Here is a 144,179-nt window from a genome sequence, read left to right on the forward strand (position 1 = left end):
TAAAATAACCTGTATAAAGATGGTTATTGTATGTAATAATAGTCATCATAATTGACAAAAAGAAAGACTTAAAAATATGGGCATTTGTTATCCATGAGTGTGAACTGTATATTTGTTTGAGATTATTATGCAGTGTTAAAATGCAGCCATTGTCATGTCTGGAGAAAAAAAAATTCGGAGAAACAATTCCTCATTTTCTATTTTGATGCCAGATGCTCTTCACACTTGTTTTTTCAAGTGTATATCATTTGCATAATTTTACTATTGTGTTTCCCTGAAAATAAGACAGTGTCTTATTTTCTTTTGACCCCTAGAATAAGCACTTGGTCTTATTTTTGGGGAGGTCTTATTATTTTTGAGGTGCAGGAGGTGGTGAGCATGGTCACCTCATGGCTGCTGCTGTGTTGCAATATTTTTGGGGAGGGCTTATTTTTTGGGGGGGCTTATTTTAGCATATGCGCTCAAAAGCCCGATTGGGCTTATTATCTGGGGAGGTCTTATTTTGAGGAAACAGGGTAGTGTGTGGTGAACTATATTTTAAACAGTCACTAGAAATAGTATTAGCCATTTACTAGACTTTAGAACTTTGATTTTAAAAAGTTGGTCTATACCAGGAATCCCCAAACTCTTAAGCTCATTGATCCTCCCATGAAGTTTTAGATTGTTCATCAATCCCCCAACATTTATTGCATGAAATGAAGGTAATAAATACTAGTTTATCTAATAGTACTAGAAATAATAAGAACAGTACAGGTAGTTCTCAACATGACCTCAATTGGGACCAGAATTTCTCTTGTAATGGGTTAACTTGTGACTTATAACCATTTTACCATGTTTGTTAAATAGCAGTAGACTTAAATAAATCACAATGGTTGTTAAGTGAATCACATGGTCATTAAATGAATCCAGCCTCCTCAAATGATATTTTTGTTGGAAACCAGCTGGGAAGGTCAATATCATGATCACATGATTGCAGGACATTGCAATCATTTGTAATTGTAAGCCGATTGCCAAGTACCTGAATTGCGATCACATGACTGCAGGCTCTGCGATGGTCTGTTGTAAATCACAAGTTGTAAAGACAGGTTATAAATAATTTTTCCGAAGCCATTGTAACTTTGAACTGTCACTAAGTGAATGGTGGTAAGTTGAGGACCAGCTCTAATGGATAGTTCCATCAACTCTTGGGGGTCAATACAAATCACTCTGGGAAACAATGGTACCAATTGTCTGTGAAAAAGGCCAAGCTGAGTGATTCACCACTAGACTTCAGGATGGAAAGAGCAGCAGCTTTAAAAAATGAATGTATCCATATTTGCATCTAGGTACTGTACTCTAATGCAGTGGTCCCCAACCTTTCTGGCTCTGTAGACCACTACCAGTGGTGGAGGGGAGAGGTTTCATGCACATGTTCACTGTTTGCACAAATGAGTTCATCTTTCTAATATCTAGCCTGTCTTTTGCCTGCCTGGAAATGAATCCCAATAGGATCTTCTGTTCAGGAAACTATACACGGGTCAGCTTGGACACTAAGGAACAATTTGACAAGGAAGAGATTAGGATTAAAAATGTTTATTTCCAAAGTTGCATTTGCTAGCTAGTGTTGCTGTATTTGGAACATCAAAGTGTGTGAATTAAGAGAGGAATTAATCAATGGATCAGAGCATAGCATATTTTGAGAACATTAGTTGTCTGAATGTAATTCTGCAGAAAATAATATTATATGTATGCACAACTGATGTTGCAGAATGGAGGTAAATCAGTGGTGGGTTCCAGCTCCCGTCGCAACCAGTACGCTGCGCACATGGCCGGGCAGCCTCGTTGGGTACTCGTGCTGCGCATGCATGCACACACCACCATCCTGCGACACCCAGTTGCTCGGCAAAGGTCACGCAGGCACCGCACACTGTGTGTGCATGCTCAGTTGTTTCAAAAACAGGTAAGGAACGTGGGTGGGTGAGTGTGCCAAATGAGCCACCGTACCGGTACGGTGGCCACTACTCCTGGCTACCACTGGTACGACTGTACTGGGCCATACCGCCCGGGACCCACCACTGAGGTAAATGATGAAAAGACACATGAGAGAGATATGTTTATAATATTCTGTTTGGTTGTTTTGGTCTTGTAAAGTTTAAAAACACTGTGGTGTAGGGCAAGGGTGGACAATGTTCTTTTCCCACCAGAGACAATAATTTTCTCTATTTTGTTCCCCAGCACTTGAGACTGTCAGGTGATGTGGCAACAACTTTACAAAAACAATGGTGGCAGCATATTTTTTAAGGCTTTGAATTAATAAAAGAAGTAAAAATCAATTAGAGGGAGAAAGGTGGTGGGGAGAAGGGAGATAGATGTTTTTAAAATGCCTGGAAAGTGTCTTCAACATATTTAAGGGTTTTGCTATTAGATTTCAGCAATAAATTTTTTGAGAGTTGCAAAAGAAGACTCTAGGGAACATCTGTGGTTGATTTCCAGAGTCTGGAACAGATTAGTCTAGATTAAGTGAAAAACATTTTTTTTGCAGGTAATGCATAGCAAGATGTCCAGAGTAACACATATTAGGCATATGTAGATGGCAAAAATCTGGACAACCACTAGATCTGGATCAAATCTAATTGTTTATGCTATCTATTGGTTGTCTAGATTTTTGCTGCGAAATGCAGTTTGCAATACATTCCATTCAGAAGATCTTGAGAGGGAAATGAGACAAACCCAACATCCGTTGGGTACTATTCCAGATTCTACCTTCAGCCCATATTCAGGTTTGTATATATGCTGGACATTTTGCTCATGAAAAATAGTTCTATCCATGCAATCATCCGGCTGTGGGAACTTACTCCTGATCTCCATGAATCGTTCAAGGATTCGGCATTTAGTCTCAGGTATAAAGGCCAGCAGCAGAAGGCAAATAACTAGCAGTCTCATTCCTTTCAGGTTCTTTCCCCCCACTCTTCAAAGCACTTTGATATCTGATTTTAAACAAAGAAAAAAAAATAGGTGACCTATAGCGACAGGGAGCAAAAAGTATATTACTGGCCTCATACAAGAAAAGCATTCCTAAAAAGAAAGTTTTAGTAAAGTACAGAGTCATTGCAAAATTCTATAACAGCAAAACAAGTTTGAATGCTGAATTTCAAGAAAAAAATACTTCCTGAAAAATTACATCTTGGTATTCAAATGTGTTTGCCACCAAAATTGCCATCAAATTGATATAAAAAACATGGTCCATTGTTTTGATTGCTTAAGTAAGTTGCTTTTTCTGCTTTGGCTTGTTTCTTTTTAGAATCATATTCTAAATATTAATCTTAAATTATTGTATTTCGATCTGAATTTACTTTGTGGTTCCTTAGAGCCAATCTAACCTTTACACTCAGGTGTGGAATTTTTAGAAATAAAACAGGGGTAGATTTTTTAAACTTTCACCCCCTTTTTGCTGAAAATGAGCTTTTGAAGATGATTTTCATATAAAGCTTTAGGGAAAAAACAGATAATAAAATCACACTTTATTGCACTCCACTCCACCCTAGATTCAGATTGGTAATCTTTTACTTATTACAAGCAATCTCACTGAATAGGGACAAAGATTCACTGATGCTTTTGAATTTAAAGAGATGTGTTCTTCTAATTCTCCTTTTATCAGTTCCTAGGACTTACCTTTATAGTCTTGTGCCAGCCTGTCTGGTCCAGCACACCAGAGGCCTCCCCATCTGCTGTACCAGCAGCCCATTGTTGCCATTTCCATGGTCAGCATACCCATTTTTCTATCAGCTGTGCTACCAGGCAGTTTCTTGAATCTGCTAATCAGTTTGTGAGCAACTCACAGATTGAGTTTGTGTCCTTTTGACCTTGAGGTTTCTCAGTGGTTCTTTCACAAAGACCAACATGGTATTGGACCTGGTTACTTGAGAGACCGCCTCCTGCCAGTCACCTCCCAAAGACCTATCAGATCCCACAGACTAGGCCTCCTCCGAATTCCATCTGCCGGCCAATGTTGGCTGGCGACTCCCCGGGGGAGGGCCTTCTCTGTGGCTGCTCCGGCCCTATGGAACAATCTCCCCATTGAGATCCGGACCCTTACTACCCTTCCGGCCTTCCGCAAAGCAACTAAGACCTGGCTGTTCCGGCAGGCCTGGGGCTGTTGAATTATCCAGCCCCATCCGAGGTTACAACTGTTGTTGAATTTTAAATTGCTGTTTTCTATTTTTATTTTTGTACCCCCTCCCCTTTTTATTGTTAGCCACCCTGAGTCTTCCGGGAATAGGGCGGCATACAAGCCAAATAAATCTAATTTAATCTAATCTAACATGAACATCCATAGAAATTTACCTTTCACCCTGGGAATGAGACCATTGGACATCCTTCTGGACTATATCCATAAGGAAATATTTTTGTTCTGCATAAAGGAACCATGTCAGCCTGGCAGCCAATAGAGCAAAAGATCAGAGGTTTAACTCATGGCTTCATTTCTTAGTTCTGGAAACCTCAAGAGTACTCTCTTCCTGGCTGCCATGCTTGCCTCCCAGCACAAACCATCTCATGATGACAAGATGCCAAGCTTGTCAACCAGCTATGCTGTCTGCCTTAGAATCCATAACACCCCAGTGAGAGAACAAGAGGATACCACATCCCAGGATAACTCAACATTTTTCAGCATCTATCATGCCAAGTTTGGCATAATCAAGAAACAAGTAAGAGTTAAAACAATTTAGTAATTGTTTCCTGTTTTTAAGTTGCAGTGAAACATGTTTTTGCATGTGTTCAATGCAACTTTTCAATTGGTTCTTTGCTAGATCATTTAAGGGTTGTGATTAGTCCTTTCTTTATTTCTGCTTTAAAACAAGTGAAGAGGTAATATTTCAAAGTTTTATTCCCTGGAAACCTTTGAAGATACATACATAGATGAAACTTGCCAGGTTTAGTATCCTCTAAAAATGTACTGTTTCTGCTATTCTCACCCTGTTGTGTTTAAAAAATAGTAGCAATAATTCCTGTGCTTCTTATTATAGTCTATGATCAAATATTTTTTCAAGTTCAGTCTCTTCCTTAAAGTAGTTTGAATTGAACCTGTGTATTACAATGTTGAAATGCAAAACCAAATCTATATCTCACCTGTCCATTTACCTATGGACCCATGTTGGTGTAGTAATAAATAGTGGGTTTGATTTTGTCAATGATTGGTTGAATAATTTTGTCCAAGTCCTGTTTTTTTCCTGTACTTCAAAGTTTTTTTTTTCCATTTTCAATAGCAACCAGTTTTGCCTATGCCCATCCAGCCACGCATCTTGCTGTTTGCCTAGTGTCATCTTTGGCTGTGCCTCTCCCTCCACCCCTTGCTGTCTTTATTATATCAAACATCGAAGTGTGTTTGATCACTCACTAAGGCATCTACAGCTAGACTGAATATTTTATTTTTCGTAATTTGACTGATCCCTTCTCATGTTCTTCTCTTTGTTTGCACAAGAAAATATTATTTACATGTTTAATATTTTCCTGAACTAATCACTGCCCACTATTCATAAATGTAAATATTTATTAAGCAAAAATTTCCCTATTGTTAGAACTAATTCATCCCATTTAGAATCAAAGGTAACTGTTTTCCAAATAGGAAATAGGAAGAAATGACTGTAAATTTGTTATATATATATCTTATATCTCATGGTAATTAAAAACAGATAAAAATGAAATGCATAATATAAATTAAAGTACATTTCTACTGTCAGGAAAAACTTGCAAAATTATCTCACAATTATTTACATCTTTTTGGAGCATCATTATCTAAATTAATTAAATAAATAGCCCCTATAGTGGCTGCAGGTAAATCATTATCTCCTTTAAGAGGATGCAAAATGAATGGAAATTTGAGATCCAGTCTGTTTTATGGTGGAGTCCATTAGCAAGCTGGAGGTAAGCTGGTTTCTTTAAACATTAGTTTCCAAATTGGAAAGCTGGGATAATATGATCTACACTTATTACTTACTGAATAAGTTGCCTTTTGAAGGCAGACAGATTGTGTGTCTGAAATAAGCACACTGGAAATTGTTTCATCTACAATGTTCTTTATAAAGAATGCCACTACCAGTATTTGTTTAAAAACCAATGGAATTGGAAAACAGAAAATTACTACATTAGTAGAATACAATAGCAAACAATTAGTAAGAGTTAAATGAACTTGCTTATAAAGCACACAAAAAATACAAACACACACAAACCCTAAAAAACTAGACAATGCAGTGGGGAAAATGGATCTGGAAGATGATTTTATTTAGCATTTCCCCCAATAACTTGAATGGGCTACTGAGAACATGCACGCCATGCTTTGTTTTGCCTTCCTTATTCTCACCTTTCTCAAAAGCAGACATTCATAGAGCTGGCAGACTGCAATGAAGGCAATACTCACTTGTCTGTCAAGAGGACTGGAGAGTGGCACATCCAGTGGTCAGGCTCAGTGCAAGCTGGTGGTCCTTTTCCCCCTTTTATGTCTTCCTTTTGTATATGCATGGCAGCCTCTGACATCAGCATTGGGACAGGGCATCTCAACAGGCTCTCCCCTCCTCCCTTTACAACTTCAGCTCTTTTCCTTCAAGTCAAGGAAGGAGATTTATCTTATTTTGAATTACTTTCCTCCTTTAAGCAAATGAGGTAAAGAACTGGGAAACTAGATTGGCTGTATGCCTTCACTGAGATTTTACAAGTTTGAGATATTCTGACAGATCATTTTGACTATCAAAAGACAATATTGATATTTATTTTATTTTTACAGTCATCTATTTCAATCCAATGTCTCTGGGGCTTGTACAATTCTAAAACAATTAAAAACATTTAAATTTTTAATCTCAAATTTTCAACCTCCCTCCTTTTCTTTTGACTCTGCATCTGACTTAATTTAATCTATGAGCCTCCAATGTTGGTCTGTTTGTATTTTATGTCAAGTTACATTGTATAAATAAAAATAAGTTAAATAAAATGCCACATTTTGCTCTGGATTTTGAAATGTCTAGTTCTGATTGAACTGTGTTTCCTGGACACTTGGTCACATCTGTGTCAGAGGCACATAGAGGAGCATTCAGTGACATTGATCCTAACAGGCACAGGATGCGTGGTAGGATTATGGACAGCTTTCCCCTATTTGATTTTCAGCTCTGCATATCTGGACCTCAGAGCTGTTCTTTTGGATGGAAGATGCATATACAAGAGTCCAGGGTCACTTTTCTTCCTAGGGGTTTTGGTCTGGGAGGTAGATGTACAATGTGCATCCTCCAACTATAGTGGGGGCAGTTGATATTCTAGAAATTGAAAACTTATTATGGTTCCGCTGTCACTAATGAAACACAATAATAGAAATACTGTTAACCCTGGATCCATCTTTGAGTGTCTTCAGGGTTGCAACTGCAAATGAGTAGAGATAGCTGGGGGAATATGTAGCCAAAATAATATTCTTCTGGGAACCAAGGATACTCTCACCAGCACCTGGAGGGGCGTGGATGGGAGGCATCTTGGATGGGGAGAGAGACTTGATTGGGGCATGTGATGGGGGGAAGAACTTTGGATTTTGAACTGGGTGGGGAAAACCTGGGGAACTTCAGAGTTGGGTTTCCACCAGCTGTGCCAATATGACATGCCTAATAAATCTCCAAGACCAGATGGCGCAAGTAGTCAGGACCCTGGTCTCAGGCTGTTGTCGCTAAATGCCAGGTCTGTTGTACATAAAGCTCCTCTCGTCCGGGACTTAATTTTAGACGAGAGGGCAGACCTGGCATGTATTACTGAAACCTGGCTGGGCCCAGAGGGAGGAGTCCCCCTTGTAGAGCTGTGCCCAGAAGGATTTCAGGTGCTGCATCAGCCGAGAGCCCAGGGAAGGGGTGGGGGTGTGGCCGCTGTTATCCGAGAGTCGTTAGTTCCTCGTAGGGTCCCTGCTCCGGAGATTGTCGGGTGTGAGTCTTTGCTGTTAAAGTTGGACCTCAAGGGTCAAGTGGGTCTGCTGCTAACGTACCTGCCTCCCAACAGCGTTGCAGCAGCCCTCCCCTCGCTCCTCGAGTCGGTAGCCGAGCTGGCAATTGAGTTCCCTAGGCTGATGGTCCTGGGGGACTTTAATTTGCCGTCGCTCGGTGAAAACTCTGATGGGGCGCAGGAGTTCATGGCTTCCATGACAGCCATGGGCTTGACCCAAGTAATTCGGGGCCCAACCCATTCAGCGGGACACATGCTTGACCTCGTATTTCTCTCGGAGCAGTGGATTTGTGATCTTGGTCTGAGGGGGAGTGACATCATACCCCTGTCGTGGTCAGACCATTGCCTACTGAGGCTCGACTTCCGGAGGCCAAACCCCCACTGTAGGGAGGAGGAACCGACCAGGTGGTTCCGCCCCAGGCGTCTTATGGAACCGTCAAGGTTCCAGACAGAGCTTGGGGTTATTCCTGACAATTTCGCCCACAGTCCGGTGGAGACTCTGGCTGCTGCGTGGCACTCGGCAGCGTCGGAGGCCCTCGACCGGATTGCGCCACTGCGGCTCCTCCGAGGCGGCGGATCCCGGAGACCCCCTTGGTTTACCGAGGAACTCCGGGAGATGAAGCGCCGGAGGAGATGCCTAGAGCACCGTTGGAGGTCCGATAAGTCCGAATCGAACCGGGCAATGGTAACCACCTGCACCAGGGAATACACCAGGGCACTTAGGGCAGCAAAAAGATCGCACATAGCCACCCTGGTAGCATCCGCTGAGTCCCGTCCAGCCGCCCTGTTTAGGATAACCCGCTCCCTATTGAACAAAAGGGAGGCGGGGGAACCCTTGCAGGGCAGAGCTGAAGAATATGCCCAATTCTTAGCGGACAAAATTGCTCGGTTTCGGTCGGACTTGGACTCCACCCCTGCAGTTCCAGCCGAGGCGCAAGGGGACCAAGTAGAACAGCTCTGGGTTGAGTTTCAGGACGTTACCCCCGGGGATGTGGACAAGGCCATGAGAGCTGTAAGTACCTCCACCTGCGTCCTGGATCCGTGTCCCTCATGGCTGGTTACTAACTGCAGTGAGGTGACACGAGGCTGGATCCAGGCGGTTGTAACCGCCTCCCTTCGGGAGGGGAACTTCCCCGCCACACTGAAAGCGGCGGTGGTGAGACCCCTCCTGAAGAAACCATCCTTGGATCCAGCTGTTCTTAATAGCTATCGTCCAGTCTCCAACCTTCCCTTTCTGGGGAAGGTTGTTGAGAAGGTGGTGGCCTTCCAGCTCCAACGGTCCTTGGAGGAAGCAAACTACCTAGACCCCTTCCAGTCAGGCTTCAGGCCCGGTTACAGCACAGAAACCGCTTTGGTCACATTGATGGATGATCTCTGGAGAGCCAGAGATGAAGGACGTTCCTCCATCCTGGTCCTCCTTGACCTCTCAGCGGCTTTCGATACCATCGACCATGGTATCCTTCTGCGACGACTGCGGGAGGTGGGAGTGGGAGGCACCGTGCTACGGTGGTTCTCCTCCTACCTCTCGGACAGGTCACAGTCGGTGTTAGTGGGGGGGCAGAGATCGTCCCCTAGGCCCCTAAATTATGGGGTGCCTCAGGGCTCGGTCTTATCCCCCCTACTATTCAACATCTACATGAAACCGCTGGGAGAGATCATCCGCAGGCACGGGATTAGATACCATCAATATGCGGACGATACTCAATTGTATCTGTCCGCCCCGTGCCAACTCAATGAAGCGGTAGACGTGATGAGCCGGGGCCTTGAGGCCGTTATGGACTGGATGAGGGTTAACAAGCTTGTGCTCAACCCAGAAAAGACCGAGTGGCTGTTGTGTTTCCCTCCCAAAGATTTGGCTACTATTCCACCACTCAGGCTGGGGGGTCAAATTTTATACCCCTCAGAGAGGGTTCGCAACTTGGGAGTCCTCCTGGATCCACAGCTGTCATTTGACCACCACTTAACGGCTGTGACCAGGGGGGCATTCGCCCAGGTTCGCCTGGTGCGCCAGTTGCGACCCTACCTGAATCGGGAGGCTCTCACAACAGTCACTCGGGCCCTTGTGACCTCTAGGCTGGAATACTGCAATGTGCTCTACATGGGGCTGCCCTTGAGGAGCATCCGGCGACTTCAGCTAGTGCAGAATGCAGCCGCGCGAGTGATTGCGGGTGCACCCCGATTCACCCGCATTACACCTATCCTCCGCGAGCTGCGCTGGCTACCTGTTGATCTCCGGATGCGCTTCAAGGTGCTATTAATCACCCATAAAGCCCTACATGGCAGTGGATCTGGATACTTGAGAGACCGCCTTCTGCCAATTACATCCCTGCGACCGATAAGATCCCATAGATTAGGCCTCCTCCGTATTCCATCGGCCAGCCAAGGTCGGCTGGCAACTACAAGGAGGAGGGCCTTCTCAGCAGTAGCCCCGACCCTTTGGAACGAGCTCCCCGTGGAGATTCGTACCCTCTCCACCGTCCAAGCCTTCCGCATAGCCTTGAAGAACTGGCTCGCCCGTCAGGCCTGGGGATAGGATAGTTACCCCTCCCGAATGATGAATGTATGTTGCTTGCTATTTTATTACATGTTTGTCCTAATGTCTGTATTCCCCCTTCCCAGTTTTTGTGTGAGCCGCCCTGAGTCCCCTCAGGGAAAAGGGCGGCCTACAAATTCTAATAAAATTCTAAATTCTAAATTCTAAATCTATACTTTGAGGAACCCTGCCTTGGAGTTTTGATTTCATACTCGGAACCCTGACAAATACATTCTGGCTTCTGTTCCAATGTAATGCAGGATTCCACATATGCCTTATCTTCAACCTGAGAAGCTCCTTTTGTTCTTCAAATGGAGAATTTATTCCATTCAAATTGCATCCCTGTTCACCCAGCATGGTGGGTTATATGAAGGGGCCATAAGTCTCCTTCCTGTTTGTTGTGCCGGTGGATTGTATATGTGCATAACTAAATACATGGGTATTCTAAATTTCCCTAATCATAAAAGACATCAATATATCTCCTTGGTTTCCAGTGTTCGCCTTTTATAGTATAAAAAAAAAGTCTCTCTTTTTTTTAAAAAAAAAGTAAAAGGCTAGTTTGTCAGTGATTAGGCAAGTAAACCGTTTGGTCAATATGAAAATGACATTTACATTTCTGTTCTACCCTAAAATAACAGCAGATACAGTGTGTACAATAAGTGAAAATCATGCCCATTCATCTGCACTAACATCGACTCCTCCTATTACCTTTGCAGCTGCAGAGAATTGCATGTAAATATCCAGAAATACCAAGAAAATGGCCAGCTACCCATTATCTTATGGATTCCCTTACAGAGGACTTTCTGTGATGAGGTTAAAACCTGGCTTTGCCGGCAGGCCTGGGGGTGATGAGTTCCCTCCCCTCTCGACATGTATGGTTGTGCGACTGTTGCTTATTTTTATTATTTGTATTTCGTTTTGATGTTCCCCTTTCCCTTTTTGGATTGTCCGCCGCCCTGAGTCCTCCCGGAGAAGGGCGGCATATAAATAATAAATTCCATTCCATTCCATTCCATGTGCTAGAACCGTAGGTTAGAACTTTCAATGAAATTCCTATTCAGTTTTATGGTTCACTGATTTGCCTTGGACAAACTAGCTTATAAACCTTATAGTACAGTGGTGGGTTTCAAAATTTTTTTGAACCTACTCTGTGGGTGTGGCCTCCTTTGTGGGAGTGGCTTGCCAGCCATGTGACCTGGTGGGAGTGGCTTGCCGGCCATGTGTTTTCTCCCTCTCTGTCCCTTTTTTCTTTCATCTCTCTTTTTTTCTTTCTTTCTTCCTTTCTCTTTCTCTCTGTGTGAGTCTGTCTGTCTGTGTGTCTTTGCTTCTCCCTCCCTCCGTGTCTATGTGATTCTGTGTCTGTCTGTCTGTCTGTCTCTGTGTGTGTATCTCTCTCCTCCCTCCCTCCGTGTCTGTCTCTCATTCCATTTCTCTGTGCCTCTGTCTGTCTGTATCACACACACACACACACACACACACACACAGAACAGTCACACACACACACATACTGTGGTCACCTTGTTGAGTGTTCCAATCACATTTGAAACACTCAACAACTGGCTTGTATTCATGGTTTTTTGCAGCATTGTGCAGACATGGGAACAAAACATATGGTTAAAAGTACCTGGCAGCGGTGTTCTTCCCTGGGGGGCTCCACAGAACATCCCAAGACCAATGGCTCTGGGATGAGGGACGGAATATTCACCGGGGACCAGTAAAGCTTCGTCCACCAGAGGCAGCAGGACCAAAGCTCCTCTCCCAACTGGCCCTTCCTCCCTCTGAGGGCAAGGGACCCAGGTGCCCCGCTGCCTCTGGCTTCCTTCTGAGAGTCTCCACTCTCCGGGGCTATAATTGTGCAGGCTGTGCGTGCGTGCTTATGTTTTCCACGGGGGTGACGGATGGGCTCCGGAATAGCTCCATGCCTTGGAAAACATAGGCGTGCGCGGGTAGCAGGGCAGCCAAGACAAGGGAGTGCAATCCATGCGGCTTGTTCAAACAGCAAAAGAAGGGACAGGAGAGGAGTTCGGCTGTTTGAAAAGCCCCGCTTGGAACTCCTCTCCTGTTCCTTCTTTTGCTGTCTGTACATGCAGTGCGGGTCACACTCCCTTGTCCTTCATAGCCAGCTCGATTCCAATTGGGGTGGGGATCCATGGAGAGGGACAGAAAAAAATTGATTTCTTCCCCCCTCCCCCAATTGGAAATGAGCTGGCTGTGAAAGAAAAGGGAGTGCAACCCGCACGGCTTGTTCAAGCAGCAAAAGAAAGGGACAAGAGAGGAGTTCCAAGCGGGGCTTTTCAAACAGCTGAACTCCTCTCCTGTCCCTTTCTTCTGCTGTTTGAACAAGCCGTGCGGGTTGCGCTTCCTTTTCTTTCATAGCCAGCTCGTTTCCAATTGGGGAAGGGGGGAAGAAATCATTTTTTCCCATTCCTCTCCATGGATCCCCACCCCAATTGGAAACGAGCTGGCTATGAAAGAATGCAATATTACAGGCTAACTCTGCCTATGACCTGGAGTTCAATCCTGATGAGATTCGAGGTTGACTCAGCCTTCCACCCTTCTGAGATCAGTAAAATGAGGATCCTGTTTGTTGAGGGCAATATGCTAACATTGTAATTCACACAGAGAGTTCTGTAAAGCACTATGGAATGGTATATAAGTCTAAATGTTATTGCTGTTAAGTGTGGCTATAAGTGTAAACGTTCGTGGCACGACAAAACCGCGCTCGTCAAAATAGCGGTGATAAAACCACGTTGCTAAAGCCGCAACGTCATCACCGCCGCGACAACAGCGTGGCAACAGAAGGGCGCTTTAAAACAGCGCGGCAGAAAGCCGATTTAAATTAAGGTAAGGGTTAGGATTAGGTTTAGGGGTTTGCTTTAGGGTTAGGTTTAGGTTTAGGGTTAGGTTTAGGGTTAGGGTTAGGTTTAGGGTGCTGAGTGCTTCGGAAGGCGTGGATTTGCCCTCCGCGATTATGTCATCGTGGTAGGATCGCGTTTTTCCTTAGCGCTTCGGATGGCGCGGATTTGCCCTCCGCACTTATGTTGGCGCGGATAAGGGCTTCGCGGTTTTGTGGTGGAACCGTAAACAATCAATCAATCCAACAAACAAACATTACGGTACTAAGTTTTTCACTGTTTCACTAGAGCTTTTTTTTAGCAGTGATGCTCTAAGTATCACAAAAGTGGATAAGAGGCACACCACCATGAAAAATGATTCTGCCCCATAGCATTTTAAGTCTTGCCCTTCCTGAGCCTAGCCTTGCAGAGCTGAATTGGGGAGAGGGTATGTAAGCAGAACTGTGATATCAAAAGTCCTGAACATGTAAGGATTCAACAAGCAGTCAAGCAAATACAGTCTTTCTGGATGTTGGAAACAGAGTTGAAAGGAAGTGACCAATGTGGACGGACCAATTCAGATTCACTTGATCTAAGAATTGCCTTTTGGTATTCAGGAATCATTCGCCACCTTTGACTATATTCCATTTATTAGTGTAAACAATAGGAATACTTACATTCATTTGAAAATGCCATTATTCGGTCTTTGGGATTCAAAAATAATTCAGCATCCACATCAGGATAGGACACTGCCCAGTAAGGCAAAGCAGTTAAAGCACAGGCTTGCAGCTTTGAACATTTAGAATTGAGCATTTTTTTAAAAAGAAAAACAAAAGATATCCTATTCTTTCTGTGGAGTTTTTGAGCAATTAGTATTAATAAAGCAGTGAAGGAACATAACTTTAGGGCCAGCAGATTTTTGGAAGGACAAGTACTGTGATCAGGATGTAGGATAAAAAGCAGTCCAGAATCTTGTAGGTGATAATTCATTACATAATCTTCTCTGTTTCTGCATTTCTACATCTCTATTAATCACTATATTTGGAAGATCCAGGAAAGCTATTTTAATGTAATATCTTGTGGGAAGCTAGAGCTATTAATCACAAATCAGCATCTTATCTGTTCTAGCTGGGAGAACGCGGTCAGACAAACAGAGGCGAGCCAGGACTTCAAGTCAGCTAACAGTTTATTTCTAACAGGTTGCCAAACGCGGCACTTCATATTTCGTACGTTTTAGCTAACTGGCAACAGCTGAGCCCTGTTTCACAGCTCTTTATATACCCCAGCTGTCAAACAGGTAACCAATCAGAAACAAGGACACGCCCCTCTAGCCAAACGGACCAGAGAGGAAACTGTAGTACACAACACTCCTTCACACTTAGAATGTGCATGCGTAGTGGCTTGGCTGCCGCCGGACCCGCCCAGACCTTCTCAGGACACCTTCCGTTGGTGGGACTGGAATAGTGCCAGCCCTGGCTGGAGACTTGGCTCTCTCAGAGTCCGGCGCTGCTGGAGCCTCACGGGGAACCACTGGTAAGTCTTTTGGTGGACTTTTAATTAATTTCTCTAGCTCCTCTAGGGAGATAGCCCGGGGCCTTGTGGTCTGTTCCTGACTCTCGGCTTCCTGCCTGTCGGGTAGGCCCTGTGACTGCTTTGCCAAATTGACATCCCCTTGTCTATTTCTCAGCTGGTTTATATGGCGCTTCCAAACCCTGCCGTCCTCTACCTCTACCAGGTACGAGCACGGACCAGTTATTTTCTGGACTATGCTGGGGAGCCATAGCGGATGGCCCGAGTAGTTTCTTGCATATACTGGCGTATTGATGGTGAATCCCTTGAGTTGACTGTGTGAATCTAAAGGCCGATCTGGAGCATATTCAGGGTGCAGTCTATCTAGTGTTGTCCTAATGCGCCGTCCCATTAAAAGTTCAGCTGGGCTCTTGTTTGTAGTAGTACAAGTGGTAGCATGCTGCCACAGTAGATACCTATCTATGTCCTCTTGTCAGTTTAAGGGGCCGAACCTGGCGAGAGCCTCTTTCGCTGAACGGACCGCGCGTTCAGCCAGATCATTAGCCGCTGGGTTGAACGGGGCAACAAAGGCATGGCAGACCCCCAACCGGGCAAAGAACGAGGCAAGCACTGCAGCAGTAAACTGGGGCCCATTGTCAGAGACCACTAAGTCTGGTAACCCATGGGTCGCAAATACCTGGCGTAGTACCTTAATGATGGCAGGGGCAGTTGATGCAGACAATAAACACAATTCAACCCATTTAGAGAAAGCATCAACAATGACAATAAACATTTGGCCCTTAACCGGACCAGCCAAGGCCATATGAATTCTGGACCACGGAGCCCTCGGTTGCTCCCAATTCTGAATGGGTGCTTTGGGACAAGCCGGTCGGGTTTCCTGGCACTGTGGACAGCCAGCCAGCCACCGAGCAATGTCCTGATCCATACCCGGCCACCAAGCATAGCTCCGGCCAAGTGCCTTCATCTGGACAATGCCCGGGTGACTGTCAGCACTGCTTCCTGGAGGGAGGCCAGAATCACCACTCTGCTGCCCCACAGAAGGCAATCTTGCTGCGAAGAAAGCTCGTGTTGCCTGGTGGAGAAAGGTTGCCATTCAGTGCCCAGTGGGTGAGAAGGCCAACCCTGTTCAGTCCATCTGAGCACATTGGCGAGCACCTTGTCCCGGCTGGTATGTCTGGCCACATCAGCTGTGGTAATCGGTAACTGCATGTCATCGATCAGCAACACTATAGAGGAAGGCGCCAGGTCCTTGACCACAATAGGCAACGGGCATCTGCTTAAAGCATCCACGTGGCTGATGTGCTTGCCAGGTCTGTAATGCAACGTATAGTCATAGGCAGCCAAAAATACAGTCCATCTGGTGAACCTGGGGGACAGAATCTGGAGTGTCTGCTTGTCGCCTGCAATGATGCCCAGTAAGGGCTTGTGATCTGTCACAATGTGAAAATGATGGCCATAGAGACAGGAGTGAAACCGCTTCACTCCAGCCACTATAGCCAACACCTCCCTGTCCAATTGGCTATAGTTCCGTTCGGGCAAAGACAGCATTCAGGAAAAAAATGCTACTGGAGCCTCCAGTCCAGATGGCAGCCGATGGCTCAGGACCGCCCCAACCCCATATGGGGAAGCATCACAGGCCAACACTACAGGGAGGTTTTCGTCATACTGCAATAGAACACTATCGGACGTGAGGAATTTCTTAATAGTCTCAAAAGTAGCTGCCTCACGACGTCCCCAAACCCACTTTGCCGAACGGTCTAAGAGTCTGTGCAGGGGTTCTACAATAGAAGCCTTATGTGGCAGCAAAATGTTATAAAAATTCAGTAGCCCCAGGAAAGCTTGCAGTTCAGCTTTTGAGGTAGGTGTTGGGGCGTGACTGATAGCCTGTACTTTCTCAGGGGTAGGATGAATCCCTGTCTTATCTATTAAAAATCCTAAAAATTCAACTTGGGGAACCACGACCCGGCCCTTGGATGTCTTAAGTTTCAAGCCGACGTCACGGAAACGACTAAGTACAGACCACAGGCGGACCAGGAGAGAGGTTAGGGAGCAGGCAGACACCAGGACGTCGTCAAAATAAGGGACGACGCCCGGTATGCCCTTTAACAGCCTTTCCATTAAATTTTGAAAGAGTCCAGGTGCCACACTGATTCCAAATTGGAGCCGGTTACACTTGAACGCACCCCTATGCATGACTATAGTCTGTGCTTCAGCAGTTGCCTCGTCCACAGGTAACTGCTGATATGCCTGTGCTAGGTCTAGCTTTGCAAATATGGTCCCCTGTCCCAGAGAGTGCAGCAGATGCTGCACCACGGGCACTGGGTATGCGCTCTGCTGCAATGCTCTGTTTAATGTGCACTTAAAATCAGCACAGATCCTCACAGATCCATCACTCTTCACTGGTGTCACTATCAGTTTCCCAACGAGCATGGTCTATGGGTTCTAGCACCCCTTGGGCCAGTAATTTATCAATTTCTGCATCCACTTTAGGTTTTAATGCAAAAGATACCCGCCGCGGCTTCAGCCTCTGCAGCGGAACCTGTGGGTCTAAAGCGAATGAAATGGGAGTACCAGTGTACTTCCCCAAACCCTCCCCGAAAACTTTGGGGAATTCCTTAATTAACAAATCCAAGTATATAGTACTCTGGATTTGATCAATGCCTGTTATGCCAAGTCCCAAAGCCACAAACCATTCCAATCCTAATAAACTTGGCCGGGGGCCTTTCACCACAATCAGAGGTAACTTTTTGTTGAACTGCTTAAATACAACTTACAGAGATATTTACCCAGCACTAGAATGGGATTTCCTTGGAAATCCTTTAATCTTAACAGACAAAGCTCCAAACTTTTCTTGGCTAAAGCTGGAATAATCCTCTTAACCGTTGCCCAAGAAATTATTGATACAGCTGATCCTGTGTCAACCTCCATCTGACAGGGTCTGCCCTCCAAGTGGACCGTAAGGAAAAATTTCCCTTTCAGACCATGGACAATCTGGTCCACTTCAGCTTCTTCCCTATCCTCATTTACAGCAAAACAGGAATCCCTTTTCCTGAAACTCTGGCCCCTGGTAAATTTGGGGTTTTTTCTGTAGCCCTGACTGGTGCTAGGGAAACTGCCTTCCTGCGCATTTGTGCAAGGAGCAGCCGCCCTGCAGACTCTTGCTAAATGATCCCTTTTTCCACAACGGAGACAAATGGCATTTTTAAACCGGCACTCCGTTCTATCGTGCCTACCTCCACACCCTGGGCAGGTAGTTTGGGGCAAAACCTTACCCTGCCGACCTCTGGCCTGTTCTGCCTTCAGGCAATGTACTTCATCATTTCCAATAGTCCCTTCAACAGGGAAAATGTCTTCATGATGCACCTCAGTGGCTTTTTCTCCGGCTTGTGGTCTACAAAACCTCTGGATCTCTTCTGTGGATTTTGTTGACAGCTCTACTGCCCTAGCTTCATCTAAAGCTGTTTGTAAATCTAACTCAGGTTTGGCCAGTAGATGGCACTGAATATGGAGGTCTCTAACCCCCCCCCCTACAAGCTGATCTGTAATGGACTCATCCAAATCTTTAAAACGACAAAGGAGGGCCACAGCTCTTAAGGCAGCCACATATTCATTAATTCTCTCCCTCATGCTGAAACCTTCTGTAAAAGGCAAACTGGCGTGAAGTGCGAGAAATTGATGGGGCATAATGATTTTTTAACTTTGTCATCAAAACATCTCATGTCACATCGAGGACTGTGTGCGGAGACACTAGCGATTCCGCAAGGTTAAACATCTCCGTGCTACACAGATTTAAAAAACACGATTTCTTTCTCTGTTCAGTTAGGTTAGTAAAGCCGTTGGCTTCTAAAAAACACTCAAATCAGGAAATATAAGAGTCCCAAGTCTGCGTGGCCAGGTTAAAACTGGCTAATGTATTCATTGAAGCCATTCTGAGGTAACTTTTTTCTCCCCTTTGGCTTAACCCCAAATCAGTCTTCGTAGTAGAAGTGACTCGCTTCTGAGGGAATTCAACTCTAATGACTTCGCTCTTTGATTAGTGACTTTCTTAGCTCTGCCTGGGCTCAGCCACAGAGGAATCCCATCCTCGTCGCCAATGTTCTAGCTGGGAGAACGCGGTCAGACAAACAGAGGCGAGCCAGGACTTTAAGTCACCTAACAGTTATTTCAAACAGGTTGCCAAACACGGCATTTCACATTTCGTGCATTTTAGCTAACTGGCAACAGCTGAGCCCTGTTTCACAGCTCTTTATATACCCCAGCTGTCAAACAGGTAACCAATCAGAAACAAGGACACGCCCCTCTAGCCAAACGGACCAGAGAGGAAACTGTAGTACACAACACTATCCCTATTACCTGATGTTTTCTTTCTATGAAAAAATTCATAACAGGAGGTTCACAACAATATTAAGTACAAGTGATAATGATAGCAACCACTGTCCAAAGCAAATTGGAAAACTGCAGAAATTCTATCTTCACTTTGTGGGGCTTCTAACCAGAGCCACTTCATTTTGGAAATGATCTAAATCTCTTTGAAATTATCTCCTTCACTGTTCTCATTTAACCTGTTATGAAATAGATGAACATCTAATAAATGATGTATTTCTATATTTTTATTTTCATTTGCATTTGGTGTTATACAATCTTATTGTAATGGCTCCTCTCCTAACTTGAGAAAGTAAAGACTCTTGAAACGGATTATTTCAAAAGGAACCTTTAACCAGTCAGGATGGAAACTATTAGAAGTAAAGCAGCATCTCAAACCCTTTAGGCAATGCAAATGGGATTAAGCTGATAATGACCTCTCCCCTTTGTCCGAATGCAGATTCTAACCAATACACAAGTGTGAAGATGTTTCCTTAACTCTTCTGCCCTAAGAGTCAATAAAACACATGTTCCCATGGCTATCTCTAGTTAGACATTAAAGTAAGTTATCCCACATGGCTCTCATAAACACCCCCCCCCCCCAGATATTGGGACCTTCAGTCTTCCGGTGACAGGAAACCAGTTGTAAAGTTGTAAAACTCAGTTGTTACAGATACACTAGTGATTTTACTCTGAGATTCCCCTCCTCCCAATTGAATGGCAGTATCACTTTTAGGGATCTGGTTAAGGTCCTTTCCATGGGCTGCTGGCTTTAATGCTCCCCAAGGGTAAGATTTTCCCAGTGTTCAGCAAGGGGCCTTACCCCTCCCTCCATTAGCTGCTCACATTCACATTCTATAGGAAAGCAACAAACTCCTATCCCTTGGGGAATAGAGTGATGGTGGCAAGCTCCACATGACAGGAGGGAAGAAGTGCTAAAAACTTAGAGGAAGGAATTCCCCACCCCCACCCCGGAAATCTACTCTACAGTTTCAGAGAAAATGCTGGAAAAGCTCTCTAACATTTGCCCTCATCAAGGACTGAGCTAATTGGCTGTGCTTTCCACATCCCAAAGAAATGGACCTGAGGCAGCATTTATCTCAAGGCTTTAGCTAGCTAATCAGACAATCAGAGTGGTAAAAAAGCCCTTCTCTCTCAAGCGAGGAAGGGAAACAATACATTTTGCTGCGGAGAACACAAACCATCCATTTATAATGCAGGCTACCTGGCTATATTTCTGAATCAAGATAAAAGCTGATGCGTAAGATGTACAGAGTGAGTATAATGTCTGCCTAAAGGGATGCATTAGGTGGGGTTACCCAATCCTTTTTGTTAAGGGGTCCTATGATTGCTTTGGACTGAAGTTCTGCCTATATGTATGGATGTGGAGTGTGGGTTTCTTTTCCTTCAGAATCCCTTGTCCCAGAATTGCTTTATTTGAGAAAACATAGCCCTTAAAAAAGAATGAAACTGCACATAACATAGATTTCTCTTCCTGATTGCATCAATGAAATTAATTTACATTAACTGGAAGAGATCTGGACACATAACGGTTGATGAGAACATAGTAATGAAAGATAGCTTACAGGAGGCATTAAAAGTTCAAGATACTAAAAAGTCACAGCTGTAACTGGAAAATTCCTTCTAATTTGGTTATTTACTGAAAATAATTCAGCAAAGATTTATTAGCACTGAAAACTAGAAATTTTGGTCTGAACTCAAGATTCTTTCTCAGCTTGGAAAAAACATTAATCAGATAAACAGATATAGGAACTCACATTTTCAGTTTCTTTGGGTGTCTTTAGCTGTATTAATAAAATAGGTATGTATTGTAACTAATTGTCAAAGGCATAAATATCAGGGCCATCAACACTTTAGATTTGATTTCAAAAGGCTACGTGGCCAAAGGCATAATTATAGCACCTCTCTGCAACAGTTTAAAGCACACATGTGATTAAAAAAAAAAACCTATGGCTTTTAGTTGCAGAAAGTTGCTGTATTTGCATTCCCATGTGCTCCAAAACACATTGGGAATCATATTTGAAGCACTGCACAGCCCTAAATAAACATGTTGCAGATATAGTTTGGATACAATTATATTAGAGTCAAAATGATGCCTCTTGGTCACATTGGAATAAAGATGCTCAACTACTTGTGGTAAAAGATGCCTGAACATTGCATTTCTATCATGAAACAAATTCTAAGAATACCGAACAGTAATGACTTCACAGTTTCAATGACTGCTTGATATAAGGTCACTGTTGCTAACAAGAGTTCAAGTTTTTTATTTCAGAGAATTCAGTAATATCTTAATTTTCTGAAGGTCTGTGCTCATACATGACACCTCATACATTGTATATGAAACTCACCATTATAAATATTTGGTACACACCACTTGCATAGAAATTCAAATTTTAGAGTTTGAAAACATAATTCTAGATTTAAAATATAATATGAAGAGAGAAGAGAGGTGGGAGGCACCGAAACATCCCCATGATGTTTCATAAGGATGAATGACCATGGGGTTACTGCAGCCACTATAACTTTGAAAAAGAGTTATATATAGTGTCATGGGGTGTCGTAACTTTGAAAGTTCATTGTGGCCTGTCGTATCTCAAGGACTATCTGTAATATGTTGCCCTGAAATGGGTGAAGGATCCTCAGTCCTAGGACAAGCTTTTAACCTGGGCAAATCTACTGTGTATAAAACGATGAAAAATACTAGCAAAAATTGTAATGCATTCTATCCCTTGGTTTGCCATGAAATCCAGCTATAAGAAAGATGTATGCTTCCATTGCACATTGAAAGAAAACACTTAAGTAATGTGGTACTTAAGAAGAAGGCTTTACATATTTATGAGAACATTTGTCTGTGCATGTCAGCCCCACTAGATAAGCCAAACCAGGAAATCAACTTCACAGAATGGCTAGAACTATTTTTTATTGAAATTGGCTGTAGTAGCAGAATCTTGCAAGTCTGCATTATGCCTCCTCCTTGAATTAAGAAGATACAGCATCTGCCTGAGCCATTTTCCAATGCTATCTTGTTCTGGACTTTAAAAATGCTTTAGCCCCCTTTTCCAAGGCAACAGATCCTGCAAATCTCTGACAAGTTCATCTTCCTTACTCATGCATTTTGGATTATAAAATTTGACACCATACTCAACAATCCTCCCCCCTGGACTCCTGGTTCAGTTCTCACTCTTTATGCAAGGTTTTAGAGACACATAACCCTAGCATAAAATGAGGGAAGTCTATAATTATCATGGCATAAATTTCCCAGATTTAAAATCCAGTGGTCAACAGAATTATGTTTGTACTAGACAAAATTGTTTCCCTCTATTTATTAGGCCAATTAATTAGTCTTACAAAGTCTTTCTGAATCTTTTTTTAACAAATAGAACATGAAGGTTTAATTCAAAAAGTGCAAGGTACCTCCAGAAATGGTTGGCTTTTCTACATTGTAAAGTAAATCAAACCCTTCTCCTTACCATCCAATGATTTAGTAATAGCAGCATGACATGAATCTTGGGCAATTCAAGCAAAAAAATACAATACAAAATGTATATATGGGTCTCATAAAGCTAATGGGCTTAGTGGCCTAGAAAACATCTCTTCAATTCACCTGGTCATATATATATATATATTAAAGAGTGGATGAGAAAGAAAAATGCTTGAGCCAAAGTTCTCTTTAAAATATGTAAAGAAGCTGAGAAAGGGATTCCATAACATACATTGAGACCTACTGCTCTGCTGGAGAAGCTAGAGCTCAAATGTCATAGGATTCTTCCTCAGAGATGTAATTTGTTCAGATGTAATTTGTTCCATTTTCTTCTTTCATAGAACAAGTAAAAGAGAGAAAAGCAACAAAAATCAAAACTTGAGCCAGGATTTTGCAGTATTGATCTTAGAAGGTTCCATTGTTTTCAGGAACGATGGGTCATCACAGGTTTCTGTAAAGTATCAAAACACCAATGTGAACCTTTGGAGTTTTACTTACTTAAAACATGTTCATCTTCCATTCAGCTCTGGGTGGATCCCAATCAAAATCAGCAAGTAACAATCACACATAAAAATTGCTGGACTGAGATTGTGCATACATTTTCCCCATGTCATTTACAGCCTTAAAAGTTTAGGAGTTTCAGTGCAGATTGAGTACAAATGCTGCTATATGCTCCTATGGCTCATAGCAATCACTGTTTGCCTATTGACTGGCTTCAGAACAATGTAAAATGTCATGAAACCAAAGAAAGTGAGGCTAACATTTTCTAGCTGCAGATGTCTTGTGGAAAAAAAGAGATGATTGCTGCTCGCCTCTAAGATATTCCAAAGAACTGCCAGAGTAATGACAGGAGAAAAAAGATGATAAGGAGATTTCAGAGATTCTTACATACAGTATATGTATTATGTTGGAAGAAAAAGACACTAGGGTAAGATGAAAGAATATGTTTATCTGTAGGAATTAATCCAATAGTGGTTGTCTTATCTGTAACATTTTAAAAATATTCATCAATAATAAAAGACATTAGAAAGATTTGGGATCATTGCTTTGGATTATAATTCAAGAGTATTTCCAACCCAGACTTTTTCTCAGGAAGTAAGACTAACTCACTCATTTATTCCAGAAAGGCCAGCTGACATGCCGCCCCACCAGTGCACTCCCCCCTCCCCGCAATTCACAGAATCCAAGGTCAACTAGTTTTGTTATGATTTGTCATGTTTCCAATTTCAAATGTGAACTGTGTAGGCCTACTGAAAGGTACACATGTTTTAAAAAATAAGAGTGCTCCCTGGTGCAAATATACTGCCCCAGAAAAACACAACGGAAAAAGCAGGAGCAGGAATATTTTTGTGACTGGGAGAACAGCATCTTGCTGAGAGCGAGAGAGTGAGAACAAGCGAGAGATGTGAAATTGCCAATCAAGTAGGCTAGCTCTACCATAGCTAGTTCCTTTTATATTTCAATTTTAAAATAAGAAATCAGCCAATAGATAAAATTATTGTTGATACAGTTATCTGGTTGCATGAATTACTTGGGATTGTATGATTATAAAATTACATATGATTATTATAACATATAATATTATAATAAGATCATATGACTGATTACTCTGATGCAAAAGCATGCTATACTGCTATCAGCTGTTATTCCATTTGTCTGATTCTGGATTCTGTCTAATTTACATGTTTTCATATTAATAACAGCCTCTTCTTTATAAACTACCACATATCTTTCTCCTACAAAAACAGTGGCCTTCTATTGGAATTTGGCTTTTAAAGGTAATGGACTCCTCTATTTATCTTCTCCATCTATTCAGTCGGGAGGAAAGCCATGAAGTAAATTCTGAATACTTGCCGCAAAGATCTCATCTGTTTTTCTGTTTCTTCCATTTGGATTTCGTTGGGTCAGTGATCCTCTGTAATAGGAGTTTCGAGCAAAGGATTCAGCATTGCCTTGAAAAGGTAAAGAAAATAATATGGATGGCAAGATGCTGCAATAAAATTATTCGTGTTTAGCTAGTATTAAAAGATAAGAATGGGGAAAGAACCAAAGTGTGCATGCAATGTTTAAATGGAGGGAGAATGTTTAAGTTCAAAACTTCTTCTAGAATAATAATTAAATCAGCATGAAAAAAGTAATTTTCCTGCAACACTTTTAATGTACAAATTAGACAATGACCTTTTTCTATATTTAAAATAATTTATCTTTATGAATTACTTGGCATTGTCACATTATCATTTATTCCCATTAATTCCAAATTTGGACACAATATTATATCTAAACAATTTAATGACATCCTTTTTGCTTTAGTGACCAATGCTTTTTATTAAAAATTCTATTAACGTAAGAATTATATTGATGACTCTTGATTTCTATTCCATTTTTCTTTTTCTTTTAAATCTCCATGTTCAATGTGTTGCACTATGCTTTAATGGTGAGAAAATACACTGCACTTTTAAAATTATTTTGTGAACTTTGCAATAACTCTACAATGTAAGTAAGAATTATTGCCTTCATACTGTAGTAGCTGAATGAGTGATCAATAATATGTTCTAAGTCCTCCTTCCCCCTCAATTCAAAGTAGAAACAAAGTTTGAACCCAGGTACAGGTAGCCCTCACTTAACGACCCTAAATTGGACTCGGATTTTCTATCACTAAGTGAAGCAACTGTTAGACAAACCATCATGGCAGTTCCAGTAGTCCTAATTGTATTAAGCAGATATTTCTTTAACTAAAGCAAAACAATTCTACTTTCCGCAAGTATCAGTTATCCCAAGTTTATGTCCTGCCATTCTGTTGGAAGGCGGAGGAAGAGGCTTGCTGGCATTTTTGCATGCATTTGCTTTGACTGTAACTGCTTGGGAATTAGGGAAGTGGACTTTCTTAGGAGATGGAGTGGATTCCCTCTTAGATTTAACTATGTGGGTTTTCACAAGGGAACTTGAGAGCTGGTTTCGCTTCTACTGTGCCAATATAGTGTATTCAATAAAGTTTACTTTTTGGAAATAACAATGACGCAAGAATTCCTGATTTGGATTCATTAGCTGGCTCTCACTACTGCAGCAAACCTGAACCCCTCCAGGAGAGCTGCAACATCGAGATGTTGGTGGCCAACAAGAAGATGGATGGCAGGGCGAAGTTGGGAGCACTTCCTCTCTGGGAGGTGCTGACAGCAACCTAAGTGGGGTTGGGGGACCAACCGGCCAGTGCATGCCGTAAACAGGGAGCTGAGAAGCTGGAGCAGCCACTCATGTGCCAAGGAGGGGCACCATCGGGAGCCCCCTGCCTCAAAAAAAAGGGCAGTGGGAAAGCGGCATGGTGAAGGCAGGGGAGGCAGAGCATCCACTGATTCCCTCTGGAGTTACAGTGGTCTGGGGAAGCAAGTAGAAAGCCAGGAGAGCAGCCAAATGGGAGGAATCAGCAGAGTGGAGGTTCCCGATCACAGCCCCTCGATTGAGCAGCTTAGAGAGAAATTTGGTGGGCTAGAGGTCTGAGGCTGGCAGTGATGGGAGCTGGGGTGTGGGCTGCCAAGCGGCTGGCTACCCCATCCCGTCCTCAGCTACAATCAATGATATCAAGCCCAACTGCAGTGATGGAACCCAGCAAGGGGCAGTAGTAAGCCCCTCCACCCCCACAGTGGCAGGAGCCTCCCGCACTGGGCTACTGCCAGGCTATGTACAACAAGACTGGGAACATCCCCCCTTGAAGGCAAAATTTGACAGCCAGCTTGAAAAGCCAGCCTACTTCCAGACTCAAGTGGAATTATTTGGAGCGGTACAGAGCAGTGCACCCTGAGGAGCTCTCCTGTGTGAGCGGTTACATTGAACCTGGAAGGAGACATCACAGAGTGGCTGGTGTTGCTCTACGATGAGGAGGCCCTGAGTTGATGAACGTGGATGTCCTTATGCAACAGATGCAGTACAGATTTGAGAACAGCCCACTGAGCAGAGACCAGGATCTTCTCTATTCAGCAAGGGAAGCGAATGGTTGCACAATACATTTGAGAGTTTGGCAGCCTGGTAGCCCATCTGAGAGGATGGTCTGAGCCCCTGCTGGTCTACCAGTTCTGGAGAAGCCTGAACCAAGAGTTGTACCTCAACTGCCTATCTCTAGGTGTGGTACTAACATGGCGCTTGACCTGATGGAGTACCCAACAGCATGTCGCACATGAGAGTCAACCCGCCAAATGGCCGAGAGACACCCGCAGCCTGCAGGGGAAAAGAAGGTGCTCTTCCTGACCTCAAGAAGAAGCCCTGTTGAATCCCGGGAGCCTGCTTCCGATGCAGGAAGGAAGGCCACTGAGCAGCTGACTGCCCCATTCTGCATCCAGCATCTGCATTGCAGGGTCCCATCAGGCCAAAGGCAAAAAAGCTGCCGGCGAAGTTGAAGGAGAAGACATGGGTTGGACATCAAGCCGTGGAGTTATCTCCCCAATCTAGAAAGGGGAAGGGTTCTCAACAAACCTGGCCTGGTCTTTTATGAGAGTGAAAGAGAGGGGGGAGATGACCAATGATAAGTGGTATCAAGTGGGAGTAAAGAGCATCTTCATGGCCCTATTAGATTCGGGGTGCACCCAGTGCCTAATCAGTTTGCTGGCGATGGAAAAGCTGGGCGTTCAGACTCAGGAAATGAAGAAGGACCATGGGGTTTAAAGACTATTCACTTTATTGTGGCCCTGAGAATGACTGAGACTACCCTGGCTGAAGAAATGGAACCTGGCTGTAGATTGGGACAGTAACAAGTGGTACATGAGAAGGAGAGTGGCTAAGCAGCAGGAAGTTGGAAAAACACCAGCCACTAGCCATGAGCCTGCGGTTAGGAAAGTGAAACTGGAGTCGGTGAATACACTAACAGAGAGCGAGGAGCTAGAGCTGCTTATTCCAAGGGAGTACTGCAATCTTGCTGAAGCGATTAGTGAGGAGTTGGATGTGCTTCCACCTCGCCAGTCTACAGATGGCGCCATTGAGATTGTGCCAAAGTCCAAATTGCCAAAACCAAAGATGTTCCATGACACCTAGAGAGACGGAGGAACTTAGGAATTTTATAGATAAGAGCTTGGCCAGGACCTTCATTAATTAATTAATTAGTTAATTCATGGGTGGCAGCCCCTGTACTCTTCAAGGAAAAGAAAGATGGGTCCCTGAGGAGGTGCATGGATTATAGGGGGATTAATGATAATAGTGTGGAAAACATGTACCCCTTCCCCTAATGAAGGACATATTAGGTTACTTATCTAAGGGGAAAGTCTTCACTAAGTCAGACTTGAGGGAAGTGTATTACCAAGTGGGAATCAGGGAGGGGGACTAGTAGAAAACAGCATTCAACTATCCCTTGGAGTGCTACCAGTTCTGGACGATGCCATTTGAGCTACAGGGGGCACCGGCTGTGTTCATGCAACTAATCAATGAGGTCTTACATGAGGATTTATACAAGGGGGTACTGCTGTACCTTGATGATATTTTAATTTGCATTGAGACCATGGAAGAGCATGTGAAGCTAGTGAGGGCTATACTAAAAAAGCTGCTATATGTGAAGCTATCCAAATGTGACTTTCACAAGACTAGTTTAGATTACCTAGCGTACTGCATCTCCAGGGAGGGGGTTGAAATGGATCTGGGGAAAGTGAAAGCAATTTTACATAGGAAGCCCCATGGATCAGGAGACAGCTGTAGAGCTTCCTGAGGTTCATAAACTTCTACAGGCAATTCATTCCCACCTCTGCACACAAATGCATTAAAAATGGGAAAGGGGGTGAAGCCCAGACCAAGCCAACTCTTGAATTGGACTGTTGAGTGCCAACCGATGTTTGAGAAGCTAAAGAAATTTTTTGCCATTGAGCCAGTCTTGAAACATCAAAACCCAGAGGAGCTGTTCATGATTCAGGCAGACACTAGTGACATGGCCATGAGGACAGTACTATTGCAGTTAAATGAAAGGGGAGAACTACAACCCTGCACCTACATATCTTGGAAGCTTTCCAACACCGAGAGGCAGTGGGCAATTGGGGAGAAGGAAGCTTATGATGTCTGCTGGGCCCTCCTCACCAGGAGGTGATTCTTAACAGGGTAGCAAAATCCTGTTTAAAGTCTGATCTGACCACAAAAATATGGAAGCACTGAAGGTCCTAATGAAATTGTCCCCTAAGCAGGTCAGTACTTTAACTGGTTCAACTTTACCCAGTGATATTTCTAAGGGGGCATAGGGGGAATTTTTTCACAGACACACTTTCGTGCCTGCTTCAATATAGAAGCACTAGAGAAGAGATAGTTAATTCCATCATCCCCTCCAAACAGCTTGTAGCTCCAGCACACAAGAGGCATAGTAGCACTGGATTTACCCCTTTCAAAGTGGCAACGGAGGTTAAATTCGAAGCCATGCTGGAGCTTCCCCAGGAAACTCCATCCTTAGCAACATTAGCGGAGTGGTTGGCCACTCTGAGAGGCATATGGGTTATGGTGCACAGGGCACTGGAGAAAACAAGGGAGGGCCATGCAAAACAGACTGAAAGAGGGCTCTGCAAAGAGCATTTAAGATGAGTGATAAAAATGTACCTATCCACAAAATATTTAAACTTAAGACAACCCTGAAAGAAGTTGGTTGGGCTATTTAGGGCTATATATAGGGCTATTTCTCATTGTGCAGATTATTAACCAGGAACTTCAGATGCCAAGAAGTCTTAGGCGGATCCACCCGATGTTTCATTGTAGCCTGTTAAAACACTTATATGATTCTAAACTGAGGCCGGTTGGGGTGCTCCCTCTGCCCCCAGTCCTCATAAAGAGGAAGAGCATTATGAAATTAAGGACATTCCTGGATTCTAGACCCCATAGGAGGAAATTGCAGTACCTTGTGCAGGAAAGGCTAACCCATAGCAGATGCAGAGTGGATAGCAGCAACAGATGTTAAGAGTAGCTAGGCTGGTAAAAGAGCTTTCATTCTAGATACCCTAACTGGCCAAAGTTAAATGAATACTTTGTACAATGGGGGGATTGCTCATGATTATGTATGTTTACATGTGTTACAGATGTATCCCTTTTCCTGGGGGTTGGCATGTCAAGAATGTCTTTCATCCAGTTACTTCTTCGCTCTCTTCTTGACAACAATTAGGAGGGGAGTGGTTGGAATTTCTGGGGTGGGGGAGAATGGAATGCCAACTCTAACCCGTTTGAAGAACATGAGACCCTGCTGCCACCAAGATCAGGTTGTTCTCATAACAAGAGGAACTTGATTGGACCTCATAATGAACTGAGCAGGATGGCCAACAGGGAAAATCAAGTTTAACTATGTGGGTTTTCCCATGGGAATTTTAGAGTTAGTTTCACTACTACTGTGCCAATATAGTGTATTCAATAATGTTTCCTTTTTGGGAAGAACAATGACCCAAGAATTCCTGATTTGGACTCACTAGCTGGACAGCTGGTGGTCAGGGGGTTGAGTTTTGGGAAACAAAAGAATGTTGTTTGCTTTGCACAGGCTTTTTCAGATTTTGCCTTGCTCTCCTGCAATCACTTTTTCTCAGCAAAAGTTCTTTTGATTCAACTTGATGAATTCAAGAGTCCTGATTAGCTGAGGCAGGTCCTTATAATTATATATAATAATCTATGAGGTTGTCTTTTATATATAGGTAGTCCTCATTTAACACCACAGCTGGGACAAGGTGATTTGGTCAAGTGAAGCAGTTGCTGAATGAAACTGCAAGTGTGATTATGATTTTCTTCAGCTATCCTTTCCGGGCCTGCAAAGATTATAAATGCGAATTCTGACTGCAAAGTTATTTTTTCATCCCTGTCATTACTGCAAATGTTGCTGAAAGATTATTTGTATAACTTTCTACTTAAATATTAATATCCATTGAAAATACACCTGGAAGAACAAAAGGTCCCCACTTAATGACCACTTGATTAATGACCAAAATTATAACAGCACTGAATGAAATTATGATTGTTGCAGAGTCCCTGTAGTCACGTGATTCAAATTTGGGCACTTGGAAGCCTGCCCACATTTATGATCACAGAGGTTGCTTGACTCCCCCTCGCCAACTCTACCCTTTCAGTTGCCCTGCATCCTACCACTGCCATCTACCCCCTGCTGCTCCCCACCAGCCCCCAAGTGTTTTTTCTCCCACTGATGTTGAGGCCATGCAAAGGTCCAGCAGCGTCTTCTGCCAGTCGGGCCTCAGCAACAGGAGGAAGAAAACAGCAGAGGTCAGTTGGGGGCAGCAGATTGAGACAGTGGCAGTAGAGTGCAGGATAACTGAAATAAAAGAATTGTCTTCAAGACCCTTTCAGCATGATGCAGAAACTCTGGCAGAGTGATAGCTGGATATGTATGAAAATGACATTGTGAAATTGATCCATACATTCCAGGTATGCACATATGCAAAAAGTAACTCTGCTTTTAATCAAGTAACTATTATTAGGCAGAGGCTGCCAATCAACTGAGCATTTTCCTCCTTGCATAAATGAGCAAAGGTCTTACTTGCAGTTTCATGGGAAATACTGAATTTCTTCCTCAACACATGGGGCACAGACATGACCTAAAAAGAATAAAATCTTGTTAACATGGAAATAAGGGTTGGCTGTATTTTCCCTCATTGCAACTTTCTTCATCAGAACAGCATTTTGGCCCACAAATAAATGTCAGTCCGCTCATTTATTTTGTGGATAATTCAACTATTTGGCTGATGTACTCATTTGCCTGGATTAATTCATTAAATAAATGAAGTTCAGTAAAATATTTCTTCTATTTGGATTAGATTTTTTTAAAGAAGCTGAACATCCTGTTTCTCCCCCAACTCTCCAACTGTACAGCATTTAACTAACTGTTTGCATTAAACTATCATTTGCAATATGCAGTCATTAATGTCATACCAGAAAGGCCAAGAGAAATATTTATGAGGACTACAGGATCATGTCTACCACTAAGCACCATCAATAAGTATTGAAAGAGAGGTTTTAAAAGTATTTGAATTTCTAGAACATTTGTAGATCCCAGCTGCAGAGATTTGTTTCTGCTTCTCCAGCTTTAATATCATGTAGAAGTATGTACACATTTAAAACAGGCAAGATTTTTGCTTTGATCTTTTGTGAATTTTATTTGGTAAATGTTATTTTTCCATCTATATTTTAAGTATGTAGTCTTAATTAAGTACGGTCTATTGGCATACATGATCAGCATTTTCACTACTATCATTGGCTGCTGGTGATGTTGGAAAAATCATGCAATGGAATTTTTTTAAATGGCAAAAGCTATGGTTATCTGAGTTTAAACCTTTATGATGATATTTTCAAAATTAACTAGGCAATCATTGTAGATTTCAGAGCAAGTAGAGTATTTTTTTCAAAAAAAAACCCAAACAAACCTTGGAAGAAATGTGCTTGTCTCTTGTCTTGAAGTCATCCAAGATTAGATTTTAAAATTGGGGAAAATCTTCTTTGGCTAAATGTCAATGAGCATCTAAATTATAGTTTCCATCGTTGCCATTTCTTGCACATACTATCCAATCACCTGGTGATACTGTATCAGGAAAGTTTGAGTCCTCTATAGCAGGGGTCTCCAACCTTGGCAACTTTAAGACATGTGGACTTCAATTCCCAGAATTCCTCAGCCAGCAATGCTGGCTGAGAAATTCTGAAAATTGAAGTCCACAAGTCTTAAAGTTGCCAACGTTGGAGACTCCTGCTCTATAGAATTAATTGGACCCTTTATCTAATCTCTTTACTTTGCAATTTTCTCTGCTGTTCAGTTCAGTGACAAATTTTTACTAGTGGACTTTATTTAGTAACTAGCTGGATACCCGGGCTCTGCTACGAAATTATGTGATTGGGCTTGCTAAACCCACATTTACATCTTGAAAATTAATGAGTAGTTATAATCGGCCGCTCCTCTCCTCTCCCTCAGGTTTGCCTCATAGAAGCCTCTCCTCTCCTATTCCCCTTCTTTCCCTCAGGCTGGCCCCATTGATCCTCTCCTATCCTCCTTCTCTCCCTCAGGTTTGTCCCTCAGAAGCCTCTCCTATCTTCCTTCTCTCCCTCAGGCTGGCCCCATTGATCCTCTCCTATCTTATCCCCTTCTCTCCTTCAGTCTTGCCCCACAGAGGCCTCTCCTATCTTAACCCCTTCTCTCCCTCAGTCTAACTCCTTAGCATCAGATTCAGAGCATTTTTCAGGTGGGGAGGGGGAAGTAGAATGTCTAACTCCTTAGCATCAGAGCATGTTAATAATAATATAAGAAATGCTAATGATCTGATGGTCATTTTGAAAAATCATTTCTTAGCGAGCACCTAGAAACCATTTCTTGCACATACTTTCCAATCACCTGGTGATACTATATCAGGAAAGTTTGAGTCCTCTATAGCAGGAACATATGTGACAAATTTCAAGTTTGTAGGCTTTATGGTTCTGGAGATTTCGTGATGCTGTGTGAGTGGTATTTCGCTTTTATATATATAGATTGCTACAGTACATTATATGTAATGGTTTAAGATTCATGGATCAGAAATGATCCATTTTGGAGTTATTAGCAGTAACATTATTGTGCTCTTTAAAAAGTGCTTCAGATCAATTTATGCTAACTGATTTTATTTTTACCCATGAAACCTTCCATCTGCCAGGACTCTTCTCCATCTCCTTTGCCTTTAAGTACAGGTTACTCAGTGGTTTGAATTCCTCCTTCTACTCCAATCTCTCCTGAATTCATAGTGTTGTCATTCCCCAGGCATATATATGTTTGCTGTAAATTCTCCACAGCATTAGAAATAGTATTCAGAATATCTAAACTCTCAAATGAGATCCAAGAAAATGTATCCAAAATCCTACCTCTGACCAAAGCAACACAAAAGCAGAATGATCTTAAAGCAAACTGCCCTTCTCTAGCTATAAAAAATATTACAGAAGGACCAAAAACCAGCAGACACAGGCTGAATGACAGTTCTCATGGATAGAATACAACAGATTAAAAAAAGCCTAACGAACTATTGAACAACAAAGATGCTTACATCTCTCTGGAAGTAAACATGCAGACACCTAGAAAAGAAGCAACATCAAATGCCCCTAAAAAAGTTGCACCATAAACTGCTTCTGTGATAGGTATAAAAATACTCCAAACCTCCCTAAGAAAAAAAAAAGTGAATGTTGATAATAGGAGATTCAATTTTCATGGTAACAGAACCAGCTGCCTGTAGAACAGACAGTTAAATCAGAAAGTTATGTTGTCTCCCTAGAGCAAAAAATCAAAGATGTGGCTGAGAACCTAACCAAAATAATAAAACTCACTTATTACTACCCTTTTCTACTACTACATGTAGGGATGAATGACAAAAAAACCTTGAAAACAATAGTGAGTGATTACAAGCAGCTAGGCAAGAAAGTTAGAGAGTTAGGTGCACAAGTAGTTTTTTCATCTGTACTGTCAATGAAAGGTCAACATCCAGTAAGAGAAAGGAGGATTCTAGAAGTGAACCACTGGCTAAAGGGTTGGTGTCACAAAAAAAACCTTTGGATTCCTGGACCATGGTCTGCACTATATCCATGATGGCCTTTTGGCAAGGGATGGGCTGTACCTCACAAAGACTGGGAAGAATGTTTTTAGAAAATGACTAGCTCAACTTATCAGGTGGGCTTTAAACTAAAATTTTTTGGGGGGGGAGGTGACCAATCTTTAGAATCTCCAGGAACTAATTCCACCCCCCGCTCCGAAAGTCAAATAAAGAGGCAAGGAGGGGATGGGAAGGAAGACAAACTCAAACACCAAAGAGGAATAGTAGGAAGCATATCCAGAGTCGGACATAAAGATCTAAAGTGCCTACATACAAATGCACAAAATTTGGGGAACAAACAGGGTGAACTCAAATTATTAATATATGAAGGAAGATGTGATATAGTTGCAATTACAGAAACTTGGTGGGATGAAACCCATGACTAGAACATACTGATAGGATACAAATTGTTAAAAAAACCAGACCCCATAAAAGAGGAGATGGCATTGCACTGTATGTAAAGGACCACTGTATTGCTACAGAAATGCACAAAGCCAAAGATGAAAACCTCCTAGAATGCATATGGGTCAATATAAAAGAAAAAAAGAATGATATTGCCATGACAGGCCACCCAACTAAGCAGAAAACATAGATGTACTTTTTGCTAACCAATTAACAAATATATGTAGGAAACACACTACAATACTATTTGGGGGGCGGGGGGGGAGACTTCAATTACCCTGACATCAACTGGAAGACTAATTCAGCACCGTGAGAAATTGAATAGGTTCCTGACCAACCTTAAATGACAACCTTGTTCTCCAAAAGGTAGAGGAGGGAACTAGAGAGACAGCCATACTGGACTTCATTCTTATGAACAGAGAAGAAATGATAGAGCTGAAACTGCAGGAACCTTGAGTGAGAGTGATCATGTAAAACTGGAATTCAACATAATGCAAACACAAGCAATAGAACATAAAGAAAGCAGAGTCTTAGATTTTAAAAGAGCTAAGAGAACTTGGGATTCAGAGACCATACAATTTCATTAAGGCACATCATTGCTTTTTTTTTTTTTGTAAAATTCAGGTATGCTCACCTGGATGCTTCTTTTTTCCTTAGGCCTTTCCACTGGTTTAACTCTCAACCCAGCAGCACTCAGTGCAGCGATTCGAGATTCTATATCAGACACCTTTATAGGAAGTAGCACATTATTCCGTCATAAAGGCAACTGGACTTTTTCCTAGCATACAGCCAATACATGGTTATACTATATATACACACGCGGAGAGGCAAACATCTATCCCTAACTTAAGTCAGTGCAGCAATAGCACTATTTCATTTGGCATTCAACATGCTAATGAACTGGAATCTGGTGATAACTGTCTTCAATTATTTAAGTGCTATAGATAATAATAAATGGAACAAGCATGTCACGCTTTATGTAACGTGACTATAGCTTTCCAAACTTTCTCAGGCTTTTTTTAACAGCCTACACCCTGATTTCACTACAGTGTACAAGTCAGGTCCTAGCAGTGAAAAAAAAAAAGTACTTTTCTCTGAACCAATTATTCTCTGCCTTCATTGATTCCCAGATTTTTGAGGCAAAATTAGTTTGCCTTAGCTGTGCTGAGATAGCCTGCAGAATAAAGTTTAGGTAAGATCAATTCCTATTGTGACTTATCTTCTCTCTTAATTAAGAGAAATATATTAAGAAAGGAAAGTGATTCTATGTTATTTTTCTTGGTTTAAGAAATCGCATTTTATTTTAATCTCCTTTTATAATCTTAGACCAAAGTTGCTTCTATTCTATTAATAAATGCCTTCTTTTTATCGAGTCATTGTAAAAAACACTTTGGTCAATTTATATGAAAATATATGGCTATCTACCGGTAGCCCAGGAAAGTCCAATAAGGTTGTATTATATATCCCAATTAACCCATTCAACATTGTTTACTATGTATTAGGTAGATGAGAGTTATCTGAAACACTGATAGAATATTAGTGATCAGAAAGATTGTAGCTATCATTTATCTGAACAATGTAAAGAAATATAGTTTTTTAGGCTCATGAAAAGGTTTAGGTAGGCACATTTCAACTATGGTTAAAATATTTAAAACTATTCTATGGGTTCAGTTTCTGTATGGGGTAATTTTCTGGGGAATTCTTACTTAGAAATCAACCCAAGCAGCCTTTTAAGAAAAGACAACAGGGATTTACCTCAGTCTCTCTGTGTTGTACTTCAGCCACAGAAAAAGCCACTTTGTCTTCCAACTCTGCCAGTTCTGAATCTGTTGTTGCACTGTGATGGGTTTGGTCCTCCAACTCTCTTCGTCTTTTCTGCAATCTATAGATGTTCTCCATAGTAGGCACCTGTAATCAGCAGTACTAGTTATTTTCCAGCTAGATTATTGTCAATGATTTCGCTAAACTCTAGAGCGGGGTGTCAAATTCGTGGCGTCACATGACATATTAGGACTCCCCCCCCCTTTGCTAAACCGGGCATTTATTAGGAAATGAAAATAAAATTGTCAGCACCATATCACTGTTCCCAAAATCAAGTCTATAATTACATTTGGAATAATGTGGAGTAGGCTAATTTTAAGGTTGTAAGAAAGCCAAAAAGAAAAATGGCTTCTTAGTTAGAAAAAAGTAATGGTAGTGAACTGTGTATGACAGTAATTCAAAAGTTGAACAGAAATGGAAAGTTAACCTAATTAATTCCAACATCACATATAAAAATAAACTTGTGGCAATTAACTTGTGTCATCCCATTTTCCAATTTCAGATAGAAACAACCAGACCTAATTGGACTTCTCAACACATTTACTAAACTATGAATATTACAAAAAGTCCACAGCTGAGGGGTGCAATAATTTGGAAAGAGTGGGTCATTAAGAAAAGCTCTGGATTGAACACAAATTTCAATCGAACCCACTAGTAGGTTCCAAAATAGTGGCTTCTCTGCATTTGCAGCAAAAAAGTCCCATCCTTTGAGGTGAGGCACCTGGTCAAAACATAGCTTCACCAAATGCTTCATGTAGCAGAGTGCCATGTCTCTGCACTTGAGCATTAGTCTGAGGCATATTATCTCTACTGTGTCAAGTTCAGCTTTCAGACATAGCACTATCACATCCCATAAAGAATAACAATAGCAATAGCACTCATAGCACAATAGGACTTATATACCATTTCACAGTGCTTTGCAGTACTATCTAAGCAGTTTAGAGTCAGCATATTGCCTCCATCAATGTGGGTCCTCATAATGCTATGAAACATTTTAAAAAGTTGGGATCCGAGGAAAGGGGGCAATGAAAGCAGTCCTAGTCCCCAAGGAGTTGTTATTAGCCTTAAGCCAGCCTAGGGGAAAGGCTAGGTAGAGGGGTATTTTCACTTTCTGGCATATTTAATCATTTTCTGTTATTTACTTATAAAAGTATTTCTGGGTGTTGGGCTTATCAGACTATTACAAATGCTATCATTGAAACTATTTTAAAGCAATGTTTTAATGTCAGACTGCAACACAATACCTGCCTTCCCCATATCTAGTTTGGGAATAGTGGTATTTGCATTAAAACATTTAAACAAATAGGGAGGTAAGTATTTTTGAACTGCAGATGAGGTCCTATTAGCTTGATGGATTGGTAAACTTTTGTTTAGAAATACATAACAGGTTTTCTGCTAAGACAGCAGTGCTTTAAGCAGATCCTACCCTCCTGAAATGCATTCTGCAAAATGTTCTCAGATTTCTAAACCTGCCCATTAGGGCAAAGAAATTGTAGACAATTCATTCATCTAAATGGAAGTTGATTAAGAATTTGACCAGGTCATTTTCTTCAGAAAGAAATATACCAGGTATTTTAACCAAAGCTATAAAAATATTCCTAGCTGTAATACCCATTTGAACATCCATGAATTATGTTTGATTCAGAAGGTAGTTCCAAACTATAGTCCTCAGCTTTCAGAAGGAACGAAATCCTATTCAGAACAGGCCGTTACCACAATTGTGAAAATGTTTCACTGTTGATAAAAGAACCTGTCTGTGTGAATTGCACTGTGCTTTGTTAAACCATAGGTAATCTGAGCCACTCTCCGCATTGTGTAGAGGATTTCTTCATCAACTTGTCATATATTTTTTTAAAGTGTGCACATGTGTGTCTATGTGACTAAACAGATCATAGTGAAAAGTTTCATGAGGATTGCCCAATCAAATACTATGAGACAAGGAATTGATGTGATTTGTTTGAGACTAAATGCCCTTTGCTAGGCCCTTTTCCTTTTCCCTATTCCCACCCTTTGCAGGAATATTGAGAGCTGTAATAGAATTTGTGACATCTTCATAAGATTTTATTCAGGAAAAATTCCTGCCCCTGTCATTGCACACTAATTCTATTGTAGTTATGATCCTACTACCAATTGGATTTGAGAAAGTTCACATTTTAAAAAATGCAACTGTCTTTTTTGCAATAATTAAACAGAAGTGTAAAATAAAGGGGGCTAACACCTTTTTCAAATCTGTGGCTCAGACTTCATCAGCATTTCAAATAACATCCAAAATTAAATCAGAGTCCAAGGCAACGTTCTGTTCAAAGTTCCAATTTATTAAGAGAGCTGACATATCTGGGGGAAACCCGAATCTAGAGCTTCTTCCGTTTTTTTCCCCCCAAGTTAAAGTTCAAGATCTTGCTCCCACACGCACAAGTCCATTACAAGGCCCAATCTTCCACCGCCATGCTGGCAGTTCCACCCATCCAGTTCCGGCCAGGTGCAGAGGTACCAAAATAAAGGATGACCTTGGCACTCTAGAAAGGAATTTTATTTTGGCTACATAACATTCTACTCTGCACTATCCCCCCTCCCATTTTCCCACTATAGAAACAGAATAGTAGAATAGAAGTGTGGTAGGCCAAAGATCCAAAAGGAACATGGCTACAGGCCTGACACACTTCTCATTTGAATGTCATATTGGAAGTAGCACCTGAAAAATGAACAGAGCCAGAGCAAACTTAGATAACTATTATTACATTTCATTTACATCATGTGATTATGCTCATTGGTTTGGGAATCACTCCCACAATTGTAACCACAGTATTTGCACTAAATGATCTGTACTTTTATCATCTGAAACTTTAAAAAGGCATCTCCTATAAGTATATGCCTGAGTACTCACGAAGAACAGTTAAGTTCTTTTTTCAAAACAAATAAAAATGTAAACATTTATATTTCAGTATATTATTAATTTCTCTGATATCTCAGAAAAATTAATTTTCTTTAGAAATTACTTTTTTTTCTTGCCTTTGAGTATAATCAAATTCTATCAAACAGAAAAAAAGGCTTATAATCATTTGTTAATTTCTAGTTAGCAGAAATAGGATGAAAACTTTTTGATTTCCAACTAAGATTTGGGTGGCTACCAAATTGCTTTGAAGTGAAGCAGAGTATTTTTCAAGTTGCTGTATTGGGAACAGAATTGAATCTTATGGCAAATGTGAATCCCAACTCATCCTACACTGCAACAATGTACATATCCCAGAATATCTGGTAAGAAACCTATTGTCAACTTGTAAAGCATTGCCATGACTATTATCAGGTTGGCATTCGAAGGATTCCATGCATACCTTCGGCCAGAGTTGGATCTCATATTTCTACAACCTAGTTCATGAATATGATCTATGATGCATACAGAAAGGTGGAGATAGAGGGGTAAAGTTCAAACGCAATTAAATCATCTTCCGGGAACTTCACACCTATGTGATAGACTTTATTATATCTATGCTGCACAGGATGGGATAAACGTTGAGAATTGTTTGAATAAGACAACCTAGTAAATTCAAAAGATTAAAACTTATTTTTAATTAGTATTTTCTTCTCCAATTCTCCAAATGTGCTGATACTAATACTTCCAACTTATTTGTTATTATTTGTATCAGTTGTAACTTATACTTCAGTGACAACTTGTGGGGCCAGGGGAGACAGAGTTGTGCTTTCATACATTTCTTTCTAATACTTCCTAGGTTTGAGGCACCTGCTTCCTATTTCTCAAGCTCCGTAGAAGATCGAATCATCATCCAACATCTTCATCCTTTCAAGAAGATATACAGGGATTTCTACATTGTTGTTAATGGGTCTCAAGTGCTTTGGCTGTATGCCACAAAAAGCCCTGGCTGGTGACCTCTAGGTTTTATGCTCAACTAGAGTTACTTTTGTGTGCAGGAAAGGGAAATGGGAAGCAGGAAGGTGTGTGGTTGCTTTAATTAAAGGGTTTGTTATCCATGAAGGACTCTTAACCTGAGGAAGACTAACACCCAGATAATACATTGATCCTGGATAATGCTTCTGCAGAATACAGCAGGGACAAAGGCACTACCTCAAAGCACAAGTGAAAAGCTCTCATTAGGGTAATGGCTTATGTGTGACAAGCACTTTTTGTCCCAGAAGCAGAAGATATGAAGTGACTGTTCATGGTGACTATCATATTTAGTACAGTACATTTTATTTGGGTCGGTCTGCTCTTGAGAAAGCCAGTTGGTCTCAGGAAAGAGACGTCCAAGGTGGTGGGGGAATGGAACTGGGAAAGTATATGAGAATTCACACATTCCACATGTAACACTTTTAGACTTTAAACTCAACATTGAAGTATTGTATTTGTGTAAGTATTGGTATAAAATATGAGATTTTATTTCATAAGGTAGTATCATGTATTTGCCTTAATATATTGAATTAACAGTATACGTTAAAATTTATATTGTATCTCAAATAGTTTCTGGCTATTTGAATTTGAAATCAAGCATTTCCCCCCAAAATTCAAATTCATCTTATTACACATTTAGACAGTGCCATGAATACATAGTTGGTGGGTGAGAAGGATAGGAGTAAGCCTTGCCTCACATTGCCTTTCTTCTGAACTGGGCTGGAACAGTCCCAACAGATTAATCTTTGGAATAAGGAAATAAATATTTCTGGACCAACAAAATCACCATTGTTTTGTGAAAATGCTTTTCAGAACAACTCGCTTAATGCACCATGTGATGATTCATTACATAAAAAGCTTTCTGCAGAGGGGGCATTTCATATCAAACCTATGCTCCTGCCTACCTGACAGGAAAAGTAAGCCTTGTTAAAGAAGACAATTAAGAGGAATGATCTTGCCTACAGCCTATGACCCCATCAGAATTAAGACGGGGCAGTAGAACTTGCTTTTATCTGGTTTTGTATATATAATTTATTTTTAAGGGAGTTGAAATCATAGATCAGGGGTGTCAAACTCAAGGCCCAGGGGCTGGCTCCAGCTCGCAGCGTGCTTAGATTGCGAGGCTACCCTGAAAACATCAAAAGACTGGCCTGTGGTGCCTGTGCCAGCAAAAATAGAGCTCGGAAGGGTCACGGGCAGCCCTCCCAAGCTGTTTTCACTGGTAGAGGGTTGTAGAAGCCGTTGCAGCTGAAAATGGAGCCTGGGGGGCCATTTGTGCTTGCAGAACACTCGGACCACCACACACACACCCAACACAAGTGACATCAAGCTGCCAGACACCCTGGTCATGTCTCCCTGTCCCCCCTCTGAGGTCAAACACAACCTTGATGGGGCCCTCAATGAAATTGAGTTTGACAGCCCAGTCATAGATCATTTTGTGACCTTGATAGCCAAAGTTTGTTTAAATAAGTAGGGACCATCCGCTCATCACTTGACAACTAGATACTGAAAGTAAGCAATCAAAACAAGAAGGGAAAGTGAAGGCAGGGCTGACGTCGACATGACATGCAATCTTGGAGCTCCAGGATTGCTGTCGATATCTCTGCTGCTGGACGGTCCTTTTTGGACCTAAACCGTCCTGTAGAGATGGAGATAGAGAAGGGCACGTCCTGCTGTTCTCAGGGGCATCGCAAAGCCCCTGATCGATCCAGGAGAAACTCTTTTTTCTGGCTACAAGAGAAGCAGCTATTGAAGCTGCAAAAGGTTGGGACAGATCCCTGAAACAGAAGCAGAGCAGGAGAGTGTGTCAAAATGGTGAGAAAAACTTTAATATTAGAGAAGAGAATACCCAAAAAGACTTAGAGTTAAATTAAAATCGAAGACAGAAGAAAGCAAGCGGCGAATCAAGTTTGGATTAAAACTATTGTGTTATCTTTTTCTCTTTAATTTCATTTCTTTTTATGGATGGAATTTTTACAAATGCCTCTTACTTTTAAATTGGACTGGTATTTTTCCCCCCTTCTTCTATTTTTCCCATTTTTTTGTATTGGTGGATTAAAAATCTCTTCCCTCTCAAGGCTCAGCTGGATCATAACTTTTAAGCATTTTTTTCTCTTCCTGAGCTCGAAGCTTAAAGAGAGAGGTAAAAGCAGAGGAAAAGTAACACTGCCACCTAGAGGCTGGAGGCTTGGTAACATCTGATATCTCAAGGCTATTGGCTTTATTTACTGAAAGGGACAGTGGGAAAACACGTTTTCTTTATACAGGTGCTCTCTGGAGTAAAGAGAAAGCCTTGACTTGAAAGATTACATTGAATTTGTCTGAAACCTAGCAAAATGCCTTGGATGTTTTAGTGGCAGTGTTTACAATCTGGAAAAATGGCGCAGTATGAAGAAGAAAAGGAATTAACATTGCAAATAATTATGCTCGAAATTCAAAAAGTACTAATAAGCACAGAGAGAATTGAAGAGACTTGAGATTATATAACAAAATACAGAAAGAAGGGAGGGAAGAGTTGAGTATACTTACAAAATAATGATGAAATTTGAGGACAAAGTTCAAAAAATTGCAGAAAAATATGAACAAGGTGATAAGAAAATTGTTGATATTGACAGTAAACTGAGAGTGAAGGGAAATGATGAAATACTGAAAGAAAGAGGAGAAAATTTGGCAGAAACAATTATAGTAATTTTGGCAGAAGCACTAGTGATCACTAAAGTCAAGCTGATGGAAGGAAGAGATGGAGGATTTCGAGTCTTTACAAGATATGCAATGAACAACAAGTTGCCACATAAGTCCACATAAGACTTGTCAAGAAAACACTTAGAATACAGATTCTACAAATGGCAAGCAATATTGGACTGCACTACTATTGGAAGGATACAGGATGATGAAATGAAATGCCACAATAAAATTAAGTTAAACTTAGTTAAACTTTGAGTATTATGTATAAGACAAAGTAATAATAGTTATAGTCAAATAAATGATTAACAATGATAATAATGCATTTATATATGCTAGCTTGATAATATAAAATTTTATATAAATTGCATGTGAGGACTATGGAGATGATGTTGGAAAGCTTTATATATATATATATATATATATATATATATATATATATATATATATATATATATAGCTTACACAACAGGTGTGTGTATATATATATATATATATATATACACACACACGATAAACAATTCTATATAGAGTAGAATATAAAGATGTAATACTGGATGATTTCAGGATGATGTAAGGAAAGGCCATAATATAAAATTACTTTAAATTTAGTATGCTTCACATAAAAAGGATGTAATAATAGCTATACTCAATGAATGTTTAATAATCATAATAATTGTATACATATTAGATTGATGATACGAATAATGGAATGGAATGTGCTGAAACAAGTAAGTTGACATATGAAATTAGAGACCAAGAAGATAAACAATTTTATAGGATATGGGATTTATTTTACCAGTGGTTAGATTAAAAAAAAAATCATGGAATTGAAAATTATTAGAGAATGTTACCAATACTAAAATAATAGAATGATTTAGGATAGGATATAAAAATACTTTATTATTGGATATATTGAAGATGATATGAATTATTATAATATAAATGAACCCATATTTAGAATACTTCGCTTAAAATGAAGAAACAATAGTGATAGTCAAACAAATGAAGTACTATAATAATAATGTATACAAATATATTTGATTGACAATATGTGACTTTATATAAAGTTTAAATGATTATGGAAAGGATGCACAAAAACCTTGTAACCAATTGACACACTCTACGTAACTGAAGATGTTTTTATGTTACATGTCTTATCTGTTTTAAAAATAAAAAAAATTATTAAAAAAACAAGAAGGGAAAGGATCATTGGGGAGTAGAAGACATTATGATCCATCAGTACATGACAAGTTGGACAGCAAAAGTAAATGTACTGCTATTGGTGAACTACCTATAACTTATAACTGGTCACTTAACAACCATTTGAAATTAAGACGGGCCCAGAACATGTGTGTAAAGCACTTCCAGCCATTGTAAAATGTAATGCCGTATCCTCTCTGTGATCATATTACTGAATTTCCGACGCTTTGGAACGATCTCCCCGTGGAGATTCGTACCCTCACCACCGTCCAGACCTTCCGCACAGCCCTCAAGATCTGGCTATCCCGTCAGGCCTGGGGATAAGATCCGAACCTCGCCCCACCCGAATGCTGAATGAATGTTGTGTTTTATCGGTTTATTTTTTTTATTCACATTTTTTTCTTTCTTGTGTTTTGTCTTACACTCCCTTCCCATTGATTGTAAGCCGCCCTGAGTCCCCTCAGGGAAAAGGGCGGCCTATAAATGTCAATTTAAAAAAAAAATTGATGGTTTGGCAATTGGCTTGCCTTTACAACTGGTTGTAGAGATCATGTGACTGCAATTTGTGACCTTTTTTGCCAGTTTCGGGCAAAATCCTCCCATTCAGAAGAATGGGTTCTGCCTAACTGGGAATTATATCATCAGGCAACAAGCTTAATGTGAATTAAGGAATGGATAACATTAAGGAATTCTAGATTACTGACAGTAGAAGTACACAATTTATTGTTGGGATGGCATGCTGAAATGAGTAAATTGATATTTGAAATTAGAGAACAAGAAGATGAACAATTTTATAAGGTATGGGATTTGTTCTATCAGTGGTTAGAAAAAAAACACATGGAAATGAAAAATGTTAGATAATTTTTTATGCTGTAAAAATAATACGAATGATATAGGTGATATTATAAAGGCATATTATTATTAAATAGACTAAGAATGATGCAATGGAATGTTGGTATATATATGAACCCAATACCTAGAATTTCTTTTAAAAAAATGAAGGAATAACAATTATAACTGAACAAATGATGTACCATGGTAATAATATATCTATGTATATTTTGATGGATAATTTGTGATTTTAAATACAACTGAAAGTGGTGATTATGGAAAGAATGCACAAAAGCCTGTAACCAAACGACACGCTATATGTAATTGATGAAGGTTTTATGTTTTATGTTCTGTTTGTCTTTGTTTAAAAATAAACAACTTTTACAAAAAAAAAAAAAAAAAAAGAATGGGTTCGCACTTACAACCACAGATTCACTTAAATACTGTGGTGATTTGGTTAACAACTGCTGCAAAAAAAGCCATAAAACTGCATCCAATCACATAAGTGTCTCAACTTATGATCATGAAATCCAGTCCAATTATGGTTGTAGGTTGAGGACTACCTGTAGAGACAGTAATAGAGAAACCATATTTGCCCCAATTTGACCATATGTAATGTAAATCAATGTAAAGGTAAAAAAAAAAAACATTCTCATCTTCCATGCATAAATCCTCTTCCTTTTGTATATTCTTGTATTTTAATAAAGAAAATGTATAACTGGTCCAAATCTAACTTCTGCAGTTAGTTACAAAACAGATAATATGATTACATGAAAACTAGTTCTATCAGGAATAGAATTTTCACTGAAGAATTGGACATAGGAGGCTTCTTCTGTTACATCATATTGTTGCTTCTTCAGCTCAGGACTCTGTTGACAGTAGTCCTTAAAGTTACCACACAGAGGTTTTTAATCAATTCCATTGCCTGAGATACTAAGAACTGAAGACGGAGATACTAAGGACTCTTCTTTGATCAATGCACAACACTGCCAAAGCGCTAGGGTACACACTGGTTCAGGAGATTGACTGCCTTTGAAAAGGGGTTATGGTAATACTTATCTTCTTCATCTATTTTATGATTGTGATTATTGAAATATCAAAGTTACAAGCTCCATAATTTTTCAGGCTAAAAATGTATCCATTTTCAGATTTGAAACATACATCAAGTTCCTAGTTTGTAGATTAATGGGCAAATGCCAACAGGAATCAATAAACTGGAATGCTATATTTTTATTTAATAAATGCTGGCAAATAAGAAGAATAAATATAACATCAAAGGGTTTGCTGAAATCAAATACCATCCCAAGATGCACATTGCTAAATATGGAGTTCATTTTATGCACCGTGACAAGAGTAACACAAATGCATATGCTACTAAAACTTTTGTGTCTGCTTGACCTTCAATTGGGCAAAATGTGGCATCGTTGGCTCAAATCTGCCAAATTAAAGGAGGAGTCTAAAATCCATGACTTCATGGGATTGATATTTTACAAAACTGTGGTCACTTCAGTACTGCCATGCTACCACAGACATGTGATTTCCAATGCTCCGTCAGCTTCCTATAATGAAAGTCAATTGGGAAGTTGGCAGGAAATCAAAAGCACCAGGGTGGCAAGCAGGTAAATGGCTGCAAGTGGGGGAGGGAGGGAGATGTGTGGGAGGTGGCACATAGGCTGGTTGTACAAGAGGTGGCACTTAGGTTGGGGAGAGTAATGGGGGAAGGTGAGAGATGCTACATTGGGTCAGGGAAGTTGCCTGGGGTGCAAGAGACTTCATGGCAGGTGCTGTGTGGATTTGGAAGGCTGCTGAGCAGTGTTGTGTGGGTTGGAAGGAGTGCACAGGAGTGAGAATGAATGTGCAAGGGTGGTGCCAACGTGGGCATGCGGGGTTGCAGCATGGCTTGGGGAGTGTGCGTGATAATCTTAAGGAGAACAGTGACGACTGGGAAGACAAATAATTATCTCTTAAAGGAAGAGCCAACAGGTCATGGTTTCTGGGGCTGCAAGTGGGGTTCTAAAAAAACCACCTTTATTATTATTTTAAAATAAGCTTTAAGTAGTTATTTGTTACCTGCCTAAATTTGTTCTGCAACAGTTAAATCCTCATAGCAACAAAGAACAATATTTCAGATGTATGGATTGTCCTTCACAGAGAATAGAGGTTCATTTATGTATGGGATTTATAGGCTCCGCCAAGCTGCTAAAACTCTGGGTGGGGTACTTTTCTGATTACGGACAGTGTTTGGGAAAAGTGACTACCATGAACACATAACAGGCCTAACTTTATCTTCAGGAGAAAAAAATGGTACTTTGCTAAAACTTAGGGTGTCTTAAGTACCTGCTTCCTTCTCGTACAACCCAGAAAACAGTCATTTGAAGGCATGCTGACAACATCCACTCTGACCAGCTCATGTCAGTGACAGACTCTCCCATTTTCCAAAAGCAGCACAGGAGCATTCATCACTCCAGTTTCAGTGTTACCAGTATGCAAATCTGCATATTACTTGTTCTTTTAGGAAACCATGTGTCAGAATGTGAACCATGATCAGATTGAAACACACACACACTTTCTATTTGAGGTTTTTTAAAAAATACAACAACAAACAAGTCCACAATTTATGGCAAGGATGGGTTCTTGGGTTCAGCATAAACTTGTGCTCTTCAGTCTTGATGTGATTTCTGATGGGGTTCACTGTGCTTTAACTTGTGGCTGCTCATTCAATGAAGATAACTAGTTGTGTGGTCCAGCTAGCTTTTTAAGAATCACGTTCCTCCAATGATCAATATGACGCTGAACTGACAGATGCTTTGCATCTATACTACAAGATAACTAAGTGTGGATTTAGCTTTGATGAAAAGGATTTAAATGTTATTATCTTTATATAGCTAATGTAGCTAATTGAAACATCAATTGCAAATAATGATCAGTGTTCAAAGGCATGCTCTGCTACTCTGTAGCATTTTAAAGTAATTGTCTTACATCTTGGAAGATACTATTTATTGATATTTTGTACAATAATACTAGCAAATATTAGCAAATTTGGGTTTTTAATATTTACTTTGGAATGAAAAGAACCTGTGGAAATTCGCAGCACTGTTGACCTCCTATTCTTGGGACTTTCTATTGGAATGGAAAGATGGTAAGAATACAGAATAGAGTTGGAAGAGATCTTGGAGGTCTTCTAGTCCATCTAGTGTCTAGTGTCATCTGCAGATTTGATGAGTTCCCCTTCTATTTCCTCATCTAAGTCATTTATGAAGATAATGAAGAGTACTGGGTCTAAGACAGAACTCTGTGGTATCCAATTGCTTACTTCCTTCCATATAGATGTAGTACTATTAAGGACTGCTCATTGAGTACAGTTTGTAAGCCACAAATCTATGTAAGTTACAAATCTATCTAGTGGTAATGCTGTTTATCTCAAATTTTTCTAGCTTACCAAGAAATAGGTTGTGGTCTACTTTATTGAATGCCTTGCTGAAATCCAAATATATTATCTCCACAGCATTTCGGTGGTACATACTTAGTCATTTTGTCAAAAAATAAAATAAGATTTGTTTGGCATGATCTGTTTTTGGCAAGCCCATGTTGGCTTCTGTGTATAATTTTCCCTGCTTCTAGATGTTTGAAAATCTGTTTTTTGATTATCTTTTCCAGGATCTTCCAAAGTATTGATGTCAGGCTGACTGGTCTGTAGTCTCTTGCATTTGTTTTTTTCTCTTTTTTGAAGATGGAAACTACATCAGCTCTTTTCCAGTCCTCAGATAATTTCCCAGTGCAAGAAGAAGAGCCTTTCTGCTACTCTCAATGATTTTCCTTCTGGCTGTAATCTCTGTGCTGATGAGGCAAGTGGAAGAACTAAAGTTCAAAAAGACATGCTGATAAATGAACAAATTGATGTGTCCAGAAAACAATGAAAACCAAACTACAGGAAATGGAATGATAGCATTTACTTAATGAGTGCCAGTAAAGTAACTGTCAGGTTCCGAAGGGATAATGAAACTAGCCAAACAAAGAAATGGTTTGAAATGCAGTTTGTATTCTTCCTTCGGTACGAGCGACCAACAAAGCACTAAGGCAATGAATAAATTGTCAGAGCTGCCACCCTGTGCTTTCCACCACTTTTTATAGCTACACTGGAAATTAAGATAAGCCGCACCCATCACCTTGTGACCCAGAGCGAAATCACCCGGCAATTAATCATGGATTGTTAGCATGAATTTCTTCAGTTTGTGTAGGTGGGACAGTGAGTCTTGGCAGCTGGCCCAGTCTTCTCCCCTGAATGGCAGCTCCAGGCCATCAACAAGAGAATTCAAGTCAGAGTGTCTTATTTGAAGCATACTACCTTCACTTTTATGTTCATTTAGTTTGCTGAATTTTTAAAACCATGTCTTAGAATTTGCTTTGTTCTGCATATCTCCACTAGGCTTCTATGTATTATTTTGTAATATAGTCAGTCAGCAGTAGTTTAACAATGCCTTCGATATAATCATTAATAGATTGATGAGCCTGGCTTAACAACTGTTTTCTAGTTGCTTTGCCTTCTTTCCATATCTTGAGATTCTGGGTGAATTCAGGAACAGTTTATATCCATTCTTCAGAACCTTTTCATGTCTAGCTTTCATAGAGCACATGTTTCAGGGCTACAGCCCACCTGTTCATAAACCAAGTCCTTTGAAGGAGACAGAAACAAAGATAAAGATACAGAAGTCCATCTTGCTTTTGCAATTTGCAGAGCCTCTACTGGGATGAATGATCAAAGTTAATAAGTTGTTGAAAGCTGTGTCTATTGTAAGACTGTAATTACTGAGAAGACTATATAGGCTGTAACAGTTGCTGCTGAAAGCCTTAACTGCCAGCATAGTTGGCTTTTTATTCAATGCTCCAAAATGATTGCCTTTCTCTTTCACTGTCCATCAGTTTACAACTGCAATGGGAATAAAGCATGATTAATGAACTAAGGGAAGATGTAAAAGTCACAATACAATAATCACAGAAAAGTTTTAAGAATTCCTTTAAGTTAACGTGGAGCAATGTTATGTCACCAATGTAAGATGTCTAAATGAATGAATGTCACATCCTTGTCAAGACTGGCCATAATCTTGAGCATAAGACAAATCAGAGAGAAGTTAAGGAAAATATTAATGAACTGCTAGTGCAGACAGACTTTTTAATCATCTCTGTAATTCAGAAATGAGTCACAGACTCTGAACCATAGACTCTGAGCTAAATTCAGATTAGCATTTTGGATTGCCTGACATATTTTCCCCCTTTCCTCTACTTCAAGAGTCCTAAAGAACTGGAATGCAGCAATGATGTGAGTGCTGTGCAGCAGAACCTGCTTTAACTTCTAAGGCAGGGGTATTAAACTCAAGGCTGGATTTAGCCCACGATGTGGTCGGATCCGGCCCCTGGGGCTCTCCTGGAAAATGTAAGGGGCCGGCCTGCATTGCTTCGCCCCGGTCTACCCAATGCAAGGAGGAAACATGCCAACATTTGGGGAGTGGCGCCAAGCTGGTCACGCCTACACAGCTGGCCACACCCAGTGAGTGGCATCAAGCTGGCTAGGCCCCTCCAGGCCTCCCAAGGTCAATTACAGCCCTGATGTGGCCCTCAATGAAATTGAGTTTGACACCTCTGTTCTAAGGGATTTATACGTTTAAAAATAACAACAAATTTCTTATCATATTTCCACAAGACAGAGGTGTAATGTAAAATATCTCTAGAAGAAAAATGTTTCTTCTACCTAGTGGCAGGGTAGACAATAGCCTTTCCTAAATGGATAGCCTAAGCCAAGACCAATTTCTATATGCTAAAGCTGTTAATTAGAAACATCAGCAATAGGGAGAAAGACCATTAGAACTCAAAAGCATACATATATATTTTGTTAATAGATTATTTCAAAAAGATGAGCATATACTGAAAGGCTAGGAAGTAGTAAAGATACAGAGATTCTTCCATCCTACAATTAAATTTGATTCTACTGTAATCAGAAACAAATGTTGCCAAAGTGCCAATTGCCAGAGATTCCTGGAATCAAAGATGAAAATACCTCATTAATCGTGGCTTGAAGTAGTAATAGTAAATAATGTTGCTTTGGCAAATCTTGACTAATGGGTAAAGCAAGGCAATTGACTAGCATTTTAAAAATTATGCTGCAGAAGGGTTACTATGTATTATTGCTTTGGTTTTACACAATCCTGTTCATTTTGATTCCAGAAAGTTAACTGGGTTGAAAGCAGTGTGTTTTGAAGTTCCACTCTTAGACTGCAATGAATGAGCAATTTCACAGCTAAAGAAGTAAAGGGAAATAATTGAAAAGACATTCCCTGAGCATTTTTGGCTGCTATTCAATTTTACAAAGTAAAGAGCAGGATCATGCATTTCCCAATGATAAATTGGAACACAGGAATTAGATTTAAAAACTATATTGTATACATGGTGATTAAAATAAAATGGATTTTTGGAATTTCTGATGGGAAATTATAGTGGGCTGCTGCCTAGACAGCACCCACAGCTGTGAACTCTGACTAGAATGTATATATTACTCAGCACAATCTTCCTGAATCAGAGAAGATGAGATAAATTATGTGTGCTATGGATCGTAGTTTCTTCAGGGCTAACTGAAGAAATGGAAAAGATTTTGCAGTCATTCCAAGAGCTGAGATGCTGGGAAACCTATAACTGCATTAGAGCAGAAATGGACATTAAAACCTTGCTTTTCCCCACTTCTTAATAATTCCAGGAAGTAATTAATTACAGATGAAGAAATACTTCTTCTGCAGCAAAGATAAAACTTTGCAGTGAGTTAAACCTTTTTATGAGATTACAAAAGCAACGAAGAACCCAACAAGGGCAATTAAGATTTAAGAACTATTTGCAAAAAATTAAGAATAGATACAAGAAAGTTTTCAAAACAATATTTTAGTTCTTGAAATATTGAATAGAGACACAAATTATAGACATAAAGATGTAAAGAGTCATAAGAGAACTTTTGTGGATGAATTTTGGAAAACTCTGTAAAAGGAATTGAATTTTTAATGAGAAAGCTAGAAAAATTTGGGGCATTAGTTGGTATTAAGATTAATTTTAAAAAAGCCAAAGTAGTTAACAAAAATATGAAGATAAAAGATTAAATAAAATTAATAAAATGGATTTTTTAAGATTTAAAAGATAAAATATTTGAATATAACTATCACAAATATAAACTGTATATTATTTCAAAATAACTATATTAAGCACTTAATAAAGTTAAAAAATATACCATATTTTTCAGACTATAAGATGCATTGGTGTATAAGACGTACCAACATTTCCATGCTCTTTTAGGGGGGAAAAGGTGCATCTTATACTCCGAAAAATATGGTATGTCAAGATGGGACTGATTACAATTGTCACTATTGGGGAAATGTGTATGGCAGGTGGGAAAACCCAAATTAAATATAAAGTTAAACGCATACAGATACAAAGGAAAAGTGGGTCTAACAGATTTGAAATTATATTTTGCTATCTGATGTGCAGTTTGGATAAAAGAGTGTCTATTAAGGAATAGAAGTTATTGGAGTTAAGGACATGATTTAAGATTTGGGTGTAAGGATATTTATTATATGACAAAGCTAAGATGAATGTAGATAAAAATCATTATGTCAGGCAGGCCATTTTCAGAGTATGGAATAAATAAAAAGAAAAGTGAAAGAATGTATGATAAAAATGGGCTAAAAACTTCAGTTAAAATATATAAATGGAACAATAGGAAATATATGACTGAAAGGTTTGAACATTGTGCTTTGAAGGTGCTTTGAATCTTTGCTGGAAATGTGAACAACATGAAGGGAAATTTTATTATGTTTGATGGACATGTAAAAAAGCCAAACCTTTTTTTGATATGCATATAAATATGGCAGGAATATATTTTCTGCCTGGAAGGCTCCTAGGGTGGAGTTGAAAGGCAAAAGGGAAGCAGCATGCTCCCTCCCATATTTGGGCATACCAGGTGTTTTGACATAATACTTAATTATTTCCTTGGCTCAGCTGATAAGGGAGGAGAGCTTGTGGCTTAGAGGCTAATACAACTGCCTAACATGTAAAAAGAGCCCAGGTTTGAATCCCAGTAGGGGTGTGGCTAGCTGCTGAGAACGAAATAGCTTGAAATAGATCTATACTAGTCTCCCTTTATTTATTTATCAGCACAAATGCAACATATGCCATATTTTTCGGAGTATAAGACGCACCAAGGTTTTGAAGAGTCATTTTTTTTAAAAAAGTAGGTAGGTAGACTGAGGGATAGAAAGGGAAAGAAAGAGAGAGAAATACAGTAGGTAGGTAGGGAAAGAGAGTAAGAGTAGTTAGGTAGATAAAGGGATAGAGAGAGAAATAAAGATAGATAAATACAGTAGGTAGGTAGGGAGAGAGAGTGAGTGTGTAGGTAGGTAGAGGGATAGAGAGAGAGAAATAGAGAGAGGAATACAGTAGATAGGTAGGGAGAGAGAGAAAGTAGGTAGGTAGGTAGATGTTTCCAGGTATATTTATCCATGTGCTGGAGAAGGAAATTGCTGACAATCTGCAGCACCTAAGACTTTGTTTCTGTTGACACAGCACTTGATCAATGTAATTCTCATCAATCAGTTAAAGAGTTTTCTAAAAGGAAAAAAAAAGTTTTTGCACTCTGCAAACCTCCCAAAAATGGCCTGTTTTTCGTGAAAATGGGCATTTTTTTTAAGGCATGAATAGCCTGGGGGGGGGCTTGCAGAGTGCTCTGGGGGGGGGGCAAAATGAGCAAAAAACAGCCCATTTTTTATGAGAGGGGGGCTGTTTTTGTAAAAAAAAATTGCATGCATACCCTTATGGAGGCTTATAGAGTGCTGCTGGGGACTGGGGGGGAGGGGCAAAATTTTTCGCTCATTTCTGCCCTCCCCAGCCCCCAGGAGCTCTCTGAAAGCCTCCATAAGGGTATTTTGGTAAAGGGGGTGGGGCTTCTGGAGGCAAAAAATGCTGTATTCGATGTATAAGATGCACCCAGATTTTCAGCCTCTTTTTTGAGGAAAAGGGGTGCGTCATACTCTGAAAAATATGGTATGTGTGTGTGTGTATGTATACATATGTGTGTATGTATACATACACACAAACACACACACATATATATATGAAAACTGAAATAAGGCAAATATATGCTCAAAAGTAGAAATGTCTATCTACGATGGAGCAATGATTGGTTAAGTTGATGGAGTTGATGGAATTTGCAAAGATGGTTAAATTAACTTCCTTTGATAGAAAAAGACATTATCTACATCTATGATTGAATGAAAACTCCTTATAGACTATTTGCAGAAAAAATGGACTTATGACTTGTAGTTTTCACGGGAAAAAGGAGATAACAGGAAAAAGGGGTTTGGTTTTTTTTGTAATCATAGACTAAATATAATTTTGTAATCAAACATATATTTGTAGCAGAGGAAACTGGAAGCTTATTTCTGTTTCTTTTTATTCTTTCTACATTTTTGTTTTCTCATTTTTCTTCTCTCTCTTTTCTTTCTTTCTTCTATTTTGCATTAATTTGTGTTAATTTTTATGTTTTTTAAAACTTTTAATAAAATGTATTATAACAAATAAAAATTAAATGGAATTTTTCAATTGTTAGTAATATTATAAAAAATCCACACTGAGATTGCCAGAGTTAGCTGAATTATACAATCAAAGCAAGCTGGTTACTCTTCAAGCAAAACACATAAACTCGAACACATTACAAAAAGGCTTAACATCAACCATAGACACAACAGGGTTGAGCCCTATTCCTCAAAGTTAAGCTTGTGAGATCTAATCTACAAAGAGAGCCCTATGTTCAGCAAGAATATCTTTTTTGGTCCACACATTCTCACTGAACACATAGATGTCTTTGTCGATGAAGTGTCAAAGAGTGGGATTTTACAGGAAAATAGGTCACATTACAAGGTGGTTGCCTGAACAGAGCTTTGTTGAAAGGAGAATAAAGACCGTATGAAACAGAGGACAATACCTTCTTCGCATCAGGAGGAAGGTCATCATTGGATGAATCGATTTCTGGTTTGGATTCTTCAGTCTTCTTTCCTGCATTTTCTTCATCAGTAGAAACAGCTTTTTCAGTTATGCTACTTGTTAATTCTTCTAATTTTCTCTTCAGTTCCTTCTCTTCTGTGCTATGATCCTTGTAGGAATCAATAGCTAGAGGCTAGTGAAACAAAAACAAGTCATTCTCAATCATATGTTCTAACTGGCTTATTCTAAGTCTACATACATATGAGTAAACAGATGAACATCTTTTTAACATGGGATTAAGGAAACCTAAATCTCACCATGTAGTAGGAATTAACTGATCAATTTACTGTTTGGATTATTGTCTTAACTACACAAGATATTGAGACATCCATTCCAATGAGCAGCAAAAATGCCACAATGAGGTCTAGTAATGTACAATATTTCTCTATCATCTACTTTAAATGAAAGATCCATAATGAGGCAGAAAATCTTAGTGGGTTAAGCACCTATTTACATTTGGAACCTCTTGTTCCACATCCCTGGCGATGTGTTCTATTTATACTATAAAAACATCTTACTTCACTAGTTTAAAAAATGAACTCCCCCTTTTTTGAAAGAATTAGTTAAGCCTGTGAGCAGCACTGAGGAATGTTGGCCCTGGAATGTTGGCCTTCAGAGGAAGAAGGAACTAGACAATTGCCCTGAGGCTTCTGCACTAATCAAGTGGGCAAGGTGTTGAAGCACTGATAGGAATAAAGAGCAGCTTGGCATCTAGGTCTATTAAAGAGCAGCCCAGAATCAGACCTGCTGTCAAATCAGGCTGCTTGAGCATAGCTGAGTAAATAGCAACCTGGGCGTATGTATAACTCTGTTTTTGATTTTACCTTCTCAGAATGAACTAGGATCTTTTCCTCAAGGCAGCTGAGCATACTTTCAATAACAGAGATGCGTTTGTTCAGTTCAAGTATCTAAGAGAGAAGAACGAAGATAGCAAAGGACAGAGCCCATCACCACAATTTTTCTTAGCAGTTAAAGGAGAAATAAATAAATACGTAGCAATACTAGCTCTCATAACCTTGATGGACTAAAGGTCACGATTTTATTGAATAGTAAAGAAACATTTTGGAAAATGCTGGAATACTACAATAATAATTAACAATAACAGAATGTAACCATTAGATAAATGTCAAGGAGGAAGGCTGTATATACTTAATATACACATTTAAATGTATTTCCCATTTTATTTTTTAATTAAGAGCTCTCCTTTGCAAGATAGAAATAACATGTTCTTTTGTCAGGTAACAAGCCAGCTTTGTATCTTGTGTCTTGCTCTACAAACACCAATAAACAACTTTTGATATTTAGCTGACACTACTGGCAACATCTATTAAGGCTATATTTACACACTTTTAATGTTAAATAATAATTATTTATAAAGCTGACATTTTCCAAGGTCAAGCTAATTGCGCACCAGGATCTCAGGTCTTCACACAGATTTATAAAATGGAAGGTTAACAGATTTAATTTTAAAATAAAACATGAATGAAGAAAGAGGTTTGTCTTTTATGACTGGGGTTTCTTTTCCTCTTTTCTGGTCAAAGGGCCTTGATGAACATCTGGAGTGCAAAATTGCCTGTGGTGCTTTTAGCTAGATGAAGAACATGGTGAATAATACGGTTACATACACCTAAACACTAATAACATTATGAGGACTAACAACATTACAAGGAGCAGGAACAATAGAATTATAGACTTACCTCAACCCAATTCATTAAATCTTAGCAGCTATATTTCTGCAGCTAAAAGCAAGATTGTTTTTTCCTCATAAATCTAAATTATGAGGTCCATTAAGCATATAATAGAAGCTTGATTCTGACTGAAACACTTTCTCCAGAGTCATTTGTATCACTGGTCAAATAAATTCATCAAAAGGTCATATACTTTGTAAGTACCATCTTAGAGCTTTTCATATTTCAATGCAATGATGTTCATGTCAAAAACATGTTCTCATTCAGTTGGCTATTTAAACCAAATAATGCTTAAAATATATGATAACTAATCTCAAGAGATATTTAAGCCATAGAATACAAAAATGAATTATGATTTTTTTGCTCAATTTTTATTAAAACAAGATTTTCCTCAAAGTTGCTTCATATCTCTAGGTAGAGAATTCCTCCCCCTTTTTCTTTCCTAGGAGAAATGAATTTCCTAATCTGATTAAACAAAGCACGTGAATGATTAATAACCAATCTTTATGAGCTATTGTATTGTAACTGGGGGAGGAAATATTTTTTTTCTCAAAAGGCTCCATTTTTCTAGTCTAAAGTCATGCTCCTATTCAAGATGATTATAAAGCTGACATTTTCCAAGGTCTTAGGTCAAGCTAATCGTGCACCAGGATCTCCCCATAGTAAGTCACATGGCGAAAACTACACACACTTTAAAATTAATGGCTTTCACCAAATGAGCATTTCTATGAAATCCATGGACTTGCAGGGAAAAAGAAGAAAATAAAATGAAATAAGGTTTGTTTTTATGACTAGAAAAGAGCAAAGATGGAATTTGGTGGATGGAATCAAAGATGGAATCAAAGATCCGTTAGTTAGTTAATTGAAGGTCAGTGCTCCAAGGAAGAACCTGGGAAGGAAGGGGAAAGGAAAGACAACACCAGGATCCTGACTGACCAAAACAGCCATTAAGGCTGTTTTGCTCAGGACCTTTCACGCCAGCAAGGTGCTCTAACTAGGGTGGGAAGTGACTCATCCCACAGGACTTCGAGAAATGCAGTTCAGAACTGACATTCTCCAAAGTAGCCCGTGGGCATGTCACTGATGGGACATACCAAAGTTTGGTGTCCATGAGAGGGAATCAATGGGCCTGAGCCCCTCAAGTGTCCAGCACTCCCTGGAGTACCCTCCTACCAAAAGAAGACTCAATTGAAGCGTAAGCATCCAGCCAGTAGTGCCTGATGAAAGGCGAGGCGAGGGCAAAGCCCAGGTGGCCGCCCTACAAATATCCTTGATGGGCGCCTGAGTCGACCAGGCCGCAGAAGTGACCGCACTCCTAGTGGAGTGTGCCGTGATGCCAGCCGGCACCGGAAGCCTGCATGCCTCATATGCCCTAGTGATGGCTAACTTAATCCACCTGCTGATGGTAGCTGGAGACACCCTTGCCCCAAAGGTAGAAGGCTGGAAGGAGTCGAAGATCGCCTCTGACCTCCGGAAAGAAGAGGTGCGTTTCAGATAGATATGTAGCACCTTCTTATATCCAGGTGATGCCAGGAACGTTCCTCTCCCTGGAGGGCGCCAGACAGAAGTCTGGGAGAACCACCTCCTGAGCCCTATGGAAGGGAGAGTTAATCTTGGGCAAGAAAGGAGGGTCAAGCCTAAGAACAACCCTGTTGTCATGAAATGTGCACAGGTCAGCCCTAGATGACAGAGCGCTGAGGTCAGAAATGCTCCTGGCAGAGATAATAGTCACCAGGAACACAACCTTAAGGGTGAGAAACTGAAGGCTCACCGTCCTCAAAGGCTTGAAGGGAGCCTCATTCAGCGCCTGAAGAACCGTGGGCCGGTCCTATGTGGGGAACCAATGAACCACAGGGGGCCTAAGATTAGCCGCCTCCCTGAAGAAACCTCTTAATAACTGGGTGTTGCGCTAGGAAATTAGAGCCTCCCCCGAGGACTGTTGCCACTGCCACAACCTGCCTCCTGAGGGTGTTGTGGGAAAGGCCCTTCTTGAGTCCATCCTGGAGGAACTCCAGCACTAGCGATGCCAAAGCCGTCGCCAGTTCCACCTGTGTGGACCGGCACCCGGACACAAAGGAGGACCAAGTCACATTGTAAATGTGAGTGGTACATTGCCTCCATGATGCCTCGATGGTCCTTATCACTCTGGATGAGAAATTGGCCGCCCTCAACTGTTCCCGCTCAAGCGGCAAGCAGTCAATTGAAACCAATGGGGCTCCGGATGACCCAGGGCCCCCGATACAGAGCCACCTCCACCCTGGAATCCTCCAATGGGGGGACATGGACAGGTCTATGAGATCCACGAACCAAGGCCGGGGGGGGGCAATAGGAAGTTACTATGATCACCTCTGCCCCCTCCGCCACCAGCTTCCTCAGGATCCTGGGAATGAGGGGAAGGGGGGGGAAGGCATAGAGGAGTCCCTCTGGCCATCTGCATTGCAGGGCGTCAATAGCCTCCACTCCCCAAGCTGGGAACTGAGAGATGAACCTCTGGACCTGTGCGTTCGACGGTGTGGCAAACAGGTCCATAACTGGCCTGCTGAACCTCTGGCAAATCTCGGCGAAGACTCTGCGATGCAGCTGCCATTTCCTGTCGTCCACAATTGCCCTGCTGAGCCAGTCGGCTTGCTGGTTGTCCACAACTGATGCCATTGTAGCTCCCTGGCATGGAGATGGACCCATGGAACTATCGCGATGCATGAAATGCACTTGCCCAGAAGACGAGAGAAGAGAACTACGGGAACAGAATGTGCCCTGTGAATCTGCTGAGTTATACTGTTCCTATGGTCTTGTAATAGGAACACCTCACTCTCCACTGTGTCAATGATAAATGGTGAAGCCTAGTAGTGGGTTCCAGATGACTCTTCTCGAAGTTGATTGAGAATCCCAGAGTCTATAACATCCTAATCGTGAGCCCAAGATCCCTCTTGGCCATGCTCGGTGGCGCTGCCTGAACGAGAGTATAGTCCAGGTAGCATTGTAGGCGGACCGGAACAGACTGAAGATGGCCTGCAACTACAGTCAGCAATTAGTAAAGGTTCGAGGTGCTGACACCAGCCCTGTACTGATAATGGACCCCGATGGTCAGGTGCAATTATGATGTGTATCTGGGTAGCCACCGTGAGCTTCTTGATGTCTTGCAGAAGCCTCATCTCTGATGATGAGGCTCTCTCTTGCATCTGAGTGAGCCAAAGAAAAGTTGTCCTATTGAAGAAGGAAGCAGTGGCCGCTGCCTTGATAGCCCAGGTTGCAGCCTGGAAGGTCTTGGGCAAGGTCAGTTCCACGCTCTTATCTTCTGCCTTGAGGTTGTTGGCGATGTCACCCCCCACAAGGGATGAAGAGGATGCCAGCACGGCTACAGGAGCATCCACCATAGGCATCTGCAAAGCTTGGGAAAAACTGGCCTCAAAGCTATAAAAATGACAGTCATCACCCCCCCCCCCTCTGGAGTGGGAAAAGCCCCAGGTGTGACCCATTGATTCTTTTTTTAAAAGTTTTTTTATTTTTTATTTTCAAAACAAACACAACACAAAATCTTCCTTTTTTTATATACTGTAGAAAGTGTATCAGTTGGTTACAAAAGACTTTCGTGCATCTCTTCGACAGTCATCAAGCATAATTCATATTAACTGAAGTATTTTAACTCAGATATTTATACATGTTACCGTCATCATACCTCCATTTTCATTTGACTATAGTTGTTTAAATGTCCCATCTTAAAATATACCAAGATTTAATACATAACCACATACTGGCATTTCATTTACTATTTCTAAAATCCTCCAATGACACTAAATCCTTATGTCCTATTCTAGAAAAACAGCCATAATATTTAATAACAAAGTTTTCTATCCTTTCTAAATCACTGTTTACAATTTACATCCCATTTTCTTATGTTGTACCCATACACATACACACGTTATTATCATTATCCCTCCTTTATTTGAGTATATCCTGCATCATATCATTTTCCCCCTAGTAATCAAGACTTAACTGAATCTAACTTAATTCTTTTTATTATTATTATTATTATTATTATTATTATTATTATTATTATTATTACTATTATTATTATTATTATTATTATTATTATTATTATTATTAACCTTTATATATAATCCAAAAGGGTTTCCAATCTTCCTTTCATGGATACCATTCAATATTCATATCCAGTTATTACTTATCATAACACTACACATTATTACATTACAACACTATACATTATTATCATTGTTAATTATTTATTTAACTATATTTATTATCACTAAATTTCGCTACGTTTAACTAGTTTTAAATTATACTCTTCCATCTAACAACCTGTAATCTTTCCAGTAAAAAAACAGTGTCATATCTTCTGCCATTTGTGGCATCAGTCCTCTAATCATCTCCTTAATCAACTTTGTATGGACTCCTCTTAGCAACTCTTTGCTTATAAAATCTCTCATGTAATTTCGATGTCCTTCTTCTGTTTCCTTAATCAGCTTATCTTTGATTGTCAGGGGTGTTATCAAAACTATTGCTAATAAGATTTCTCCCTTTAAATCCATAAATTATATTATTTTTTCCTCTTCTGTATCTTCCCATCTGGGGTAGGTTTCCCCTTCATTTAATTCCTCTTTCAGTATTCTACTCTTTCCATTTTCAGAAACAAACCAATCACCATAAATATCAGCAATTTTAATTTCTTTATATTCATTTTCCTCTTCAATTTTTTGGACTTTAACCGCCACTTTTTCCATTTGATGAACATCTTCAACTTCTCCATCATATTTTGCTGTTAGATGCACTAAGTAATCCAACTTCTTCTCTATTCTCTCACTTGTATTTGATAATTTCTGTATTTCTAAGAACATCTTTTGCAGACTTAAAACTTCTTTCTGGTGTTGAAATTGCGCCATGATTTCCAGCTGACAAACACTGCTGCTTTAGCTTAGAAGATTTTAACAGAATTAAGCATCACAATAACATTTCAGCTTTCTCTGGTTAAAAATCTACTTCAAAGGAACATCTGTGTGCTTTTCTTCTTCTTCTTATCACTCTCTATAAACAAGCTGTGAGTCCTTGAAGTGCCAAGCCAGGATAATCAGTGAAAAAGGTATTTCATTTCCAATACACAAACCTCTAGCCTCCGAGTAGCAATGTTACAATGTTACCATTTCTTTGTTTCTTTTTGTATTTCAAGTTTAAAAAAAGGTCTGCTTCTTAAATGAGTTAGAAAAACACCCACAGTAATGAAAGAGGAGAATTTTAGTCCATAGATTACAGAGAATAGTCAAAGAAAAAAAAATAGAAGGAAACTTAATCCGTTCGTTTTAAAAGGCTTGCATAAATTCCATCTGTAAAGATAGCATTTAAAAGGTAGGATAACCCACTGTTCAAAACCAGTCCAAATTTAATTCCGCTGTTTATTTCTTCTGTTCTCCAATTTAAATTAATTTTAAGTTTTTTTATAGGCAGTCACTTTTAAAACAGTAAAAATTCCTCAACAGCTGAAAACACTTTCTCTTTCTATATCCTCCCATTTTGGAGCCGCCCTGACTTAATCAGCCATTTGGCTGGATTTTTTGTCACCGGCTTGAAGAGCTTCTCTTGGATCAATCAGACATTTTGTGATGTCCCTGTGATCAGCAAGATGTATTCCTGTTCACCATCTCTGCGGGACAGTTTAGGTCCGTTTGGACCACCCAGGGGAAAAAGTATCGACTGCGATCTCAGAGCATTGAGATCGCACGTTGTGTCATCGCGACTCCGGCTCCTCCTCCATTGATTCTTGAGCACTTCAAGAAACATTGGGGGGGGGGGAGTTGGAATTTCCTACTTCTCCACCTGTGGCTTGCGGAATTGACCTTTAGGTCTGGTACTTGCTGAAGAAGCAGCAGGAGTCTTAGTAGTGGGAGGGATACCCCCCAGGCCAGCAGTGGCCTTGGCCTTGCACATAAGTGACCCGAACAAAGAAGGGGGAAAAGTCTGGGTATCACAAAGGCCTCTGGAAGAGGAGAATCCTCATCCTCAGAAAAATCAACATCCTTCTGATCCTCCTCATCTGAGCAAGACCCTTCACTAGCCATTGAAGGGGAATCCGGTCGTTGCTCCTGAGCCGTTGAGGTTCCGGGTTGGTTTGGATGACCTTGTGGGGTACCCCAAGACGAACTCCACCTAGAAGGCTGGGATTTCTGCTGCATCCCTGCTGCAATGCCTTAAGCAATAGCCTGGGCAATAACATTCTGAAAATTCTCTGGGATGTCTGGGAACATTGGTGAAAGGATGGGAGGCTCCAAGTCTGGCCTAGTGATGGATGACTGGGGAGCCAATCCTGGCCTACTAGATCCAGCAGCCTGCCGGCCAAAAGGGTCTGGCAGATGACCTCCTGAATATTCAGGTGAAAGAGATGGAGACAGGGAGATATCTCTCCTGGGAGAACCTGGAAACCTAGAAGGGGACTCAGCCACCAGTGATCTTCAGGAGCGAATGAGACCTGGAAGATGAAGAGCTGATGCTATCTCTAGCCCTCTTTGCAGCAGTCTTGGTGGTCCTCTTCCCAACTGTTTGCTGCTTCTGAGCACCTTCCTTCCTGGAGGACTTGGAGGTGCTCTTCCGACCTGGGGCCCTCTCCCGCCCGAAGAGACAGTTCCCCTCAAATTCCCTTATCGAGATCAGAAGTCTCCGGAGAGCCTGGAGCAGCCGCTCCAGTTCGCCTCGTGGCATCTGCATCTCACCTGATCCCCCGCCTACGCAGGTACTCACAGCAGTCCTTTTGTCCTACTAGCCCTTTCCAGCTGGCTAGGGCTTCTTACGAGCGTCCCGACCAGGCCATGCCTCGTGCATGTGGCCAAGGTGGAGCCCCGATCTGTGGCTTTATCTCCTCCGCGCGCTGCGCAGCAGGAGGCCATCTCCGATGCATGGAGAAGCTTTGCCTTTCCCATGCCCTTCCGGCACTCACAGTGGCCCTGAACAGTGCTGGTGGCGAATTGAGAAGAGTGCCGATCCTCACACTCCAGCCACATGTGTCTCCTTGGAAGCCGCAACCTCTCCAAGATGGCGGCCGCCAACCACACAGTCCAAATCTCCAGGAGCTCTGCCTCAAAAGCACCTTCGATGAACCGGCAGAGCTCCAACAATCCCCCGATGCAATGGGGTTACACTGCCACCAGGCGCCTCTTGTTGCACGGCTTCAAACCCCCACCCCCCAAACAACCATCATGGTTTGAGTTGTCTCTGTCCCTGAGTTGCCAGGGGTCTCGAAGGCTCCAAAGCTCCTGGGAAAGCCCTGCTTATGCCCAGCAACAATCACATAGGAGAAACAATAGGGAAAGAGATGGGAGAAGTTAGGATAGGAAAATTCTCAAACAAGAAGTTCAATCAGAAGAGTCAAACAAAAACAGTACTCTTACGGGCCGAGACTAAAATTAAACTAGAGCCATGCAGAAGAAGTAGAAGGGAGTGGCCTCAACTTTCTCAGTCTCTGGGCGGATTGGACATGAGAATAACCATCAGTGACTACTCTCACAGGCTACTTCAGAGAATATGAGTTGTGTTGGTTCCAAGGCATTGTGATAGCATTTACTTAAATGTATAATGACTCCAAAAATTAATTTACAAACATACTCTGCATCTCATTTCTAATAAGGGTTGTATTCAGAATGAAAGCAGATTATTTTCTTTTATTTCAATAAAATACTAAATTTATTTTGTATCTTGTAGTTTTATTGAGCAATTAAATCTATGTTCAATTAAATTTATTCTTGCAGATTTATATCTATCTATCATCTGTCTGTCTGTCTGTCTGTCTGTCTGTCTGTCTGTCTGTCTGTCTGTCTATCTATCTATCTATCTATCTATCTATCTATCTATCTATCTATCTATCTATCTATCTATCTATCTATCACTCAGATCTATATACTGCTTTACAGCCCTCTCTAAGCAGTTTACAAAATCAGCATATTGCCCCCAACAGTTTGGGTCCTCATTTTACCCACCTCAGAAGGATGGAAGGCTGAGTCAACCTTGAGCCTGGTGATATTTGAACTGTCAAATTGCAGGCAGTCAGCAGAAGTAGCCTGCAGTACTGCACTCTAACCACTGTGCCACCGTGGCTCTTCATATATATATATATATATTGTCATTAAAATTCAACAAATATCTGCATATCAAAGAATGAGATTAACATTAAGAATGATGAAAGAGTTTATAGCTTGTAGCCATTTCAATCTATGAACTGTATTCTTTGCCTCTGAATATATAAAAGTTTTGTCATCCGAGTGATAAATAAAAGCACCAGAAATTATTTAATTCGTTATGTGGTTGAGAAACATACTTTTGTTAGCATTGTCTGTAAAATAATGGCTTGGACTCAACCAATGAATTTTTATATTGATAGTATTCAAGCTATGACCATTTGTTCAGTGATAGTTCAAAGTTACAACACCAACCAAATGATGGTTATGACTGGTCCTTGGAGTTCTATCCATCCACCAACTTCATGGTCATGTGATCATAGTCTGGGCTTTTGGCAACCAGTTCATATTTATGATCAGTTGCAGCATCAGAACAGATGCAAATTATTGCCGTTTGCAGCCTTCTTTGTTGGCTTCTCCAGAAATCAGTAAAGAAGCTGGCAGGGAAGGCCACAAGTCTGCTATAAATCAAGAGTTACCTTTATTTCCACATTTTTCCATACATGAAAAATATGATAACATAATATTGAATAAGTGTTCTGAGGAAACAATCATGGTCTTGGTAATAAATATGGTTGTTGGCAAAGTAATATCTGTACATATTAAATTTTGTCTGTATTTCTCCAAGAAATAGATGTCACTTTATTTCACGGTTATGGTTAGCTTCCCTTTCAATTTTTGAGCCCAGATACTACTTTCACTACTTTTACAATTATTGTACAGGTGTTCTTCAACTTACAACTGTTAAATGAGCCTAGAATTTTGTTCTGTAAGTCGTTGTGGTTGATGTTGAGGTATCAGGTGTAATTTTTTGATCATTTTTGCGGAGGCTGTTAAACAAATAGATTTTCCTCGATAGGTTTTTTTTTGTCAGAAACTGGAAGTAAATGCCAGAAACTGACAAAAAAAAGATGGGAAGCTGCAAATGGCCATAAAAGTGAGTTGCCAAGGGCCCAAAACGTGACCATGGCATATCTTTGTGCAGCCTTAGCAACTTTGAACAGTTGCTAAGCAACCTGTCAAAAGTCAAGGTGTACTTGTATTTGCACTGAGCTGGCATTCATAGTTGATAAAATTGGGTTTATTATGTAATACTGAGCAACTGATTGATTTTTGTGCTTTGTCTTCCACCTTCAACTAGGGTTCCTTAAATCTTTTCCATTTCCAGTCACTAAACTAGTATTCATCGGCTTTGCTTAACAAGTGTGGCAAAAAAAGATAATGAAACTGGGCACAACTCACTTAACAACTACCTTGCTTACCAATGGAAATGCTGATCCCAATTGTGGTTTTAACTTGAGGACTACCTGAATACTGCTATCTGTAATTGTTTTGTTCTACTATTCCCTATTTTCTTCACCTTGGTGTCCTTTCATTTTGATTTGAGTCTTATCATAGTTTTCAAAACAAATCTCCAAAAGAGAAAAATATAGCATATAAGCATAGAAGCTACCCAATATCAATTTACTTGATTTCCAGAATGACTTACATTTTCTTGTGAGGAAGCTCTGCTCCTGTGTTTTGTGTACTGTGGTTGATAGATGAAAGTTTCTTGAGCCGCCTTTTCGTCTTCATCAGAAGTATCCACCTTAGCTGAGTACTGGAGTTGCACATTCCATGGACTGTCTTTAGGAACAGAAGAGGGTTGGACAATTGGTGATCAGATCAATAATTAACAGATTCACCAGTAACATTTTCTTTTTTATTCACAAGAATTTACAATACAATAGCAGAGTTGGAAGGGACTTTGGTGGTCTTCTAGTCCAACCCCCTGCCTAGGCAGGAAATCCTATACCATTCCAGACAAATGGCTATCCAACATCTTCTTAAAGACTTCCAGTGTTGGGACATTCACAATTTCTGGAGGCAAGCTGTTTCACTGATTAATTGTTCTAACTATCAGGAAATTTCTCCTCAATTCTAAGTTGCTTCTCTCCTTGATTAGTTTCCACCCATTGCTTCTTGTCCTACCCTGCTTTGGAGAATAGTTTGACTCCCTCTTCTTTGTGGCAACCTCTGAGATATTGGAACACTGCTATCATGTCTCCCCTAGTCCTTCTTTTCATTAAACTAGACATACCCAGTTCCTGCAACCGTTCATGTTTTAGTCTCCAGTCCCCTAATCATCTTTGTTGCTCTTCTCTGCACTCTTTCTCCTGGATCCACAGCTGAGTTTTGACCACCATTTGTCGGCTGTGACCAGGGGGGCATTTGCCCAGGTTCGCCTGGTGCGCCAGTTGCGGCCCTACCTGAACCGGGAGGCTCTCACAACAGTCACTCGAGCCCTTGTGATCTCTAGGCTGGAATACTGCAATGTGCTCTACATGGGGCTGCCCTTGAAGAGCATCCGGCGACTTCAGCTAGTTCAGAACGCGGCCGCGCGAGTGATCATGGGCGCACCACGGTTCGCCCATATAACACCGATCCTCCGTGAGCTGCGCTGGCTACCTGTTGATTGCACTTCAAGGTCTTACTTACCACCTATAAAGCGCTCCATGGTAGTGGATCTGGCTATCTGAGACCGCCTCCTGCCAATTACCTCCCTGCGTCCCATCAGATCGCACAGGGTAGGCCTCCTCCGAATTCCATCCGCCAGTCAGTGCCGACTGGCGACTACGCGGAGGAGAGCCTTCTCAGTTGCAGCTCCGACGCTATGGAACAACCTCCCCGTGGAGATCCGTACCCTCACCACAGTCCAGGCCTTCCGCACAGCCCTCAAGATCTGGCTATCCCGTCAGGCCTGGGGATAGGATTTATTCTCACCCCGCCCGAATGTTGAGTGAATGTTGTGTTTTTATGGTTAATTTTTTTATTCACATTTTTTTTCTTTTAAGTCTTGTCTTGCACTCCTTTCCCCCCATTGTTGTAAGCCGCCCTGAGTCCCCTCAGGGAAAAGGGCGGCATATAAATGCTCATTAAAATCTAAATCTAAATCTAAATCTTTCTAGAGTCTCCACATCTTTTCTACATCGCGGCAACCAAAACTGAATGCAGTATTCAAAGTGTGGCCTTACCAAGGCATTATAAAGTGGTATTAACAATTCACGTGATCTTGATTCTATCCCTGTTTATGTAGCCTAGAACTCTGTTGGCTTTTTTAGCAACTGCTGCACACTGCTGGCTCATATTTAAATGGTTGTCCACTAGAACTCCAAGATCCCTCTCACAGTTACTATTATTGAGCAAGGTACCACCTATACTGTACCTGTGCATTTCATTTTTCTTGCCTAAATGTAGAACCTTACTCTTCACCATTGAATTTCATTTTATTAGATAGTGCCCAATGTTCAAGTTTGTCAAGATCCTTCTGTATCTTAAGCCTGTCTTCTGGTGTGTTGGCTATTCCTGCCAGCTTGGTGTCATCTGCAAATTTGATGAGTTCCCCATTTATTCCCTCATCCAAATCATTGATGAAGATATTGAAGAGTACTGGGCCTAAAACAGAGCCTTGGGATACTCCACTGTATACTTCTCTCCATGTAGATGCAGTTCCATTGAGGACTACACGTTGAGTGCGGTTGGTCAGCCAGTTACGAATCCATCTGGTGGTGATGCTGTCTAACCCACATTCTTCTACTTTATCTAGTAGTAGGTTATGATCTACCTTATCAAATGCCATACTAAAGTCCAAATAAACTATATCGACTAATTTTGTCACTTTGTCAAAAAATGCAATAAGATTAATCTGGCATGATCTGTTTTTGACAAACCCATGTTGGCATTTGGCTATTACTTTGTTTACTTCTAGGTGTTTGCTAATTTGTTGCTTGATTATCTTTTCTAGTATCTTTCCCGGTATTGAGGTCAGGCTGATAGGTCTATAGTTTCCTGGATCTATTTTTTTTCCCTTTTTTGAAGATGGGAACCACATCAGCTCTTTTCCAGTCCTCTGGCAGTTCCCCGGTGCTCCAGGATCTCTGAAAGATATAGTTTAGTGATTCTGAGATCTCATCTGCTAGTTCCTTCAGAACCCTGGGGTGTAATCCGTCTGGTCCTGGAGATTTGAACTCGTCTAGGGTAGACTGGTACTCACTTACCACTTTCTTCCTTATTTCAATTTGTGTTCCTAATCTGATTTTTGTGGTGCTGTTTTTGATAGGTTGGACTGTTTTTTCCCTTTGTGTAAAGACAGATGCAAAAAATGAGTTAAATAATTTTGCTTTCTTCCTGTTGCTTGTCACCTTCTTGCCACTGTCTCCCAGCAATGGACCAATTGTTTCCTTAACTTTTTTCTTGTTTTTAACATGTTGGAAGAAGCTTTTTTTGTTATTTTTTACTTTTGTGTCAAGCCTTTCTTCGTTGTGAGCCTTAGCTTTCCTTACTTCATCTTTACAGGCTCAGGCTATTTGCTGATATTCTGCCTTAGTTATGTCCCCCTCTTTCCACTTTTGATACTTATCTTTTTTGTCTTTCAATTTGTCAGATAATTCTTTATACAGCCATGTTGGTTTCTTTTGGGAGCTGTTATTTTTCTTCTTCATTGGTATTGTGCTAGACTGGGCCTTTGTAATCTCATTTTTTCAAAATTCCCAAACTTCTTGAGTTGCTTTTCCCTTGAGGATTCTCATCCATGGAATTCTTCCCAAGCTCTAAGTTTATTGAAATTAGCTCTCTTAAAGTCCAAGACTCTAGTTTGACTTTCTTCTACTACTTGTGATTGCATAATGTTGAATTCCAATATTGCATGGTCACTTGTCCCCAGGGTTCCCATGGCTTCAACACCTTCTATCATTTTCTCTCTGTTAGTGAGAATTAAGTCCAATATGGCTGATCCTCTTATTCCCTTCTCTACTTTTTGGGAAACAAAGTTGTCTGCTAGGTTCATTAGGCACCTGTTGGATCTTCCACTTGGTGCAGAGTTTGTTTCCCAGTCGATGTCAGGGTAGTTAAAATCTCCCATTATTATTGTGGTGTGCTTCCTACATACCTTATTAACTGACTAGCAAAAAGTTCATCTACTTCCTCTGCTTGGTTGGGTGGCCTGTAGTATAGACCTATGGCAATGTCATTTCCCCCCCAACCTTTCATATTGACCCAAATTTCAGGCAAAAGAGGGGAATGAAGACAATAGAGAAAAATCAGCAAATGCACTTTATGGTATTACAGGGCACACATAAGATTTAAATTATTCTTGAACTGGTATTGTAAGCCCTTCAAGATTCAGGTTCTTTTTTCAACAGGGACAACTCAAACCATGATGCAAATTAAGAAAAAAATATATGTACATGTAACAGAAAACCAGTTGAGTGAATTCAAGCCAGTCCCTTTTCCTCAATCCTAAATCACTTCCAAAAATCTTGCCAAGAAAACTGCAGGCACTTGGCCTGGGCAATTGCCAGGAGTCAACAGTGGTTTTAAGGCACCAAAAGGGGAAAAACAATTCTCTGCAAACAAGCAATTTAGAAGAAATGTTCATTACAGATGCTAAGATTCAGAGAAATACGTTTTTTAGCTATAAATTTTAATTGGAGTACCATTAATAAAGGCAGTGTTGTAAAATTTCCAAGACTGTTTTCTGTAAAGAAGTGATAAAAGATGTATGACTACAGATCTGAATTTGCTGGGTGATCTATGCCTGATTACCTGAGCCATATTTTTTCCTTCCCACTCTTGCAGAACTTTTCCCCTTGCAGTGATTGCTTAAATAAGCTCTCTCTTGTTAAACTGCTTTTCTTCCCAGCCCAGGGCTCACTTAAAAGGTGCCAAGGGCAGGATAACAAGCTCAGCTCTGTGACCTTACTTGATCAGCTGTCCCTGTGTTCTGAAACTGTCATGACCCTAATCAATTTCATTCTAAATACTTTCTTTGGCTTCCTAGCTGCTCAAGGGTCAAGCTTGCCAGTAAGCTAAACCAACAATTGACGCTAAGGTTTTCCTTTCAATGTGTACTCACTATTGTGTGTTTACTTACTCTCTTGTAATCTCTTCTCTCCAATGAGTTCCTACTTTCTCCACACCCCTTTTCCACCTGGCCCGACCTCTGAAAGACTGAAGCATCACCAGTAGTGAGAACCCAACATCAAAATGCAGAAACTCCTTCCTTTTAGAAAAATCTCTTAAGACTTTTCCTCATTCCCTTCTTCCCTCTCTCCTTTCCTTCTCCCCTTTTCCTCCCATAAGACACTGAGCTCTGCAATTATTTCCCAAACTTCAAATGCTCAATATTATTTGGTAATCAGCTAAGTTAAGAAGCAAAAGAGTTAAATTTGTGATTCTTAAACTTTAGGTCTTAGTTCAGAGGTGTTCAGAGGTTGTAGTCTGTGGTCTTGTTTGAGAGAGTAAGAAACAGATGTAAATCAAATAAATGCAAGCTACCAGTACTTAGCAGGAGATATTCATGAAAAGAAGAAGTGACTGATAAGTCCAGCTGCTAACTGGGGTAATTCAAAAGGGCAATTTCAGAGTGTGGCCCAGTGATGGACATCAGTGGTAAATATAGGTAGCCTGATCAATAATGTATTCAGAGATTGAAGTAATTATATATGGGAAGATGTCCCCAGAACTCAGGGCTAACTGACAAGCCCATAGTAGGTGTATAATACTTAGGAGTGGGATTCCAAGAAGGCAGAACCAATTGGCAGGTATTGTTATCTTGCAGCAACATAGGCCACAAGCAAATTTAATAAATAATTAAGTTATTATGGATATCACAAAGGATAAGAAAAAGTGAGGGAGGGGCATTATACTCTAGAATAGTAAAAAAAAAATCTGCATTTTGTTCCTACCAGTTCTTATGATTTGTATGATGAAAGAGAATTTGCTTCAGAAATACTCTGAGGGGGAAAAATAGTTTTAGATCCATGTTCCTTGGTGGAATCTGGGGTTGTTATTTAATTATAGAGTGGTCAGGATGTGTATACGTATACGTGAATATTTTATCTTTTATCACTTCCTATTTGCTTGCAGGCTCCCCAGATTCCTATGGTTAAGTTAAATTCAAATGGAAGAAATTGTAGAACAGTTTTAACAGCAACAATATTTTTACCACTATCAGAATCTTTCGTTCAATAATTTCTTTCTCAGAAGAAATTAGGAGCAATCCCCCATCTAATTTCTATGCTCATAAACTTGGAGAATTTTGAATGGCCATTTCTGCTTAGGTCTCTGTGTGTGGGGCTCTGCAGTGATTCATTTGCATGTTTGAAAACATGCACCTTGAAGTATCATGCAAATAAAGGCATATCTATTTTGAGCTCCAGTCTTAAGGTTACTTTGAATATATGATACTATCTTTTATTGAGTGTGACCAGTGATCCATCTAAGGTGGGTGCAGACACAAAAGCTAGAATCTATTTTATTTAGCATGCAAAACTTAATTTCTTGAGCTGTAGCTTCTTCCTTCCCTGTTCTACTTCTCAAATATCCTATGATATGAGACAGGAATTTACAGCAGATTGACATGAACTGTCCAAGCAATCTGTTTGGGCCAGGATCTCCAAATACTTTACCTTGATATGAGTTATCTCATATATTTTTACAATCTCTGTAGCTAAATTGGAAAGCTTTTGTTAAAAATGGGAGGCTCTGGAACTTTGCCTCTTTATTCCCTAATCCAGGTCTGAGGCTAGTTTTCATCATTTTAGTCATCCAAATCACCTGTAAGTTAAAAAAAACCTATAGCAAATTAAAAAGACATTATTTGCAACCTGAGGAAAAACAGATGGCTGATCACTGCTCATGCACTTTCCAGTGTTTGTCACCTTGTTAAAAGAAACAACATTAGGGATAACTTGGTTTCTGATAATTTCATTTCCTAGATATTTATAGTACTGGTAAAAGAATGAACCCTCTGACACAACAAAGACGTGGAACATAACTAGATTGTACCTATTATACAGAAAATTTAATTCTCTAAAATTCTGCAATATAGTAACCAGTGTGAAAATAGGAAAATATTTCTGCCCTGTTCTATGATGATGAGAGGTACATCAAAGCAATTATATTTCACCATCTGCCTTTGTCACGAATCTGGATGCATTCAGATTCAGGCATTCATTTCCTATGTCCAATGGGCTGACTAAGACTGTTTTCAGCAGGAAAGCCTGCTATAGATATGGAAAACGTGGGAACAGAATTTTCCCAACAGTATTACAGAATAGCTGATAGGAACAGAAGCAGTAACAAGCTCATCATTTTTGAAAACATGCAGTACATGAATAAAGCTAGAAGTGTGAAAAACAAATGTCTCTCAGCCTGGGAAGAATTTGTACTCCTTTGCAAACAGAACACCAACATTTTTTAGCTGGATCATATTAATTTTTTAAAATTCTTTTCATGAATTCGATGTGGCATATATAACATTCCCTCTTCTTATCTGTCCCTGTAACCATAACCCTGGACAATAGGCTGAGCTAAAAAATAATGAGTTGTAATATTTGTTGTGACATGAAGAGCTGCATTGGTGGCTGTAGGTAGTTCATTTATTTCCCTTCCAAAAAATACGCTCAGTCAAATTAATCTGACAACTAAATGGATCACTTATAATTGTAATTTTGAAACCAAATGTATTCGTAGTTTTCACGGGTATAGGTATGCTGGTCTTGTTGTATTCGGATCTTTTCCCGTGAGATTGTCTTGGCAACGTTTTGGCGAGGTTTCATTTAGCATTTCCACTTTTGAGTCTTGAAGAAATATTTTCTCTCTATGGTTTTGGCCAACTGTTCTAATATAACAGAGAATACTTTAAGTTCCAATATAAAAATACCTAGAATTTTAAAACTTCAATTTCATTTAGATGACAGTTTTTATTTTGCTGGAAAGATTGTGAGAAAACTGTTAATGATGGGACAACTTTTTGTGAATTATGAAAGAAATATAAAATCACTGCATGTATACAAAAGATGATATATTTCTGAAAGTTTGAGCTGTCCCAAAAATACAGGATTCATTGTTAGGTAAACAGTGCCTTTAACACTGGCAATTTAAAATTGCCTCTAATTCAAGAAGCACCTACCAGCCTTGGGGATTGTTTCCAGGTTTTTGGTATGTGAGTTGCCTATAAACTGGACTTCCGTGCTGAATTCCTGTTCTGGAAGAGCCGTGTGCTTTCCTTGCTCTTGTAAGATACGATGGAAAACTGCAGCCAAGTCTGCTTCTGCTACCATGGAGTCCTTCTGCATGGAGACTTCCTCATCATGTGGAAAATCTTCCGTGATCTAAGAAGAATCATCTGTTGGTATTAATAAGCAGGCTACATATTCTCTCATTTGCACACTTACAATTGTTCTTTTCCAACAACTTCTTAATCCAAGTGCATTAATCCAAGAGCTTTAATCAGTTGTGGTATAATACACCCTGTGTGCCAAAAACATGCAAATACATTTTCATGGGGCATAGACAGGGTAGAACCTGGTCAAAGTCAAAGACTACATTAAAACTGAAAGTTGACTCTTAAGCCACATTTCTTAATATCTGACAGAAATTCAACCCGTCTACCTACATTCTGAAAATGTAGGAAAACTGAACTCATCCAAGATGCCAAAGGTAGCAAACTCTGATGTAAGAAGCTACAATCCCAAGCTATGTTCTCTCATCATGAAAGAATCTAAAAAGGTTTTTTGCCCAGTTTATTGGGTTAAGATGATCATTCCAGGAGGTGCTGCAGATACAGTTTCTGCTGAGAGACTCATACTACTGAGTACATGGAACATTTTGATTTTTTCTGAAAAAAACAAAGAGCCCCAGGCATCTCAGATTTTCAATAGTCTTAGTTTAAATATATTGCTCACATTTAGGCTACACATTAGACTAACAAAGTTCAATGTATAGAAAAGAAACTGAAAGAACAGAAAAGGATCATAGATTCATACCACCACCAGATCCCTAATACCTGAACGTCTTCTTTCCCAAGACATGGAGAAAACTGGACAGATTGACGACGAGATTGGGAAGAATATTCTGAGTCGGTTTCAAAATCAAAGGAATGTACAGAAAGTAGGCGCTTTTTCTTGCGCATCTTAGGAAGCACAAAAAGCAAAAGATTTAAAATTTCACTGCAAATACAAGATATTACATTTCACATGATCTTCAATAAAGGATAACATCCGTCCTGATATTTACTGTATGATAGTAATAGCACTCTAGGCTAGAAATGCTTCAGCCAATATATTCCTCATTTTCATCAGGCCTCTGCATGTAGTCATACCTGGTGATTTTATCTCAAGTCAAGAGGTTAAATTGCAAGAAGCATTGCTTAAACCTGGGAATATCAAGACTGTAGGTGAGAAATCAAAAAGTACTGTGTTTCCCCGAAAATATGACATGTCCTGAAAATAACGCCAAGCCACATTTTTCGGGTGGGCAAAAATATAAGCCCTCCCCCCAAAATAAGCCTTATGGAAAACTCCTCCTCCAGCCAGGCATAGTGCCACTCACCAACCTAGCGGTATCCTGAAGTTGCCAAGCCGTGGCAACAGGGGGGGGAGGCGCTCACGTTGCTTGGCACCTTCAGGATACTGCTAGGTTGGTGAGTGGCACTGTGCCCAGCTGGAGAGGGGGTTTGCCGGGCAGCTGCTCTCTTGTGAGCAGGCTCCCAAAGAGCCGGGCACAGCCTCGGGCGAACGGCTGTGTTGCGCTGTCGCAGCAGCGCACTATAGCAGCCATGAAGCGACCACACTCATGAGCAGCCACCTGACAAACCCCCTTTCCAGCTGGGCACAGCGTCATTCACTGACTTAGGGGTATTGTCAGCTCCCGCAGCTTGGCGCCTGTGAATTGCCAGTGAATGGTGTTCTGCACGGCTGGAGAGGGGGGTTGCGCAAGAGCTGTGCCTCCCAGCCTCACGATGCCCTTGCCCAACTCTCTCTGCCGAGCCAGGGCACCTCTGCTGCCACCCGCCACCGCTTTCCCAGCACAGTTTTTTCTTCGGCTTCCAAACCACAAAAGTAGGATGCTGAGTCTTCCGGCAGTGGCCGCTCTGGAAGTACGCTCTATGGTTGTGGGTCAGCTGCCGGCAGAGCGTACACCCAGAGTGTACAACCATAGAGCGTACACCCAGAGCGGCCATTGCTGGAAGACTTGGTTTGAAAGCCGCAGAAAAAGCCATGCTGGGATGGTGGTAGTGGGCGGCGGCAGCGGAGGTGCCCTGGTTCTGCAGGGAGAGCTGGGCCAGGGCATCGTGAGGCTGGGAGGCGTGCGAGCGGAACAGTCGCTCGTGCAACCCTCCTCTCCAGCTGTGCAGAGCGCCATTCACTGGCATTTCAAAGGCGCCAAGCCACGGGAGCCGGTAAACAGGCACTCAAGCGGCTTGGCGATACCCCTAGGTCAGTGAATGGCACTGTGCCCAGCTGGAAAGGGAATTTGCGGGGTGGCTGATCATGAGTGTGGTCACTTCATGGCTGCTGCTGTTCGCCCCTGAGGCTGTGCCCGGCTCTTTGGGAGCCCACTCACAAGAGAGCAGCTGCCCGGCAACCCCAAAACAATAAGCCCTTCCTTTGATAATAAGGCCCAAGCCATATTTTGTCGGCCAAAAGAAAATAAGTCCCTGTCTTATTTTCGGGGAAACACAGTATCTTGAAAGAAGACAGTGGAAAATATTCCTTCCTTGAGAACTCAGACATGCATGAGGCATGAGCACATTTCTGGAAATGTATCGAAGTTACCAGAACTTTTGTCTGGACTGTTCAAAACCAAGAGAGATTTGTGTCAGAAAGCTACAGTAACCAAAGCACCTTTCCTCAGATAAACTCGGAGAAGGGGGCACAGTGAGGAAAAGGATGATATGATTTAATAATGAAGTTCCACATTATGTAAAACACGAATGGAAAAAAAATTACATGAATTATCCTTACCCTGGCATAAGACTCAGATTCTGCTCCATCCACATCATCACTTGTTTCCCCCTCCTCACTCTCATTATTCCTGTACAAGTGATCATCACCTGGATAAGAAAGACACATGCTTATATGCAAACAAATATATGTTGATCAGATGCCTACCAGAGAGACTACAGCTCAGTTACAGACCAATTTTACATTCCAAAAGATGTCAGATTCAATTGTTGCCATCCTCTTTTATCAGAAAAAAACAGGATATTCCTCAAGGTGATTATATCTATAATTTCCTGACCACTTATAGTAATCCACAGGAGACCACAGAATTCCATTCAGAGGTTTCTCCAGGGCTCAATTGGAGTGAGTCTATCTACTTTAAGACAATAGCCAAATCCAAAATGAGGTTCAGAAATTGGGCTGTTGTTTGTTCCCTTGGCAGGTATGGAACAACATAAACAGTTCTAAATTTTATCTTATAATAGACTTGGATTTTTTCCACACACATTAAAGTGCATGAGGGAATGCATCCTGCCAAGATTCATTGAAACATGTTTAGGAATTTTAAACTACACTTCTGTGATTTTTGATTGTTTGAAAAGAAAGTACCTGTACTTAGGTTGTTTGAGGACATAATTTGAAGACATTGGAGTTCTCTGGAAAACCATTGTAGCCAGTTTCAGATCAATGAATAAAAGATTTCTGGCTAAACAGAAGGATCTCCAAGAAAGAGAACTGATTCCCAAATAATATAATGGTGTTGCTTTGGGGGCAGGGAGGAATGAGAAATTAAGAGAAAGGAAGAGATTTAATGAAAACTCTGAATGGAAAAAAGGGAGAAAAATGAAATGAATCATTTGCTGAACCAAACTGAACTAAACTGCAAGGAAAATGAAGCAATTAATAATAAAAACAAGACAACTTAAAACACAAATCAGATCTCAGAACCAACAGGTAATGGTGCAATAATAGCTTCACAACATGTTTATGATGATACAATTAAGAAATTAGGAACAAAGGCATGGAGCAATCTGAATCAAGGAATCAAAACACTGAAAGGAATGGCCCTTTGGTCCAATTTTCAAATGGTCCCCACCCCACCCCACCCCACCCCACCCCAAAGCTATTTTCTTAAAAAAGCATTTTCCTTTCGGAGTTCCCCAAAGCTGTAAAATCCTATTTTGCATTAGCAAGCTACTGAACAAACATCTTGGAAGTGACCAATGGCAAACCACTTCTGCATCATGCCAAAATAAATGTTAGGCAATGTTACAATTTTTGTCCCACTTCTGCTCAGGACATCAACATCTGATGTCCATTTCTAGGGGTTTGGGGTTTTTTGTTTCTTTGTTTTGAATGGATGAATTCCTGCCTACAATATGGACGCAATGTCTGAAATCTGAAATAGTAAGAGACTCAATTTTCAAGATTCTTTCAAAACTACAACACTATTTTAGCATCTAAAAAAAATTGTATGTTTTTCATAACTATGAAAAAAGCAACTTACTGGTGACATCTGGCAAACTATGTACTCTGCCACGCACACCTAGAATAAAAGAAATTAAGCTATCTTAAATGACTTTATAGTAAACATGATGTAGGATCAAAGTCTAATTACATTTATCAGAGTTTATAGCTAGTCAACAAAAAGCGATAGAAAATAGTAGCCCTTTTCCATATCTGTGAAATGGCGTACAAGCCATTAAAGGAATGAACTAAATAGTTAACAACAATTGTGCACACTTGGAATGTGATAGGGACATCACTGCATTCCACTGATTGTCCCTGCACTATGAAATGTGTGCAAGAATGAGAGTGATACCCCCTAGACACACTCATGTAATTGTGCCAGCCTTTCTCAAAGCCTGTTGATTTAGCACAAACATAATGCACCCAATAAATTATTAGAATGACAAAAGGACAGAGTATCTGAGTTTTTCAAATTTGAATCTGTGAGGGACCTACATCTGACGGTGCCAGGAGACAGGGCTTGATGCCCACCTTATGGAATATTTTCCCTCCAAATTTTGGTTTCCTTCTTCACTGTTAATATGCAAGAAGGCCCTTGAGGTTTGGCTTTGACACCAGATTTGGAGATCCTAGGAAATCAGTGACAAGTTATAGTAGTTTCCTTAATATGGGTGAAATGTGGTTTTCATATTTTCCCCCATTTGTGGTTTGTATGCTTCACTTTTTGATGATTTTTAAATAATAATTCTTTATATTTTATATTTATATTTTATAATGATGTTATAATGAATGCTTTTATATTGTGATTTTATTTATTTTTGGATGTTGCAGAGTCACTTCTGGTGAGATTGGCAGCTTTATAAAGACAGACAGACTGACTTTAAGATGTTGGGACTTTCAGAATTTCCCAGTATGTAAATCCAAATCAGAACATTCTCTTGAATTTTAGCTGAATTTCCTCAAGATTTCCAAAAGTTAGTTCTCATGCAGATTGCAGCTAAATTTTCATTCAGATTGTAGTAAAATTTCTCAACACACCTATCTTATGGCTACAATAGATATAATTTTTTCACCTATTTCAACCATATAGACCAGGGGTAGTCAACCTTTTTATACCTACTTTTGTAGATACTTTTGTATCTCTGTTAGTAGTAGAATTTTCTAACCGCCCACCTAAATGGTGATTTATAAAGTAGGGAAGTAACTTTACTTTATAAAATTTATAAAGCAGAGTTACAGCAAACCCCTACCGCCCACCATGAAAGCTGGAACGCCAGTGGGTGGTAGGGACCAGCCTGACTACCACCGATATAGACTATATGTATAGGTGACTATATGCATCTATCTGACCTTGACCATAAAAATGTCCCACCTACATTCAAGTGAATGAGAATACAGCATTTTATCAGACCTAAATTCTGATCCTTCTTTTTTTATATTATTTTCCTTCTACAACACCTTACAGTCATTATATCAACATTATTATGTCATCATACCTGTACATGTTAATATTATCTCCTTCTCTGTCTCTCTATCATCTATATCTATCATCTATCTATCTATCTATCTATCTATCTATCTATCTATCTATCTATCATCTATCTATCGTTTTTCAGCTTAATTAATTTTATTCTTGTTTTGTAGCCATTTGTACCAATTGTTCCAAATTTCATAATATTCCGACTCTTCTTTGTCTTTTAATTTTAGTGTTAATTTGTCCATCTCTGCACAATCCAAATTTTTTTGTATCACTAATTCGTCCGAGGGGATATTATTTTGTTTCCAGCATTGGGCAAACGCTATTCTAGCAGATGTGTTAATATGTACTTAATTTTCTTTGTATATTTTCCTTTGATTATTCCCAGCAGAAAGAGTTCAGGTTTGTATTTTATTTGTTCTCCTGTAATTTCTTGCACACATTTCCAAATTTTTGTCCAATATTTTTGAATTTCCGGGCAGGTCCACCATCTGTGATACAAAGTCCCTTGTATTTTTTTACACTTCCAGCAGGTCGGATTCATGTTTGGGTACATTTTAGCCAGTCTCGTTGGTGGTAAATGCCAACGATAGAACATTTTATACATATTTTCTTTGAGCACTACTGATTGTGTTAGGTTATAATTTGTGTTCCAAATTCTTTCCCAATCCACTAGATCTATATTGTGTCAAAAGTTTTTGGCCCACACCATCATACAACCTTTAACTTTTTCTTCTTCTAATGTTACTTCTAATAAATATTCGTAAATTTTTGTTATGAATTTATTTTCCAGACCAATTAAAATTGTATCTGTTTGTTGTAATTCTGTGTATATTTCATATTCTTTTACATCTTTTTTGTATCTCGACTGTAGGTATGGCCACCAGTATATATTTATATTTTGCTCCTTTAATTCCTGATTTGTTTTCAAATTTCCTTGGATGTCTGAAATTTCACTATATCTAACCATTTTCAATAGATCTAGTGTATTGGGATTTGTCGTGGCTTCCATAGTGGAAAGCCATGTCAGTATTTTCATGTAGTATTTTTCTCTAATTTTATTCCAGACCTGTATCAGTGCATCTCTAATATAGTATCTATGAAAGTATTTTTGTTTCTTTTTACCCTCTTCCCATAGGAAAAAGTGCCACCCTGTTTGCAAATCGTGGCCCTCTAATGTTAGCATTCTTTTATTTTTAAATTTATCCAATCCCTAATCCATGTTAATGCTGCTGCTTTGTAATAAAGCTCCCAGTCAGGGAGTCCCATACCACCTCTGCTTCTGTCATCCTGTAGAGCTTTCAACTTTATCCTGTCTTCCTTCCCTTGCCATATAAATTTTAATATAATCTTGTTCAATTCAATAAAAAAATTTTTTTCTAATTTTATGGGGATTTCTTGAAATAAGTATAATAGTCTCGGTAATACATTCATTTTTATTGCTATTTTCCCTAATAATGATAGTTGTAGTTTCCCCTATAATTCTAGATCTTTTTTTTATTTGTTGCACTAATTTTGTATAATTATTTTCTTTTATAGTTGAGCACTTTGCAGTTAGCCATATTCCAAGATATTTAACATTCTTTGTCATTTTATTCATTTTGTTCTTCCTTCAAATTTTTAGTTATCATTTTAGTCTTTTCTCTATTAATCTTTAACCCTGCTACATCTCCATATTTTTCTAATTCTCGTATTAAACTATTTCCTGTTTCTAGCGGATCTTCTATAATGAATATCAAATCATCTGCAAAGGCCTGAATTTTATACTCCTCTCTTTTAATTTTAGTTCCTGTTATCTCCGAATTTTGTCCAATTCTTATTAGCAGACTTTCAAGTGTCAGGATATATAGCAGAGGTGATAGTGAGCAACGCTGCCTTACTCCTTTCATTATTTTAAAGGTCTCTGTACTTTCCCCATTAAATAATATATTTGCCCTTTGGGTAGAGTATATCATTTCTATTAATGTTTCAAATTGGCCCCCTGATTTCATATTCATATGTTGTTGCATCATGAATTCCCAATTTAAATTATCAAATGCCTTCTGTGCATCCAAAAAACAAGTGCCATTTGTTTCTCTGGATGCGCTTCAAGAGCCAAGGTGGCGCAGTGGTTAAATGCAGCACTGCAGGCTACTGCTAGAACAGCAGTTCAGCGGTTCAAATCTCACCGGCTCAGGGTTGACTCAGCCTTCCATCCTTCCGAGGTGGGTAAAATGAGGACCCAGATTGTTGTTGGGGGCAATATGCTGACTCTCTGTAAACCGCTTAGAGAGGGCTGAAAGCCCTATGAAGCGGTATATAAGTCTACTGCTATTGCTATTCATAGTACTCTAAAATATTTGCTACTATTCTGGTATTATTCTAATTTGTCTTGTCGGGAGAAATCCATTTTGGTCTGGATGTATATAGTCATTTAATAGTTTTTTCAATCTCTCCGCTATTATTGTTGTGAATATTGGCCTATAGTTTTGAATGTTTTTTATCTGCACCTTCTTTAAATATTAATGTAATATGTGCTTCCCTCCATGAATCTGGTATTTTTGCTTTCATCAGTACCTCATTATACATCTCCAACATCAAGGGTTCTATCAATTTGTTCAATTCATCTATTATTTTATACCATTCTGCTGGAAATCCATCTGGGCCTGGCATTTTATTATTTTTCTGTTTTTTGGATCGCCTGTTGCAATTCTAGTTTTTTTTTTTTGACATTTCTTTCATGTCTTCTGTTATTGACAGAGTTTCTTCTGCGTTCAGATATTCTTTTGTTTTTCATCTGCCTGTTCTCCTTTATATAGATTCTCAAAGTACTTGTATGCAATCTTTTTCTTCCCTTCCATTGTATGTTGTAATTCACCAGTTTCCTCTTGAAGTTGATATATTAATCTTTTTTCTCTCTCTTTTCTCAATCTGTATGACAACCACCTCCCCGGTTTATTTGCTTGCTCAAAAAAGTTTTGTTAGTTTTAGGCCCTTTACCATTTCTTCTTTGTCTGATATATTTAATTTATGTTTGCTAACATCCAATCCTTTCTAATTTTGTCATTCTGTGGCTTATTTTGTAAATCTATTTCTAAATTTTTAATTTCTTTTTGATGAGTACGCTATAATAATTCTGCGGGAATAAGCTTTCATGGTGTCCCATAATTTTGTATAGAAGTCTATTCTTTTGTGTTTTCCTTAAGGAATAACTCCAATTCGTTTCTACATTTTTGAATAAATTCTTTTTCTTTTAATATTTGCAAATTTAACATCCATCATTGTCTACTTTTTATTCCCTAATTTCTCTAATTTTTTCATGTAGGTTTTTTTAAAAAAAAGTCCTTCTGATTTTCATTTGGGTGATATATTGCTACCAGTAGTACTGATTTTTGGTTTATCCCTATCTCTATTATTAATATTCTTCCCTTTGGGTCTGCATAAATCAAATTTGTCTTTATCCCATCTTTAACATATATCACTATCCTTTTTCTTCTGCTGATGCTGCATATAATTTTCCTAATTTAGGACATTCCAGGTATTTTATATCTTGTTTTTTAATGTGTGTTTCCTGTAAGCATATTATATCTGCCTTTTGTTTTGTTAATTTTGCCCAGATACGCTTTCTTTTTGTTGGCAAATTTAAACCGTTAATATTTATTGACAATAATTGAATTCTTCCATCCTCCTAATTCTCTGCCTGTCTTAATTTTTTATTAACTCTAGTTTCTTTTTCGGCTTCTTGTTTTTGGTCTCACTTCCTTCTCTCTCTGTTGCTCTTTCTCCTCCCTACTACTTTGTCCTTGTTCTCCTTCCATTGTTCTCTGTTGTTGTTCTTCCTGGCTTCTATATTCCAATTCCTCCTTATTGCTCTGTTCCTCTTCTGGGCCTACTAGTTGCTCATATAAATCTTGTGCCTTCTTCAGATTGTCAACTTTAATCCTTTTCTCCTGCCAAGTTACCAGCATCCCTTCAGGTACCAACCACCTAAATAGTATATCTCGTTTAATTAGTTGTGTCGCCAGAAATTGATAGTCTCTCCGTTGCTCCCTCACTCTTCGCAGGATTTGTTTCGGGATTTTGTATCTTTTTTCCTTTGTACACCATCGGCTCATATCTAATTCATTTTAGAGTTTCTAAGAAACATAAATATATAAAACTACATATAGTAAAATAAATAGTGTCTGAAAAATCAGAATATCCATGAAGCTTATCTGTGGCATGAGAGGTGATGAATACAACAAGCAAGTATCAAACAATAAATAGGATGTTCACTAAACACAAATAAGTAGCTTTGAGAAAACTCTGACTATAGTGAAGAATGTGTTAAAGGGAAGAAATTGGAAGTTAATGTATCCCAAGAAACCAGCAGAAAATCAGTGCATTTTGACTAAGAGAACGAAATTCTAAATTGGACCCAAAGAGCCATAACTGGAAAGAAAATAAACACAAGCAAAGTTCCATAAATGCTTGTACACAGACATATGACAATTCTTTTGTGGCTATTTAAACAAAAAAGGGTACAAATCCTTAAGTCTTTTACAGAAGCAGATATTTTTATAGTATGAAGTATATCATATGAAGAATATATTTACTCAAACCTAACTCCATAATACTAGGCTGTTTACACCAGTGTTATATTCCTGCAACCCTCTTGCCCAGTTTAAGCCCTGATTATCTGTAAAACAATATGACATTTTCAGTTCTAAAAACATACATATTATAAATTGGGCTGTGCAATTCTTTGCATTCAAGGGAAAACATGCTTTCAAGTGCACAGACCTATCTTAAATTTCTTAAGTTAAAAATACATTCCCCTGGGATTGTACAGCTTCAATGATGGAGCTATACATGTCCCGTCACATTCTCTGAAGCATTGTTTCCCCTTGCCAACTGAAGCACCCTATACAGGACTACTATATTTACAAGATGCTTCCTTTCAATAAAAAGCATAGCATAATAATGACAACTTCTTACATTTTGCAATGTTGTTGTTTAGAAACTCCTGCTTATCAATCAAGTATATTTTTGATACAATTTTCAGTTGTATTATTTCTGGTAATTATTCTGTGGTCATTGAGAAAAAAGGATGGTAGAAATCAATGATTCTTTAGAACAGAATATTCCTAGTTTTACTAATCTAAAATATAGGCAAGAGTAAACACTGGAGCTCTTAATTAGACTTTCAATTACTATATTGGAGGCAGTATGACTGTGTCACAAAACTTTATTTGAAGCAATCAAGAAAGTGATATTATATAATCATTATTACATTATCTCTCCATATATTATTATTATATCTCCTGGCACAACATACCAAGTTTGAATGCTGGAAAATATGAAAGACGATTAAACATAGTTGGTATTTTCACTGTTACAAAGAACTTATTCTTTCAATTTTTTCATATTATTATCTTTAGAATAGTGGGTCTTTTTACTTTCAAATGGATATCCCTAATTTTAAAATTAAATACTTACCAAATAAATAATTCCAACTCACTATTTCCAAACCATTTCCCAGTAGTGATTAACTTTCTAAAATAAAGTTGATGGGGATCAAACCAGCTGGAAAACCACATTCTTTGGCCTGAGAGTAATGTAATATGTGGAAATAGACTGCAGTTATTCAGAGATAATTATAGTGATGTGCTATTTAATTCGGTATCCCGTGATTTATAGAATCTTCCAAACTCTCTAAAGAAAGTTACTGAGAAGATCTCAGTAAGACCATTGCTCATACCAAGCAAAGTAGAATTTGTTTTCGGTCCATGAGACATCCTTCCATAGAGACATCGCATCACCTTAGCACTCCCAAAATGCTTGAAACGAGTTCTGACATGTTCATAATACCATTCCAATGATCCAGTTTTGACAATCCTGCCCAAGAGATGAGAGACGGTACACATGTTAGCCAGGATGAATTCTTCCAAATCTTCTATCAGTTAAAATATCGTGACTGGTTTCAATGAGGGAGACTGAAAATATTCTAGAAAATGATAATACTTTCAAATGTAACTAATAAACCTGAGGACTGTTAATACATTACTTATATTCAGGGTAGTCATCTAAATAGAAAAAACAGGGTCCTGCTGTTCTTGAATTTGTTTCAACACCAATGTAACCCGCAAGCCAACCCAGTTGCCTTAAAAGGGAGATGGTGACATAAAAAGTAATTAATAAATTAATTAAATACAATTTACATATTGACTGTTCTCATTTTAAGAGGGAACTCTTTAAACAACCAGTTACTCACATTTTTCTTAACTTTTGACTCAAAGTATCAAGATTAAGGGTTTTATTATACAATGCATTAATTATCTGTGTATGAATAATGCAAACATAAGGCTGCATTTTCTCAAAATTATTCTAGGTAAAGAGAATTGCCTTTAGGTTTGAAGTAAGATAATGTGATATTGAGTCAGAAAGTAAGAGCCATTGTTCAGAAAAGTTCTAAACAATATCCCACATTTGGTATTGTTTAGATATGGAATAGTCCCTCACTGATGAGGATTATTCATATTATCTGTGTGTTTCTATAAGATTATATGAATAATACTCATCAATTAAGGACTATCAAGGCAATGATGTTGCTGAAGAAATTAGGGTAAATCTGATTAGTTACTTAGTATTGCCAGTTTTTGATGGCCTAGGAAGTAAAGAACAAAAAGAAAATGGCTTTTATAGCAGAAGAGGCAGATAAAACAGAAGTATTGGCCATAAATAACAGTGGAAAATCCATAAAAAATAGGATTTTTAAAAAGATTTTAAAACTTTTATTGCTTTAGCATTTTAAAAGACAAAACAAGGACAAGGCACAGCTCTTATCTTTGCACATTTAACTTTGAAAAATATGTCATTATACATATATTTTAAAACATTTTTAACATAGTGTTAAATATTTGCCAATCTAGAAAGTGGATCAAACTCTCATATTCTAAGAATGGGGGTGAGGGGGGAAGCTGCTTCAAGCTTATCCAGAAGACATGTGTTGTGTCCTCTGGATAATTATAGTTTAAGCGTCTCCTTCTTTTAATAATGGAAGATGTCAGTATTAGTATCTCTCTCTCTCTCTCCCTGCCCCCCCGCCACCCAATCTATTCCTTCCTCTAATTTCTACTCTCATAGATGTCCACAGAGAGAAGGGATAACAAGTGATGAAACATACTTTATAAAGCATGACACAAATTTTATATAATTGCATTCAGCATTGGATCACAAGGTTAAAAGGATACAGTTTGTAATTCATCACCATGCAGGTTTCATATTTTTTCTCTCATCAGGACTAGTTCTCAGTTCTGGATATACAGCATTACTAACGGGAGGTAAATTCAAATGAACCAAAACTAAACACAATATTCTTTGTAAGACTTGCTAAGTCATGAAAGCTATGCTTCACATGAGAAATTAAAGAGTTTCAGAAAGTTACCACTTAATGTCTAGTCAGAACTGTAATAAAGAAAGGAGATGACAAAACTCTTGTCTAGCCCACTTACCTAACTAGGCGGCATGGATCACACATCCAACCTTGGTCCTTTTTGTTGTACTGGCTGCAACTTTTACATATGTACAACTGACAGTCCAAGCACTGGCGTTTGCTGTTTAATAGAAACTTAAAGGGCTGCAGGCAATGGATACAGAGTGTTTCGTTGAGGTGGGATTGACTGGACAATAGCTCCCGCTTAGTGCTTTCTTTTTCAATTTTGCATTTTAGATCCCTTTGGGGAAAAAAAAAAAAAAAAAAACCACTGTCATCTGTTTATCACACACCACTCACAGTCATATATAAGCATGAATTTCTCTAAACTGCAAGCCCTCCAGAGTGTGCAAATGTTAGAAACCATCAGTCCAACTAAAGGCTCCAGGAGAACTCAGGGGAGATGACATTGACAACCCATGACATCAAGGACCATCTCCAACCCACCATCCAAGCACATTCCCTCCCCTCAACATTAACATTTCTATGTTATGATTCAGGCACTGTTTCACAACACTTCTCTACCTGGGCCTTCCACTGCCAGATGACATAGAACTTCAGGTCTTCTAATCCTGCTCTGTTGGCTGTATCTTCACTTTTGCAAGGCTGAATAGGAAGGATGCAACAGCATTTTCTGGAGCATGACCATATACTTGGCAATGAAAAGAAACCCTGAAACCATACTCAGCCAATATTCATTATTTTTGTTTCCTACTTTTGCTTGGGGGCAGGGGGTTAGATTGGAGACAGATATCTGTTCTTTCCTAATCAGAATTATAGAAAAATTCTTTGAAATGATATGGATGGGAGGCCATTGTCACACAGTCATCAAGATTGGAGTCTGGTGCAAAGAAGTCAATTTATCAACTTGGATAATGCTCTTAAAAAACTCTAAAGTCTTCTATGATTCTGGATGAAACTGACCCAGGCTGCTTTTAAGGAAGATAATGGAATGAAATAATCTAGTACAGGGGTGTCAAACTGGTGGCCCACGGGCCAGATGCATCAGGTGCAGGCCATGCCCACCCGGGCTCAAAGGCAAAAAAATGTCATGATCACGTGATGCGACTGATTTTGACACCTGTGATCTAGTACTTTCCTTACTTCTCTCTTCCAAAATACAAATCTGCTGGATCCTGCTGGATCTTTAACTGTTTTTGATAGTACTGACTACAATGAGACAACGCAGAGTGGCCAGATGGGCAGGGCCAGCTTATTGCAGTCAGTTTGCAACCACCAAGTTGCTTCTGCCAACTTGCCACTGCCAAGTCACCTCAGGGCAACTCACACAGTTAACTCACCACTGGGACAACTCGCTGTGGGCAGCTGGAGGCAGAGCTGGGCAAGTGACTGAGGGAACAGAAGGGAAGAGCGCAGAGTGGCAGCAGGTGATATGGGGATGAAAAAGTCCACTGCTCTGTCCATCACTTGCTTGCTCGCCTAACTCTCCCTCCGGCTGCCCACAGTGAGTTGTCCCCGCAGCAAATTGACAACGTGGAGTTGTCCTATGGAAATTTGGCAGTGATGAGTTGGCAGAGGCGACTTGGTGGTGACACGTTGGCAGATCCTGCTGAGCTGGCCAGGCCGAATTGTCCCATTGTAGTCAGTACTATCAGAAACACTTAGTGTTCTGTTGGAAGTGGCAACTAGCTGCAATGAGCCAGCCATGTCAAGTTGTTCTAGACCTAAAAATATCATTTTTGGATTGGCTTTGTCATTTGGGGGCACAACACAGTAATGCAGTGGTTTCCCTCCCACCTATGAGCCATTTTCAGAAGACAGACAGAATCTTCCTTTCTTGCCTTCATGACAGTTGAACTTTTATGTTCATGCTGTTTAACCTTTAAATAAAGCCACTGACTGAATCTGATTTCTTGGACACAGAGATTACACTAATTGGGTTATTATTATTCTGTGGTATCAACTGAATAAAGAGACTTCCCCTAAAATATTCACAGAATCCTACAACATAATCATTCCAAGCACACTCTCCCCATTTCTTATAGTAAGAGCACTCTAAAATTTTCTTACTGTTTCTCCAAATACTATATCCCTAATGATTTAATAGTTATATCTATCTAGTTTTTTTCTGTAAGAAAACAAGAATGGTTTCCTTCTGGATTTTTTTTTTAATAATGTACAAGCCTGGCATTGACTAGTCATCCACGAAGTTGTAGCCAGGTTCAAATTAACTTTTTAAGGTTTACAAAGATTGAGCAGATGTCACCAAGCTGTGAATGTAAAGCTGAACTCTTAAAATCACAGAGAATCTCCATAGATGTAATTCTGCATAATTTTGAATTACTTTTAAGGTTTGGCTTCAGTTCACTAGAAGGGAAAGGGAGACTAATCCAGATAGATGAGTGTTTCTCAATCATGGCAATTTTAAAATATGTGGATTTTAATTCCTGCCTCCTAGGAAATTCTGGGAGTTGAAGTCCATGCTTCTTAAAATTGTTAAGAGTAAGAAACTCTTAGACAGAAGAAGCCACTGAAACAATCCCTCCACTTGGTCTGAGATTTACGTTTGCTTTTTAACTTGTTAGATGTCAACTCTGTGGATTAGCACATCAAAAAATGTGGGAACAAGAGACTACATTTGGGTATTACTTTGAAATGACATTCATTATTTAGCTTAGTCATCTAGACTAAATGAGAGGAAAAAATGGGTTTCCCATGGAACATGATTACTATCTACATCATACTCTAAAACCACAGATCTCAAAGTATAAAGCAGACATCCTCTGAATAAATCTGGTGAATCTATCTTTTGTGATATTTCCCTGTAAAACAAATACTTAGAAGTTCATAATTTTTCTTGATGTCATTATTGCCCTATGTGATAAACTATCATCATCATCATCATCATCATCATCATCATCATCATCATCTTTGTCTTATTTACTAAGTTGGTGGGTAGCTAAGGGTAAAAAAAATATAGCTTCCTAGCTCATATTAGCAGAAGTCAGGTTCAAATTAGGGGCTTCCTCTTGATGGTTCTTAATTGCTGAATAAGAATATGCCTGAGTCACAAAATTTGAATGCTACTGAAGACCCACTAAGAGTAACATGGATAGCTCTGTTTCTTTCTGATAGTGGTTTAGGCATCTGAAGAGTATTTTCAGCACAAATCCAGTAGAAAGGTTTTGCACAGTGGATGTCAGTCATGAAAGAGCAAGTCCACATATGAAGGTTCAATTAAACTGATTTATTATTGAAAGCTTATGTACAGAAATCTACTCAACTAACAATCAGCATTTACTTAGAATTAAATAAGGGTCAACAGCACTTAAGCGATGACGGCTTTAAATCCTCCTTTCCTGCCCTGGGATGAAGTCAAAATCTTTGCCCCGAAAGGAATATGGAATAATAATTTCAGTTTGTAGGAACTAAAAGTATATTACAATCAACATCTCACATAAATGAACACTTTTAAGCTGGATTTTACCAGCACAGATCCGCCAGGTTGTCTGATAGACTTCTGCTTGCTTTCAGCACAGCTAGAAATACACAGCATCTTTCGTTTGCCTTTGAGGCGAAGATTAAAGAATGTAGTATTTGCACTGTAGGACAGGTCCTTGATGGCTTATTTCCAGGTGGGTAGGACTGGAAAGTATAACTGGAAAATTTTCATATACATAGTTAATGTTGCTCCTGTGGTATACTATCCAGCAACAGTGCACTGAGATGTTTGCTTTTTCTGTTTTCGCAAATGTCTGGAGGTATGACCAAATAAGCAAACACATTGTGTACACAGACAAAAAAGGAGATTAAATTAGGGGCTCAGCAAGTCAAATATAGAAGTTAAGCATGTGTACATATGAAAAATATCAGTGCCTAAATAGCTGATATTTTGAAACTGTTTTGTCTATGGATATCAGCACAATAAAGTAATCTTAGGTTTCTACAGTACATTTGTTTACATAATGAGCAGCTTGGGAGAGTAAGCATGCAAGAGTTAAATGTGAATAATTTCATAAATGCTGAACTTTAACTTGATTATCAGTTTATTTTTAAAATGTAAGATTTCCATGTAGTAAGATAACATCTATCAAATCATTTGCATTTACTTTTTACAACATAAAAGAACCCAATGAAAAAAAGAGAGCTCTGCTTTGAGGAGGTTATATTCTGTTTTATTATAGTATAGGAAATAACTTAATTGAGTAACTCAAGAAAGCTCCTACTATCTGTCTACTCATGAAACCCAGTTCATTTTATGGTAGTGATTTAACTGGCTCCATAATTAGCTGGTTGGAAAAGACCTTCTGCATCTTAAGTAAACATGATGGGAACCACCACATTTATTTATTCATTACATCTACCCAATTCTGGTAGATCAGGGCATCTTGCTTCTATGTAGGGGAATCTGGTACTTCACATCTCACATTTCATCATTATTTTTGCCTCACTTATTAAGCTTATAGTTACAATTAGGATGGTAAAGGTACATGGCCTAGGACCATGATGGCAAGAGGTGACACACAGAGCCATTTGTTAGGGCATGCAAAGAGTTGCCCGGTCAGCTCTGATTTCGGCCTTCTTTTAAGGCTTTATTGAAGCCTCCGGAGTGCAAAAAATTGGCCCTATGGGAAAACCAGAAGTTTAGGAACAGACTTCTGGTTTGCTTGTAGGGCCATTTTTTGCCCGCCGGAGCGTTCAGGAGGCTCCGGAGGGTGAAAAATGGCCCTACAGCCAAACCAGCTCATTTCACTTCCCTGAACCTCTGGAGAGCCTCTGGGGGGAGGCTGTTTTCTCCCTCCCCAGGCTCCTAGAAAGCCTTTGGAACCTGGGGAGGGCGAAAAAGGTGCGCCAAAAGGGGAGTCGTGTTGGTTGCGCGCACATGCGTGCTGTGATCGTGCATATAGCATTATGGGTGTGGGCATGCCTGTGCACAACTCCCCTGTGCTCCCACTTTTGGCACGTGATCCAAAAAAGTTTAGCCAACACTGGCCTAGGACCTGGTCACTGGTTGCCTGTTGTTGGTAACAATCTAATCAGCCAATTTAATCCTGCAAGATTGGTATCCTATGGGTTACTCTGATTAACAATGTCATCTATTGGGACCCTGAAAGCCCACCTTCTCTATAAACAGCACCTACCCTGTGAGAGATTTCCCGAGATCTGGCAGCAATCACTAATTCACTAAAACCATTAATTTGGCAAGGAAAAGGGAGACCCCCTCACTTCAACCCATTAGCCATCTTTTTATCTTTTATTGCTTTTATTGTAATTTTTTTGTTTGATTGTTGTGAGATGGCATACAAGTTTAATAAATTCTTATTACCCAATAGTCTCTTGAAATTTCAGCACAATTGATACTTGTTCTCAAATTCAGATTAAGTTACATTAAGGTTAAGGCAACTAAGTACATCTTGCCTAATGAAGAGAAGGATTAGAGGTGACATGATTAACTATCTTCCAGTACACGAGGATCTGTCACAGAGATGAGGGGGTTGACATTCTCAAAAGAGCCGAGGTGACACAGTGGTTAGGGTGCAGTACTGCAGGCCACTTCAGCTGACTGTGATCTGCAGTTCAGCGGTTCAAATCTCACCGGCTGAAGGTCGACTCAGCCTTCCATCCTTCCGAGGTGGGTGAAATGAGGACCCAGACTGTGGGGGCAATTTGCTGACTCAATTTGCTAAAAAATCTGTAAACCGCTGAGAGGGCTGAAAGCCCTATGAAGCGGTATTTAAGTCTAATAAACAAATAAATAAATAAATAAAAGTACTTGAGGAGCTAAGAAGAAATTTTCTGACAGCAATTAACCAATGGAATAACTTGTCTCCCAGAGTTTTGTGTGTTCCATCACTGGAAGTTTTCAAGAAAAGATTGTACAACCATTTGTCTGGGACAGTATAAGATCTCCTAACTTGAACAGAGGGTCAGACTAAAAGACTTCCAAGGTCCCTTCCAGTCCTAGGATTTTATGATTCTATGATTTCATATTCTAATATATATCATTATTGGAGCAGCAATACAGAAATTGCAACAGGTAGCAGTTATCTAATGACAAAAAAAAAATAAGAGACCTAATTTGGAAAGGAACAAGACAAAAGCAAAGATACAGATGATAAGTGGGAAAGCTAAATTTTGGAATTGTCATTATTCCAGGGTTGAATCTGAATGCACAAATCATTATTCCTGCCAAGAAAATGTTCTTCTTTGCCTGATGCATTTAGCTATGCCATTTGTTGGAAGGCCTGGATTATTTGCAAGTCTCTTGTTATTTGTAGCCTCTAAATGTTTATAAATAATTAAGAGGGGATCTGGCTGCAATCACTAATTCAGGCTGGATACAGCATACTCTGAGTAGAACAGTCCTCATAAGGTATTTAGAAATTTCAGTTATCAGAACTAGTTTTTGGTGGAAATCTAGTCTATTTTTTGGCCCAGCTGAAGTGATACTTATTTACTAAAACAGCGATCCCCAACCTTTGTGACTTGGTGGCCCAGCTGGGGAGGAGAGAAAAACTGGGCCATATGAGTGGCGGGCCAGTACACAGAAGCACAGCTCCACTCACACAAGATATAAGGGAAGCCTTTGAGGTCTTCGGGGCTGTGGTCTTGTACTCCTTCAGACTCACTGAAGCTGCCTGACACTCCAAAAGCAGATTGGGTTATTGTTGTGTATTGAAGAAAGTCCTCGCTGTTACGAATGACAGCTCGGAAGCAGCCAGGCGCGTCTTAGCCAATCAGACGCGCCTGTCAGTTGCCGAGCTGTCATCAGCGCGAGCTGTAACACGAGCCAGGTGATTGCAGTATAAAAGGCAAGCCGTTTAAACAGTTAACTGTCTTGTTAGAGCAACAACCTTGTTGATTGCTATATTGTTTCAGCTGTTCCTGCAGCCGCCTAGCCGGCTTCATTTAATACATTGTTGCGAGTTTTGTTACACTACTTCAGCTACTGAATAAAAGGTTACAGAGTTTTAAAGGACCTGCCTGGTTTTTTCAGTTATAATACTGGCGACGAAGACTGGGGACCTGTAACCTGAAGAAAATCAACTGCAATTTTCTTCTCTCAGTTGTTTAGAGTTCTCCTCACCGTCATGGCTGGTATGCCTACTTTTGCACCTTTTGGAGTCGGAGGTGAGACTTGGGAAGCATTCCTGGAAAGGTTTGAGTGCTTTCTGATCGCAAATAACCGCCAGGGTTATTCTCAAGCGCGAAAGTGCGGATTTTTTCTTACAGCTTGCGGTCCGGAAATGTTTGCCACCGCAAGGTCTTTTGCCGCCCCAAGAGCGGTTTATGACCTCTCGTGGCAAGAGCTCACAGATGGGCTTCAGGCTTACTATGCCCCTACCCCCTCCCAAATAGCAAGACGTTTTGCTTACCGCAGGCGCGTCCAAAAGCCTGCAGAGAATGTCAATCAGTTTTTGCAAGCTTTAAGAGTTGCTGCAGCACAGTGCGATTTTCCTGACTTAGAGGCTAATCTTGCAGAACAATTTGTCTGTGGATTAAAAGACATTTTCCTCAGACGCCGGCTTTTGGGCAAGCCTAAAGTCACGTTAGTTTATGCCATAGATGAGGCTCGCGCTGCGGAGTTGGCAGATTCGTCATCCAGCGAGATAGAACGTTACCTCGCGCAGATGACAGTTGCTGGCAGTTTACCAACGGGTCAAGCCTCAACTGCCTTGGTTCCTCCTCCACTACAACAGCCAACGTACATCACCAATTTAATTGATGAGCTTGCCCCTCTTCCAGACTATTTACTTAATTTACAGGTGGACAGGATTGGGGCACAGCCCCGCAGACAGCAACCGCGTCAGCAGCAGTCTATCAGCCGTCCGCTTTCTAATTCAAATGCCTGTTTTAGCTGCGGTGGTCCGCATGCCAGGGCTTCCTGCCCCTTTAAGGCTGCAGAGTGCCGCCGTTGCGGGAAAAAAGGACATTTGGCCAAAGTTTGTAGAGCTGCTCAGCCTGCTACAGCTGCAACGTCTGCTCCTCCACCTCCTTATGGGACAGCTGCTTCAAACAGAAGTCCTCAGCCCCGTGCGTCTGCTCAGCGATAGGATAATTGCTTCAACGTCAAGCAAGCTGGCCTGCCGTTTCCTGATGTCTCCATCAATTCTTCCTCAGAGGGTACGGACAAGATAATTGTCACTCCATTGATCGAAGGTCAACCTTGCAACATGGAAGTAGACTCTGGAGCTTCCAAATCCTTGTTATCTTGGGACAAATTTTCTCTTTTGTGCCCCCATGTTAAACGCTGTCACCTTTCTCCTCCTGACTCTATCTTAAAGGACTATCAGGGGTCTAGCATTTCTATTGTTGGTTCCTATAATGTCAGAGTTTCTTATGGGCAGCATTGTACAACTTTGCCTGTTTTAATTGTGCTTAAGCCCTTGCCATCCATTCTAGGTTTGGATTGGTTCAGCCCACTGGGTCTCTCAATACATGGAATTCATTCCATGACAGACACTTCTGCTGATGTGGCATTAGTTTTGTCAGATTACGCTGACATTTTTGATGGCCAGCTGGGCCGGTACAAGGGTAACCCTATCTCTCTCAACTTGGATCCCCAGGTTGCTCCCATCAGACTGAAGGCCCGCAGGGTGCCTTTTGCTTTAAGGCCCAAGGTTGAAGCCGAGCTCGACAAGCTCGTGGCACAGGGCATACTGGAGCCAGTCGACCATTCACCGTGGGAGACCCCAATTGTCATTCCAGTGAAGCCCGACGGCTCCATTAGGGTCTGTGCCGACTACAAATCCACCATCAACCTCGCCTTGCAAGCAAACCCATATCCAGTCCCTGTTGTACAACATCTGCTCCATTCCCTGGGGCAGGGTTGTATTTTTGCCAAACTGGATATGGCGCAAGCCTACCAGCAGCTTCCTGTGGATGACGATGCGGCGGCTGCCCAAACCATCGTCACCCACCGGGGGGCTTTCCGTTGTCGCCGCCTACAATTTGGCGTATCCGTTGCCCCGGGGATTTTCCAGAGTCTCATGGAGCGGTTGCTCCATGGGCTTCCAGGAGTGGTACCATATTTTGATGACGTCCTGATCGCTGCAAACAGCCGATCAGACCTCATCAAAGTTCTAAGGAAAGTCCTCGACCGTTTCAGGGGCGCGGGACTTAAATTGAAACGCAGCAAGTGTTTCTTTGCTGTTCCCCAAGTGGAATTTCTGGGCTTCACAATTGACGCCCAGGGAATTCACCCTACCCCTTCAAAATTGGCAGCTATCAGGGACGCACCTGCTCCAACTTCCAAGGCGCAGTTACAATCGTTCCTGGGGCTTTTAAATTTTTATGCACCTTTCATTCCACACAAGGCATCACTGGCCGAGCCCCTGCATCGGTTGCTGGACCGATCAGCGCCTTGGCAATGGGGCAGTCGCGAAGCACAAGCGTTCGCAGCTGTCAAATCCCTGCTGACGTCAGATGCAGTCTTAGTCCAATACAGTGACAAGATGCCTCTGACTCTAGCATGTGATGCCTCACCCGTGGGTTTGGGAGCCGTTCTGAGCCATGTCCTGCCCAATGGTTCAGAAGCTCCCATAGCTTTTTACTCCCGGACACTGTCATCAGCAGAAAGGAATTACAGCCAAATTGACAAGGAGGCTCTAGCTGCAGTGTCAGGAATTAAAAAATTCCACGATTACTTATACGGGCGGCATTTCACCTTGTTTACAGACCATAAGCCACTCCTTGGGCTTTTGGCAGGTGATAAGCCGACCCCTCCTATTCTATCCCCAAGAATGACACGATGGACGGAATTCTTAGCGGCGTACTCCTTCGCCTTACGATACCGTCCAGGCAAGCAGATAGGGCATGCAGATGCCCTGAGTCGCTGCCCACTTCCATTGAAGGAAGTTAAACCAGTTCCTTGCCTTTCAGTTTTGGCAATTGCAGAGCTAGAATTGCCTTTGTCTGCTACAGACATAGCAGCCCACTCTCGGTCTGACCCTACTTTGGCAAAACTTCTTAATTGGGTCCTGAGAGGTTGGCCTTCTGGTACATTACCACCTCAATTCAAACATTTTAAAAACAGACAAGCAGAGCTTTCAATTCATTCCGGCTGCCTGTTGTGGGGCGACCGTGTGGTCATCCCAACGGTCCTGCAACAACAGATTTTGCAACGCCTTCATGAAAGTCATCCTGGGGTCAGTAGAATGAAAGCTCTTGCTCGCAGTTTTGTTTGGTGGCCAGGGTTAGATGCCGACATTGAAGACTGGGTTGCCAAATGTGAGACATGCCAACAGTCCCGGCCTTCTCCTCCTTCCTCTCCCTCCCGGGAATGGGAGATGCCTCGAGGGCCTTGGTCTAGGTTACATATTGATTTCGCTGGTCCATTCCATGGGCAGGTTTTCCTTATAGTTGTGGATGCGTACTCTCGATGGGTGGAAGTATTGCTAATGCACTCCACCACATCTGACAGCACGGTGCGAGCTTTGCGAAGGTTGTTCGCAACCCATGGGTTGCCAGACACAGTGGTGTCTGACAACGGCCCGCAATTTACAGCCACAACTTTTCAAACTTTCCTGGCCGAACTAGGGATACGACATGCGCTGGTTGCCCCTTACCACCCGGCAAGCAATGGCCGAGCAGAAAGGGCGGTTAGATCGGCCAAGGAGGCTTTGGGCCGGCTAAACCGTGGTGACTGGCAGGCTAGGGTGGATGCTTACTTACTGGCACAGCATTCCACACCTTGCCCTCTGACACAGAAGAGCCCCGCGGAGATGTTGATGGGCAGGCGCCTGCGGACCACCCTGGATAGATTGCATCCCGTCTATTCAGGAATTCAGTCTGGCAACCTGGGGCCTCCAACCCCATCCCGTTCTTTCCAACTGGGGGATCTAGTTTGGGCTAGAAATTATGGAGGGGACTTGAGATGGGTTCCAGCAGTTATATCACAAATAACAGGACCCGTTTCCTATAGGGTTGACTTATCCGATGGATCCTCATGGCGAAGACACCTGGATCAATTGAGGAAACGGAAGACAGCAGCCGTAGCTTCTCAAGCGGATGTTCAAGGGTTTCAACTGCAAGTTCAACAAAATCTAGCCGGTGTAAATGCTCCTCCCATTCCAAGGGTTCCAGATCCTTATATACATAGCCCAAACCCCTCAGAGGCAGACTACCAGCCTCATGCCCCTCCAGCATCATCTGCCACCATGTCTCATCCACACACTTCACCTTTTAGTTATGCAATTCCTCCACAATTACCACAAGGACATCGTTGCCAGGATCCGCCTGCAATAGAATTAAGGCGGTCTGAGCGAATCCGTCGTTCCCCTGCTTATTTAAAAGACTACGCGTGCTTGCGCACAGCTGGGGGGGAAGAAGTGTTGTGTATTGAAGAAAGTCCTCGCTGTTACGAATGACAGCTCGGAAGCAGCCAGGCGCGTCTTAGCCAATCAGACGCGCCTGTCAGTTGCCGAGCTGTCATCAGCGCGAGCTGTAACACGAGCCAGGTGATTGCAGTATAAAAGGCAAGCCGTTTAAACAGTTAACTGTCTTGTTAGAGCAACAACCTTGTTGATTGCTATATTGTTTCAGCTGTTCCTGCAGCCGCCTAGCCGGCTTCATTTAATACATTGTTGCGAGTTTTGTTACACTACTTCAGCTACTGAATAAAAGGTTACAGAGTTTTAAAGGACCTGCCTGGTTTTTTCAGTTATAATAGTTATCTTGCCCAGGACAGCCTTGGCAAGTCAGCAAAGCTGAGCAGGGTACACTCATCCTACTCAGCTCTGCTCTCACCACTCTGCTTCTGGAGTATTGGGAGCAGGTGACTTGGCAGCCCAGCAGGGGGAGGGGAACCAGTCTGTGAGAGTGGCGGGCCAGCCCACGCCTCCACTCATACAAGAGAGAAGCCTTTGGGATGCCACTTGCACAAGTGGGGCTGTGTCGAAGCTTGTGTGGGAGGGACTGCAAGTGCTGCCAACTGGCAAGTAGGGCTGAGATGGCTGGCACCCGCCCCTCATGTGAGTGGGGCTATATGTGCGCCAGGCCACCACTCACGCAGCCCTATTGCGAATAGGCCACGGCCTAGCAGTGGGCCATCGTTTACAGGTTGGGGGCCCTTGTCCTAAAACATAGTTATTTCTGTTCAGAGTGTTGAAAACAATATCTTCTCTCACAAAAATGATCACTACCAGAGCTTGTTTTAAGAAGCAAGGAAGATCCTGAATGTAGGAGCCAAGACTTCTGGCCAACAGTTAAAAGGATTCTATTTCAGCAGATTTTTGAATTATTTTAATTTTGTACTCTACATGTTGCACTGGTATTAACTCTTGGCTTTTTAATACTAAACTGTGACATTGTTGTTATGATTTTATTGCCTATATTTATTCTACACAGTAAGCTATGTTGATTGCTATGGTACTTGAGACAAACAAAAATAAATCAATAAATTGACTGAATTACATACAGGATCTAGGGTCTATAATTCAGATTGCTGCTTTTCTCAAAAAATGTGAGGAAGAGCAGAAGCCTAGCTTAACACTGAAAGTCAGTGGATAATAGAAGCAAAAGGGGCAGCTTTCCAGGGTCCCAAATAATTCTAGATAGATAGAATAACCCATCTGTTTTTTAGAAAGGCCTAAGAGACCTAGTACAAAAATCCATTCTGAATTATTCTGCAATGTGAACATACAAAGTCTAAATTGCCTAGGGAGATTTAGAATGATTAAACGACAATGATTTCTCTCTTTTTTTGCCAAAATGTTCCTCTTCCTGAACCACTCAGAGAATACAGTCTGCTCACCATGGACATAGGAAAATATTATTTTTCTGATTATGGATACTGTAGAGTTATTAATAAAAATGTATACATTAAGGAGTCTCCCATTTTGATGAGTCATTTCCAGACTCTTCCCACAAAATAAATAAAACCTTTAACAAGGCTGAATTGGGCTTTCTTGTCTCCTCAATATTTATCCCTTTTATTTCCTATACTGACGTTAGATTTTCAAGACAAAGCCCAGCACTGAAAAGCATATATTTTGTGATATATGGCAATGTGTCCTGTCTAGCCAAAGCCTCTATCAAATCAAACAACGCTTTCACACATCAAACCTTACTATGTCATTCAAATTTTTCTCCACTCTCCCTCATATTCTTCTTTTATGGGTTCAGAAAACAATCAAACATATCAAAAAAGCAATGGCTGTTAGAGATTTTTCTAGCATCCCAACTGCATGGTGTGTGTGTGTGTGTGTGTGTGTGTGTGCAAACAGAGAGCAGCTTATTAAATGAGCAAAATCATAAATATGAATAAATCATTTGCAATGATAAAATTTGGATTATATTCCTTAATATTATTTTTATATGGTTCAATATTAAAAAAAAGCTTGAAAGCAATGCATATTAAACACCCACTTTGCATTTTCATTTGACAAGTCACTATGTTGGTGGAAGAGAGGTGGAATCCTGGTCCAGGAACCCGGCTTCGTGCTTGAAGGAAGTAAGAACTCCTTAGAATACCCGTGCCAGCAGTGGACTGAGGAGACTTGCCTCCCCAGAGCTGCTAGGCTCGGAAGACGCGGACGAGAGGGGATATCGGAAAAAAGCGCTGGGCTGGGGCGGAGACTGCCGACGCGGCTTGCTAGTGCAACTCGGAGCGATTCGGAGACGTTGCTGCCGCGATTCCTGGAACCTTGGAACTTGGAGGGGCTTGGAGTTGAAAGTTTGAAAGACCTAGGATACTCCAGAGTGGCCTTTGACGGTGTCGGACGTCCCCTTCCCCTCCCTTACACGGACGGTGGCTTGGCCGTGGGCGCTGTTGGATGCCCCCCCCCGCTCACACGGGTGGTGATTTTTGGAGTTTTGCCGGCGTTGCCGGGCGCCACAGACCACAGCCTCCCATCGTGTTTTAAGCTGGAGATGACGGTGGCAGCCGCTTTGGATAACTTGCGGCTCGAATTGGTGTGGGCGAGTGGCACCAAGTGATCAGTGCAAACGCTGAAGACAACAAGGGCGTATTCCATACTGGTGGGTGGCGCTAGCGGACGGCGAGCATTTGTTTGAACTGTGAGAGATTAAGATTAAAGACCTGGGCCTGTGTTAACCAGCATTTCATTGAGAAGGGAGTGGCTGATCCTTTATTCCTATACGGCTGAGACTGGCTGAGACTGGTGCCTGATTTCTGGCCACCTTAGTTCTCGAGCTCTCCCCCCCTCCTTTCTCTGGTGCACCCCCTTCTCTGCTCGCTGCTGCGGGTGACATATGGACGATGGCGGCATCCCTCATGATTTTTTGGGTCGTGCAACATCTCCTGACTGCGCCCACCCGGTTGACCGACTTACTGAACCTTTGGGGACTGTTCCGGACTACTATTACCACCTTACCGTCAGGTGGACAAATCTATAAGAGGGGATTTAATGCGGTTAACATACTTCCCCTCTCCTTACGACCCACCTTGGCCTCCCTGGACTTTAGACTTTGGACTTTTAGACTCTGGACCCCCATTATTATTATATCTTCCAAGAACGTGATATACCATCTATATACCCTATATCCCACAGTTGGTGCACAGCTACCTGAACCGCATTTCTAATAAGCTGCGTAATCTCTCTTGTTTTCCTCCCTTTTCTTTCTTCTTTTTTTCCTTCTTTGTATGGGATATGTATGGAATATGTATGTGATTGAGCGAATGTGCCCACTTTTATTACTTATTATTGTTGTACTTTTTGTGTTTTTAATCATTACGTGGGGATTGTTTGGGTGAACGGATGAGTATGCCTGATTCGGAGGACCTGCCGGGGAATGCGGGGGTCACTGGGGTGGCTGGGGGGACCATGGGCACGGGAGTGGGCCGGAGCATCACGGTCGTAACAGGGAGGGGCAGATATGGCGGGGACTTTAGGACTGGCCATTACCGGGGAAGGAGGGCTCGCTACATCACAGAGATCCCTCCTTCCGGCCCTATGAGTCCCACTCCAAGGCCAGATGGCGCGAGTAATCAGGACCCTGGTCTCAGGCTGTTGTCGCTAAATGCCAGGTCTGTTGTTCACAAGGCTCCCCTCGTCCGGGACTTAATTTTAGACGAGAGGGCAGATCTGGCATGTATTACTGAAACCTGGCTGGGCACGGAGGGAGGAGTCCCCCTCATAGAGATGTGCCCAGACGGATTTCAGGTGCTTCATCAGCCGAGAGCCCAGGGAAGGGGTGGCGGTGTGGCTATTGTTATCCGGGAGTCTTTAGCACCTCGTAGGATCCCTGCTCCGGAGCTTGTCGGGTGTGAGTCCCTGCTGGTGAAGTTGGACCTCAAGGGTCAAGTGGGTCTGCTGCTAACGTACCTGCCTCCCAACAGCGTTGCAGCAGCCCTCCCCTCGCTCCTCGAGTCAGTAGCCGAGCTAGCAATTGAGTTCCCAAGGCTTATGGTCCTGGGGGACTTCAATTTGCCTTCACTCGGTGAACACTCTGACGGGGCGCAGGAGTTCATGGCCTCCATGACAGCCATGGGCTTGACCCAGGTAATTCGGGGCCCAACCCATTCAGCGGGTCACATGCTCGACCTCGTATTCCTCTCGGAGCAGTGGACTTGTGATCTTGGTCTGAGGGGTAATGAGATCATACCCCTGTCGTGGTCAGACCACTGCCTACTGAGGCTTGACTTCCGGAGGCCAAACCCCCACTGTAGGGAGGAGGAACCGACCAGGTGGTTCCGCCCCAGGCGACTTATGGACCCTCTGAGGTTCCAGACAGAGCTTGGGGTTATTCCTGATACTCTCGCCCACAGTTCGGCGGAGACTCTGGTTGCTGCCTGGCACTCGGCAGCATCGGAGTCCCTTGACCGAATTGCGCCAATACGGCCCCTCCGGGTCGGCGGATCCCGGAGGCCTCCTTGGTTCACCGAGGAGCTCTGGGAGAAGAAGCGCCGGAGGAGACGCCTAGAGCACCTGTGGAGGTCCGATAAGTCCGAATCGAACCGAGCACTTTTAACAACTTGCACCAAGGAATATATCAGGGCATTGAGGACAGCAAAAAGAACGTATATTGCCACCTTGGTTGCGTCCGCTGAGTCCCGCCCAGCCGCCCTGTTTAGGATAACCCGCTCCCTCCTAAATAGGAGGGATACGGGGGACCCCTTACAGGGTAGGGCTGAGGATTATGTCCAGTTCTTAGCGGACAAAGTTGCTCGGTTTCGGTCGGACTTGGACTCCACCTTTGCAGATCCACCCGAGGCACAAGGGGATAACTTGGCAGACCATCTCTGGGTTGAGTTTCAGGATGTTGCCTCTGGGGATGTGGACAAGGCCATACGAGCTGTGAGTGCCTCCACCTGTGTACTGGACCCGTGTCCCTCCTGGCTGGTTGCCAACAGCAGTGAGGTGACACGAGGCTGGATCCAGGCGGTCGTTACCACCTCCCTTCGGGAGGGGCACTTCCCCGCCGCACTTAAAGCGGCGGTGGTGAGACCCCTCCTGAAGAAACCATCCTTGGATCCAGCCATTTTCAACAATTACCGTCCAGTCTCCAACCTCCCCTTTGTCGGAAAGGTTGTTGAGAAGGTGGTGGCCTACCAGCTTCAACGGTCCTTGGAGGAAGCTAGTTACCTTGACCCCTTCCAGTCCGGCTTCAGACCTGGTTACAGCACAGAAACCGCTTTGGTCGCATTGACCGATGATCTCTGGAGAGCCAGGGATGGAGGCCATGCGTCCATCCTGGTTCTCCTCGACCTCTCGGCGGCTTTCGATACCATCGACCATGGTATCCTTCTGCGACGACTGCGGGAGGTGGGGGTGGGAGGCACTGTTTTGCAGAGGTTCTCCTCCTACCTCTCGGACAGGTCGCAGTCGGTGTTGGTGGGGGGGCAGAGATCGTCCCCTAGGCCCCTAACATATGGGGTGCCGCAGGGTTCGGTCTTATCCCCCCTACTATTTAACATCTACATGAAACCGCTGGGCGAGATCATTCGGAGGCATGGGATAAGATATCACCAATATGTGGACGATACGCAGTTGTATCTGTCCACCCCGTGCCAACTCAATGAAGCGGTGGACGTGATGAACCAGGGTCTTGAGGCCGTTAAGAACTGGATGAGAGCTAACAAACTGGTACTCAACCCGGACAAGACCGAGTGGCTGTTGTGTTTCCCTCCCAATAATTTGGCCAATGTTCCATCGCTCAGGCTGGGGGGTCAAATTTTACACCCCTCAGATAGGGTTCGCAACTTGGGAGTCCTCCTGGACCCACAGCTGACTTTTGACCATCACCTGTCGGCTGTGACCAGGGGGGCATTTGCCCAGGTTCGCCTGGTGCGCCAGTTGCGAGCCTACCTGAACCGGGAGGCTCTCACAACAGTCACTCGAGCCCTTGTGACCTCTAGGCTGGAATATTGCAATGTGCTCTACATGGGGCTGCCCTTGAAGAGCATCCGGCGACTTCAGCTAGTCCAGAATGCGGCTGCGCGAGTGATTGTGGGCGCACCGCGGTTCGCCCACATAACACCCATCCTCCGCGAGCTGCGCTGGCTACCTGTTGATCTCCGGGTGCGCTTCAAGGTGCTTCTTACCATCCATAAAGCCCTTCATGGTAGTGGATCTGTGTACTTGAGAGACCGCCTCCTGCCAATTACCTCCCTTCGACCTATTAGATCGCACAGATTGGGCCTCCTCCGAGTTCCATCCGCCAGTCAGTGCCGACTGGCGACTACGCGGAGGAGAGCCTTCTCAGTAGCAGCTCCAACCCTTTGGAACGATCTCCCCGTGGAGATTCGTACCCTTTTTACTTTTTTTTTAACTTTTATTAAACATTTGTAGGCCGCCCTTTTCCCTGAGGGGACTCAGGGCGGCTTACAATAATAGGGGAGGGGAGTGCAGGACAAAACACAAAAAGAAAATGTGAGTAAAAATAATTAGCAGTAAAAACACAACATTCATTCAACATTCGGGAGGGGCGAGAGTAAAGTCCTATCCCCAGGCCTGACGGGATAGCCAGATCTTGAGGGCTGTGCGGAAGGCCTGGACGGTGGTGAGGGTGCGGATCTCCACGGGGAGATTGTTCCATAGCGTCGGAGCTGCAACTGAGAAGGCTCTCCTCCGCGTAGTCGCCAGTCGGCACTGACTGGCGGATGGAATTCGGAGGAGGCCTACTCTATGCGATCTGATGGGACGAAGGGAGGTAATTGGCAGAAGGCGGTCTCTCAAATAGCCAGATCCACTACCATGGAGCGCTTTATGAATGGTAAGTAGGACCTTGAAGTGCACCCGGAGATCAACAGGTAGCCAGCGCAGCTCACGGAGGATCGGTGTTATGTGGGCGAACCGTGGTGCGCCCACAATCACTCGCGCAGCTGCATTCTGGACTAGCTGAAGTCGCCGGATGCTCTTCAAGGGCAGCCCCATGTAGAGCACATTGCAGTATTCCAGCCTAGAGATCACAAGGGCTCGAGTGACTGTTGTGAGGGCCTCCCGGTTCAGGTAGGGCCGCAACTGGTGCACCAGGCGAACCCTCACCACCATCCAGACCTTCCGCACAGCCCTTAACATCTGGCTATCCCGTCAGGCCTGGGGATAAAGATTTTAATCCGCCCCACCCGAATGTTGAATGAATGTTGTGTTTTATTATTTTATTTCTATTTTTACTCACGTATTGTCTTATGTTTTGTCTTGCACTCCCCCTCCTATGAATTGTAAGCCGCCCTGAGTCCCCTCAGGGAAAAGGGCGGCCTATAAATAATAAATAAAATCTAAAAAAAAATCTAAAATCTAAAAAATGTTTTAAATACTCACTCTAAACGCTCTTCCTCTTTTTTGCGCAGATCAAAGTCCCGCTGAACTACTTCCCAAACATGTTTGACTTCTTCATCTGTTAACCTGGAAAGGTCGAGCTTCTTTCCCATTTTCAGAAAGGAAAATGCCTAAAACTGAAAGAAAAGACAAATGTAATCAAATTGGACATACCTACGATTATATTTTGAGATACTTGGGTTTTTTCCAAGGCACATTTAGTGTCAGCTCTACTTGGTTCAGCTTGGCGTCTCACAGGTATCCTACCGTCTAGCAAATGGAGAGCTAACAGGATTTTGACAATAAAATTCAGCATGGAAACTCAAGTATGAGACATCTAAGAAATTTCCAATTAAGGTAACAACACAAAAGACAAAAGAGAAAATAACTGCAGTTAAGATGTATAAAATTGTGGAGCATTTTTTTTCTTATCTTGAAAGAAAGTATGCATATTCAGGAAATATAAACCCATTATAAGTACTCAAAAATGAATACAGTAAATATACCTCAGGCTAGAGGCCTTTAAGATTGAGATACAAATAGTCCTCCACTTATAACAATTCATTTAGTGACAATTCAAAGTTACGATGGCACTGAAAAAAGTGACTTACGACTGTTGCAGCAACCCATGGCCATGTGATCAAAATTCAGATGCTTGGCAAATGACTCATATTTATGACACTTGCAATGGCCCAGGCTTATGTGATCACCTTTTGTGAACTTCTGACAAGCAAAGTCAATGAGGAAGCCAGATTCACTTAACACCGTGTAACTAACAGCTGCAGTGATTCACTTAACAACTGTTAAGAAAGGTCTTAACTAATGTCTTGCTTAGCAACATAAATTTTGGGCTCAATTATGGTCTTAAGTCGAGGACTACCTGTATATGAGGTGACAAAAAAGAGCAAAACAGAGGTACAGTCTCAATGAATTAGAATGAGAAACAGATTCAGAAGAAATTTTACCAACTGGAACTCAAAGCTTTTAGTTAGTTAAAGAAGAAACAAAGGGGAGTAACTAGACCCCTGCTGAATGTGAAATGAGTTGGTGTTACATTCCAGAGGAGAGGGAACAAAAATTTTGATGGTCAGTAACAGAATAACAGAGTTGGAAGGAACCTTGGAGATCATCTAGTCCAACCCTCTGCTCAAGTAGGAAGCCCTATATCTGGGATGGCGAACCTATGGCATGCATGCCACAGATGGCACACGGAGCCATTTGTCCGGGCATGTGAGGCGTTGCCCTGTCAGCTGGCCAGCGCACATGCGCGTGCTGGCCAATTGAGTTCAGCCTTTTTTTTTGAGGCCATTTTTCGCCCTCCCCAGGCTCCAGAGGCTTTTTAGGAGCCTGAGGACAAAAACAGCCTCCTCCCCCCCCCCCCCGGAGGCTTCAGGAGCTTCCCTGAAGCCTCCGGAGTGCAAAAAAACAACCCTATGGGCAAACCGGATGTTTGGGAATGGAGGCTTCCCTAAAGGCTCTGGAGGGCAAAAACCGACCATACGAGCAAAACAGAAGTCACTTTCAGTTTGTCTGTAGGGCCGTTTTTTGTCCTCTGGAGCCTTCAGGGAAACCTCTTGAACGTCCCTGAAGGCTCTGGAGGCTCTGGAGGGCTAAAACCAGCCCTATGAACAAACCAGAAGTCTGTTCCAGGGGAGGCTGTTTTCGCCCTTCCCAGGCTCCTATAAAGCATCTGGAGCTTGGGGAGGGCGAAAAAAGCATGCAAAAAATGCGGGGAAAGCACTGGTCATTCACGCATGTGCATTTGGGGTCGCAAATTGCATTATGGGTGTGGCATGCCCATGCACAACCCCCCTGCGCTCCCCTTTTGGCACGCGAGCCAAAAAAGGTTTGCCATCACCGCCCTATATCATTCCAGACAAGTGGTTGTCCAGTCTCTTGATGACTCTTTTCTATGACTCATCTATGAAGAACAGAAATAAATATTTGCTGGTTGGGCTTGGAAGTATACTGTTTTCTGGGAGTATAGATCAAGGATATGACAGAATAGCTGCAAAGACATCTAAAGTCTACAGACTTGGAGTCTTTTCTGGTTATCTTTTGAATATCAGGAGGAAAGCGGATAAATAGGAGCTCAGATGTCTTCACTCATCCTTCTAGTCCAAGAAAGAGGACTGAAAAGGAAAAAAAAAGAATGCTGCAGATGAATGATTAGTTACAGAAATGGTACAGAAAGGCAAGATCTCAGTTTCTGGGTCCAAGGCCTGTATTACCAGGTTGATGGATGGATAGCTAGCATATGGTGCGCTTCTCAGAGACACTGGAGTTAACGAAAACAGTTTTTTCAATAATGAATGCTGTATGGGATGGAAATTAAACTTAAAATAAGGACTTGTGAACTACCAAAGGAAGTGAAAAGAGAAACTATAGTAGGATCTATTAAACATTCTATGAAAAATTAGGAAGGCATATTCTTTGTCTTTATATAATAATGCTCAGAGTATAGAAAATGCTGAAATAGATCAAATGTGTTCCAAATCTCATCATAGGAAAACAAATATGATTTCTTAGATACAGGTTTTGGGATAACTGAAATTCAACAGTTGAAGGATATAGCTTGTTCAAAAGAAACAAAAAACTTTGGAACACAGTGATAATCTTTGACTATCTTCACTGGAAGCTTTCAAAAAGAGATTGGACAGCCATCTGTGAGAAATGGTGTAATGGATAGGTGGGGTGTTGGACTAGATGACCTACGAGGTATCTTCCAACTCTGTTAATCTATTATCTGAAATGATATCACATAGAATACGTCCAATAACTGTTCACTATGATGGAATATTAGATTTAATATTAAATATTATGAAAATATTGCTGAAGGTAAGAGTAGCTCTACCCAAAGGCCAAAGGCCAAGCATGGGCTATTTAGCATGATAAGGAACAAATTCCCCTAATTCCTCTAGAACTGTTTTCAAATATTTTATATCTGTGAATTGATATCAACCAACTTATAGATTTTTTTAAAATAGACCACTGTTCAGTGAATATGGCTTTCCCATTAACTATGCTTGTCAGAAGGTCCAAAAAGTGATCCCATAACCCTGGGACACTGCAACCATCATACACAAGCCAGTTGCCAAGCATCTGAATTTTGATTATGTGACCATGGGGTTGTCACAATAGTTGTAAGTGTACCTTCAAACAGTCACTAAATGAACTGTAATTTCTTTTGCCAAAGTCTTTGTAATTTATTTGAAACAATAACAAGAGTATTTCCCACAAAAGGGGGCTCCCATCACAAAATATTTAAATAAAAAATGGCTAAATAAACATCATACTTTGACTGCACATTTTATTGAATTCTCTCCTAAAATAACCAAATTGATACATTAAAAAAAATTGAGGTGAGAAGCTCAGAAGTCTCCCCCCCCCCTTAATGGATCTTTCATAAAAGTTGTTAGGAAGTTATCAACTTAAGACCAGACACTTGGCCATCATTCAAAGTTTCAATGCACATATCAGGAGAGTATTAACAATCCAAATTTAAAATTCCAATGGTTACCCCACCACAGTCACATGATCACACTTTGGACACTCGACAACCACATTTACACTTATATTTGTTTCTACTACCATACAAGTCAATGACTGCAGTTTATGATGGCTTTGCAAAAAACTGGCATTTCTGTTTTTCAGGAAAACTGGCCCATAGCTTAACAACTACAACAAAAATTCCATGGTTAAATGGTTAATTTCATTTTTCTGAATAAAACCAAATAGAAAATACAGACATTTTCTATTGTCCAATGCTGAAGATCAAAATGATCGCTCCAAAGTGAATCAGGCTAACTCCAAAGCTGTCAGTCAGTTTCTTGCATTACATCAATACATTTTCGCAGCAAAGGGAGCCAGTTTGGTCTAGTGCAGTGATGGCAAACCGGTGGCACGCAGAGCCCTCTCCACGGGCACACCAGCTGTCGCCCCAGCCAGCTCCACCAGGCATGCGTGTAAGCCTCCCGCCGACCAGCTGCTCTTTGGGTCCCTGCCCTACATGCATGAGGCCTGTTGGTGTATATGGGGGAGGCGCATGTGAATGCGCGGGGGTGGATGCATGCTTGGGGGGGTGCTTGCATCAATTTTGGGGCCTCGCATGGTGCCCCTCGCCCCATTTTGGTTTCCAGGTTGGTGAAGGAGGCCTTCTAGGGCCAGGGATGCCACATGAGGGCCCCCCGTACCCCATTTTGGGCCTGGAAAGCCTCCTGCATCAACCTGGAAGCCAGAAATGGATGAGAGGGGGCAGGGTGCATGCGCAGGGATCATGCAAACATGCATGGGGTTCATGCACTCATGTGTGGGGATCGCACGTGCATTACATTATAGATGCGGATGTGCAATTTTGGCACGTGATGACCAAAAGGTTAGCCATTACTGGCCTAGTGGTTAAGGCACCAGATTTGAGAGATTGCATGAAATCTCTCTTAGGCATGAAAACCAGCTAGATAACTTGGGGCTAGTCATTCTCTCAGCCCAACCTACCTCACAGGTTTGTGTGGAAGGCTATGTTGGAAGGAAAATATCAGAAGGAAATTGTTTTGGATATGTTCACCACCTTCGATTATTTATAAACGTAATAAAGGAAAGATACAAACCTTCAAATAAATAATCATTATGACTTGTAATTCCATTGTCTGTATATACAGACAATATACTGTATACCAGGAGTTTGCCTAATTCAATGAGCATTTCTGGACCTGAACACTACATGGAATACCATATTTTTTCGGAATATAAGCTGCACCTTTTTCCCTCAAAAAAGAGGCTGAAAATCTGGGTACATCTTATACACTGAATACAGCATTTTTTGCCTCCCGAAACCCCACTCCCTTCACCAAAATGGCTGTGCATAGCTTTTAGGCGCCTTCCAGGGGGTTCCTGGGGGCTGGGGAGGGCGAAAAACAGGCTCCCCCAGCCCCCAGCAGCACTCTGGAAGCCTCCTAAAGGCTACGCATGCCCTTTTTTTGACACAAAACAGGCCATTTTTTGCTTGTTTTTGCCCCCCCCCCTTCCAGGAGCACTCTACAAGCCTCCTAAAGGCTATTCATGCCCTTTAAAAAAAATGGGCCCGTTTTCACGAAAAATGGGCTGTTTTGGGGAGGTCTGCAGAAGGCAAAAACTTTTTTTTTTAATTTGCCTCTTCAAAATCTTGGTGCGTCTTATACTCCAGTGCGTCATATACTCCAAAAAATACGGTAACTAAATAGCAATTATTTGTCATAGAACAGAACTTTCCTCACAAGAGAAAACCTCATTTAATATGTTGCAGATTTTCCTTTGCATCTTTTAACACCTCTCAGATTCTAAATGTTCCACAATGATATTCTATTTGCCAGAAGTGATTTAACATTTTGGTTTTGTTTGAAGTGTAGGGCAGGCGGGGGGGGGGATTTAGAAGGAGTTTGTAGGGAAAACTAGGACCTCAAGCTTCCAAACAACACAGAAGTGTCTAACCTCTGATCCCCTAGGGTAGGCCTGAGAAACTGGTGGCCCATGGGCTGGATGTGTCATGTGTGGGCCACACCCACCCCAACTCCAAAAACCCATGCCCTAGGGCCTTCCCATCACAGAAGGTAAGAATTAATTAATAATGGATAAGAGAAGTTATGTCAAGGGTCCAAATCCCACAAAACATATTAAATATGATTTTTAGTGGTACAGCTGTCATGCATTATTCAGCATATGTGGGCACTACACTATTATTTGCAGATTCTTGTAATATAAACTCTACACAGTATTCCCAAGAATGGCATTTTAGAGATTTATTGGATCATTTTATATCCAATAAAAACATTGTCATGACTATCAACTGACGTTTTATCCATTCTTTTTAAGGAAAAGATTAATCCAAAGTTTATTTATACATCTGACTGACCTTGGGATTAGATTCGTATTATATTCATTTTCAATGTTTATTTTCAATGGATCTGTATGTAGAAAGATGGCTTAAATATCCATTTATAAATGGATGCAACAGAAGGAGATCAATGGTCATCTCTGCTCAGATGCATAATTCAATACAATGAAACACACAAACCTTGCCAACAATTGCCAAGTCATCCCATAACTATATAGTTACTCACTTCTATTTAGTCTAGACTCTAGTGTAAGTGAAGACTTAATCACTTAACTCTTTCTTGCAGTGAGCATTTCTTTTGTCCCAAGCAGTTTCTACACTCACATGAACCGTGTTCAGGATAGATCCTTGCAATGTTTAGTAAAGCACGCACATATTGAGACTGTGCCAACTAGGCCTGGGTCTATGATTCCCTTCATTTTACTTGATTTCTCTGCTGGTCAAAAGCGAATAGAAGAAATGAGTTCATGCCACTGACACTTCAACTCAAAATGGTAAAGATTTCCTCTGTCCAGTTAGGTAGTAACAGGTAGCCTGATTGCACTAGGATAGGAGACCATGAAAAAATCTAGCAGTTCAGTCACTCAAGAGAGAAGCCTTTGGGGCTCCACAAGTCAATGAAGAAAAACAAAATCCACAACACACAGGAAGGAAATAGCAAACCATTTCCATTTTGTTCCCAAGAAAACTACTTGAATGTGTCTCTAGAGCTGAGTTCCACTTGCAGCATATAATCAAAACAAAATGTTAGTGAGACCAGAAGCTGACGTCGTGGTGACACGATGGTCAATCTCGGGGCTCTGAGAACGCTGCCAAAATTCCAGCCACAGGACGGTCCAACTGGACCTAAACCGTCCCGAAGAGACAGTGATAGGAAGGGGCATATCCTGCCGATCCCAGAGACACCTGCAAAGTCTCTGGTGATCCAGGAATAGCCCTTTTGCCAGTGGCTAGGAAGCAGCCATTAAGGCTGGTGAAACTGCTGACAGCTTTGAAAGTGAAAGTGCAGGAGAGAGCATGTCGTTCATAGTGAGATTTTTACCTTTTTTCTGATTTATGAGAATACCCCAATGAAGAGAACTAATCTAAAATAAAGACTGATGAGAGAGAACAAGCGGCGAATATAAGGCTACAGTCAAAGTGAAAGTTTTTACTTTTTTTCTCCTTTTTATTGTTAGAAGCCTGACTGGACTTTCTATTCAGCGTAGTGTTAAATGGAGTGGGCTTTTTTCTTTTCCGTTTTTCTGCTTTTTACTTTTGGGACTGTTTGATAAATAAATCCTACTGTTCCACTGTTTAAGAATCTTTTTTTATATACTGCGGTTTAAAGTTCCTTGTACTATTTTCTTTTTTCTCATTTGGCTTTTTATTCTTTTTTTCTTTTCTCTTAATAAGGCGGAGAATGCAATATGGAGAGGGAAAGTTTTGGATAAGTAACCTAGAGGCTTTGAAACTTTGTTTCTATTTTTTGTTTTTTGTTTGAATGAATGTTTGGAAAAGGTTGCTCTCCAAGGTTACTGGCTCAGCCAGGACTGATAGGAGAAGCGTTATTTACATAGGTGCTCACTCTGAAATTTTCAATCCTTGAAATTCTGCCTGGAGAGAATAGATAACAACTGTAAGGGTAAGTCTGGAGTGTTCGCATTTTATAAAAAATTTGAATTTGTTTTTCTTTTGCTTAGAGAGCTTTAACTTTACAAGAAAACCTGAAACTATTCTTTCTTTTTTTTTTTTGCTGGTCACAGTGTTTACTTTTTTTTGCTGTGAAGTTGGTTGTTTTCAATTTTTGATTTTTTTTTCAATTGGATTATGGCATAGAAAAGATTGAAGATTTTTATTCTCTTTTGTGTTTTTTCTTTTTCCCCTCTCACATTTTTGATAGTAGATCTACCCACTGTCTCTGTCTTGCCTTCTTGTTTTACTCTTGGCTTTTTCTCCAAAGAATCTTCTTCCATTTTTTTCCGGCCTTTTTTTTTTCTTTTTTTTTTACCTTTTTACTTTTTTTACCTTGGACCACCACATGGTCACTTTGGATTATAATTGATTTTTTATACCAAGTGCATTATAATACAGAAAAATCTGGAGATGAGTAAAATAATAATATCCACCGGCTCTGCAACAACACCCTCCTCTTTACCAGCAGGAGGACAAAGATCAATACAGACAATGTTGCAACAGGAAAAAGAAAAGGGAGAGAAGGCAGTTACCTTAGAGATGACTGTGCAAGGAATTCAGAATTTGCAAGTAAAAACAGATGCCATCAAAAAGAGAACAGAAAACATGGGAAAAAGAATTGAGACAATAGAACAACGAATGGAGAACATGGAACAAAAAGCAGTTAAAACTGATGAAAAAATTGATAGCAATACAACAAATGGTGATGAAATATGAAGATAGACTACAAAAAATTGAAGAAAAGGGTGACCAAAGAGAGGAAGGAGGAAAGGAAAGCTCATATAAGATTTACCAAGAAAGCAATTAGGATGCAAATACTTCAAAAAGGAAGAGATGGAAAACTGGAGTACAAAGGCAAGGAGATTGTAATTTTGAAGCAAATACCAAGAAAGTGAGAGAATCAAGAAGAGAATATCAATTTTTGACTAAAATTCAAAAAAGGTGTTAATTATAGATGGTTGATATCAGAAGGTTTAATGTTTGTATGGCAAGGACAAAGATACAGAATAGATTCGATTGAAAAAGCAGAAGCATTTTTTGAAGAACATCTCAGAGGGAAGGCTAAGGAGACTGGACATAAAATTTGGTGGCAGAATCATGAGCGGTGTCTTTAGCCTCGACTGAAAAAAAAAGGAACAGTAGGTGGGATCAAAATAGAAGAAAGTGCTGTATGGATATTAGAGATATGGATATATCTATATGGATATTAGAGAGCTATGAGAACCTAGAGCCACCAGAGCAATAAATCCTATGTATAAAACATAAATATGGAAAAGAAGAAAAAGATCTCAATTAACATAAATGGACTTATTTCAGCAAATAAAAGTAAGATAATATTTCACAAACTAGGGAAACTAAAATTGGATATAATTTGTCTACAAGAAGTGCAGATTCAAAAGCAACATGAATACTTATTAAGGCAACCAAAGAGAAATGTTTACTTCATTGGCAACCCGTAAGAAAAGAGGAGTGATACTTTACATCAAAGATACAATCCCAGTGGAACAAATTTATACAGATGATGATGGAAGAATTTTGATGGTGGAAATTACGGACAATAATAAGAAAATGCTCCTAACAGCAATCTATGCACCTAATGATAAGCAAGATGAATTTTACAGAAAACTATTTGTATGATGGGAGATTTTAACGGAATTGTAGATAAGAATATGGACTATAACTCACAAAAAACAACAAAGTCAAATAGAAAGATACTCCCTAAATCCCTTTTTAAAATGATCGATGAGACAGGTTTAAAGGATGTTTGGAGAGGGAGAAATCCTATTAAAAAACAATATACTTTTTATTCAAACAGACATTTATCTTATTCTAGAATCGATATGATATGGGTAGTGACTGAATCGGCCTACAACATACAGGAAATTGAGATTGAAACAAGTACTTGGCCAGACCACAACCCAATGATAATTAAATGGAAAAGACACAGAAAAAGATCTAGGTGGACATTAAACAACACTATATTAAAAGAGAAAGACTGCACAGAAAATTGAAAAGGAATTGGCCTTTTTCTTTAAAGAAAATAGAAAAGAGGAGACATCAATGAAGAACCTCTGGGACACAATGAAGGCCTATACCAGAGGCCTGATAATTGACTATACAAGGAAGAGAAATATAAAGAAAAGACAAACACTTAAAGGACTTGACAATGAATATAAGGGTCTTGAAAAAGAACTACAGAATTCCCCACAAAAGAAGGACATTAAAGTAAGAATGGATACGATTAAACACAAAATTGGGTTAATGGAAAAAAGAGGAATTAGCCCTAAAAAATTAGGGGTGCTAAACAGAATTACTTTTAAAATGCTAATAAACCAGGCAGATGGTTGGCATACAAACTGAGAAAAGAGAGAGACTCAAAGAAGATACTGCAGTTAATGGATAATCAAGGATAAACCTGTTATGGGAATGAAGAGAAGAAAAAATATATACAAGATTACTACTGTAAACTATATGATCATGAGAATACAGAAGAGGCAGGAGTGAAATAATACTTACAGGAAGCCAACTTACCCCAGATACCCAAAGAAACTGTAACAATGCTAGACAGCAAAATAACTATGATGGAGCTAACCAAAGCACTTAAAAAACAAAAGAACGGGAAGGCCCTGGGCCCGGATGGGCTACCAGCGGACCTTTATAAGACCCTGCAGAAATCGTTGTCTCTTCCATTATTAGAAGTTATGAATGAGATGATGTCAGAGACGAGAATACCCAAATCATGGTCAGAAGCATATATTACACTTTTACCAAAAGAGGCTGATTTACTACAAATTAAGAATTACAGACCAATCTCCCTGTTAAATTCAGATTATAAATTGTTTGCTTCAATATTGGCAGAACAACTTAAAAAATACTTAAGTAGTTTCATTCACTTTGATCAAAATGGATTTCTACCAAAGAGACAAATTAAAGATAATATGAGGATAATCTTATATACTTTGGAATATTATGAGGCATATCCTGAAAAACAATTGACATTGATGTTTTTGGATGCTCAGAAGGCATTTGACAACGTGAATTGGCGCTTTATGCTGTTACAACTGGAAGAGATGGGTTTTGGTCAGAAATTTACTCAAGCCATACAAACTGAGACCTTGGGAGAAGGGCGGCATATAAATCGAATAAACCTCAAACCTATATATTATAATTAAACAGCTAAGATAATGATAAATGGGAGATTTGACAGAGTCTATTGAAATAAAGAAAGGGACGAGACAAGGCTGCCCATTATCACCATTACTTTTTGTCTTAACATTAGAAGTTTTAAATAGAAATGTCAGAGAAGGAAAAGAAATAAAAGGAATGAAAATCAAAAAGGAAGAATACAAGCTCTTCATTCTAGAGGATTCATTAGAAACAGCATCTAAATTGATAGAAAGAATAGAAGAATATGGAAAAGTGGCAGGATTAACAATAAATAAAGACAAAACGAAGATCTTGACAAAGAATATGCCAACAAGACATAAAGAAGAGTTGGCGGAAATCTTGGAGATGCAAGTTACGAACAAGGTTAAATATTTGGGGATATATTTAACAGCAAGATGCAGCACTCTTAAAGACAACAGCTACTATAAACTCAAACAACAGATCGTGATGGATTTGAAAAATGGGAAAATCTACAACTTTCGATAATAGGGAGAATATCTAAAATGAACATTCTACCTAGAATTTTATATCTGTTCCAGACGATTCCAATTAGACTAGGAAAATAATATTTTGATGACTTAAATAAAATAGTGTTGAAGTACATATGGCAGGGGGGGAAAGCAAGAATAAAACTAAAATTGTTACAAGATACAAGAACAAGAGGATTGGGCCTGCCCAATTGGGAACTATATCATCAGGCAGCAAGTTTGACGTGGGTTAAAGAATAGATAACACTAATTATTGATTATTAATTTTTAATTATTATTAATTATTGATTATTGACTCTTGAAGGACATGATCTATTGCTGGGATGGCATGCCTTTTTATAGTACAAGGGAACTAAAACACAGGGGTATTTTAGAAGACATTACCTATGGGAGGCTTTGCTACTAAATTGGGAGAAGATTAAAAGACAATATTATTTTAAAATTCCAGTCTGGCTATCAACTATTGAAGCCTTTTCATGCGCAATGATATACAAAAAGGAACAAACAGATATGGTGAAATATTGAATGCAGAGGGTGTACTTAAATCTATGCAAGAACTGGAAAAGGAAGCTATAAATATGAACTGGTTTTCATATGTGCAAATACAATCTAGTTATGACAAGGACTGTAAAGAGGAAGGTTTTTATGATAAAACGACTGAGTTAGATAAAATTTTGATGGGTACTGATGAAAAAGTAATTAAAAAAATTTATGGACACTTACTAGAGGTTAAGTTAGAAGAACAATGTAAAGGAAATATAATAGCTTGGGGAAAAAAATTTGGCCATGGGATTGATTTAGCGCATGGGCAGAAATTGTGGTCTCAAAATTACAAAATGACAATGTCAACATCATATAAAGAAAAATTGCATAAGATGTTTTACAGGTGGCATCTACCCCCCGAAGAGAATAGCAAGAATGTTCAAGAATAAATCAGAAAAGTGTTGGAAATGTTATCAGACACCTGGTTCATATTACCATATGTGGTGGACTTGCACAGAAGCTAAAAGATGTTGGACTAAGATCCACACGTGGTTGGAGAAAATGACACAAAAACATATAGACTTTAAACCAGAGACTTTTTTATTGGGAATTATACCAGAAATATATAATAGAGACTTTAAATATTTGATTGTAAATGTTTTAACAGCAGCTAGAATTGTATTTTTAAGAAATTGGAAAAATGAGAAAATACCAATTCAGGAGGAAATTATTCAAAAATTATGGAATGTACGGAAATGAGTAAATCGACATTTGAAATTAGTGAACAAGAAGAACAATTTTACAAGGTTTGGGATTTGTTTTATCAATAGTTAGGTAAAAAATCATGGTAATGGAAAAAGTGGGATAACTTTTTATATTTTAAGAATAATAGAATGATATATGCAATACTATAAGGGTTTAGCACTGTTAAACAGATTAGAACAATGTAATGGAATGATGCTGTATGTATGATTTCAATATATAGAATATTTTGTTTAAAATGTAGGAATAATAATTGGAGTTGAACTATTGATGCAAAATGATGCTGTATGTATGGATTCAATATTTAGAATATCTTGTTTAAAATTAAGGAATAATAATTACAGTTGAAAAATTGACATATAACAATAATGTACTTATGTTTATCTAATGAACAATTTGTGATTCGATATATAATTGTAAGTGGTGACCATGGAAAGGACGCACAAAATCATGTAACCAAATGACACACTATATGAAATGGAAGGCTGTATGTGTCTTGTTTCTGTTTGTTTAAAAATTAAAAAAATGTTAGTGAATTTTAGTAAAATAATTTACTTTTAATTAGTTTTACTATGATAGTAAAAAGTACTGGATCTGAAGGCCATTTGCTCAGACTTATTGGATTTGGACCAATTTGCAAACACTTATTAGCTCTCAATTTTCCATTTGCCATTAAGTATTTCTGGCAGGCTAATGTATTTGCAAGATCAGTTTTCTTGTTTAATTTGTAAATAAGCAGGGTGGGCCTGCTGATGGCCTTTTCAAGCACTCTGGCCAGTTTTTCAGATAAAGCACTTGAGAAAGATTTGTTTTCATGCTTTGCATTGATTAATTGGGAAATATTAGAAATGGCTAATACAATGAACATTTAGTAATAGTTAATATATGTTTTTCGTTTCCGGAAAAGAAAATGAGCAGAAACATTCTTTCACATGATCTCCTGGATACTCTTTCCAATACTCCCATTTAGCTGAAATCTACTATATAAAGGGGGATAATCCTTTTTCTGATCCTAAAATCACAGAACAATGCTGGTTACCAAATGTAATAACTGCAGTTGGTGCGAGGATTTCAGAGTTAGGCTAGGTTCCCGAGGAAAAAGGACACAACGAGTGCAGGGCCTCTCTACCTACAAAGGTTCCTTGCCCGTCACCTACTTCCAGTCACAGAGCCTTACCTTTACTCGATCCTCCGCATCTAGGCTCCTGCTCGCTCAGTTCTACTGGGCAAACGTCTTTAACAAACAGCATTTTAACTTGACACGGACTGATTCTCTTTCTTACCTGGTGCTACTCTCTGTTGGCTGGGTATTGGCCAGACCTCTGTCTCTTTCCTGCTGTAAATCCCGCGAAAACACGCACAAAACAAAATCTCTATCACATGCTTTCCACACTAGACTTCTTCTCTTCTAGCCTGTAGCTCCCCAGAACAAACCTCTAATCAGGCACAGCGATCACATGGTCCGATTAGCACTTGACTCCGCGTGAACTTCCTGCAGAGCTGCCTCTTTGTCTAGAGAAGGCGGCAGGAGGGCCTTGCTCTGTGGTTCATCAGCTGCCCGGCATTGTACGTCCCCCTCCCCCCAATTCCAATGAGCATGGCTAGCTGGCAAGTAATTTTGCACAAAACGATTGTGAAGGTTGCAGAAGTTGTATGTATGATCCAAACTGGATTTTTGCTTAATGCTTTGCAAAAGAAAGAAGGAACGTTTTGTTGTTTTACTAGAAGAGAACTTGAAAAAGCAATACGGGTGAGCCTATCAAAGGCCATGGGTCATGATGGTTACTGAAGCTTTCTATTCAGAGACGATGCAGTTCTGAATATAAATTGGTGGACCAAAACAACAGAGGAGACTCTTCATGCCCTGCTTTAGTTTTTGGAAGTATCCAATTGCCCCACATTGGAAACAGGATGCCAGATCAGATGAATCCTGAACTTTTCTTTGCACCAAGTTCTGTCCTTTAAAATATAAATACAGCAAGGCAACTGAAGCCAGTTGCCAGATTGTTCCGACATAAGTGGCACACTGCACATCTTTGGATGTAAAGGTATGGAAAATTACCTTCCCAATATTATTCTGCAACGTTCTTTTGAACAAGTAAATGTGTACAAGATAATTAATTCAGACATTCCATTGATTTAGAATGAAATCAGATCCTGCACTTCAAATCAGGAGGGAACAGGGAATTCCCAATACTTTAAACTGGCTATTCCTTAGGTCTTTTGAAGAGTCAAGGCAGAGTAGCAGAGGACTTTTAAATTAGTTTTTTTTCCCCTTTAAAAATGTGCTTGGGGCTGGGCAACAGAAGAACAAACATTTATTTATAGTATTCATTGCTAAAGAATGTGGAATTCATTGTCTGTAAGCTGTGGGCTTCCTTGTGTAGGAAGTTATAACCCAGCCCTCTCCCAGAAAAATGAAATATCCTAGTGTAGGAAGTTATCACCCAGCCCTCTCCCAGAAAAAATGAATTAACCCAGGAAATATTGAAAAGGCAGAATATTTCTCTGGATGTGAAGAGGAGGAAACATGTTTTAAAAGACAGAATAGCTGCCTGCAGCTTCCTACCCACCCACCCTTTGTCAATGAGCCATTAAAACCTGAGCTAGTCTATTTTTCATAATAAAGAGTTCTCCCCTTCAGCTCCAGAGTGATGGGATTAAGGCATGATAATATTGGCCCTTTACCCAACTCGTCACATGGCATCTGAGAACTCAACCAAACCTGGATTCAAAACGCAGCCTAGAGAGTTGCCACTGCATGGGCCCATGGGAGTCTGACAACCAATAAGAATACAAGCTCAAGATCAAAGGCCAGAGAGGGCATAAAACCAGGGTCTCAGCTTCTCTTCCGCCCTTCTCTTCTCCACCAACATTGAAGCATGTGATCACCTTTTCTGTTCAGGACTCAAGCCATGTGGTCCTGTCCACCATTAAAACCATCTTTCCAAGCAGCCTCCATGTCTCCAGTGTCTTTTTCCCCACTTGGAGCCGAACCCAGAAGGACATTTCTTCCAATACTAGGAAATATTGAAAAGGCAGAATATTTCTCTGGATGTAAAAAGGAAGAAACATGTTTTAAAGAGAGAATAGCTCCCTGTAGGTTTCTGCCCAACCCCCTTTGTCAATGAGCCATTAAAGCCTGAGCTAGTCCACTTTACATAATAAAGAGTTCTCCCCTTCAGCTCCAGAGTGATGGGATTAAGGCATGACTAGCCTTCACCCAGTCACCACATGGCATCTGGGAACTCAACCAAACCTAGATTCAAAACACAGCCTAGAGAGTGCATGGCCCCATGGGAGTCTGACAACAAATCAGGATACAAGCTCAAGATCAAAGGCCACAGAGGGCATAAAACTAAGGACTCAGCTGCTCTTCCGCCTTCTTTTTTTTCTCCACCAACATTGAAGCATGTGATCACCTTTTCTGTTCAGGACTCAAGCCATGTGGTCCTGTCCACCATTAAAACCATCTTTCCAAGCAGCCTCTGTGTCTCCAGTGTCTTTTTCCCCACATGGAGCCGAACCCAGAAGGACAATTCTTCCAACACTTGACAATAGTATTTCTTTCTTTATCCATCAAATCTATTTGCCTCCTTGATCAAATGCAACATACAAATTGATGGAATGACTTTATGCTAGAAGTACTTGGCTTCAGAAGAGGAAATTCTGTGTAAGTAGTACACCGAATTTCTTCGATATCACTCTCATATTCATTATGGGCAAAGTGTGTTTGGAACATATTAATGCAGATTTTTGCAACATATGGAGAATATGTTGAACAGTAGAACAGTTGGTTTTTAGTTAATTCTTCAGTCACAAACAACACTGAGCCAGCCTACATAAATATATCATGTAGGAGGCTCCCAAGGGAATCTGGTTTAATACCCTGCTCTGTGCAGATATCTAAGATGAGCACCTACTGAGACCAGTTTTGGCTGGAAATTCTCCACTGAGAGAGCTTAGCAGTCTTTACATCATTTCTTTGGCCAAATGACTCAGTATCAAGAGGCTTTGTGTAACGTTAAATTAAACTTCCTGTAACCTGAGCCTGTAAGACTTGTTCTTGACTTCTAGGTACAGAAGGCAAATAGGAATACATCCCCGTAGTACAGTCTTGTAGATAATATAGAGTGCTGGAATGTTTATTTTATTTGTTTCTCCTCCACACTAAACCTACTCTGTACCTCCGCCCTTCCCTCTTACAGTGTTTTATATAATATAGTAGTAGAATATTTTCATTTACTTATTTTTAAGTTAAGCCTTTATTTTTCACCTAAGAGAGATGATAGCAAGTTATTAGATGAGCAGCCCTGAGGACCCTCTCCACTCAGTAGATGTCAGGTACACTACAATCAACCTATTGAATACCACCCTCTTAACCAGTCACTCATTTCCCTTCTCACATCATTCCACACAAGCAACATTTTTTCTTCCTTGACAGGGCCTCTAAATCTTGCCTAAGGAGAAACTGTACTTATGTATACCTTATCTCACTGTTCTGGATAAAGTATTTTAACTATCTGTGAACAATTAGGTGTGAGAAGGTTAACAAAGAAGAGAGGGGCAACTTTTCCAAAGCACCAGAGGGAAGGACAAGGAGTTGTGGGTGCGTCGTCACTGGAGGTTTTTAAGAAAAGACTGAATAGCAATTTGTCTCAAATAGTATATTAATTTTGGGGTTCCATTTTTTCAGCCATGCAAGACCCAAAACTAGTGGCCATTCCGTGCCAGGCGTCACTATAAATGTAAACATTTCCTCGTGGCTTCTGATGCCTATCTGTAGAGGCTCAGTGGCAAATGAAGCTGGCTCCCCCCCTGCTATTGACCCATCTAATTGGCAAAAAGCTATGGGGCTCTTCAGCTTCCTTACATTAATCTTCAACTTCCTTACCAGGATTGGGCTGATCACCCAGCGGGTGCACCCCGAGTGCACTAAAGCAGAGATTTTTATCCTCTCCCAGTTGGGGGTAAACAGTCTTAGGGGAAGGGTAAGCAGTTTAATTGATTTGCTTACCAATGGTTCATCTTCTGGATCGCTTCTGGGTGACTATTGTTCCTCCTGCTGAGAAGCCGGGGTTTCCTCCTCAAAGAGGGGAGGGGTGGAGATCCTACAATCTCCCTATTCCTCAGGGCCATTTCCTTCCCACGCTGGCCAGGTTTCGTGGGTTTCCCTATGCTCTGGTTTCCTAGCCAGTGCTTGAGAATGGCATTCTGCAGCTCGATGCCCTCTTTTCCACACTTGAAACAGGCTGAGGGTTTCGGAGAAGGTGTCGTTTGTGGATTGAAAGGCTCTTGCTTCCATTGGGGTAGGGATTTCTTCCACATTCACCCCATTCGGTACTGGTTCCTGGCCATATCGATCTCTGCCTCTTCAGCAGTGAGATACCATTCATGTAGGTGGTTTTGTACCCCTCAGGCCACACATGCATTGTAGAGGTCATCACTCAGCCCATCCTTGAACCAGATTACCAGGTTTCTGCCCTTCCAATGCCTCTTTGTTGCAGTTCTGGCTCCACCCGGATGTTGAGATTTTCCAAAATCCCCATCACCAACTGGGTTACATATCTCTTCAGACGATCCTCTCTCAGCGAGGCTTCATTTAGCTCCTCCTGATCAAAGGGACCTTCTAACTCCAATTTCCACCCTGGTTTTCGGCTACCTCGGGTAAGAGTGACTCCCCTGGTTCTCCCATCCAAGCCGTCTTTCGGCCCGATGCAGATTGACCAGCGGGGCTTTTTGGGGTCCTCAGGCTCACCTCATCCTCTCCGACAGGGTACATGGAGCAGGTCTCTGGTTTGGGGTGGTGGTGGTTGACGTCTCCCTCCAGCAGTCAATTTCCCCTTGTTTGCTGTTATGCTCAGACATAGTTTGCAGGGTCCCCTCGGTAGAGCAAATGTTGTCTCTCCTGCTTGACCGTTTTGCAGATATTGCTTTATCAGTTGAATTGTAGTCTGATTGATATATCTGATAGGTTTCACGCATCTGGAGAAGATTAGAAAATCTAAGCAATGTATGAAATATAAACCACACCCACCTGAATGTAATGCTTAATGTAACAAAGGGAGATTCCTGTTTGTTTTTTAAATAACTGTTGCAGAACATTTTGGGAGAATGAAAAGTAACTGCACAAAAGATAACCAAAATTCTTTTTGGATCTTTCAACCTGGCAGTTCTTGTTTTTGCCAGTTCACAAATACATGTATGTTTGAAGATAAATGCGCTCTTCAATTAATGGAATAGAAGCATTTAGATGTTCATGTGATTTGAACAAGCTTCTCTTTGTATTTAATAATTTATCATTAGTCATAAATGGAATCAAATTCATTATGCTTTGATTTAGCAAAGAGTCCCATGATCTAAAACCAAATTAGACAGACATGAGAAAACTATTATCTGAATACCAAACATTTATGACTTTCTTTTCTTTTCTCCCCAGCTTTAGAGCATTCTTACAATAGGGATTCTACTGTGGCAAACTTTGGGAAATGCTAGGTATGGTATATGCCTAGACAATGATAGTTGTTTAGACATAAATATCTGTGACGCATTTAGTTACTGGCTGACAAATGCATTCTGATAACCGACTATCCTCTGTGCTTTTCAACCAGAAAGATCAGGTGCCAACTAAATGATGGTTCTCTGTAAAAAACAAAACATGTAAACATATCCTTTAATCAAGGCTTTAATCAAGTATTCTCAACCTTGGCAACTTTAAGGTGCTGGGAGTTGAAGTCCACAATCTTAAATTTGACAAGTTTGAAAAACATTGTCTTAAGTGATCTGAAAATAGTCAGTATGGACTAAACCAGTGATGGCATGCGCGCGCAGTCCCCCGGCCCCCATGCTCCATTTTGGGCCTAGTAGGCCTCCCTGCAGCCTCCTGGGAGCAAAGATGTGCTGCAGGGAGGGCTATGCCGCACCCTCTCCCCCCGTGCCCCATTTTGGACCTAATAGGCTTCCCCGCAGCCTCCTGAGAGCACCTTTGGTTTGACACCCCTGCTTTAGACTATACTTTAAACACTGAATGTTCCAAACTCTCAAAACAACCACCCAATTTACTTTGTAGCTACTAGCATTTAAGATGCAATTATTGTCTTTAAATGTCTTCAGGCACTAAGACGGGGTTGTTGATAGACCTTTCTTCCATTAATCTTTTTATTGTTAACTTTTAAAGTAATTTGTGGAGACAATGTGGAGAAAAGCAAAGTTTTACATTTAGGCATGAAAAATCAAAGGTATAAGTAAGACCTGGCTCACAAATACTAACTATGAGAGGGACCTTGGAGTCCTAGTGGATGATCACTTGAATGTGTATGCAACAATGTGCGCAGCCACCGCCAAAAAGCTAATACAATTCTGGGTTGTATAAACAGAGGCATACAATCAAGATCATGTGAAGTATTAGTGCCACTTTATAAACCCTAGTAAGACCACAGCTGGTATGCTGCAACCAATTTTGGTCACCATACTACAAAAAACATCTTGAGACCTTGGAAAAGGTTCAGAGAAAAGCAACTAAGCAACTAAGATGATCAAAGGCCCGGAGACTAAAACGTATGAAGATCGGTTGCAAGATTTGGTTTTTTTGTAGATTGAAGGCAGACAGAAGACGCGAGAGCCAGGACTACCAAACAAGCAAAAGGTTTATTGCAGAACGGAACAGATGACAGCGATTCAAAAGAACAGAATCCGCGCCAAGGTATTTATATGCGGTTTGTAAAACGGGGAACCAATAGGGAGCCGGGTACTGTCCAGCAACTGCTGACGCAGTACCTCGGCCAATCAGAATGTGTTAGCTGGCTAGCAACAGGCTATGCTGCGTCCCAGCCAATCAGGGCGCAGCATAGGCTGTTGCTGGCCCTTTAGGAATATTCTACAGACTACTCTAAAGAAAAGAAGAATTAGGGGTGACATGATAGCAGTATTCCAGTATTTGAGAGGCTGTCACAAATAGAAGTGCATCAATTTATTTTCCAAAGCACCAGAAGGCAGGACAAGAAACAATGGTTAGAAATTAATCAAAGAGAGAAGCAATCTGGAATTAAGGAGAAACTTCCTAACAGTGAGGACAATTAACCAATAGAACAGCTTGCCTTCAGAAATCGCGGGTGCTCCATCACTGAAGGTTTTTAAGAAGAGATTAGGCCGGAGGTGTCAAACTTAATTTCTTTGAGGGCTGCATCAGCATTGTGATTGCTCTCAGAGAGCTGGGTGGGTATGGCCAGGTGGGCTTGGCCAGTTTGATGTCACTTGTGTTGGGAGGTGCCAGTGGGGGATCGAGCAGGGCTGTGGGGGATAGAGGGGTCTCTTGCAGAAGGGGACAGGACCAGGGCGGATCTGCTCCACCACAGGAACAAAGACATACAAGGGTTGGGGTGAGGCAGCCCAGCTAGTCTCCACCATCACCATGCTACAGCCCCTGCATGGTCAGCCCCCATCATAAAACCTCATCCTCCAGCAAGCCTGCCGCCCATCCCCTGCCTGCCCCACTCGCAAAGGCCCTGGCAAATGGGAAAGGCAGGGAGCCCCTATCCTCAAGTGGCAGCTGGGGCTCTCTAGCCTTCACAGCACAGGTGGGTCCAAACCCCAAGACCGCTGGGCTGATGCTCCAAGCAGCAGGCAATGGTATGCGATTCGGCCTGCCGATGTACTGGCAGCCATGTGATCTTGTCAGATGCGCTGGGTTGCTGTGCAGCTGCCTGCTCCATCTCAGCTGCGTGGGGCAAAGCTAGCACTTCCAACATGCAGGATCACAGGTGTTCTCTGTTGTGTCCTCCCGACGCAGCCGGCAGTCGCAGCCAGAGCCAATCAGAAGCCTCGGGCTCTGGCTGCGACTGCCGGCTGCATCGGGAGGACGCAACACTCCTTTCCCCCAGATTGCGCATGCGTAGTCATTTCAGTAAAGAGGTCAGTGCGCATGCACTGGGAATGCCTGGGCAGAGGAGTGTCCGTCGTCATCGGAGGAGGAGGTCTGTTGCTGTGACGCAGCAGAGCTGAAGGCCGGGCCCCCGGACAAGCGTCAATGTTCAAAAGCAAGTGTCCGTCCCGGGCGGCAGCGGATGGTATGAGGCGGCACGGAGCAGGGAAGGCGGCTTGAGACTGGTGAGCTGTGGTTGGCCGCGGTTGCACAGGCTGGGCAGCCGACGGGCAAGCAAGCCCCGGCTGCAGTGATTGAGATGACGGTGTGGCCGGCTGGGGTGGCATCATGGGTGTTCGGCAGCGCAGCTGATTTATATGGTGCCGCCATAGTCTTCCATCGTCGAGCTGGACCCTATAAGAGCAGGGCCAAGTTAGATCTGTTATGACCCCCGGTAGCCACCTAGGGTCTCCAGCATAATTTTGCACAAAGACCCCCTCACCCACCAGAAAGGACCTAGGGGGTGCGGGGAAGGGGCAGGCGGTGGGGGCGAAGGAGGGGTGCAAACATTCAAGGGTCATACGTAGGCACCGGCCCATGAGGCTCTCAGCTGGACACTTGCCGGAGGCCTGGCAGGGGGTGGAATGTTGCGCCAGGAGGTACGTCTGGAGGCGGGTTGGCCATGGCAGGTGGGAGAGACAGGCAAGGCCCTCCTTGGCCGGGTGCATGGTGCGCTCAGCCATGCCATTGCCAGCGGGGTGGTAGGGTGCCACCAGGGCATGGCAGATGCCCAGGCTAGCCAGATAGGAGTGGAAGGGAGCAGAGGCAAATTGAGGACCGTTGTTGGAGACGATGACATCAGGGATGCCATGGGTGGTAAAAAGAGCATCGAGAATTTGGATGGTGGCGCCGGACGTGGTGAACTGCATGGGGAAGAGGTCAACCCACTTAGACAGAGCGTCCACCACGAGGAGGAAGGTGCGGCTGTGTCTCTTCTTTGTGCAGGCCATTCATTGGAGTCAGTGATACTGAAGACTGGCAAGGACAGTCATCTTCCTTCTGTAAGTAGCTCTTTTACTGTTTTGTGTACTTATTTTAATCTTATTGTAGTTTATCCATTGGGGCAAAGAATTCAGTGACATCGTCTTGGCCACTCCACCCAGTCACATGGGCAGCAAGCCACTCCCACCCGGTCACATGGGTGGCAAGCCACTCCCACAAAGCAGGCCAAACCTACAGAAGAGGTTCCAAAAAAATTTGATACCCACCACTGGAGCAGGAGCAGTGTTGGAATGGAGTGTTGGAACCGGGTGAGTGATTGGCCAACTCACAGGCAAAAGAAAAATTGAGTTTGGACTTTAAAAGGGTCCCAGAGCTGAATTAGTGGCTAATTGGCATTTGGGAAATTCCATGGAGGAAGAAGGATAAAACAGAGGTTAAAATACTAAAGCCCTAGAAGATTCTTGCTTTTATAATTGGATTTTGAGAAACTAAAAATAATATAAGGAAGAAACCTGGGGAAATTTTACTTTTTTATGTGGATTTAAAGTGGTTTTGAAGTTTGGACAATCAGCTGGTTTGAGTGTATTGTGGATTCGAGAGAGCCATCCGCTGGTGGGAAGAGAATACTACAATACTTAGTGAAAGACAAAAGGAAAAGTCCAGCTGACTACCGGAAAAGATAATTTGGAACTGTGAGAACTATTAAGGAGTGTTTGTTTTTCTACATTGATTGGTTTTGATTTTCTAAGGCCATGGAAGATAATAAACTCTTGACTTGGATTGGACTAAACTAATACTAGAATTTGACATTAAAATCTGGAAATAAAAGGGAAAAAAAGGATTGTATGGACTTTAAGTTCTAATCAATTGTTATACACCCTAAAAGTCTTAAAATTAATTAGATTTGTTAAATTGGCAATATGGAGCCTTGGATGTATGATGAGACCAGAAAATAGACCAGAAAATAGGAGAGAAGCGGGTAAAAGAGAGCATAAATGAAGAACAAGAAAGTAACATTGAAGAAAAAGGAACTGAAAATAAAAAAAACAGATGATTTCACTGGGATTTACAGTGGCACAAAAAGGGTAAACGGGGGAATGTCCCACAAAAAGGAGTCAATCAAACAGCAAAGAGGGAAATAGTGAGAAGAGACTAGGAAAAATCCTGGGGAAAACTAGTCGAACAATAAAATTAAAAGTGAGAAAAAGGATTCAGAAGAAAAGACACAATAATTATAAAAATAAAATAAAACTAAAAAGAGGAAGCTAGGAGAATGGGAGAAAAGAAGAAAATTAATAAGAAGTGGAATTTTTGAGAGACCAAGAGAAAATGGTTAGAGGAAGAGTAAGGGAAACAAGGAACATATTAGTAGTTTAAAGGGAACTGTATTAATATGGTTAATGGTGGGTAGTTAATTAAGATGTAAGGGAATTATATCAACATTATTAATTGTGGATAATTAAATAAGTTAAATGTTTTTATGTAAAAATTGATTTTGATGATGTGCGAATTTGAGAAACATATTTAGTGATGGTGATGCTATTGTAAGAGATTAGAAATTAAGAGCAATTAGTGATATTGTTTATATGTATACTACGAAGAAAATAAGGTTAAGATACAAAATATGGAAAGAGAATAATATGGCTGAAATTGGAAACAGAGATGGATTATGTATATGAGAAGATGTAAAAGAAAAGACATGGACAACACTTTGTTCATAAAAGATGTAAACATTTGTAACAGAAATTAAAAATCTTTTTTTAAAAAAGGCCATTTGCCCTGAGAATGGAATGTTACCAGTTTCATACCTCAGAGTTTCTCAAAACATCTAATCAGCATCACATTGGCTGGCTGGGGGACTGGTCATGGGGGAAGGGATTAGGAATTGGAAAGAATAGCTTTGTAATTGGCGTGGAAACACCAGATTCCACCAGACTTTGTTGCAACCAGTTTCTTTCAGTAAAAGTTCCTTTGTTTCAACTAAATGGAGTCATAAGTCCTACTTTCTTGAGAGAGCAAACTGGGTATTGCTTCAGAACAGGGGTAGGTTCCAGCTGGCGCTACTGCCAGTTTGCTCGTGTGCACACTTTGTGCTCATGCACAGTGCAATACAAATTGTTCTGCGCATGCGCAGAATTGACAAACAAGATGGCGACGGCGGCAACTGGGGAACCGGTCTGAACTGGTAAGAACCCACCACTGCTCCAGGAAGAGGTTTGATAAATAATAGGAGAACAGATACTTTTTACTTGTGGCATCAACTTTCTGGAATACCTTCCTTGAGGCATACCTACATTTTATTTTACCCAGATCTTTGAAGAAACCTTCAGAAAAGACTGAACTAAGGGTTATTTATCCCGCTGCCAATAAACTGGTTTTTGCATTTGTTTTTTGCTCTGGTTTTTTGTTGTTTAAATCTGCTTTATTAGTCATTTTGAGTTTCCAATAAAATGTTTATTTTAACACAACTGTGAAATAATTAGTAGGGAAAGATATATCATGCCTTAATATAAGTGTTCCTAGCAAAGTCACCTAAGGAGAATCCAGTTTCTGTTTCCAAATGTGTGGGTAGCTGATCATTCATCTTCCTACGTTTCTATTTATCTGGCCTGTCTCTGGAAACAAGCTGCTTTTTGGCTGACACAGTTTTCCCGTTGCTCAGTTTGCTGTAACTGCTCTGCTTCTGGCTGAAGATGAGCAAGGTTACTTAGCAATAAGATATAAATGTAACAAATACAATAACTAGCAAAGAAATATATTTTTATTAGTTTTTTCCTTTATTGCAGAATCTGATAAATTCAGATATTTATTTAGATATAACAACAACAACAACAACAACAACAACAAGTATCTAATATATATATCAATGTTTCTCAACCATGACCACTTTAAAATATCTAGACTTAATAATTCATAGGGTTAAATTATTTGGTGCTTTGGAATTAGCAATAAATCTCTAGTGTTCTGGAGGTCAAAGATAGGCAGGTCAGTATGGAATGTAGAGTTGTTCTGCTGGTTCTGCAGGATTTGCAGGTGGCAGTGAGAGTTCTCTTGGCTTGGGACATTCTGAGACAGGAAGGGCAGGAAGACCAGTTATGTTTTGGACTGTCAAAACAAAATCAACCCCCTTCTGAAAAAAGGGGAAAAAACTGATCATGCTAATTTCTGTTATCTGAGCATGTGTTTTTAAATATAAAATGCATTTATCTTCAGAATGAAGTGGCAAAAAATGAGAAAAAAACAGTATGGGGAAAAACAACAATCTTCCTACCAAATTAATATAAATACAGTGCAGTACAAATTTAGTATGAATACATTTGCAGGAAACAACCAGTGGCTTCAATTCTTTCCTTTTCATGCAAAATTTAATCCAATTAATAAAAACCTCTTACTTAAGATTTCTTGTCACTTAATACAAGAAAACTGAAAAAAAAATCTTGCATAGATTTAATTGGGCCAAGGATGTCAAACTCAAGGCCTTCAGGTTGGATGCAGCCCGAGGTGACGCAGTGGTTAGGGTGCAGTACTGCAGCCACTTCAGCTGACTGCTAGTTCTGCAGCTCAGCGGTTCAAATCTCACCAGCTCATAATTGACTCAGCCTTCCATCCTTCCGAGGTGGGTAAAATGAGGACCCAGATTATGGGGGCAATATGCCGACTCTGTAAACTGCTTAGAGAGGGCTGAAAGCCCTATGAAGCAGTATATAAGTCTAACTGCTATTGCTATTGCTATTGCTATCTGACCCATAGGGCTGCCCTGGAAGCAGTGAATAACAGGCCCATGGTGCCTCGTCCTGGCCCAGGCTGACTGGATGCCGACCTACAATCTGGTAACAGCCATCTTGACTGGAACATGGCCAGCCTTAGATCTGCAGAGTCGCACTAGAGCCAGCGAGGGACCTCCCCTGCCCCACCCCCTGGCTGCATGCAAGGGGACGGGGAGCACGCAGGGGGCCTGGTGTCCCTGGGGACTGTTTTGCACCGCAGGCATGCACCATGGTTCCTTTCACCCAGGATCCCAATACTTGCTGCCTCTTCTGCGCCCACCCAGGTGGTGGCAGTCCCATGGGTTGGATCTAAGGCCAGGTCCAGGAACCAATGTCGACCATGGCAGAGGTATTCAGCAGGTTCTGACCAGTTCTGGAGAACCAGCAGCAGAAATTTTGAGTAGTTCAGAGAACTGGTAAATACCTTCTCTGACTGGCCCGGCCCTCATTTATTCTCTGCCTCCCGAGTCCCAGCTGATCAGGAGGAAATGTGGATTTTGCAGTAACATTCCCCTTGAGTGGGGAAGGAATGGAGATTTTACAATATCCTTCCCCTGCCACACCCCACCAAGCCATGCTCATCAAGCCATGCCATGCCGCACCCACCAAGCCATGCCCACAGAACTAGTAGTAAAAAATTTTGAATCCCACCACTGGTCTATGGCCCAGGTTCGCTGCTCGCTCAATGAAGCCTTCAACCTGCAGCCATCATGGCTACAATGGAGCACAGCAGCCAAGCACATCTGACAAGGCTGCATGGCCACTTGGCACATCTGGCAGGCCAGATTGCATGCCTCTGCCTGCTCCTTGGAACTTCAGCCCAGTGGTCCAGGGGCTTGAACCCACCTGGACTGTGCAGGTTGCAGAGTCCCAGCTGCTTCTTGAGGATGGGGGCTCCCTGCCTTTCCCATTTTCTGGAGCCATCATAAGTGGGTCGAGTGGGAGGATTGGGCGATCAGCTTGCTGGAGGATGAGGTTTGATGGTAGGGGCTGAGCATGTAGAGGCCATAGCATGGCGATGATGGTGACTGGCTGGGCTGCCTAACAGCAACTCCTCTGTCTTTGTTCCTGTGGTGGATCAGGCCCCGGCACCTGGCCTGGTCCCACCTCCTTCTGCTGGAGTCCCCTCTATCCACCCCAACCCTGCCTGATCCCCCAAAGGCGCTTTCTGACACAGGTGATGTTGAGCTGGCCATATCCACACTGGCCATGCCCACCTATTTGGCATGTCCACCCGGCCCCCAGAGGGTAATCACAATGCGGATGTGGCCCTCAATGAAATTGAGATTGACAGCCCTGTATTAGGCTTTTTTTCAGGTTTATTTTTAAGGCACTCCTGTATGTGTCTTTGTAGATCTTTTGGGTTTTGTGAGAAAAGAACATCATGTCCAAATCTAAATGATTTAAATAGGAACAATTGATTTCTATTTTTTCTATTTTCTATTCCATTTTTTGCCTAGTGTAGTTTGTGAAATACTTCTTCAAGGCAGGCTGAGAAAAGGATAGATGATACTGTATCATCTTATTGTAAACCTCATTCTGTTGATTTCCACTTTAAGATCATTAAGGCAAATTGTGCCTTTGCTTTTTCATATATTAATTGTAGTAAGTTTATGCTAGCAGTGTCTATGAATACTGAGTCAAATGTGTTTTTATGAATCAAAGCTACTGGTGTAACTCATTGTGCCTTTCAATGACTTGCTGAACAACCTGGATATGATCCATTGGGTTGTAGCCATTTTGGAACTCTCTCTGCTCCTTTGGCTGTACATAATTTAATGTTCTCAATATGTCCATAGATCCATATTGGGATACTGCCATTCTGGAGGAGGCTTGGGTCAGGGGTGAAATCAACTTACCTTCACTACTAGTTTGCAAATGTGAGTGCGAGCATTTTTTTACTACTGGTATGGGCGAACTGGTAGCATTTTTTACTATGTATTTGGTGAACCAGTCCAAACCGGTAGCATTTCCCCCTGGCCTGGGTGCGTTCTTTAGTTTATAGTGCGTTCTTTTTCCTAGTGCCTATTTATCCTGTACTTTGATTTACCTTTGGGGTAATCTAAGGGGGGAGGGCCATTGTTTTGTCTCAGTTCTGGAGCCTCCAGCAAGAGACACCTGGGAACAACTTCTTATTACCTTCTCAGCCTGTGATTCGCAAAACAACTTTGCACCTGTGGATTGGCTTATTCAACACCAGACTGAGGGGAGTGGTTGCTAATTGCTTTAACCTAGCAGAATTGCATGGGAATCTTCAGATCTTGCTTCCTTTGTCTTGCTATCTCTTTCCTTCAATAAAAGGTTCCTTTTGAAATGCTAATTCTCAAGAGTTCTACTTTCTTGAACCTCTGTTCAAGGAGAGGCAAACCCTTACATAAAACAGGATTTGCAAAAGTGGCCAACCTGGAAAAGCATTCTTTCTACTGAGGGGACCCTGCAAACCATGTCTGAGCAAACCGGCGAGCAATGAGAGGGAGAGTGCTGGGGTGAAACCTCTACCACCACCCAGCCGGACGCAAACTCCGAATGTCCTATTGAGGAGGAGACCCCATGAAACTGAGATGGTCGATTGGAGTGGGAAAGAAAGACAGGTGGGATGGAAGAACCAGGTTGGAAACCTGAGCTGGAAACCCTGTGAGACCAGGAGAACTTGGGTGAGGAACGGGCCAGGCATGGCTGATTGAAAATATATGCCATGTGTTTCGTGATGGAGGCTATTGAGAGCCTGAGAGCCCAGAGGAAATTAGACCATCATGAAAGAGGAGGCGAGGCAGCAGCAGCCACTGCTAATGGAGCCAGATCTGCCAGGTCCAGCAGCCATGGACCAGCAGATGGGCAGCGGGAGCATCAGCTACCCTGGCGAACCCACCATATGCAGTACTGGGTCCCTCAAACATCCAGGGCAAGGCAAGAGCACCACAGTTGGAAAGGAAGACAATCCCCAGGAGTAAAGTGTGATGGCAACCTGCAGCAGTTGGGCTTTTTCCTGGTGTACATCCTCCTGTACATTCAGAAATAGGGGTGGGATTTCCAAACCCAGGGCACTCGGGTACGAATTGTCAAGCTGGCCTTGGAAGTGGCAGTAGCCAGGTGACCCTCCACAATGCTGATGCCCTAGAGGTGCGGAACTTGGACCACTTCATGATGGCCCTCTGCCACCATTTCAAGGATCCTCTAGCAGAATGGAAGGCCCATGACTGTATCAGAACCATGAAGCAGGGCTACTGGCCAGTGGTCAAATACACAGAGGAATTCTGAGACCTTGCCTGCCAAGTAGACTGGCCAGAAGACATCCTGATGAGCTGGTTCAAAGACAGGTTGAATGATGATCTCTATCATGCCTGCCTGGCCCACAGAGCCCCAAACTGCTTCCATGGTATATCTTAGCAAAAGAGGTGGAGATCTATCTGTGTGAAAAATGGTCATCAGTCACTTTTTTCAATGCCATTGTAACTTTGGTCACTATACCACCTTTCTTACCACAGTTCTTAAGTGAATCTTAAGTGAAGATGTTATATCTTAAGTGAATCTTAAGTCTTAAGTGAAGATGTTATACAGTAGAACCTCTGGTCACGAACGCTTCTGACCAAAATATTCACATTCCCCCCCCCCCCCGCTGCTGATTTCCCCTTCTGCACCATTTTTTTTGTAAGCACCAAATTTCCAAAATTAGGTTTGATTCATGACCAAATCAGTTTGCGACCAATGTTATGGAACGAATTATGGTTGTGACCAGAGGTTCTACTGTATTCATGCCTTTACATACTCTATATCACCTCAAAATGTTGCACAGCCTTCAAAAGTTTCTAATACAGATAAAATTAAATACAACATCAAAACCATAAAAAAGTAAAATTAACCTGGCTGGAAAATCCTATGCCTGTCTTGCTTTTATTACTGACACACTTGCTGCAGTATTTGATGGCTAACAGAAAAAAATATTGTTAAAGTGTGTATTATGTTCACTCCCATGTCTTGTCTGCTGCGTTGATTTTGAATTCATTAAAAGAGCTTATTTTACATCAAATCCCTCTCATATTATTCTCCTATGTTCAATAAACCCTAAGAGACAGCATACTATACATGAAATTCCTGTAACTGTATATTTAGTAAATTGTGGAGCTGAGTTTATCCAATTAACTCAGTTTTTGGACTTGAGTAATCACATACAATAAAGGAAATAAAACTATTTAGAATGAAGTGTAGTTGGCTATTTGTGATTAAGGTAAGGTGACCAGACGTCCCGCTTTTGGCGGGACACCCCCGCTTTTTGATGCATTTTCCCGCGTCCCGCCCGCTTTTTAAAAAGGCACGCTTTTTTTGGCGCTTGCAGCTCCCGCCCATCAGCTGCTGGGCTGGCTCATCGTTCTGTTCTATGCTACCTACAAATTTAAGCCAGCCCAGCCTGCCGCTCACTGATTTGATTGGCTGGACTTCAGCCAATCAGTGAGCTGGCCAACCAGCTCACTGATTGGCTGGACTCCTTAGCTGAGGACGCATGCGCGAGTCTCCATTTTATTTCGTCTTTGTTTTGGGCAGCTGCGCTTACTCACTGGTGGTGAGTAAATCATGTTTTGTATTAAATTTGGTACCGTGGGAATCGGGAGGCACTGGGCTGGGGGAAGGATACAGCCCCCTTGCGGAGTTCTCAGCCAGCCCCTGTGCTGCGCTGGAATGGGCGGCAAAACCTCTGGAACCACGTGGAAGTTCTCGGGCGGCTGCTCCCAGCTCTCCTGCCCCGGAGGGAGCAGCCGCCGGCGGCGGAGGAGGAAGCAGCCCGGCGTCGCTGCTCGCCGCGCGCTCCCTCGCTCGCGGCCAGGCTTTGGTGCTGCCTTTCCCGCTCTGTGCGTGCTGCCCAGACCAGACCTCTCTTCCTTCTGTGGAGTCCGTTCGTGAATCCATGGGATTCGCCGCGGAAGGAAGAGATGTCAGGGGAGCGGCGGACGCCAGCAGAGAACGTCCTCTGGCTTCTGGGCCTCCCCGCTGCTGTCCTGATCTCTCTTCCTTCCATGGAGTCCGTTCGTGAATCCATGGGATTCGCCGCGGAAGGAAGAGATGTCGGGGGAGCGGCGCCGCCAGCAGAGAACGTCCTCTGGCTTCTGGGCCTCCCCGCTGCTGTCCTGATCTCTCTTCCTTCCGTGGAGTCCGTTCGTGAATCCATGGGATTCGCCGCGGAAGGAAGAGATGTCGGGGGAGCCGGCGCCGCCAGCAGAGAACGTCCCCTCGCTTCTGGGCCTCCCCGCTGCTGTCCTGATCTCTCTTCCTTCCGTGGAGTCCGTTCGTGAATCCATGGGATTCGCCGCGGAAGGAAGAGATGTCGGGGGAGCGACGCCGCCAGCAGAGAACGTCCTCTGGCTTCTGGGCCTCCCCGCTGCTGTCCTGATCTCTCTTCCTTCCGTGGAGTCCGTTCGTGAATCCATGGGATTCGCCGCGGAAGGAAGAGATGTCGGGGGAGCGGCGCCGCCAGCAGAGAACGTCCCCTCGCTTCTGGGCCTCCCCGCTGCTGTCCTGATCTCTCTTCCTTCCGTGGAGTCCGTTCGTGAATCCATGGGATTCGCCGCGGAAGGAAGAGATGTCGGGGGAGCGGCGGACGCCAGCAGAGAACGTCCTCTGGCTTCTGGGCCTCCCCGCTGCTGTCTGTGGATCAATGGGATTCTGCTAAGGTTACAATTGGATGTGTTGGACGAATCTTAAAAGATGAAACTTTTATTAAAACGTTTGACTTAACTAATAAACAAACTAATCCAACCTAAATGTAGAGGAGGAGAAGAAGGGGGGGATTTAAAAAGAGCAGAGGAAAAAGAAAAGAAAGCATGAAGAAAACATAAAGAAAGGGATGGGAGGGAGGGAAGGAAGGAAGGCAGTTTATGTTGAAACAGAAAATATTATATAAGGAAGAAAATGGAAATAACTTAGGAAGGAAGGAAGGAAGGAAGGAAGGAAGGAATTGCACTTAATATTGAAGGAAAAGAGAATGAAGGAAAAAGTATTGGAAGGATTGAAAGAAGGAAGGAGGAACAAAGAATTACACTTAATATTGAAATGGAAAAGAAAATATAATGAATGAAAGAAGAAGTATAGGAAGGAAGGAAGGAAGGAAGAAACAAAGACTGTTGAAACAGAAAAGATAATATAAGGAAGAAAATGGAAAGACGTATAGGAAGGAAGGAAGGAAAAAAGGAAGACAATGTTGAAATGGAAAAGAATATAAGGAAGAAAATGGAAAAAATTATAGGAAGAAAGGAAGAAATGTACTTAATATTGAAACAGACAAGGGAATGAAGGAAAAAAATATTGGAAGGATTGAAAGAACAAGGTTTTCCTTGTATGGGATTGATAGTGTCATTCTTAAATTTATTCCCCAAAATTTTTCCCATTTGTCTAGTTCAATGTTATAGCCAAAGTTCTGTGCCCATTTTATCATTGGTTCTTTTACAGTTTCCAATTTCCTCTTCCATTTGATACTTCAAGAGGAATTTGTATATTTTCCCTATCATCTTTCTGTCCAGACTTTGAATAATTTTATTCAATTTGTGTGGTTCTGTTTCAATACCATATATTTTAGTGTCTTTATTGTATTTAGTTTTAATTTGGAGGTAGGTTAGCCAGTCACCTTTCATATTCTGATCTGCCAATTCTTCAATTGTTTTTAAATTTCCCTGTCTGTCAATTAGATCTCTGTATCTTAGAATTTTGTTCCAATCTGTAAAATTTGGGTGTGTCGTTCTTTCTGTTGGTGATAGCCAATTTGGGGTTTTCACATAGTGGATTTTTTTGATTTTGAGCCATTGTTGCAGTAAAGTTCTAATTAAATGATTTTGAAAGTATTTGTGCGTTTTATGTTTGTCATTCATTCCATAAGAAATTATGCCAGCCTGCTGCAGGTCATGGCCTTCTAAGATCAGAATTCTTTTATTCTTTAACTCAATCCAATCCTTCATCATTGTCATTGTTACTGCAGTTGCGTATATATAGGCTCCCTGTGTGCTTCCATCCATCCCTACGAAGATCTGCTGACTCTGCCTGCCTGCTGGTAAGTGAGCTGGGTTTTTTCTTTTATTTTTTTAATGTATTTTAAAATAATATTTTATTTATTGTGCATATGATTTTTAAAAATAGTGTTATTCTGTGTTGATTCTTTTTTTAAATTGTCTTAAACTATTTAAAAAAAGATTCTATCCAAAATAAATGGAAACAAGCCATTTTTAAAATTTCTATGCACAATACTTTGAAATGGACTCAGGAGTCATGATTGACACTGAGTGAATTTGCACTTTTAATAATCAGGAAGATACAATGGCATTGAAAAAAGTGACTGATGACCATTTTTCACACTTAGCGACCGTTGCGACCATTTTTCACACTTAGCGACCGTTGCAGCATCCTCATGGTCACGTGATCAAAATTTTGTTTGGCAACAGATTCGTATTTATGCTGGTTTCAGTGTCCTGGGGTGACCTTTTGACAAAAAATTTTTTTTTTAATCAAGCCCCCCCCCCCCGGTCAAGGGCGTCCCTCTTTTCCAATCTGAAAATCTGGTCACCTTAGATTAAGGGTGTCATGCAGAAACAATTATAGTTTTAATCAGGAAAATACCCTAAAAAAACCCTTTTGTTCTTTCAGGGTTTTTTTAAATGATTTTTCCATGGCACATCACATATTGTTTTGAATAAAAAAACAGCAGCTGCACATTTTTACAAACCTACATTATTTTAAAATGCATTAAAAAATAAAAGAAAAAAACCCAGCACACTTACCAGCAGGCAGAAACTCCAAAGAAACTTTCCCACCATTTTGGAGCAGTCCTCCAACCTCCATGCCCCTCCCCTCTGGAAAATCCAGGAAGTAACACTGGTGACCTCTCTAGCCATTTCCTGCAGCTCTATGGTACTAGATCATTTTTTTTCTTATAAAATGAGGTGAACGCGACTGGTGCGCGGGGTGGGAGGTCCATTTTGTTGCTTTAACGTTTTAATATCTTCAATGAAAGTACTGAGACAGAGAGAAAGGGGGATTAGACAGGATGTCTTTTGTCTTGCCCCGGTTAGGATTTCTTAAGCAAATCCACTGGGCTTTCAACATGAAGCCAGAAAATCGGGACTTTTTTAAAAGGTGGAGGGACACGGGAAAAATTGTTATAAAGCGTGCTTGTCACGCTGAAATTGGTACGTCTGGTCACCCTACCCATTTTAAATGCAGTTAAGTGCAGGATGTGCATGGAGGCTTGGGGAGGGTGAAAAATGGGCCTACCAGACGTTCAGGAAGGCCGGAAACGAATCTGTTTCTGGCCACCAGAGCCTGGGGAGGGGAAAAATGCCCCCTCCTGCCATGGTGCAGGAGGCTGATTAGGCCACGGCCACCATGGCCACGGCCATACAGCAACCCCTTGCTAAAAATTTTGAAGCCCACCCCCTGGATGGCAATTGATGGAATTAACCTCCATGGAGGGCAAATCCACTATGACTACCATGAATCTATCCTTTTGAAGAGTAACTAAGTCAGACGATAGAAAACATCAAGAATTGGGTCAGTCTGAATGGACAGTAATAATCCAAAAGAAAGCCCTGACTGAACCTGGCCTTTGCAATAGATCAGAGCTGTCTGAAATGGCATAGATTTGCTTTGACAAAGTAATTTAACAATAAAATGGAATAATAGAATACTTTATTTCGCCAAGTATGGTTAGGCACACAAAGAATTTGTTCTCTGGTACAGAAGCACTCTGTGTACTTGCAAATAAAATAATAATACTGGAGCACCACTTGAATGCCATAAACTTTGACAAATTCAATATCAGTCGATTGTAAAAGGTAGCTTTACTTGGAACAGCTTGCATCCTGCATCGATATCTGTAACACCATCAAACATCCACACCTGCCTATCCCAAGTCCTTGGGAAGGACTCATTCAGTAGACAAAAATGCCAAATCCACTCTGAACTGTAAAACGAACCATAATAATATGGTATGGCCTCATACCCAAAAAGACTCGAAGCTGTAATTTCTGCCAAAGATGCTTCAACAAAGTACTGAGTGTAGGGTCTAAATATTTAGCCAATGTGATATTTCAATTTTTTATTTTTAATAAATTTACAGACATTTCTAAAATTCTATTTTCATTTTATCATGATGGGGTACTGAGTGTAGATTTATGAGGAAAAAAATGAATTTCAACAACTGTAGAATCAGGCTGCAGCATAACAAAATTGAAAAAAGTGAAGGGAGTCTGAACACTTTCTGAATGCACTGTATACATAATATATTATCATTATTTTAGCCATTGTCTATACACTGCAAGATGAATACCTCTTCACAGTGGTGGACTGCTGCTGGTTTAACAACTGGTTTGGTGAGCATATGCTTTGCGCTCAAGCATGTCTAAAGCGCTTGCACACAGTACTGAAAATTTAGAAGTTCAGCTGCTTACCTTCCAAGTCAGCAACGGTAAATAGAAGAGTGATGGGGGGGGGAATCAGCTGGGCCGCATGATTGAGATGAGCCAGAAAGCAGGAAATAAAGAACAGGCTAGGGCGGCGGCAGGTGGGCTGGGCCAATTGATTGTTGGTGCTACCAGTTCACCTGAAGCAGTCCGAACTGGCTGAATACTTCTCTTTCGCATATTTCCAACCATGGAAACCATGGATCTATTTGGGCCTTAGAGGTGACTTAAGCTCATTTACTGAAGGAAAGGCAATGTGAACCCTTTCAGGTCTGTACGAAAGGAGAAAGCTCCTATCTTAGCTCTTCCCCAGTGGTGGCTGAAATCTTGCTAACTTGCTTTCACTAAAGGTGGCCAGCTTGGAAGTTGCTGAGCACTGTGGAAGGATTCTATCAGCCTTCTTCCATGCTATTACTGAACCTATAAAAAAAATGGTCCATTTTCTGTCATTGATCACCACCTAATGTGAGGTAGTTAAAAAAGTCAAATATCTTGGGGTCAATATTTTAACCTCGAACGGGAAACTATATAAGCATAATTATGAACCACTTTGGCGGAGTATACAGATAGAGATGAAAAAATTGGAGAAATTGCACTTATCTTTGCTGGGTAGGATAGCGGCAGTGAAAATGAACATTTTACCAAAATTTTTATTTCTTTTTCAAATGCTACCTATACTTAAAAAAGATGCTAATCTTTTAGAATGGCAGAAGGATATCAACAAATTTGTATGGGCTGGAAAGAAGCCAAGGGTAAAGATGAAAATAATGCAAGATGTACGCGAGAGAGGAGGATTGAAATTACCTAACCTAAAATTATATTATGATGCAGTGGCACTATCCACAATTAGTGATTGGACCCATTTAACCAATGATAGAATACTGAATATCGAGGGACATGATCTGGTATATGGTTGGCATGCTTACTTGTTATTCAACAAAAAATTGGATAAGAATTTTAAAAGTCATATCTTAAGAAATGCTTTATTGCGGGTCTGGAAAAAATATCAATATAAACTAAATGATAAGTTACCCATGTGGGCAATTCCTAGACATGCAATTGAAAATATGAATATAGAACAAAAACACGATAGAACCACTTACAGACAACTTCTCACTTTGGAAAGGGGGGTTCTATAACTAAAATCTTTAGAAGTATTGAAAGAGGAGAAGGTAGTTCAAACATGGTTCCAGTATGGCCAATTACAGGCCAGGTGGAAAATAGACCAAAAAACTGGTTTTATCCAAGTTGAGGATAATTTGTTTAAACAAATAAGAGATCAAAGCTTAATGCATATAAAGAGGATATATAATGTACTAATACAGAAATGGAACTGGTTAAAGATTGTATGATAAAGTGGGCTCAAAATATTGAAGAACCAATAATGTTGGACACGTGGGAAAGAATATGGGTAAGAAATGTGAAATTTACACAAGCACAAAACCTGAGAGAAAATTTTTATAAGATGTTTTATAGATGGCATTTAGATCCTAAAAAGCTGGCTTCTATGTATCCGAATTTACAGCCTAAATGTTGGAGATGTGGTTCTCTCAATGCTACATATTTTCATATATGGTGGACTTGTCAAAAGGTTAAGGCATTTTGGATAAAAATGTGGTGGATCATGCAAAATATCTTTAAAAGAAGGATAAAGTTTACTCCTCAGTTATTTTTACTAGGTATATGTACTGACTTTACAGCGGTAGAGACCAACTTGGTTCTGCACCTAATAACGGCAGCAAGACTGTTGGTGGCGTAATACTGGAAGAAGGAAGACTTGCCTACAACTCAAGAATGGACATTGAAAGTTACAAACCTAGCCGAGATGGCTAAAATATCAGCATATCTTAAAGACCACTCAAATGAGAGATATAAACGAGACTGGAAAAAATGGATTGACTATACACAAAACAAATACGGGACTAAGAAATTCCAGATAGCCTATGTTTAAGATTAGGAATAATCTAAACTGCTCAAAGTTTGTGCAATAGGAAGAAGCTGAGTTCAACGCAGAGATGTTATTGACTTTCTTTTTTTAAATTTCCTTTGTCTTAATATATTTTAGACTGTGTTTGTTAAAAATCTACACCGTGTACGGGCTCTGGGAAGTTGGGGGGGGAAGGGAGGTGGGGTCTTAGGGGGGAGGGGGGATATATAGTATGTGTTAGATTTTAAAGTAACACGATTGCACTTGTATACTGTTGCTCTTTAATTCCAGTGTAAAAATAGGACAAGCTGAATATATTAATAGATAGTAGAAATACACCGAAGGGAGGAGTAGAGGGATAGAAGAAAGAGGGGTAGAGAGGGTGGGAGAGAGGATTGGAGGGAGGGTGAGAAGGAAGAGAGGGAGTGTATTGGGAGAGAGGTGTGGTAGAGGGGGAGGGAAAGTAGGGTAGAGGGGAATGATGGTGGAAGATGGAAAGTTGGAGGGGGGGTGAAAGAAACGGTGTATGGAGGGTCGAAGAGGTACATTGGGTTTCTATTTTGGGAGGTATTATTGACAAGAGGAATGGCTGTGTTTATTGTTTAATGCTATATGGCCCTGGTTCTGTACAGTATATGTGTGACTGTACGAAAATGAAAATGGAAAATAAAACACATTTACAAAATGAAAAACAGGAGGAGGTGGGAGAATCACGTGCCTCATTTAGTCTGACTTTATGATCACTCAAGCAGAGTTAAGCAAGGGTTAAAAGCCGAAAAATTCCTTATGTAGATGAGGCACTTGGTTCTCTCGCCTCCTCCTGTAGAGGGCACTTTTTTAGAGGCTTTTTTAAACAGTTAAGCAGAGTCATCC

The 144,179-nt window shown here is 41.1% G+C and overlaps 2 protein-coding genes across 3 annotated transcripts in view; both read right to left on the reverse strand.

Moving 5' to 3' along the window:
• The window catches only part of PRLH (prolactin releasing hormone), a 3,278-nt gene extending 356 nt beyond the window's left edge, over positions 1-2,922 (reverse strand). The window contains exon 1 of the mRNA XM_032212874.1: positions 2,835-2,922. Within this exon, the coding sequence (XP_032068765.1) occupies positions 2,835-2,922 (88 nt within the window). The remainder of the gene's footprint in view (positions 1-2,834) is intronic.
• Positions 2,923-24,318: 21,396 nt separating this feature from the next.
• Positions 24,319-119,737, reverse strand: MLPH (melanophilin). Of its 2 annotated transcripts, XM_032213991.1 has the most exons (15): positions 119,597-119,737; positions 105,873-106,006; positions 87,206-87,427; positions 85,453-85,589; positions 78,294-78,332; positions 76,808-76,896; positions 74,848-74,973; positions 73,972-74,173; positions 66,508-66,644; positions 55,981-56,064; positions 55,098-55,289; positions 36,400-36,552; positions 35,279-35,371; positions 31,185-31,242; positions 24,319-24,657 (listed from the first exon to the last, which is right to left on the reverse strand). In XM_032213991.1, exons 2-15 carry the CDS (start codon positions 105,980-105,982, stop codon positions 24,518-24,520), a joined length of 1,782 nt encoding a protein of 593 aa, XP_032069882.1. In that variant the 5' UTR covers positions 105,983-106,006; positions 119,597-119,737; the 3' UTR covers positions 24,319-24,517. The 2 variants fall into 2 exon arrangements, with proteins under 2 accessions (XP_032069882.1, XP_032069883.1); XM_032213992.1 differs by lacking the exon at positions 55,981-56,064.
• Positions 119,738-144,179: the final 24,442 nt, after the last annotated feature.

This window comes from Thamnophis elegans, chromosome 3, assembly GCF_009769535.1.
Source record: "Thamnophis elegans isolate rThaEle1 chromosome 3, rThaEle1.pri, whole genome shotgun sequence".
Classification (NCBI taxonomy): domain Eukaryota; kingdom Metazoa; phylum Chordata; class Lepidosauria; order Squamata; family Colubridae; genus Thamnophis; species Thamnophis elegans.

Bases quoted from the DNA above. Each gene is read 5' to 3' on its own strand.
- MLPH (XM_032213991.1), bottom strand. From the start codon at position 105,982: ATGGGAAAGAAGCTCGACCTTTCCAGGTTAACAGATGAAGAAGTCAAA. The intron at 87,428-105,872 runs GTGAGTATTTAA...TTTTCCCCAAAG, and splicing joins AAAGAGGAAGAGCGTTTAGA to GGATCTAAAATGCAAAATTG. The intron at 35,372-36,399 runs GTAAATCCCTGT...CTTCCTATAAAG, and splicing joins TACAACACAGAGAGACTGAG to GTGTCTGATATAGAATCTCG.